Raw genomic sequence first — 144,179 nt, 5'->3', positions numbered from 1 at the left:
AGATGGCAGTGGCACCAAGTCTGCCTCTTCTTTACCTCTACCTGATGCAGGGAATTATGGCTATCTGTCCCTGCCTCCTATACATCACAGATTCTAGCTCTTCCCATTGTCACTAAGGTGGACAAGCAGGCAGCTGGGGATGAGATCCTGCAAGCATCCTCATCAAACACTAAAGAGGGACTGACACCTAATGTCCTAAGTTCCCCTTTAGCTCCCTCTGCAGACCCTGTTACTCTCTGTACCACTACTTCTAATTTGGGGATGCTAAGTAATGAGAAAGAAGACCACGGTCATATAGAGAGAGCTGCAATCCCTCCTAGATCTCTCTTCCTCAAATCACCTCCCCTGAACATTTGCCTTTCCTGCTGTAGAGACTCCTCCACCCCTATGTGTATAGATTCCCCGCCCGGCCCCTTCCCCCCCATCTTATTTTCAGGACCCTTACTGCAGTTCCACTGACCAGGAACAATGTAAGCACTGGCAGCACCACCTCTGCATTTGTTACAGTTGTTCCCAGGGTCACTTCTCATGTAACCAGAGGCTACATATGATGACATTGCTGACATGGATACTAAACTGCCTTCTGAGGCAGTGATGATCAGATCTCTTCCAGCTTCCAGCACTGACCCTATCTGTCTGCAATGGGACACATTTTAAATGTTTCAGTACTGCCAGTTCCCTATATCCTATCACTATCCGTTTCCCAGATCCTCTGTAGATTGCACCAAGGGTAGATTGTGATGGGTCCAGCCCCTACCAGCCCACCTCCATCCAGGGTACCCTCTACTTCTATAGTTTTTAAACACCCTGCTGCCCTTCTAAACTGTTCTTGGCCCCAAAATGTCATCCCTGATGTGTAGAAGCACAGTGCCTCTATCCCTATGTGTTCTGTTCCTTTGCATCTTCCCCAAATGGACTGAGTCATTGCTCCCATTCCTGGAGGCTATTCCTCTTCACCAACTAAACCATCGATGGACAATGAAAATGCAATGGATATAATACCACTGGTAAAGGCTTCAATTTTTCAATCTCCTCTTGTCCACTCTTCATTGAAATAGGCACCTCTTGCTTTTGACTGCCTGCCACATAGTGACACTATTTCCACCATGAAAGATCCCAACAACTGTTTTTACAGTCCCAACACATGCAGGGATGAATCCCCGAATTGGCTGTCTGCTACAAAGAGCCACACCTCATTTCACATCAGGGGTCTTCCATGACTGTATTATAACAATTGCTTTCTGAGACACCCAATAGCCCTAACACCGCCAGATCTTGATCAAATTCCTCCTTCAGTGTAAATAACTAGTGCTATCATTATGCAATCAAGATATATGGCCATAACATTGTACTTGTCTGCAGGGAACCTAGTGAAATAGGGAGGTGATGGTGGTGGTGATGTGTGTGCAAGTGCAGCCACTCAATAGCAGGGAAGAAGAACTTGGAGAAGCTACCCATTTAATGGAAAACTGACAATAATGTCATTTATTAGGTTGATGAGAGTAAATCCTTCAAATCTGATCATGTCTTTCACAGTAATGAAACTACTATAAATTTGTATGAAGAAATGAAATGAAATAGGGAGGTCAGGTTGGGCTGGCACCATATTGGCCACATGTTGAATGTAAGGTCTGGCATCTGGTCTTCTGGCTGGGGGAAGGAGATGGGTGCACAGATCCCTGGAGTCAGGGGCAGGCACTTAGCTGATAGGTTACTGAAACTATCAGTCCAGTGGCCTGGACTGGGAATTTCTGGTGGACCTGCCCCCTGCACTGACCCTATTTAGTCCCAGACCAGCACAGGCACTATACACCATGCCATGTGTGTTTCAGTCATCATGTCCTGTTTCCTGTCTCCTGGCTTATCTCCAGTCATCATGACATCCTTATTCAGCCTTCCATTGGAGCTGAATTGGTTTGTTGGTATTATTTTTTTTCTTTTTTTCCTCTCTGGCCTGTTTCCTGTTGGTGCTATGTGTATTTGAGGACTAAAGGCCTTCATTACACTGGGCAGCCTGCAGACTGCTAGTGGTGTAATAAAGACTCCAATATTTCATCCTTCAAAATGTGGCTTCCCTGATAAGTTACAACACTTGCAGTCACTATCAAGCAGGCTTCTTGTATGGACTCACTGTATGTTTGTACACTGCCACATCTACAATTTCTGGCATCAAAATCTTCAGGTTGATAGGCTCTTATGACATTAATTTATCAATAAAGTAATCCACTACTGCAACATATGTTATAATGGGAAATAGTATTCCACCAAATGTAGTAAACTTGGGGTTTGAAATGTCCATCAAATGCTCACATTTCAAATCTAGAGTATTCAATGTTTGCCAAAGATGCAAATTTTAAATCTAGAACAACTAACAGGACTCAGAAGCTCTATCAGCATAATTCCTTGACTTCCCTTTACTTAGACAATACAGGGTTCATCTACACACATCATGATTGCTATACCAGGTTCCAGGTGCAGTACAAGAAGACTGTGTGTGTATCACACGTGACCCTCTCTGGCTTGCAGACTGGCTTGACTGAACCAAATCCTTGGCCAGTTTTCTGAAGCCCTAGAAATGTGATGATACCCAACATTCTTGTTTAGAGTTGCTACCTGTTGTTTCTCTGTTTATTTCAACATGTCTTATTTCCCCCCATTAAGTACAAGGGGAAAGGTCTCATTAGAAAATAAAAGTCAGTACAAAATGAGTTCAGTAAAATTAAGCGATATGTTGATCTTTTCTTTGAGAGTCATACAAGTTTCTACGAGTATAACTATGGTTTGAGTGTGAATAAGAAATATTAATGAAGGGTCCATGTAAATAAGCAATTAAGAGAGAAGGGATGTAGGCATGGAACCAGAGCTGGAAAGTGAATATGAAAGATAACATTCAACAAATCTATAAGGGTCCCAGATTCTCCATAAACCCAATTTTTAGGGAGTTGCAAGGCAATTTGTTACCTAGACCTATGAACATCCATGTGTATCTTGGATTTTCCAGCAAATAATAGTTTGAACTCAAGGTTCAGGGTGCCTCATGCTTGCTATGCTGATTGCTTGGCTCTATCATTTGAGCAAGGCCTCCAGCTCATATTTTTGCTGACAGTTGGAGTTATCTGCCTAGGCTGGCCTTGAACTATTTTCCTCTGGATCTTGACTTCTGGAGTACATAGGATTACATGCATGAGCTTCCTGTAATTTCTCAGTTGTGCAGTCTTCAAGTTTTTATTTTACATTATTTTATTTTGTGTTAAAGATGATATACAGAGTTGTTACATTTACATAAGTAAAGTAATGAGTACAGTTATTGTTGAACATTCTTACTCCCTCCCTCGTTTTGTCTCCCACTTTCCCTCCCTCTGAATTCCCTCCCCCAAGTTGGAAAGTTCGGAAATTTTCAATGTAGTGTCTTATGAATGTAACTGTTGCATTGATTCACACTTTGGTCTTTGTCTCACCATTTTGTTATTCCCTTTCCCTTCCCCAAATCAGATAAAGATATATACAAGACCCAGGGTACAAGAATCAAAAACAGTGATGACAGATGATAAAGCAAAGGAAAAAAATGAAAGAAAAAACATTAACAACAACAACAACAAAACTTCTTGTTTCCATATCTTGGAATTCATTTTGATTAGCATCACTTTATATGGTCATATGTACATTACCATTTTGCTAGTATCAGAACTTAAAAACATTTGGATTTCCCAATAGCAGCAAATTTTGCATTTCTTGAACCAAACCCATGGATAGACAAAATTTAGGATAGAAACATTTCTAAATGGCATGAGAAAATCCAGCCTGTCAATTTCTGTTTATTAAGTATCTGTTCTTTAACAGGCATAGTGATAACAAAGAAAATAATACAAATTTTAAAGAAGAAAATAATGTCCACAAAATAATGTGGATTTTAAAGGGAAGTTGGGAAGGGCGCCAATGGCTTATACTTTTAATCAGAAGGCTGAGAAGATATGGGGATCACCTTTTGAGGCCAGTGTGGACAGAAAAGTCCCCATGAAAATTTATCTCCAATTAACCACTCAACAATCAGAAATAGAGCTATGGCTTAAAGTGGTAGAGGCCTATTCTTGAGCAAAAAAGCTCAGGGACAGTGCCCAGGCCCTGAGTTCAAGCCACACAGCTGATAAAAATAAATTAAAAACGTTAAAACTAAAGGGCATATTACAGGCAATGCAAGTCTGTAACCCCAGCAATCAGCTAGGAAGACCATGTATCAAAAAAACTAAAACCCTCCATGCTTAGATTCTAGTTCTTGTCTTTTCTGCCTTTGTAAAAGAGACATTGTATGCTTTGATTTCCAATCACTCTGACGTATATTCCCATGGTAGTTTTCTGGAGTTAGTTAAACTGGTTTAACTCTGGGCAGTGAAGAGTTATACCCTTTGACATCATATGAAAGGTCTGAATTAATTAAGATGACTTGTTTATGGTCTTTGGACAGTTAAAGATCCAAATAGGTAAAATAGGTGAACAATATCAAACACTGTGTGACAAACATGCAAAAATTCCTGGTCTTCATGACAGAAAAGTAGAGAATGTGTTACCAGGAAAAGAGCCATGCAGTCACAAGTGAGTGTGTATACAAGTTGGGAAAAATGGGATGAGAACAGGATGAGTAATCAGGAGCAAGATTAGTTGAATAGGAAGTATATAGCAGTTCCTTTTCCTGCTGGCGGCAGGGAGTTGGCACTGGTTTTCTAGACCTGCTTCTATTCCTATCTCTGAATTACTCTCTTATTGGGGTTCACTATTCTTCTAACATGCCAAGAACCTCAACATAAGACACAAATAGATCAAAGGCAATGTTCTTTGAATTCCCAAACAGCAAAGATGCTGTCAACACTGCTGGCAAAGTGAATAAGGAAAACATAACTTTATGAAGTACTGTCACCAGGAAAGTGGAGTAGTTGGGCTTTTTTGCCTTCTTGTCCTTGTTCCTGCTGAGACTGGAAAAAAGATGAATTCACTTAAGGGTGAATAGAAGACAGTACCTCAATGCTGAATTGTGGCTTATAAGGACAGTCAAGAGAGTGGCTAGCGCCCATGTGTGCCAGTTGCAAAGTTGCACTTAATTTCTAGGGCCAATAACTGGCTGCATTCTTAGAAGATGAATCCTTCAGAAGTTGATCATCATGTACTCATTGGAAACAACTAGTAAGGATTTTCCACATTTTTAATAAAATAAAGCATTGTTTCTATGTCCTTTATTGTCTCATATTTTATAATTGAATAAATGAGGTTAAAGTCACTTCTGATAACTGCAAAAGAATTGTTCTAAATATTTCGCAGGTGTTATTCTGATTTTAAAATAATATATTTTATCAAAACAGAAGTCTTATTATATAAAATCTGTTTCCTACTTGATTATGATGTCTTCAAAAACACACACTTTATTACCCACATATACTGATCTTACATCGTATTACAACTTAATTCATATTATAATGGAGCTTTTAAACACATACAATGTGTTGAAATCTCTAATACACATGCTGGATAGAGAGACAAGGGAGACATTCAGACTCTTAGCAGTGTTGATGTCCTGACTATTCTGAGCATTCAGTCATTCTTCAATCAGTGTGGTTATGATAGTCAAAGCTGGCAGTGCCTAAATTCTATGGTCAGATTAATCTCACCAAAGCAGGGAAATTTCAATTTAATTTTTGTCCATCTGAGGGATGTGAATCTTTGTCTCCTGATTCTTAGTTTACATATTCTCAGTTCTGATCAAGTTGGAACTTTGATAGGGTTTGTTGGATTTTGGACCACCTTTTCTATGACGTATTATAATAATTTTCCTATAGGGCATTTTCCTCTTACAAGGTTTATAGAAATTCTTTTCATGTTCTGGATGGGATTCTGTCAGTAGCTTATCACAATAGACTTTCCTATATTGGTGTTCATACAAGAATACAAGATTCTCGATTTTTTCTTCATAGTGATTTTTTTTGTAAAAAGCATTTTCAATGTTTTCATAACCAGACTTTTAGATATACCTTAATTTGAAAATATGCCAATAAAATACAAGCCACCTGAGAGAGAAGTTTTCTGTGAAGAAGCAGAAGCATCTTCAGTATCTGGGGTTTAGGTGGTTCTAAATATTGATGATTGGGTTAATAATTCTAAAATGGTGACTCATGAAGGAGGTAATCATTCAAATCTAATGTCATCTACAGATGACAGGCTCAGTAAGGGGTCTCAGCAGATGTAAGTACAAATCCATCAAGATCTCTTTTCCTAACACGGAATACTTGTAAGGAGGCAGAGACACTTGTTCTAAAAGTTCATCATTTCTATCTTTTCCAATCTCCTAATTTCTTGGTGCTAAGATGTCCTCTGAACTCAGTACCAGAAACAAAATTTCATAGCTACAGGTACCTCAGAAGTTATTGAGAGGAGGATAATAGGAAGCACTCTCTCAAATGAAATTGTAGGTCTTTCCAGAAGTCTCTTTTTGACATTTCTTCATGAAGTCTGTACCTCCAATTCTATCACTTTATTTTATTGCTGTGTGTGAACATTTTGCCAGAGATTAGATGTCTAAATTGTTTCAAATAACACATATAAAGAAAAATGTTTTTATATTCTTTCTTTAGGTGTCAACTATGTTATTAGATTTCAAGGAGATATAGGAAAACTAGATCAAACTGCTTTGTCCTTATGTTTGAGACAGAATCAGAAATATCCGATTGCCTTGAAAACCAAGCAATAGTAGTAAACTGTATCCATTTAATTTAAAATCTGTCACACTGCTTTTGAAAGATCTGTTTTTCCTCCTCATGTAAAAATATCCTTAAATAACTTACTATGGAGCATGTGAAAGACTGTACTGATGTACTCTTTCTTCACATGATGGTGGTGGAACCCTAGAGATGAATAGTCTAAATTTGCACTGAGACTGCAGATATCTGAAAATGTGCTGACTCAGCACTGTGACACAGGAATATATTGTGTTGTGTTTATACCTCACTGTAAAAGAGTGTTAGAATCAAGAACTATGAAAATTTTCACATGATAATTTAAAAGAGAACTTGTAAGTGTAATAATTATACTAGTATATGTGGTATACTTGTATTTGTGTGTGTGTGTGTGTGTCAGTCTTGGGGCTTGAACTCAGGGCCTGAACACTATCACTGAACTTTATTTTGTCAAGGTTAATGCTCTATCACTTGAGCCATAACTCCATTTCTGGTTGTATTCACACACACACACATGCGCATGTGCATGCGTGCGCTTGTGTGCACATACTCATACGCACTTAATTGGAGACTTTCCTGCCCAGGCTGGCTTTTAACTGAGATCCTCAGATCTCAGCCTCCTGATTAGCAAGGTTTACAGGCATGAGCCACTGGCACCCAGTTTTTGAACTCAAAAGATAGACTTTAAAGTATTTTATTCCTATCCAGTGTTTATAAAATGAATCCTTAATATAGATTATAAATCAGACACTATATTCTTACATAAACTGGGATACGTAAAAGATATCTCATTTGGCAAAAAAGAATTTATTTTTTTATTAGCATAGAGTACAAAGGAGTCTCATTGTGAGATGACCAAATGGGCATATAATATTTTGATAATGTTAACCTCTTCTATTACTCTAACACTTTCTTCCTCCCTTCATTTTAGCATTTTAGTTGATTTCATTATGCTATTCACACACACACACACACTCGCACACACAGAGCATGCTATACATATAATGCATTTTGAATATGTTCACACACTGCTTCTTTTGCAATCATGTAATATTTTATTTAGGCCCAGATTCCTATGAGCAAAACCATGAGATAATTTTCTTTGTGCTTGACTTTTTCTCACAAAATGTTGTATTTTGTGAGAAATTTCCTACATTTTTATTCCACATTAATTACTTCCTACAATAGCTTTGAAATTTCCTACAATTTTATTCCATATTAATTACTTCCCTTCAGAGTAATAGTTCAGCTTATACCTTGTTAAATAATACTCAATGTTTATATTTGTCTTTCTGATCTTGCTGACTCAAACTGTTGAGTATAATGCTATGGAGTCAGCAACATCTTGGACTTGTTCTGCTGGTTATGCTTTGTTGTTAACTTTTCATTCTATTGCTATTTGGATAGGGAATTTTTTACAGTGTGACACTTGGACTCACAATTCTTGCATTGTAGGAAACCTTAACCATATCCAATATGAAAACATCCACTGAAGTTTGGTGATATTACAGCCCTCAATATTAATGCTTTGGAACTTGCTAAGAAGTTCTCTGTTCTCTGTAGACACAGATTACACATATTATATATATAATATAATTACATATATTATATATAAATTTTAAGTTCTCATGTTCTAAAAACTTAAACATAATGCTTCAACTGCTCTGTTATTGATTGTTGCTTGTCCAATCTCTGCTTAATTTCCCAACTCAGTTTTGATTTGCTTTTTTTAGTCTCCAGTGTCATGTTTTCTTTCCATTATTATGTCTCTATCTCTATGCATATAGAGATAGATAGCTATCTCTCATGTGTGTGTGTGTGTGTGTGTGTGTGTGTGTGTGTGTACATAGAGAGAGCTAGGGAGACAAACTGAGAGGCAAATAAAGACAGAAATAGATATACATACCCTGGGCAAGCACATGGAGCAGGCCCAGGGGATGAAGTCCTTCTTTATAGGATGACTCCACATAGAAGTCTGTATCTATAAAATTAGGTGATTTCCCAGAAGTCCCAGAGCAAATGTCTCAAGGTTAGGCATGCATATTAAATATTTATTTAAAGTAAACACTAAACAAGATTGGGTAGTGTGTATGGTTTTATTATTGGAAAACTATTCTAGATGTGTTAGACACACATGTCTACTAGGTGGTGTGTCTATAGACATTGTATGTGAATTGCTCTACAGTTCCCCTGTAAGTCACACCTGTGTCCACAGCCCTGCTTCTCTCCCTGGGTCTCTTGCTCTGGCTGAGGTTTATGTAAGGCACCTGAAGGCTCTCCTCTCACTGTGGGCTCTATGAGTGCACAAAAATACATAGCTGAATCCTCCAGCAGTGTGCCTGTGATGGTGAGGTTGATATATCTGGATGATTTCTGGAAGTTCAGGAAATAACGATCCTCTGTTGCATTTTGCTTATCATAAGAGTTCTGACGAACAAGCAAAATCAATTTCCCTGCTAGTGGCTGTTTGTACCAGAAGATAGAGTAATAGGATTCCCCAATCTCATACAAACAGTCGAGAGTCACAGCTTCCTTTTCCACCACCAAAACTGAAGTTTGAGCTTGAGTTACCTTCTGGGCCATGCTGGTTCCTGAAATAAAGAGGACAGAGTCAGACTGACTTTTTTTATAACCAAGGGATGAAGGAATTTAGGGCTTGAAGCTGTGATTCCTTCCCTTCTGAGTTTCCTTAGAAAACAAAGCTCCTCTTACTATCAACTTCATGACTGAGAAGAGCCTGAGCCCTGTGTTTGTGGAAATCCTTACCAAGACAGATAGAAGCAATGGCTGCCCCCAGCAGGCTAGTGATCAGCATAGTAGTGCTCTTCCCCTGATTGAGACACTCTGTTATGCCTCAAATCCAGATATTAATCTAAACTTTTAGCTCAATAGAAACTACAAGGTTTGGGTGCTCTGTGATATGTCACCCAACAGGAAACACAGTCAGCAGATATAGGGCAGGTTTGCTTATGTCCTGTCACAGGCTTCCTGCACAGGGAGAGATGCTGTCCTGTCCTGAGCACATGGTATATATTATAATTTACTGGCCTGGAAATAATCATAATGTCATAATCTCACACATCTCTTTTGGGATGGGTGGTGATCTCAGGTGATCAAAACCCTGATCTCAGGTTTTTGCACTTACTTGGAATATACCCTACCACTTGAACTACAGCTACAGCTGTTTTTTGCTTTGGATTAGTTTTCAGATGAGGTTTCATGTTCTTGCCTAGGCCAGCCTTGGATTGTGCTCTTCCTTCTATTCTTCAAACCGTTATTCACCATACATATCCTTCTCCATCTAGCTGGAATTGCCAGAGTAAACCACTGGTACCAGACTCGGGTGCTATACTTGCCTCATTTTCTCTAGACACAACCAAATTGAAAGGTCACCACAGAATTGTGACTGTCTAAAATGAAGGCAAGAGCTTTATTTTCAATCTTTGCTCCTACCACACCAATCATGGGATCCAGCAAGTTATGTAAGAGTCCACTGCCTGCTAGCCTGGGAGCAGGTGCTGGTGGCAGCTTCCTGGCCCAGGGCTTTGTGTCTGAGACCTGGAGCTGCAGCTGCGGAGGTGGGACTGGGCTCCTTCTCCCCCTCCTTGTCTTCATCCTCTGGGTGGTGAGGGCACCACCTGGTCTGCGTGATTCCTCTGCCAGGATCCATGGCCCGGGTCCTGGGTCCCCTGTCCTGAGCTCACCTCAACTCCCACCAAGGGCCTCGTGCTGCTGCAGGGGCCTCGGCCTCCTCCTAAAGTTTGCAAAGTCGGCCCTATTGCTGCAGAGGTGGAGTAGGCACAGGAGACTTGGGGAGGGGAGTAGAGGTGGGGAGGTAGAGGTGGGCGGGCAGGCCCACAGTGGAGAGAAGTCGCCACCACTGCTGCAGCAGCATGGAGACCGGATTCACAAGGCCTGGGAGCAATGCCCCCCATGGACCCTGATGTCCACAGAACAAGATAAGGACCCCATGGTGCTGAAGAGAGTCCGGTGGTGATAGTGTACTGGTTTGGTTAGGAGGACCAAGTATACAACCAGGAAGTCCACATACCATAAAACACAAGGCAAATGCACAGGGACATTCTTTTCCTCCACTGACTGAGTATGCTCCACCACCAAATCCCCACTCTGGTAATCCATTGAATAACAACTATAATACTATTTCCTAAAAAACCACTACCTTCATCAAATCCATATCTTGGCCCCAATTATCCTGGTTTTGGAGGTTATGACACATTTAGAATGCCACCACAGGTCCCCCCAAAATGTAAGAATGTCTTCTCCCTATGTGGTCCTTTACTCAGGAGTCAGCCACATCCATTTCTTCAGAATCCTTTGGGCATGGGTTTTAACTGACCTCATGCTTTTAACTTTGGGCCACATGATAATTCCAGTTTGGGAAATACATTTTATAATAATGTGCTAAGTCAAAATGTTAACATACCCAATCAACATTCTAAACAAAATCCCACTGAAAGCTTCAGTTAGATTCCTCCACAGAATGTTGGGCAAGTATCCAACCCTGATTTAGCATTTAATTTTGTGCTTGCAAATAACTCAAATTCTACCCCTTCATTAGAATGAATCATTCTTTTATTCCACCTCCAAATACTTTTGGCCAAGCAAAAGCACCACCTCTGAAACAAGACTATCCCCAAGGAGCCACCAAAGCACAAATCAACATTCCTCCACTCTTCCACCTCAGTTAAATATGGATGACAGGGTAAGTAAGCCTAATATAGAAGTGAAAAATGTGACTTGAAACAATGTAATCAATCCAGAGAACAGCCGTTCAAATAGCACTGAAGCCACAAACAGCATCCATGCAAATGGGACACAGAATAATTCACAGCACCCCAGAGGTTCAGCTGAGGTGTGCAGTGCCAAGAAAAGCAATAAATCCTCCCTACACCCCAGCCTCCTTGGCCATTGGTCTTCTGGCATTGTGTATCCTTGTGAAATTTGCACAAATGAAGTGAATGATGATCAGGGTGCCATCATCTGTGAGGCCTTCTGTCTGAAGTGGGTCCACTGCATCTGCACTGGGATGAGTGAGGAAGCACATAGCCTCCTTACTGCAGAAGCATCAGTCAGTAATATGGGGCTTTAATAACTGCATGGCTGACAAGGATGTCCAGTTAACGTGAACCAGAGAAACTTTCGGTTGTCTTGAGGTGGGCAGTGATGCTTAATCACAGGCAGAACTGAAATGGGTTCCCCCTGTATATTCCAGAGGTTTGGTGACACAGGATTTAATATTTTACTTTTTTTTTTTTACATTTTTTTGGGTCCGGTCGTTGGGCCTGAACTCTGGGCCAGGGCGCTGTCCCTCAGTTCTTCATCTCAAGGCTAGTGCTCTATCACTTGAGCCACAGCACCACTTCTGGCTTTTTTCTTTTTGCTTATGTGGTGCTGAGGAATCGAACCCAGGGCCTCATGCATGCAAGGCAAGAGCTCTACCTCTGAGCCACCTTCCCAGTCCCTTTTACATTATTTTTAAATGCACACAAACACACTTGATTACCTTTAAGTTCTTCCTATTATTCTACTTCACAGCTAGTGCACACTTTGTATTATGTTGGCTATCTTAAATGAGAATACTGTATGTGAGGATTCTTTGCAAAAATTGATGCCTAAATGTTAGTTGTTATTTATCATAAACATAAAAGCCTTTGAAGCTTTAAAATAATATGAAAAATTGGAATCATTAAAAAACACATGGTTCAGTGCCAAACCTTGGCCATTTCATGCTAAATATTTAGCTCAAAAAGTTTTTTAAGGACCCTTAAAAAAAGTTTTTTAAGGACATGTGTTCCAAACAGCATATGTAGTTATAACATGGGGAAAACATCAACCATAATAGATTCACAAAAAACTCTAGTGTGTGGCATTAGATTCCTTCTCCACAATAGCCTTTGAAATGAATGAATTTCCTATTTTCTAGCCAGTCTTCCCAGGATATCTGTATATCTATAACATAAAGCTCAGTTGCTAATAAATATAAACAATGCTAATTAATACATAAACTCAAGCATACAAATGGATAGAGGAAGAGTGAATGAATTTAGTCATAATATCCAATGTTTACATGTGAAAATGGACACAGGTAACTTGAGGAGTGGTAGGTTTGAAGAGATGGGAGAGAATGATGGCCGGAGTGACAATGATTAAAACAATGTACTCACAAAGTGTTATGTTGAATTGAAACTTCTTGTACAAGTACCTAAAGATAACAAAAATAATTTAACTTTTAAAATAAAAACAAAAATAAAAACTCAGTCCGGGTGTGGTTGCCCATACCTATATTCCTAGATACATTGAGTGAAAGTAAATTGATCAGTTTAAATCTGGTCTGGATAAAAAGTACCAAAACTGTACATAATGCAAACTAAAGAATAAAGGGTATGGGATTATGAGTTAAGTAGTTGAAAGCTTGTCTATCAAGCTCAAGTCCCTTAGTTCAAAACTCCAGAAACCCCAAAATAAAACAAAATATTTTGTTTTTACTTCATGAGAGACTGATTAAGACAGCATGGAGTCGAATAGCCAGAACTTCCCTGGCTCTCTGGGTGCCTATGATATAGATAATACTGATGGGAAAAAGTGTCGCTGGCTATCAACAGGCTCTGCCCTATACCTCATTCCACAGTCTTCCTACTCGCTCCTCCTTAAGGATGCATATGAAAGCAAAGACCGCAATTTTCTTCACATATACTTTCTATACTGTCAAAACTATGACGCAGAAGGAGTTCCGGGAAGATGGCAGAGGAGAAGCTGGAATCTGAACAAGCTCTCCCATAGAAAGCAGTTTTAGAGTTCCAGTGAACAGTCCTAAACCAGAGAATCACACCAAGTGTGCCATCACAGGACAGAGAGTTAGTCAAGAGAGGGGAAGCCAAGGCAAGGAGACACATCTGAGCGCTTGCCAGCAACCACCGCGGCGGCGGCAGGGTCGCGGCGGCCACTGCCACCGTGGTCATACCTGAGACACAGAGAGTCCAGGACAAAGGAGCCAGACGCAGCGGATGAGCGGATTCTACTCAACACTAGCAAGAACTGACAAGGAGCAGACATCTTCATCCTGCAGTTTTCAGACCAGAGATGACCCAGGATCCAAGACTCGGCGTGAGTAGAAGCCTGACGTCCTCACTCCTTCTCAGGGAGCAGAGGAGGGAAGGCCACCCCTCCCCCCCCAGCACCGGTGATCTCCATCTTGGATACCGACAAAGCTCGGAGGAGCTGCCAGCTCCAGCTCAGGCCTTGGAATAAAACGAGTCATTTAGCAGGTCACAAGAACTTAACGGTGAAGTGACCTCACAGACTCAGTTCCATCCAGGGAAAAGTCACCCAGCTCAGGCGCCAGCCACTGGAGTGGCTCTCCTCACTGGGTAACCAGAGCCAGAGGCTGCCCCTCCCTCTAGCAGCCTCCACAATCAATTGAAAAACAGAAACCCTGAGAATGGCTCCAGGCTGGGCTCTGTGAGTTTTTTCACAAAATAGCCCCAGGGAAAAGCTACTGTTTGTTGAAAGGCCTCAACTCTACCCAGAACCTAGCCTCACCACTGCATCCCCCTCTTTTGTGATTCTCAAAACAGATCTGCCTCCCATTAAACTAACCTGGGAGGGGGATCTCAAAATCTTGGGTAAAGCAGAGCATTTTTCTGCCTGTTCCAACAAACTGACTTAAGAAACCAATCAAACCACAGGACCTCAAGCTGACCAGAGACTCCAACAAGAGGCTGGTTACAGACAAAAGGGAGATACAGGATTCTTCCCACCCCTCCCAAAAAAAAATCAAAGAACTTTTTTTTTTCTTCTTCTTCTTCTTCTTCTTTCTTTTTGGTACCTTATATATATAAAAAAAAATTTTTTTTCCTTTTCTAAAACTTTTATTAATCTTTAATTTTTCCCTCTTTTGAAAAAATAATTGTTTTACAGTAACTTTTTTTCCCTCTTATAATTTTTATTTTAGGAATATGTGAATGTGCGTTTTCCTTTCTTTTCTGGTCTTCTTTCTCTTTTTCTTTCTTTCTTAATTATTTTTTTGTTTTTTGTCTAGCTCTACTGAACTTCTGATCTCTTCTTCTCCCTTTCCTATCCGTTTCACCTTTTCCTCTCTTTTGTTCTTCTTTATGTGACTTAACTCTTGTCCTGCACATCCTCAGATAAACCCGTAGTTAACTAGTAGACCCTATCCCCCATTTTGTACACACTTAATCCACAAATTTATTACTCAGTTCAAAACCTCTGAGACTTAAATTCATTAATAGCAGTACTACCTCTCTATACCTATACAATATTTTAAGCATTTTTTTAAGTTTTCCACATCTCCTCTATGTCTCTCCCCTTCTCTCAATATATTCACATTCCTCTCTAAATAGATGGTCTTTTAATCTCTATAATGACATTAATTTTTACGTTTCTATTTTTTTTCTGGTCTCTTTTCATTACCCTTTCCCTTTCTTCTTTTCCTCTCTCTCTACTTGCATCCTACCCAACCTATTTCCTGCACTGTGATTAGGACATAGTTAACTCTCCCTGTGCCTCCCCACACCAATCTATCCTTATTTTTTACCCACATCTCTCCCTAACCCTAATAATTTCTGGTTTTGCAAATTCTTCTCTGCGGTTCGAAGTCCATTAACATATAGTTGTTTGATGTCGAATAGATGTATCTGTTGAACTAGATTGTATCTGTAGACTATTGACTGTACAAATGCAAACTTTGGTTGATGGTTGCCTTAAGATAGTGTTCTAGCACAAAACTGGTGCTATCTTCATCTCAAATGGGCAGAGTAAGCCGGAAAAACACAAGAAAAATGGCAAATTCGGGTATCTCAATTCCCAATCTTGATAATCAGGGGTCAGAACAGATAATGAATAATCCAGAGGAGAGTTCCCATATAGCTCTACAAACACTACTGGCAAACATGATAAATGAGAAGTTTGACAACTTACAAAGGACTCTGTATGAGTGTGATAGGGAGAGAGAGGAGGCATCACAAAAGTTTACACAGGAATATCATAAGCGTGAGGAAGCTACTCAAAAACTGATACAGAATTTGCATGACCAACTTGAGAATACTCAAAGAGAAAGGGAGGAATGGCGTGAGCAGGCTGAGAACACTCAAAGAGAACTGCAGGAATCCCACCAACGGGAGGAAAGAGAACTGCAAGAATCCCACGAACTGGAGGAAGCTAATCAAAGAGTAATACAGGAATTGAGAGACCAGGTAGAGAACACACAAAGATCACTAAAGGCATTCATGGAATCCATTAACAAAGAGCTGAAGGAAGTCAGGGAGACCACAAAGGGAATGCTGAATGGAACCCAACAGAAGGAATGGGAGTCCAAAGAAACCATAACCAATCAACTAAGTGATTTGACAACAAACAATGAACACCAAATTAAGGAAGTAAAGAAATTCATACAAGACCTAAAACAGAGCTTCAACAAAGAACTTGAAGGGATCAAAGCTGACCAATTAGAAGGAAAAGAGATAAAAAACAAAGTAGAGAGTCTTGACAGCAGGTTAGACCATGCAGAATATCGAATCTCAGGGATTGAAGACAGCCTAGATATTATAGAGAAAGAACATACAACTATCCAAGACAAGTCCAAGAAATATGATAGATCTATCCAACACCTGGAAGACACCATCAGAAGGCCTAATCTAAGGATAATGGGTAGAGGAGCACCTAGAAACAGAAGTTAATGGTCTAGGAAATTTGTTTAACAGGATCCTAGCAGAGAACTTCCCAAACATACAAAAAGATAGGCCTATTCAGATACAAGAAGCCTTTAGAACCCCAAATAGACCAGACCAGAATAGGACATCCCACCGTCACATTATAATCCACACAGGATCAACTCAGACCAAGGAAAAGATCCTGAAAGCTGTCAAGGAGAAAAGGTTAATCACCTATAAAGGGAAACCAATTAGAATCAGCTCAGATTTCTCAGCAGAGACAATCAAAGCAAGAAGAGCCTGGAATGATGTCTGCCATGCCCTAAAAAGAAACAACTATCAACCAAGAATACTGTACCCAGCTAAACTCTCCTTCATAACTGAAGGCCAAATAAAAACCTTCCATAGCAAAGAAAAATTGAAACAATACATCTCCACCAAACCAGCCCTACAAAAGATTCTTAAAGATGTCCTACACATAGAAAACCAACAAGACCGCAATAAAGGCCAAGAAACTGCACCCAAACTGAGAATCCAAGAACCATAGGAAGAACCCAGTTTTTGCAGCCCCCAAGAAGGTGGATAACATGGCAGGAACTCCCAAATACCTCTCAGTCATATCTCTTAACATTAACGGACTGAACTCTCCAATTAAGCGACATAGACTGTCTAGTTGGATTAAAAAACAAGACCCTTCTATCTGCTGCCTGCAGGAGTCACATCTTGCCCATAAAAACAAACACATTTTCAATGTTAAAGGCTGGAACAAAATCTACCAAGCAAATGGCCCCCATAAACAGGCGAGAGTTGCAATCCTAATATCAGATAAAATAGACTTCAAATTAAAATTCGTGAGAAGAGATAAAGAAGGTCGCTACATACTAATTAAAGGATCTCTCCTTCAGGAGGATATTACAATTCTAAATATCTATTCGCCAAACAATGGAGCACCCAAATTTATCAAAGAAACACTACTTTCCCTCAAATCCCATATAGATCCAAAGACATTAATTGTTGGGGATTTTAACACACCACTCTCCCCACTAGATAGATCAACTCGGCAAAAACTCAACAGAGAAACTGCAGATCTAAACAGCTGCATAGATCAACTAGACTTAACAGACATCTACCGAACATTTCACCCAGCAGCATCAGAATACACGTTTTTCTCAGCAGCACATGGAACATTTTCTAAAATAGACCACATTTTAGGCCACAAAGCAAACTTGTCCAAATTCAGAAACACTGAAGTTATACCTTGCATTCTCTCTGACCACAAGGGAATAAAATTAGAACTCAACACCAAAAGCCACCAAAGAAAGTCCGGTATCATATGGAGGCTGAACAACACACTGCTGAATCATGAGTGGGTCATGGAAGAGATTAGAAAGGAAATTCAAATGTTCATGCTATTCAACGAAAATAAACTCACAAATTACCAGCTCCTCTGGGACACAGCAAAGGCAGTACTCAGAGGCAAGTTTATAGCTCTGAGCTCCTACATCAACAAATTGGAGAGATCTGAAACCAACAATTTAATGACACATCTAAACCTCCTTGAAAAAGAGCAGCAAGATAAACCCCAATCCAGTAGACGGAAAAAAATAATCAAAATTAAATCAGAATTAAATGAATTAGTATCCAAAAAAACTATAGAAAGAATCAACAAAACAAAGAGTTGGTTCTTCGAAAAACTTAACAAAATTGACAGACCCTTAGCAAATCTTATCAGAAAAGGAAGAGAACACACCCAAATTAATAAACTCAGAGATGAGAATGGAAACATCACCACGGAAACAACCAAGATTCAGAACATTATAAGGGAATACTTCTCAAAACCTTATGCTAATAAGTTTGAGAACTTGACAGAAATGGACCTTTTCCTAGCAAATATTGACATGCCAAAACTAAACCAAGATGAGTTAAACTATCTTAACAGGCCCACATCAAGCATTGAAATAGAAACAGCAATAAGAGACCTCCCAGCTAAGAAAAATCCAGGACCAGATGGTTTTACAGCGGAATTTTACAAGGCCTTCAAAGCAGAGCTCACACCAATTCTCCTCCAACTCTTCAATGAAATTGAAAGAGAAAGCTCACTACCGAACACATTCTATGAAGCCATCATAACCCTCATCCCAAAACCAGGCAGGGACTCATCAAAGAAAGAGAACTATAGACCCATTTCTTTGATGAACATTGATGCAAAACTTCTCAACAAAATTTTGGCCAATCGACTTCAACAATTCATCCAAAAAATCATACACCACGATCAAACAGGATTCATTTCAGGGATGCAAAGCTGGTTCAATATATGCAAATCAATTAATATTATTCATCACATCAACAGGAGCAAGAATAAGAACCACATGGTTATCTCAATAGACGCAGAAAAAGCATTCGACAAGATCCAACACCCCTTTATGATGAAGGTTTTGGAAAAATTAGGAATCCATGGAACATTCCTCAATACAATAAAGGCTGTATATGACAAACCTACAGCCAGCATTATACTCAATGGTGAAAAACTAAAGCCATTTCCTCTTAACTCAGGAACAAATCAAGGATGCCCACTCTCTCTACTTCTCTTCAATCTAGTATTAGAATGCCTAGCTACAGCAATAAGACAAGATGCAGACATAAAGGGGATCCAAATAGGGAAAGAACAAATAAAACTCTCCCTCTTTGCAGATGACATGATCTTGTATTTAAAGAATCCCATAGACTCCACTCCCAAATTACTCAAGCTGATTCAAAACTTTGGCAAAGTAGCAGGTTATAAAATTAATCCCCCAAAATCAATGGCTTTTCTGTATGCCAACAATGAGAAAAGTGTGGCTGAAATTAGGAAAGCAACTCCATTTGTAATAGCCCCACAAAAAATAAAATACCTAGGAATTAACTAAAGATGTGAAGGACCTCTATGATGAAAACTTTAAAATCTTGATAAAGGAAATCAAAACAGAACTTAGAAAATGGCAAAACCTCCCATGCTCCTGGATTGGAAAGATTAACATCGTGAAAATGACAATACTTCCCAAGGCTATCTACAAATTCAATGCGATACCTATCAAAATTCCACCCTCATTCTTCAAGGAAATAGAAGAGGCAATCCAAAAATTCATATGGAACAATAAAAGTCCCCGAATAGCAAAAAAGCTCCTCAAAGGAAAGAACACTGCTGGAGGAATATCAATACCAAATTTCAAACTCTACTATAAAGCCATATTAATCAAAACAGCTTGGTATTGGCATAAGAACAGACCTCAGGACCAATGGAATAGAATTGAAAACCCAGAAATGAACCTACAGACCTATAGCCATCTAATTTTTGATAAGAGAGCTAAAACAATATAATGGAAGAAAGACAGCCTCTTCAGTAAATGGTGCTGGCAAAATTGGTTAACTACTTGTAGAAAACTTAAGCTAGATCCTTATATATCACCCTGCACCAGAATCAACTCCAAATGGATCAAAGACCTTGAACTCAAAGCAGACACTCTGAAAACATTACAGGATGGAATAGGAGAAACCCTAGGTCTCCTTGGCTCAGGCCGAAATTTTCTGAATAGAGACCTGGAAACACAACAAATCAAAGAAAGGTTGGACAAATGGGATTGCATAAAGTTGCAGAGCTTCTGCAGGGCAAATGACATAGCTAGCAAGATCAATAGAAAGCCCACGGATTGGGAGAAGATCTTTACTAGCCATACAATGGACAAGGGTCTCATATCTAAAATATACTTCCAACTCAAAAAAGTATACCCCCAACAACAAATCCTCAAAGAAACAACTGCCCAATAAATAAGTGGGCGAAAGACTTAAAGATAAACTTCTCTGAAGAAGAAAGAAGGATGGCCAATAAACACATGAAAAAATGTTCAACAACCCTAGCTATAAAAGAAATGCAAATCAAAACAACATTGAGATATCACCTCACTCCAGTTAGAACAGCAAAAATCAAGAACTCTAACAACAACAGATGCTGGAGGGGATGTGGATAGAAAGGAACCTTACTTCATTGTTGGTGGGAATGTAAACTTGTTCAACCACTTTGGAAAGCAGTATGGAGGTTCCTCAAAAGACTTCACATAGAGGTCCCCTATGACCCAGCAATCCCACTTTTGGGCATTTACCCAAATGTTTACAAACAAGACCACACTAAAGCTACCAGCACAACTATGTTTATTGCAGCATTATTTACCATAGCTAAGCTATGGAACCAACCCAGATGCCCCTCAGTAGATGAATGGATCAAGAAAATGTGGTATATATACACAATGGAATTCTATGCCTCCATCAGAAAGAATGACATTTCCCCATTTGTTAGGAAATGGAAAGGCTTGGAAAAAATTATATTAAGTGAAGTAAGCCAGGCCCAAAGAAACATAGGTCCCATGGTTTCCCTTATTTGCAATATCTAGTATATCTGTGAGTCAAGCGGAAAAGGTCAGATAATGTGATGTTAGGAAAACGAACCCTTAAATATATATTTTAATGTTTTTTTTCTTTCATGCATGTGTTTCTAACGCATTTATAAGATTATTTCTTTGTTGCTTTGTATGTCCCTCCCCCACAGTGTAACCCCCGCTTTCACTATATTTGATGTCAGTATAACTTGTGGAGGAGATGGGGACAATCAAGTCGTTTAAGGATTCAGGTGGACCTGTTGCAACAATGAGAAGTACAAAATGTCATGTCAAAAACGAGCTTTACAATGTCAGTGTGGGGGGGGGGTAGGGGGGGGAAGGATTGGGTGGGGGGGAGGGGGGAGGCTGGGAAGGGAGGTGAAGGGTAAACAAAGGAGGAGGCTGTAATGCTTGGTAAGAAATGTATGCATTATCCTGCCCATGTAATTGTAACCCTTCTGTACAGTATGTTCTCAAATAAAATTAAATTAAATTAAAAAAAATAAAATAAAATAAACCTCACAAATACACAATACCTTGCCATAGATAGGAATGACCAGGTAGGAAGAAGAAAGGCAATCTGTAAAGATTTAATCAGCTATCTAGCTTATATTGCAGACTAGAATCTTTAATAACTAGTTTTCAAGCTCTAGGAGAATAGAGAACATACTTGTATTTTATGTCTGTAAAGGAAACCATTTGTTTAAATGGACTTTCCTAAAATAAAAATTTTAGTTTTTACTGCACAATAAAAATTTTGCTAAACAACATTTAAAAGAGCAGCATCTACCTTTGCTAATTTAAATATTATTTCAACTGACCCATTCTTACCAAAATAAATTAACAAGCACAACTGAAAAAAAAAAAAAAACTATGACGCACACTATAATCAGCATGCATTTATTTTAATAAGATCAAGATAAAAGGATGAAAATTGGTACATTTGATCTTACAAGAATTAGCTTTTAAAACAGAACATTTTAAATTTTTCTGAAGGCTTATTTACTTATTTTTATTAACTTACTTTTAACCATGTTTTAAATTTTTTTCTGTAATTGTACAAAGAAATTCAATTCAATATGGAAATTTTAAGTAAGACCTTGTAATTAAGAAGATACATTTGTACACTGAGGGGAAAATTACAAAATTTTTATGTTTTCCTTATAAAGAAACTGATAGAATCTTACATAGCAGTATCTGATTCAGATCTTTATCTCCATTATTCGAAGATTCAGCTCTCTGCTTCTCTTCTGATCCACTGGCTCAATTCCTCTTCGTGAAGTGAGTTGGCTGGACATGTCCTCAGATACAACTCACTTGAATGCCTGATGCACCTCCTGTCCTCAAAATTACCAGAAAGTGAGAAGGACTTCAGCATCTCACAGACTTGCCTTGGCCTTGGACTGCACATAGGACAAGTCCTGAGCAGTTCTTCCTCATGCTCACCAAGTGCCCAGGGCTTCCCTTTCCTAATAAAATGATCATAAATCAGTGGATATTTTGGACTTAGTTGTTTCATGAAAACTGAGGACATACAGGGCCACTGCACTGAAGATGAGCTTGAGACCATCTTGGGAGTGGACAGTTCTAAGCCTGGTATTTTATTTCCCCACTGCAGGTTCTGGCCCTCAAACGTCAAGACTTCCCAAGAATCAAGAGTAAGAATCCTGTCTATACCACTGCAGGTTGAATATGGATGTTTTATAATTACAGCTAAAGGTAGCATTTTCACCCTCTTAGATGCTCAGGGTCTGAGCTTTCTCTTCTTGGCTGTTGACTCCTAGAAACCAGACACCATTAGTCACTGGTTTTTTTTTTCAAACTACATTCAAAAATCAACAAGATTCAACTCTTAAACAATGAGTCCTTTGAAATTTTGTGTCCCTGTTCTCATCACAGCCACAACTCACTGATCAGATGAAGCTACATAGTCACCAAGGACATACAGGAATTCCTCCATCCCTTTTTCTCTTAGAAATACAGGAGATGTACCTGTAGACCCTAAAATGGAGCCAGAATCCTCAGGCACAAAGTGAGTTATTGTTACTGAGAATGTATCTAGCTCTTCTGCCAGCCCCAGTTTTTTGCTTGCCAGTCAGTACAACTCACTTATTTTGAATACACATAATAGCACCTCTCTGCCACAAGCCACTGATGACTGAAACCATGGGCTCCTGGAGCGAGGGAGGCACTGCCCTCTGGTGGTAGCTACAGCACTGTACTAGTAGAAGCACTGGCAAAGGAGGATCTTAAAGTAATGCAAAAGCTTTACACTTCTTGCCTTCATGATCTCTGGTTCCAGCTTAGAGTAAGAAAGAGAACAAAAGTAAAAATTCAGTGAAGAAACAATGCAGGAGAAAAATTTACTGAACACCTTTGAGATACATTATTAGGATTCGTACAATCTTTAACAAAGTATCTGGTTTTATTTTATGAAAATTAATATATTGTTTTGCCTAATGATGAAATCATATATAAATGATTTTATGGATGCAAAAGAGACATGGACTCTCCTTGGATTTAGTAGAGAAGGACTGAATTTGATTCTTAGTCCAATTCCCCCACCCTGTTGGGGATTCCACCAATCCAAAGTCTTGAGTAGGACAGACAGCCACCCTGCAGAGGCTCTTCTCTGAGAGGCCCCTCTCTTGATCACTAATCCTGCTAGTGGGACTGGCAAAGCTGTCAGTCAAGACAATGTAGGCAGCTACAGGCTGCAGTTCTGTTGTCCTGCTGCCCTTCCATCTCTATCATCTTGTAATTACAGCTGCTCCTTAAAAGAAACTCTTAGCTTTTCCTTTATTGCAAACTAACTACTGACTCAGTACTTGGAAACAATGCATCCTCTTCTCCATCAGCTTGTAGATTCTATACACAGACTATTCTATAATCAATTTAGAAACATGCATGCAAACTTTCAGAAAATTTGTGACATGATCTTGACTGCTCAGCATTAGGATCTGTTTTCTGTAGCAGGAAGGACTTGGGTAAGCACTCTCAGGTGCTGTTCTAAATGCTACTTCCTTATCTCATCCCAAACCTTCCATAACTCTGAAAAGATAACAATGAATTACTATTATCTAGTATTCACTTTTTAGAAAGCTCATAAACAGATACTCAATGGATGGATCTTAACTTGAATTGTATGGCCTGACTGTGAAGCTGATTCTCTGCCTGTGTGTTTTGGCTTCCTGCCACATAAAGAGAATCTTCATGTTATGCATTAAAAGCTGTGCCTTCACAGTATTCATATGGCAAAGGCCAAGCATCCAGTATCTCAGAAGGTGGCTATGATTGGAGGTAGGATCTTTAACTGGGGTCGTTAGCCCTAATGCAAGGTGACTTGTGTTCTTTTTAGAAGAGGCCATGACTATTTGTATAGAGAAATGTACATGAAGCTGGATGACCAAGAGTTTCAGAGTGCCAGTTATCAGTTACTGATTCTCAGAGAGAACCCCACCCTTTACTCTCTGTCTATGAAATGGAATCTGAGCCCAGTAAACATTTCTCCTTGGCTGACTGGTATGTTATGTAGCTCCATCAATGGTGTATGTGAAACAACTCTTTGAGGAGGAAGAGTCTTCTCTTCTTAGTGCTGGCTGTTCCTGCACTTCTAGGTGAGCATGGCATACCTGGGCACACACCAGAGAGAGCAGGGACAGTTCCACAGGCAGTTTATTGAATATTTTCAAAAGTACCAAGGTATATACAGTAGCAGTCCTCTGTCAGTTTCCTATTAATTGTATCAGAACCCTGGTAATGTTTTCCCGCTTGACTAGCTTTTTTCCAGAGCCCTCAGAAAATGTCATGATTTGGTAGGCTACAACTGCATACTTACAAGGTCTGAATCAAAACCTTGGCAGATTCCAGGGGTGTGTTTCTTCTGAAGTGTTCCCTCTTTCCACTTCTTGTTCCTTAAGGAGAAAGGTGCGACTCCATGTGTTCTTATTTATTTATTTTTATTGTGAAATATGAGTACATTTCTTATCAAGCATTGTTGCCTCCTCCTTTGTTTCCCCTTCCCATTCCTTCCCATCCACCGCCCCTCGCCTCCACCCCCCCCCCCCGTGCCATACTTGTAAAGTTTGTTTTTTTGCATAACGTCTTTCACATCTCATTGTTGAAATGGATCCACCTTCTCCTCCTCAAATTATACCTACATCAAATACAGTGAAAACAGGGGTTATTCCATGGGGGAGGAAGATCTATTTCTTGTTAACTTTGTTATTGTGCTTTGAAAGACTGAAAACTTTGGTTGTATATGCTATGTTACATTGTGTCATAAATTATGTGACTTAAAGTGGAATGCTTGAGTTTTTCCCTATCTTACTGTATTTTGGTTGATATAATAAAGTTAATTGTTGAAAATTTTTCATGGAGGAATAACTTATTTTTTAAAATGTTACAACTCAGTGACTCATAGACAGCTTGTATATCATTAATATCTAAAACCAAATTGGAATTCATATATCCTTAAGAACTATACTCATGCCTACAGTCCTAGTTACTCAGGCTGAGATCTGATGATCAGGATTTGAAGCCAGATTAAGCAGCTGAATCTAAGAGACTCTTATCTCCAATAGCTAGCAATAAAGCTAAAATGGAAAGTCTGACTCATGTGGAAAAGCACCAGTTTTAAGGTAAAAGTATAAGAGTATGAAGCCTGATTTCAAGTGATAGTATAAGCAAAAATAATTTAATAATTCACTGGATTTTGCTATTTTGTATTTTGTATTTATATACTGCTCTGAAAAATTATGTTTGATATATATATAACAGTCAAGATTAGAAGCCTAGATATTTTGTATCGTTTACTTTAACATATGTCAGAATCACATAGTAAGATATTTTGAATGTGGTAGTTGTGATATGAAATTGAGTTATACAAAGTACATGCTCTAAATATGTTCACCTTTCTTTTTATTCTTTTGTTTTCTTTCCTTTTTTTGTCAGTTGTGGGCCTGAACTCTGGGCCGTGGCACTGTCCCTAAGCTCTTTAGCTTAAGACTAGCGCTCTACCACTTGAGCCACAGCATCACTTCTGGTTTTCTAAATGGTTTATTGGAGATAAGAGTCTTATGGACTTTCTTTCCCACGCTGGCTTTGAACCATAATACTCAGATCTCAGACTCCTGAATAGCTAGGATTACAATCATGAGCCACTGGTGCATAACATGTTCACCTTTTTTTAACATCTATGAAACTTGAATGTTAAGAAAAGAGGAAAGGCAGTATTGTAAGCAACTCTTATGCTTGTAGCATTATTTAAATGACAGTTTAAACCACCATGTGATATGTTTAAACCCTCAAGATTTGGACATAAATGTTATATCTTTTTCTGTATATATCTCAATAAAAAGTTCTAAATTATAATGTACAGGGAAAGCTTTATTTTCCCCTGATGAAAAGACTTAACATATAATATTTTTAAATCCCCTTAAAAAGCCAGGTGCTAGTGGCTCATGCCTGATATTGTAGCTATTCAGGAAGCTGAATCTCAGGATTGTGGTTTGAAGTTAGCACAGGCAAGACTGTCTGCAGGAGCCCAAATAAGAATCAAAAAGAATAAAGAAAAAGGAAAAGGAAAAGAAAAGGAAATTTGGCAGAACATTACAATCTAGGACACCGTAAAGACACTGTACCACCACGTTCGTTGCTGCACTATTTACAATAGCTAAGTTATAGAAACAGGCCAGCTTCCCTACAAAAGAAAGAATAATATTATTTTATTTGTAGGGAAATGGATGGTCTTAGAACAAATCATGTTAAGCAAGGTAAGCCTAACTCAGACAGACAAACTGTGAATATTTTCTCTCTTGTGAAAGTTAGATCTAAAATACACCAGGACATGATAAGTTAAACAGGACTCTAGTCATTCATACACAGACCAAAGTAGTTTACTCTTAGGTGAGGAACATAAATGTGCACTGTACTGCCTATGTGCTTCTGATCATACAAACTAATATTTATCAACAATGAACTACACAACAATGGAAACAAAAAAAATCTGGAAATGGATCTGTGGCTCAAGTGGTGGATTGCTACCTTTGAACAAAAAAGTTCAGGCACCGTACCTAGGCCCCAGGACTGGTATTAAAAACCCAAACCCAAAACCAAAACTAAAACCAGAAAACAACATAAACCCAAATTCCGTTCAATAAAATTTTCTATCAATCAACTCCTCCCTGTCATCTAGAAAAAGTAGAATTTCTTGGCCTGGGGATCTGTGCTCTATCTCAGTCTTTGCCAGGCCCCTGTAGGTTATGGTGCAGGTTCAAAGTATCTGAGGAGCACTGTGCACTAACTTTATGGATGTAGGCAGCTGCATCATTGGTTGAGAAACTCTGATATGCACAGAATGGATAGACTGTGTGTCTTTCTTCAGCTTTATCACCATTTTAGTGTGTGGACACCAGCAGCTCAGGGCCTTTCCTGGAATATGCCTGCACTGAATTACTGAGAACCACTGTTTATGTAAAAACAGTTGAAAGAGGTGGTGGCTTCCTCTGGAACACTGAGAGACTCAGGACTCTGCTCCACCTCCTTTTCTCAGCTAGTCACCCCTGTGTAGAAAAATAATGGTCAGACAAAGGACAGTGGTTGGATATTGGATGCTCCTTCAACAGAATGTAAATTACCTTTTCATGGGCCTCTCATCCTCCCTTAGTGAGCTGTGAGAACTTTCATGTTTCTCCTTGCAGGCCCGAGAAAGGCAATAATTCTCAACACTGAATTTCATGTTCTCATAGAAATACCAAACTCTTCTTTGGTGAGGTGGGGGGAGGGGGAAGGAGATTGGGGGGGGTGGGTAAAGGGAAGGGATGGGAAGGGGAAACAAAGGAGGAGGCTACTATGCTTGATAAGAAATGTACTCATATCTTGCCCATGTGATTGTAACCCCTCTGTACAGTATTTTCACAATTATAAAAAATGGATTAAAAAAAAAAAAAGAAATGCCAAACTCCTAGCTCATGCAATTCCATAGGATCACTAGTAAGACATTTAAGGATATCACCATTAGTTTCCCACTAGTTGACTGAGAACATGGATTGCATGTTGTGAAAGAAAATACCTCATTCAGAAAGAGATCAGGAACACCTGTCAATTAGAAAAATAGAGTCTTTCCCCTAGATCCTATTGCACCAGTAAACCCTCTTCTCTCTTGCACAAGAGAACTAGAGAAGTTGCAACTTGGGCACCAGATAGACATTATCTTCTTACAGAGTCTGCTGATAAACAAATATTCAAAATTCAAACTCTACTTTTATGATATGTTAAAAGAAAAAAGTCATACATCTACTTAGTTAAAGATTTTGGCAAATTTTGCTCTGAGTAAATATGGGAGTATTGTTTCCTATGTGTGCACACAACAGGTATCTGATTCCACAGTCCAAATATTGTGAATAAGGACACATTAAGTATGGGTGTTTTATTGTATGTTAGTTTCCTCATGTATATGCCTAGGAGTGATATAGCTGGATTTATATCTGAGTCGATCCATATGGAATATCAATATGTTTTTTAATTGAGTGATAAACCTAAGGCTAGAGCCACTTGGATATTTTCCTGAAATTTTTTACTAACAATAGAGCATTTGGAAATGAGACACATTTGTATTAGTTATGTAGTAATAATTCCTCCAGTGCTGAAGGACTAAGCTAACTCCATTCTATAAACAAGCCATCATCTCCTGAAAAACTGACCTCAGGTTAAACTTAAGGGACAAAACAGTTATTGGAAAAACCAGTTCTTGGAAGGTTCTCGGAAAGCCTGCAATCGAAACTGCAATTATTCCCTTAGCAACCCCAGTTAGATAAAGGTTGAGAAACACAACCCCAGTTACTGGAAAATGAATGGGATGGTCAGCTGGTAGAAGCAGCTGCAGGGTCAGGGCAACTCGAAACTTGTCCGCAAAATGCTGACCAATTATGTAGAAACCCTCGAACCTTAAACCCCCTCCTATTTGCTGGAACCCCTATAAGAATCCTACTGAACATGTGGTTGGGGCTCACAATTCTGACTCACTGGGTCGGTGACGATTGTGAGTCTAGGCTCGAGCTTGCAAATAAATGACTCTTCTTTTTGCATTGGTCGTGGTTTCTGGGGGTTGCTCGGAGGTCTCGAGTTCGAGTCTAACAAACCTTTACATATATGTTAATTTGACTAAATTTTGTTTCCCTTTATTTGAATAAAATCATAAAAATCTAGGAGTTGTTGATCTCAGAAAGTTATGAATCCTCTTTCTCTCTTTATTCTCTCTCTCTCTCTCTCTCTCTCTCTCTCTCTCTCTCTCTCTCTCTCTCTGTTCCCCCTAACAAAAATGTGCTGGTCAGAAACTCAGACTTCTTCACAGCAAATACTGAAAAGGAAATAGATTGAGGTGAAAGAAAATATTGAAATCCTTTCTCCAAGAGTTTATTGCTTGATTAAAATAAAAATAGTCATTTCAAGTAGCTGCGAAAACCAAAGGAGCAATGAAAGCTGAACAAGATGGCAGACATCTTAGTCTTGACAAGTGTTTTAAAAATAAAGTATGAAAAACTGGGTACTGGTGTTTCATGCCTGTAATCTCAGCTTCTTACAAAGCTTAGATTTTTAGGATGACCATTTGAAGCCAGCGAGCAAGAAAGTCTGTGAGATTCTTTTAACAGCAATGGGCCAAAAGTGGAGGTGTGGCTAAAGTAGTACAGTGCTAGTCTTGAAGAAAAAAGCTCTGGGACAGTGCCTAGGCCCTGAGTTCAAGACTCAGTACGAGGACAAAGAAAGAAATATAAAGTCTTAAATATAGAATGTGGGCCTTAAATACAGTGTTTGTATGAGACATGCAGAAATAATATGAATTAGTGTAAATATATATAATACTATGACAAACCCAAGAACTAAATCAGTGCTGTCAAATTGACAGTAAGTTGAAGTCATCTGACATCAAATTGTCCTGGAGAACTTTCTGATGTTGGCAAAGGAGAAATGATTCATTCCAGTCCTGCAGTACAGAGCTATGATTATATATTAAAAAGGAAAACCACAGTGTCTCCCAATTGTTAAGTAGTCTATATTTTTCATAGTCATGAGCTCATAGCTATGTCCTGTGAGCAATAGCATACAGAAGAGCCAGTTCTATTCAAAGGTAATTTTATCTTAAGGCAAATACTCCTGTCAATGGTATAGTTCAGTTTTGTCCACTGGATTATGTAAATTGTATTACTTAAAGAAACAAGAATGAAGGGGCTCATAAGTGGAAAACACGTCTGTCACTTTTATGTTCATTTCTGTATCTTATATGCTTGTTTTTTAGATTATATATGCATAAGAAGAAATAAAGATATAAATATAAAACACTAGATTTAGTTAACTGTGTGACAATGAGCTATTTCTCCTAATATTCATGGCTCCAATCTGGCACCCAATATCATATTATTTCATCCAGATCATCATAGGATTTCTTGGAAGGAAGATCTCCAATGATGAATATCCTAAGTCTTGCTTAAGTCTTTGTTGTAAGGTAACTTATCAGAGAAGCCACACTTTGGAAGATGGAGTAGTGGAGTCTTTATTATACAATTAGAAGGCCGCAGACAGCCACTTGTTACAAAGGCCTGTAGCCCCCAAATACACTTAGCACAGCTAGGAAACAGACCAGAAAGGAAAGAAAGAAGAAAAAGAATACAAACAAACCAATTCAGTTCTGATGGAGAGCTGAATTGGGACACCATGATTACTGCAGAAGAGCCAGGAGAAAAGACACAGGACAGAATCATGGAGACACATGTGGCAGGTGTCCTGGTGCCTATGTTGTTCCATGCCTAAATATGGTCAGGCCAGGGGGCCCAGTCACAGGACACTCCTAGTCCCAGGTCCTGGACTGACAGGTTTAGCAACCTTTCAGCCACATGCCTACCCCTGTCTCCAAGAATCCAGGTAAGGCTATCACATGCAGGGGGAGGGGGATGTAGGGGGCGAGGATCACTCTACCCCCACCATAAAGACAAGATGCCAGACCTTAAATGGACATACTTAGGTACCAGCAGAACTTTTCCACCTAGAAAAGATAGGCCTTAACTTTCCATATAGGGTATGCTTAGAGGCTACTCAGAGGCTGGTGATGTAAGGGATGAGGGAGCTAATCAATGCAGAATCAGAGCATTCAGCTTTCCTAAAGCTATGACATCTGCATTTCTCTAAAGGAGAGCCCTCCTAGCTCACCCCATTGAGCCAGGCACCTGCACTTCAAAGGATGGCTTGTCTTACTTCCAGGCCTTGGAGCTGGGTGAAGAGTCCCCCTTCTCCTGCCTAGGCACCAGGATGTCTGCGAGAAATTGTTTAGGGTCAGCCACCTCACTTCATCTTTAAATGTCTCAGTATCCCCTTTAGTTTTGGAGGAGTATTTGTAAGACATAAAATCACTGGCTGAGCAGGTGTCTTGCTGTTTTGTCTTATTTTATTTTTTGTGGTAGTTATTGTTAGTGATTAGCCCCACCTCTGGTCTTCAGCTCCACCCATACCTGAGCTCCTCCCTGCCTAGAGTTCCTGAGACACAGCTGGCCACTCCCTCTCTCCACCCAGACCTACCTAAGACTGCACCTACCTGACTTCCTGCCCCCAGATCCTCTTGCTACCTGGATAGGGATGGGTGCCATGTGCTCCCTCTAATATGGCCCCTCTAATAAACCTTATAACAATCTTTTTCTTGTGCCTGATTGTCTCTGCATGATCCTTTCAGTTATGGTTTGGGATTTTTATTTTGTTTTTGTTTTCTGCAGTTTAATTATCTCATCATCTTTGACTTTCATGTCTGATGACTGACTGAGGGTCAGTTGAATGTATTAAGAATTCCTTGCATGTGATTTCTCAGTTTTCCCTCACAGTTTCCAAGATTCTCACTTTGTTCCTGTGTTCAAAAGTCAGATTACAGTATAAATAAATCTGGACTTGTTTGTCCATGTTTTCTTAGAACATGTGAGATTTATGGTTATATATTCATGTGTTGTACCAAAATTAGCCACTGCTTCATCATTTCTGGTATTTTACCTCACTTAACTCCCTCCCCTTGTAGGCTTGCTACTGTACATTTGATCATGTGACAATGATTTCAGACTGTTCTTTTTCTCCATCTCTTTCTCCTCAAATAGGGTAATGTCAATTCTCTATGCCTATATTTGAAGACTCTCTATGTTTTAGAGAAGTTTTTGTGCCAACACTGGGGCTTGAACTCAGGGTTTAGTGCTGTCCCTTAGAAATTTCACTGAAGATAGGCCTCTACCATTTGATCCACACATCTACTGGCATTTTGATAGCTAATTTGAGATAAGAGTCTCATGCACTTTCCAGCTTTGGAAATCCTCATCTCTCAGCCTATTGAGTAGTTAGGATTACAAGCATGAAAATAAACACCAGCATATTTTTGAGTATTCTTATGTGTTAGTTGTAAGGTTTTGGGTGAGGAAAGAACACGCAGGAGGAGGTAAAGGTAAAGAAAGAAAAGTTTGTTGGGGTACACTCCAAGGCAAACTCCCTGGTCAGGATCTGAGAGGTGGCATAGAGTCTGGTTGTAGCAGGTTTTATATGGCTGGGGTCAGCAGGAACTTTTAGCATGTAACTTGTTTTGTGAGTTTGAACAATTTTGGGCTACTGCTTCTAAAGCACGATTGGGACAGGTGATGGTGTATAATTGGGACAGGTGGTGTATAAGGAATTGGTTTTCTTGACTGCTTCTGTCCTTCAGTGGGCTGTCATTAGTTTTGCCTTATACCCAGGATTTTGACATATTTCTTTTACTAAACTGAAGTGGACCCTGAGATGGGGCCCAAGCTAGTATGATTCCATTTTGAGCTTTGCCTTTGTTTTAGGGATTTTAGACTTGATGGACCTAGTTCCTGGAATGAAAAAAAAAATACATCTGGTCCCCCTCCCCTGAACAACCTAACCCACCTTTGATTGTTGAGTCTTTAGACTGACCCATAAAACAGATAGATTGTAATCTGGCTCCAACTGGCGACACCACTTGCTTATGGTAAACCCTGCCTTTTGCACATGCTTACAGTAAAGTTCCCCTTTTGCCCACCAAAAGGTAGACCTCACCTTACCCACTAAATTTGCATGTCATTTTAAACCAAAGTGATAGGCTGGTTTAAACAGCCATTACAAACCAACTGTAACCTCATTGGCCACTTGTGTGGTCTGGTATGACTGTACAATCTTTTGTGTGTGTTATGATACCATTGGTCACCTGCATGTGACCGGGCTCGACCTCATGGATTTTGCCTTTAAAAACCAAAGAATGGGGGCCGCTTGGGGTTGCAGTATCAGCTCCCAAACCTGTGCTGTGGCCCTGACCAGTCAGTGTAGGAACCTTCTCAATAAAGTTGCTTCTTTGTTAAAAACTTTGTTGCCAGTGGGCTCTGTCACTCCAGATGACTAGGTGGGATTGCCTGCCTGAGTAGGAGTCTTCCTACTACAAACAGCACTAGTAGAGAAAAGTAATCCATTCAGTTGACAAATATATACTGGACAACTCATTAATCTATACACTAAAATTAAATCCATGAGTAAAACAAACAATATTCAGGTCTCATAAACATTAAGTCTATCTTGCCCATGTAATTGTAACCTCTCTATACATTATTTTCACAATAAAAAATCAAATTAAATTTAAAAAAATTAAGCCCTAATTGAAGGAATGGGCAATGAATACTTAAGATACATATATGTATGCTATAAAGACTCTTACCATGGAGGAATATTCTGCATGCTGGGTAGAGTTAAAGGAAGGAAAATTGTGAGAGGACCATCACAGCTGCTTTAGGCAGAAGGATCACAACAATTGAAAGGATTTGTCCAAAGAAGAGATACTTCAGCTGAGACCTAAAGGGTAATTTCCCTTATTTGCAATAACTCGTATATGTCTGAGTCAAGCAGAAAAGGTCAGATAAGTTGATGTTAGGAGAATGAACCCCAAGATAAGTATTCAAGTGTTTTTTTTTCTTTCATGCAATTGTTTCTAACATATTTATAAGATGATTTCTATGTTTCTTTGTATATCCCTTCCCCATGATATAACCCTTGCTTTCACTGTATTTGATGTTGGTATAATTTGTGGAGGGGAAGGGCAAAAACAAATCGTTTAACTAGGGATACAGGTGGACCCATTGCAACAATGAGATGTAGAAGTCATTATGTTGAAAATGAACTTTACAACTTTGGCGTGGGAGGGGGGAAGGAGGATTGGGTGGGGGGAGGGAGGAAGGAGGACTGGGTGGCCAGGCGGGAGTAGGATGGGAAGGGGAAACAAAGGGGGAGGCAACAATGCTTGATAAGAAATGTACTCATTATCTTGCCCATGTAATTGTAACCCCTCTTTACAGTATTTTCACAAATAAAAAAACTTCTATAAGCAAAAAAAAAAGAAGAAGAAAAAGAAAAATGAACTTCACAACTTTGGCATGTAGGGGAGTATGGGAAGAGAGGGGAAAGGGAAACAAAGAGGAGGCAACAATGCTTGATAAAAGTGTACTCATTATCTTGCCCATGTAATTGTAACTCCTCTGTATAGTATTCTCACAATAAAAGTAAATTAATTAATTTTTTTAAAATCTCAAAAAAAAATGAGTCAGACTTGCCAAGACTGAGGAAGAACATTTCAGATAGATGAGAGAGTAAGACTAAATGTGGGATAGTCAGACCTAAAAGAAGTCCATGGATGTTGCTGCCCAGAGTGAAATTAGGATACTGGATCGAAGTAATATGCCTTGTCCTCATAGCCTTCCAGGAGCCTAGGTTGGTGATGAGGACTTTTTACCCAGTTTCAAGAGCCTAGAGATGAGACAAGCCATTCTTTGAATTGCAGATGCTTACCTCCAGGAAAGTTATTAGAACTCTGCTGGAGAGGATATGCAAATAGCATGCTGTACAGCCATAGGGGAAGTTTTGCATGTCCTTGAGACATGCTTTGCTTAACACTTTTGGTCTCCACTACAACATGTGGTTTTTGTCTTTAAAAGCTTTGTGTATGAGGCGGGAGAGGTGGCTCAGTGGTAGAGTGATTGCCTTGCATGCATGAGGCCCTGGGTTCCATTCCTCAGCACTATATCAGCAGAAAAAAGCCTGAAAGTGGCACTATGCCTCAAGTGGTAGTGCACAAGCCTTGAGCTGAAGAGCTGAGGGACAGTGCCCAGGCCCAGAGTGCAGGCCCCATGACCGACAAAACAAACAAACAAAGCTGTGTGCTACCTCAATTCTGGGCTGCAGGTCATTGAGATTGGAGTCTACTAGCAGTCACTGGCTTTTGAATAAAGACTCCCAATCTCAAATTGTGGCTTCTCTGTTTCTCACAAATGAATTCCCATAAAACAAGAGAACCCATGAAGGAGAGATAATGAACTAAGACTGAGGACCACACCATGTTTAAAATATAGAATCTTATATATCACTGTCTGAAATCTGCCTTTCAGTTTTGGAGCAATAGAAAGCCATTGAAACTCTTGAGGAAAGCACAGGGAGCTCTCGATTTACACTTTATAAAGCCATTTAGATAAATCATATTGGTGGTTTTCCAACTATAACTGATTTTCTTGGGGACTTGGTAACACACAACTCTAGCTCAGTGGTTCAGAGAGAACCTGAGATTTTTGTACAGGTTCCAATACTCACTATGAGGAGAAAAGGCATGCACAGTAGATGTCTGGATGGATAAGGGGCCAGTGAGAAGGTAATTTAGAACAAAACAGTGCTTTTCAATTTTTATAAAAGCTATCTCAGTTTATTTTTTAAGTATGACTTAAGTATGTTCATGAAATCTTAGTCTATAATAATTAGTGAAGGATTGACTCCCACCTTGTTTTCCCAGGTACATACAGATACCAGGCAACCCACCAAAGATAAGTGCATACTGCCTAACTCCAGCAGGACAAATTATCTTAGCCTGGCTGTAAACATTCCATTAGGGCCAAACCAAAAAGCCGGGCCCCCCCATCTCCCTTGACCTAGTGACTCTTTCATTAACCTCTACCTCCTTACCTTATAAAAAACCCAGCTTTTGTCCCAGCTCTTACACACTGTCTCCAAGCTCTTGGGAAGGCTGTGTCCCATATTGCTCTATCTCAATAAACAGTTCTCACCTGTGGAAGATTGAGTCCAGCCTGTTTCCTTCTTACCACCCCCATTTTCATAACAATTGGTAATTAGAAACATTATAAAATGTGATTATTTAAAAATACATATCAATACAAATAAAAATACAATCATTGAAAATTTTGCTCTTAACATGTTTTGGCTTGTATGAGTATATATTCTAAAATAATACATAATATATATGAATATGCATTCATATTATATATGATATTTATTATAGTCATGAATATATAATCATATATTATATATACATAAGAGAAACAAGCATGTTCATATATACCAGATACTTGTAAGCTTTTGCCAGGGTATACTGGTGAAACTTGTTTACTGGACTCAGAGGTCTCCCCATAGAGAGGAAGAGCAGTTGTTGTCAGCAACAAGTCCAGGAGTAGAGCTATATGCACTATGAAATTAATTAGTTGCAAAAGGAAATTTAATTCAACTTAAATTCAAGTTCTTCACCTACCAAGATGATGTGTTATCTTGTAGGATTTTAATGTGTGATTATAAAGGAAATTTTCTTCATAAATACAAAAGATTTGTCACTTTTACCCAAAAGGACAGGATAAGAATGGCAGAGATGAGACTTAGCCTTGGGTGTGTTTGAGGAACACTGAGACACAATGCACAGAAGAAGCAGAATGAATCTACATGTTAGGAGGCTGGGATGTCCAAGACTTTCCCATCTTATTTATTTATTTATGTATTTATTTATTTATTATTTATTTATTTTGTGTGTGTGTGCTTGTGTGTGTGTGTGTGCACGCATGCACGCGTGTGCACGTGCTGGTCTTGGGGCTTGAACTCAGGGCTTGGGCATTGTACCTGACCTTTTTTTGCTCAAGGTTAGTACTCTATCTCTGCAGACACAGCTCCACTTCCAGCTTTTTTGTGCTTTATTGAAAATAAAGACAGACTTTCCTGCTTGAGCTGTTTGAACGGAAATCCTCAGACCTCATCTTCCTTAGTAACAAGTATTATGCGCATAAGCCACCATCACCCAGATATATTTGCTTTTTGCCTTCTATTTGCTAGCCACAAACTAAAGCCAAAGGTAGAATTGTTTTCAAGGTGTTGCAGGAAATGATAGAAGTGTTTCTCTCTTGAGAAATGCTGTTGATAATGATAGGTGTTCTCTACTGGATCCTCATGAATGAAGGCTCTCCTGCAGACAGCTGGGTCACGTCGTTATAATGAAGACTATTACAGAGGAGATCCATTAGTATGCCTACTTTTATACATATGTAAATTTATATTTTTGAATGAATTAGTAAATATGCAAATCTGCTGAGGAAAGTAAAAATCAAAACCTGTAGATGCCAGCTTTCTAATAAAGAGTCTCAATACAATCTGTCAAGAGGTGGCTTCTCTGTTTTCTCACAACTGGATTTGCAACTGAGATTTACCTTACAACAATCTGTGCGTACAGTCAAAATGAATTAAATGATATCCTAGAATATGTAGCCACATTTAAGTTTATTTCTATTTCTATGACTTGCAGTTAGATGCAGTCCTTCAATTTTTTTAAGATAATGGTTTTGTTTTTAAGTGACCTTTCTTTGGACTGAAATAGAATCTGTGAAATAAATGATAAGCTTAAAAAATCACATTCCCACCACTTAGAGATGATCATTTTTAATGCATGTTTCATTTTTTTGTTAGGTGGTATCTACCTTTCACCTAAACACCTGATTTTTGAATCATATTTAAATGTTGTAATTGTTCCTAAAAAGAACCTTATAGCTAGTTTGTGCAAACCAGTATTACAATTGTGTGTTGGCTGCCTATCTCACAAGTGATTTTTTTAGACTGGTAGCTGAAGAGCTCAGGACAGCCTTGTGCTGCCTTTAGAAAGCTGCACCTACCAGTGTCACACTGCCAAGTTGTCTGAGCATAAAGATCTCCTCTGGAACAGTTACAGAATATGACAGAAGAGTGTTCAAGACCTTTACACTGACTAAATTGGTGGAACATGTCCCTCTTTCTACAGTGTGCTTGCTGAGAATCTCAATAGCCAGGAGATAAAGCCCGAGTAAATAGTCAGAGGAAATATTCATCAAGACATTGCATTCAGCTGCCTGAACTTTCCACTTTCTGTTTGTAGTTGGAATTCAGACTGAGTTTTTTCCCTCCGATCCTACCTAAATAACTGTCTATTTCAGCAGCAATAATGATGCATGACAATCTTACAGGAACAGTCAGAATCACTGGTTAACTTTACATGCTGACTGAGGATATTTTAGACTAGTTAGATTTACAGGTTCACCCTCAAACTCTATGAAAGAAGCTGCTATTACTTTCAGCCATAATAAAAACAATAAACAGCATAAAATGCAATGCCCCTGCTCCAGCTCTAAGCCTCCTTGACAGCCTCCAAGGGCAGGTTTGGGTACTGGCTGCAAGTGTCTGGGGAGCATGGTGTGCCCACCACACAGAGGTAAGAAGCAGTGTCGCTGAGCTGGGAGGCTGTGATGTGCAGGTAGCTGTGCTTGGACTCTGAATCCAAAGTTGCTGTGTACCTTCCATTTGACTTTTTACTCTCTGTATAATTCATTCTTATCAGGGAAACAGGGCCTTTCTCTGTGTCCTGTTTGTACCACCTTAAGTTGTTAAAAGGGCTCACAGTATAATTGCACTGAATAGTGCAGTTCTCTCCCTCCAGGACTTTCTGGAGCCATGGACTCTGCTCCACCTTGGTTCTGCCACTCACTCCTATTCAGAAAGCAACATGAGATTCAAGAGATAAGTTGTCTGATCATCTTAATATTTTCTAATTGACATACTTTCTTTACAGCCCACAGTGAATCCCTAGTAAATAATGTTGCTACTTCCTAGTAAGTAATGTTGCTTACTTCCACCACAGTGTACTATGCCTTTAATCTAGATCTTAAGAAATATTCTGTGGGCATGTTCATCCAACCTGGCAACCACTGCTCATTAACTTACCACAAAAACAAAGCCAGAAAACTACCAATGAGGTCTTCAGGTATTTCTCCATTCTGATTCTGCTTCTCTTTTCTGTAAGGTCAAACAGAAGGATTTGCAAAGTGGCCAGCCACAGTCTAGACCCAATAGGCATTAGCCCAGAAACCATAGAAACAGTGCCATCTAGGGGTTAGCACTATGGCTGCTTAAGCTTTCTGATTTTTTGGTTTAATGTAATATTTTAAAAAAATCTATAAATAGTTTTCCATAGTGTTTTCAATTCAACAGGTCAGTTTATGAGTACAAATTATCATTCTTTTGGGTGGGGGGGCGGGGGGAGGCTGGGAAGGGAGGTGAAGGGTAAACAAAGGAGGAGGCTGCAATGCTTGGTAAGAAATGTATGCATTATCCTGCCCATGTAATTGTAACCCCTCTGTACAGTATGTTCTCAAATAAAATAAAATTTAAAAAAAAATTATCATTCTTGGAAATTCTATATTAAAACTTGTTTGATACTAACCAGAGCTTTGCTTAGAAATTAGCAAAGTGATGCTAATTCATATAAAACTGAGAGAAATGAGTCTCAGTGCTCAGGGAGAAAGATCCATTAATGTTATAATATGAAATAACTGGTATTTTATATTTAGTAATGTCTCCTATTTTATAATTGGATAGTATTAAAATATAGAAGAACAAAACAAGACTTATTTAATTGAAGTACAAAATATTATGTATATTATACATAATATGTTATAATTAATATGATAATGTACTTTTTGTTGGAAAGTAGGAAAAATATGACATCAGAGCAAGGTATTTCTTTTTATGTATTTTTTGAGCATCCATAACTCTGAGACAAAACAGATAAAAGATAGGAAGGCATTATTTCAATATTTGACACACTTTTCCAATGTCCTATTTTTATGTGGCAATATTAAAACGTAAGGCACAAAGGCACCCTGGTGATTATCCTCATATATCTGTTTATCCTCATATATCAGTTGAGCACCCAAAATTCTCCAGGAGATTCAGATGGCATAATGAGAAGGGACCAGAGCAATGCAAGCATGGACAAAAATGCTTGTTGATATAGATTTAGAAGTCTGATGAGGTCTTTGGTGGCACCTAAATCACTAATTAGGTCTGATATGCTCCAGTGGTAGTAGTTTCCTGATTTGGATGCTGGTTATCATTGTACTCCCTTTATTTGTTTAAATTCTATGGTCTTATGAGCTATTATTCTGACTCAATGGTTTAACTACATTTGTTTTACTGTTTTATTTATTTATTTATTTTGGAGGGGGTCTGGTTGTGGGGCCTGAACTCTGGGCCTGGGCGCTGTCCCTCAGCTCTTCAGCTCAAGGCTAACTCTACCACTTGAGCCACAGTGCCACTTCCGGCTTTTTTTCTTTTTGCTTATGTGGTTCTGGGAAATCGAACCCAGGGCCTCATGCATGCAAGGCAAGCACTCTATCACTGAGCCACCTTTAAATAGAACAGTCCTTACTGTTCTATTTAAATAGCTTCTCACTTGTGAGACTTACCTTCAATGAAACACACACACACACACACACACACACACACACACACACACACACACAAGAAAAAAACCTAGAAGTGGAGCTGTGGCTCAAGTAACAGAGTCTTAGCTTGAACACAAAAGCTCAAGAGCAATGCCCAGGCCATGAGTTCAAGCCACAGATATGGGGTAGCAGCCACTAGTTAAAAGAGAAGGTTAAGGGGGCAGTGCTTGAATTGCTCAAGCCTACAATTCTAACTACCTAAGATCTAAGTATCCAGATTTGAAGCCAGCCCAGACAGACAAATCTGAGACATATCTCTAAATAACCATCCTGGGTTCAATTCCCTCAACTGACAAAAACAAAAACAAAACAAAAATTTCTGGGGAAGGTTTAGGAAGATGGCTTTTCTGAAACTACCAAAGAGGTGGAAAATATGGATTCTCTTCTATCCTCTCCTGTTACCCTTTTTTGTTATTCTTTTTTTTCTTTTTCTCCTCTGCTCTCTTTCTGTCCCAACAAATTCTACCCAGACACATATTTGGATTTTTAGGTAAGCCGATTCTCTTTACTTTTGAAAACTTCCATTTTCCTCATATTTAAAACCTTGTACCTTTCTAGCTCCACAAGTCCAGACTTCACACATTTACACTGCTCAAGAATAAATAATGACATACATCTTTCTGATGAGGGCAGGGAGCATCTTCAAAACCACAGATCAAAGCATATCACTCTTCTACTTAGAAACCTACCATCATTTCCCATTAAATTCCACATTAAGCTGGACACTGCCTATAATCCTAGCTACTCAGGAGGCTGAGATTTTGGGATCATGGTTTGAAAGGAGATTGGGCAGGAATATCAGTGAGATTTGCCTCAAATTACACACACATACACACACACACACACACACACACACACACACACACACACACACACACACAGTGGAAATGGAGCTATGGCTCCAGTGGAAGACAGCTAGCCTTCAGCACAAAAGCTCAGGGACAGAGCATGTGCCCTGAGTTCACCCCAGGGCTGACACACACTGATACACACACACAAACACACACAGAAAAAAATTCTTTATCCCATTTCATAAGCCTGACAAAGCACCGTGTCCAAGTCCCTGACCTCATCTAATTTATCTTTTTGTGCCCTTCTCTTTTTGTTATGTTTCTTTAAGGATGTTTTCTTCTGTTTCATGTGTGTGTGTGTGTGTGTGTGTGTGTGTGTGTGTGTGTGTGTGTGTGTGCACATGCCCGTATGTGTGTGTGTGTGTGTGTGTGTGTGTGTGTGTGCTGGCCCTGCAGTTTGAACTCAGGGCCTGGGTGCTGTCCCTGAAACTTTTTGGTCAAGTCTAACACTCTACCACTTGAGCCACAGCTCTGATTCTGTGGTGATGATTACTTCTACTTTTTTTGTTGGTTAATTGCAGTGATAAATCTGACTGGGCTAGACTGTCTTGCCTGGACTGTCTTCAAATTGTGATCTTCAGATCTCAGCCTACTAAGTAAATAGGGTTACTGGCATCCAGCTAGCTAGCCTTCTTGCTTGCACTCTCTCTCTGTCTCTCTCTGTCTCTCTCTGTCTCTCTGTCTCTGTCTCTGTCTCTCTCTTTTCTAATGTCTGTGTTCTGGCACTGGGGCTAGAACTCAGGGCTTAACAGTCTACCTTGCCCCCTCTCTCCCAAAGCTGGTAATTGACCCATGCCTCCTGTTTTTGATAGTTAAATAAATGGTGTAAGAGTCTCACAAACTTTTCTGGCCTATCTGACCTTCCATTGTGATCCTTAGATCTCGGCCCCCTGAGTAGCTAGGAAGAGGTATGATATATATATATATATATATATATATATATATATATATATATATATATATATATATAGAGAGAGAGAGAGAGAGAGAGAGAGAGAGAGAGAGAGAGAGAGAGAGCTCAGATTCATACTTAATTTTTTAACTGTTACTATAAAGATAGGGGTTACAGTTACATAAATCATGTATAGAGTACATTTCTTTCTTTTTTCTTTTTTATTATTTTATACATTTTTTATTGTGAAAATACCATACAGAGTAGTACATTTCTTTTGGGACAATATCACCCCTCCTTCTTCCTGTTAGGCTTATTTAGAGTGAGTCTAGTGTAGCCTTCACTCTTAAGGGCTAGTTTATCTTTACTGCTGAGTCTTGATTCTTCTGAATTCACTCTTAGTCCTTAGGTGTTCAATGAAGTCTATTCACTTTGGTTGTCTGGAAAACAGATGTTTCAGCCTAGCTTGAGCTCTGGCGGTTGTGTTGCTAACTACTCATGTAGTTCCTCTCCCAGCTGTGTTGCATTACCTAGTGTTTGAACAGGTTATTATTCAGATAAAGACACAAGGGCACATTTGTAGGTTCTTGGAATATTTTACTTATATAGCTTCATCCTCTCAAGTTTTCTGACTTTCAATTGGTAGCTACTTCAGCCTTCCCTGGCTCTAGATTTTATTCCTGACTTATATTGCCTGCTAGTGTTCTGTTCTCTTTAGGTTCTCTTCTGTATGTTGGGGTTTGGAACTTTTCTTTAGGCAGAAAGCCCAGTTTTATGGTAGACTTTGTTTCTCTTTTTCTCCTGGATAAAAATCTTGTTCTCTCTTTTGTCCAGCGTCTAAAAATAGTTCTTTCTTCTATTTTGTCTGGTTTTCTAGTTGCTATATAGGAATGCAAGTGTAATATCAGCTTATTTATAGTACAGAAAGCAAAAGTTTTCTCCATAAAAGTGTTTGATATAATATAGTTAAATTACTCAATGTACTTGTTGATCTAGTATATTATTTTTTATTGTGAAAATACCGTACAGAGGGGTTACAATTACATGAGCAAGGTAATGAGTACATTTCTTATCAAGCATTGTTGCCTCCTCCTTTGTTTCCCCTTACCATCCCTTCACATCTCCCCACCCACACCTTTCCCACATCCACCCGTGCAAAAGTTGTAAATTCATTTTTCAACATAACGTCTTGTATATCTCATTGTTGCAATAAGTCCACCTGTATCCCTATTTAAACAATTTGTTCATTTCCTTCTCCTCCACAAATTATAACAACATCAAATACAGTGAAAACAGGGATTATACCATGGGGCAGGCACATACAAAGCAACTAAGAAATCATCTTATGAATATGTTGGAATCAATAGCAAGAAAGAAAAACCACTTGAGACCTTATCTTGGGGTTCATTTCACCTAACATCAACTTATTTGACCATTTCTGTTTGTCTAAGACATATAGTAGTTATTGAAAATAAGGTAAACCATGGGACCTATGTTTCTTTGGGCCTGGATAACTTCACTTAATGTAATTTTTTCCAAGTCTTTCCATTTCCTAACAAATGGGGCAATGCCATTCTTTCTGATGGAGGCACAGAATTCCACTGTGCATATATACCACATTTTCTTGTTCCATTCATCTACTGAGGGGCATCTGGGTTGGTTCCATATCTTAGCTATGGTAAATAATGCTGCAATAAACATAGTAGTGCTGGCAGCTTTAGTATAGTCTTGTTTGTGATCATTCAGGCAAATGCCCAAAAGTGGGATTTCTGGGTCATAGGGGAGCTCTATGTGGAGTCTTTTGGGGACCCTCCATACTACTTTCCAAAGTGGTTGAAGAAGTTTACACTCCCACCAACAATGCTGTAGGGTTTCCTTATCTCCACATCCCCACCAGCATCTGTTGTTATTAGAGTTCTTGATTATAGCCATTTTATCTGCAGATTCAATGTGATACCTATCAATTTTCCAAGCTCATTCTTCAAGGATATAGAAGAGGCAATCCAAAAATTCATATGGAACAATAAAAGACCCCAAATAGCAAAAACGATACTTAACAGAAAGAACAGTGGTGGAGGAATATCAATACCAAATTTCAAACTCTACTATAAAGCCACAGTAACCAAAACAGCTTGATACTGGCACAAGAACAAATCTGAGGACCAATGGAATAGAACTGAAGTCCCAGAAATGAACCCACAGACCTATAGCCACCTAATCTTCAAGAAGGGACTAAAAATTAGAATGGAAGACAGCCTCTTCAGTAAATGGTGCTGGCAAAAATGGTTAATCACCTGTAGAAAACTAAAGCTAGATCCCTATATATTACCCTGCACTAGAATCAACTCCAAATATATCAAAGTCCTTGGAGTCAAAGCAGATACCCTGAAAACATTATAGGAAGGAATGGGAGAAATTCTATGGCTCCTTGGCACAGGCCAAAATTTTCTTAATAAAGATCCAGAAACACAACAAATCTAAGAAAGGTTGGACAAATAGGATGGCACGTAGCTTCAGAACTTCTGCATGGCAAAGGATATAGCTAGCAACATCAATAGAAAGCCTACTGATTGGAAGTGGCGCCGTGGCTCAAGCGGTAGAGCACTCCCCTTGAGCTGAAGCACACAGGGACAGCGCTCAAGCCCAGAGTTCAAGCCCCATGACTGACGAAAAATAAAAAAATTAAAAAAAAACATAAAAAATAAAAGAAAGCCCACGGATTGGGAGAAGATCTTCACTAGCCATACAACCGATAAGGGTCTCATATCTAAAATATACTTGGAACTCAAAAATTAAATCTCCTAATAACAAATCCTCAAAGAAACAACTGCCTGATAAATAAGTGGGCTAAAGATTTAAAGAGAAACTTCTCTGAAGAGGAAAGAAGGATGGCCAATAGACATGAAGAAATGCTCAACCTCCCTAGCCATATAAGAAATGCAAATCAAAACAACATTGAGATACCACCTCACCCCAGTTAGAATGTCTAAAATCAAGAACTCTAATAACAACAGATGCTGAAGGGGATGTGGCTAGAAAGGAACTCTACTGCATTGTTGGTGGGAGTGTAAACTTGTTCAACCTCTTTGGAAAGCAGTATGGAGGTTCCTCAAAAGACTTCACATAGAGCTCCCCTATGACCCAGCAATCCCACTTTTGGGCATTTACCCAATGATCACAAACAAGACAACACTAAAGCTACCAGCACAACTATGTTTATTGCAGCATTATTTACCATAGCTAAGATATGGAACCAACCCAGATGCCCCTCAGTAGAGGAGTGGATCAAGAAAATATGGTATATATACACAATGGAATTCTATGCCTCCATCAGAAAGAATCACATTGCTCCATTTGTTAGGAAATGGAAAGACTTGGGAAAAAATTATATTAAGTGAAGTAAGCCAAGCCCAAAGAAACATAGGTCCCATAGTTTCCCTTATTTGCAAAATCTAGTATATGTGTAGGACAAGTAGAATAGGTCACAAGCTATGTACATATAACCAGATAAGATGATGTTGAGTGAAATGAACCCCAAGATAGGGACAAAAATATTTTTTTTCTTTCTTGCTATTGTTTCTAATATATTTATAATGTGATTTTTTTTTGTTTCTTTGTATGTTCCTCCCCCACTGTATAACCTCTGTTTTCACTGCATTTGATATTGGTGCCCTGCATATTGTATATACAATTCTCTAATTCAGGGAGGGGAAGGGAAAAATCAAAATGCTGAAATAGGGATACAGGTGGACCCATTACAACAATCATATGTACAAGACACTATGTTGAAAATGAACTTTACAACTTTGGCAGTGGGGGGTGGTGTAGTTGTGGAGGTGGGAGGGAAGGGATGGTAGGGAAAAAACAAAGGAGGATGCAACAATGCTTGATAAGATATGTCCTCATTACCTTGCTTGTGTAATTAACCCCTCTGTACAATATTTTACAATAAAAATCTTACAAAAATAATTATGCTGGAAGAAAATCTGGGGTGTCTCCTGAGAACTGGAGGGCCACTGAGAATTGAGAGGCTCCCAATGGACTCCTGTGCTTCCTTCCCATGCGTGACCACCACCCCTTTTGTTGGTGTTTGTGTGTCTGTCTGTGTGCTTATGTGCCTGTGTATATGTGTGTCAGTGGCACTATTACGGCTTGAATTCAAGGCCCTGCCCATTGTCACTGGTTGCTCAAGACTGGTACTTTACTATTTTAGTCATAGCTCCCCTTCAACTTTTTCCAGTGGTTATTTGGAAGTAAGATCTCATGGGCTTTCCTGCTAGGAACCACCAGTCTCAGACCATAGCCTCCCAAGTCACTAGGATTACAGGTGTGAGCCACCAGTGTGCCTGGCCTGTTTGTTTTGTGTTGGTATTTGGGCTTGAATTTAAGAACCAGGGCTTTTAGTTTGTTGAACTTGTTTGCTCAAAACTAGCACTTTGCCCCTTGAGCCACATCTCCACTTCAAGATAAGTGTCTCACAGGTATTCTTGCCCAGGAGGGCTCTTTGCACCATGATGGTCAGACCTCAACCTCATGACTAGCTAGGAATACAGGTGGCACACACTTTGTATATTTCTTAAATCAAATCATGTCACTCTTACTCCCAACCTTTAAGAGCTTCTTTTTCAGAGTAAAAGCCAAAGTCTCCACCATAACCTAAGTGGCCTCATCTTGGCTAGTGGTTCTCAAACACATCTAGAGGGCTTGTTTGAAGCAGGAACCACTGGGCCCTAGCCCCTGACTCAACAGGCCTGGGCTGGACCTGCTAATGTGTATTTCTAAGTTCCCCAATGACATCACTGCTGCAGGATGGACACCACATTTGTAACTCATTATTCTGCACAAGCTGCCCACTGCCTCTCCTACAGCAAGCATCTCCTCTACTACCCACGCTGACTGTGATGCAGCCACACTGGTCTACTGCCTCTAAGACAGGCCAGACACCCTCACACTTTGAGTTCATGACCCTACCTGATTCTGTGACCTGGATGTCTTGCCTTGATCTCTCCTAAGTCACTTTACCATATGAGGCCTTTCTAAATTCATACTTCACTGCAAATTGCTAACACTCTTCCCTGGCACATCCCTCAATCTATTTTTTCCATCATATATTTAAACAGATATGTATGTGTATACATTCTCTACCCTCCCCCACTCCCACACACTAAGGCATAGATCTTCAAAACAAAGCCTTTCTTTTTCTCTTTGATATGTCCTCAGTGTCTAGAATCTAATAAACTTAATAGATATGGTGGCTCACACCTAGAATCCTACCTATTCAGGAAACTGAGATCTAGAATCACTGTTTTTCCTTTTATATCCCATTTTGATTGAAAAGTAACCATTAAAGGAACTTTTTAAGAGAACCAAGGGCTTCCTTTTTTCTGGAGGTTTCCTTCAGTCCCTTTTACCTAGTCCATCTCAAATGTGTCCCCCTGGTAGCTTTGGCACCCCAGAAAATCTGCAGGTTCCCCGACCCCGGTTAAATTCAGAAAGAATATAGCACTGCCTTTAGTCATATGGTGGGCAGAGCAGAAGGCACCCACCGTGTGGACCACCCAACACCTCTCATCTACACCAGTGCCACCTCCACACTCCCAGCCACATGAGGAGTATTGTGTGACCATCACTTGCACTGGCTTAGGCATGGGCTTCCATAATCATCAGGACAGATGTCCTGAGAGCTATTTCACCTGCACAAGGTGACATTTCCCAAGGCCAGATACATTGCTGATCTGGGAAATCACTGGTATTGGAGCAAGCAAGGGCTGCTGCAATTGCACTGCAGGATGCATCTCTCTGGAGAGGAAGCTGGAGCCTTTCCTTCCCAAACACAGTGGAGATCCTGGAAGATTCCCTACGTGTCTCTGGATAAGTCCTTAAACAATTCCTGAAGCCCTCACCTGTCAGAAATGAATAGAAAAAGGATACAGAATTGCTCAAGGCATTTTTCCTTCTTCACAGAAGGGTGCACTATCATCCTGTCCATCCTCCCTCCCCCAGAGTGAGGCAGCACACCATGTGGGGAGTTGGCTTGGTTTTCATCCCAACCCAGGAATGATATTGTCCCTTCTGTTGCTAAGGAGTCAGGATCACATCTTTAGAAACAATAAGTTACGAGGGTGATACAGTCATAGAAGGAAGACAGAAGGCATTCTAAATGTCAGTGGACTGCCCCTAGTCAGAAGGCAGTGTACTTTGGGAAGCCATTGCTCAAAAACATTCTCATCACCTGCTAATAAAACCGTAACTCCACTGCACCTCATCTTTTTTTATTACAATAACAAAAAAAGAAGAAGAAAAAGAAAAAGGTGTCTTGGACTTTCTTGCCAGGACTGGCTTCAAACCATAATCCTCAGATTTCAGCCTCCTGAGTAGTGCCAGGCTTTTCCATGAGACAATTTTCTCAAATTAACTAAGAAAGAAGCAAAAAGATACAGAAAAAAGTCCAGAACTTGAGCTGAGATTCAGCTGGAAGATCCTGGACAACATTCACACCCTGATTTCAAGCCTATGACCAGCAAATAATAACAACAACAACAATAGTAATAATAATAATAATGTGAATACAAATAGTTCAAGAGCCCATTAAATAGAGTAAAATTGAGCGAGCCAGGTATTTTTTGGTGCCTGATGTGTAATCCCAGTTAGGAGAATGAAATCTTAGGATGGTGTTTAAAAATCCCACCGGGGCATGAAATTCCATTAGGCTCTAATCTCCAACTAACCAGCAAAAAGCCAGAAGTAGAGCTGTGGCTCAACTGTAAAGCAACAGCCTTGAGCAAAAAAGCAAAATAACAGTGACCAGGCCCAGATACGTAATCTAGGACAACTAATAATTAACTATAAATATATAAATAAAAATCAGAGTGGAAGAAGGGCACAGAGAGCCAATTACAGTTGTTCAATTTTATTTCCCTGTCATTTTTCTTCCTCTTCCAGGGAAACACTGCCTCTAAGAACTTGATAGCAGCTAGATTTAGACAATTAAACCTAAATTGCAGTTGACTTCTGAAACTCCAGGTGAGTTTCTGCAGACCTGGGAAATTTTTCAGGGCCCTGTGCACCTAATGCATTTTAGCCTTTATTTTTCTTCTCGTATTAATTCTAGGTGCCTTTTATTTCCTTTATGAATCATGCATTATTTTGCCTGTTTTTAGATGGAATTAATAGAAGGATGAACTGATTTCAATGAAGATTTATTATTTCACATATTAAGAACCATGGCACATTCAGGTGTCACATCTTGCCCATAAAAACAAACACATTTTCAATGTGAAAGGCTGGAGCAAAATCTACCAAGCAAATAGCCCCCATAAACAGATTGGAGTTGCAATCCTAATATCAGATAAAATAGACTTCAAATTAATATTTGTGAGAAGAGATAAAGAAGGTCGCTACATACTAATTTGGGGATCTCTCCTTCAGGAGGATATTACAATTCTAAAAATCTATTCACCAAACGACGGAGCACCAAAATTTATCCAAGAAACACTACTTTCCTTCAAATCCCACATAGATCCAAAGACATTAATTGTTGGGGATTTTAACACACCACTTTCCCCACTAGATAGATCAACTCGGCAAAAACTCAACATGGAAACTGCAGATCTAAATAATTGCATAGATCAACTAGATTTAACAGACATCTACCAAATAGTTCACCCAGCAGCAGCAGAATACACGTTTTTCTCAGCAACACATGGAATGTTTTCTAAAATAGACCACATTTTATGCCACAAAGCAAACTTGTCCAAATTCAGAAACATTGAACTTATACCTTGCATTCTCTCTGACCACAAGGGAATCAGATTAGAACTCAACACCAAAAGCCACCAAAGAAAGTCCTGTAACACATGGAGGCTGAACAACACACTGCTGAATCATGAGTGGGTCATTGAAGAGATTAGAAAGGAAATTCAAATGTTCATGATATTCAACAAAAATGAATACACAAATTACCAGCTCCTCTGGGACATATCAAAGGCAGTACTCAGAGGCAAATTTATAGCTCTGACTTCCTACATCAACAAATTGGAGAGATCTGAAACCAACAATTTAATGAGACATCTGAACCTCCTTGAATAAGAGCAGCAAGACAAACCCCAATACAGTAGATGGGAAGAAATAATTAAAATTAAATCAGAATTAAATGAATTAGAATCCAAAAAAACTATAGAAAGAATCAACAAAACAAAGAGTGGGTTCTTTGAAAAAATTAACAAAATTGACAGACCCTTAGCAACTCTTATCAGAAAAAGAAGAGAACACACCCAAATAAATAAACTCAGAGATGAGAATGGAAACATCACCACAGAAACAACCAAGATTCAGAATAAGGGAATACTTCTCCTAATACAAAAGGCTAGAGGCTGAAATCAAAATGCTGGCAGGGCCATGTTACTTCTAAAGTCTTGTGAGAAGAAATCTTCTTTGTCTTTTTTTTTTGGCAGTTGCTATCCATCCCTAGGGACCTTTTGGCATACAGGTATTTGTGCCAGTTTTTGTACTCCATTTTGTCACTGGATAGACTCCCCTCTTCCTTCATAATTCAATATTACCACATCTTACCTTGAGTTACCTCAAGGTTATATTTGAGAGTAAACTGTCAATTTAATGGCAAAGTTATTTTAAGCAAAACAAAAACATCAAGTACATCTGCATAACCTATCCATTACAATTACTCTTGTGTCAAATGAATTGATATATTTCTATGTGCAAGTCTATATTTTTTTTAAATCTAGTCTGTTAAATTCTAATGATATTCAAAAAAAGTGATCAGGGATACCGTCTCTTCCAGATAGAATAATGGCTTAATCAAATATTTCTAATTCCTTTGATCTATTGATATGATTTAAAAAAAAAAGATGAATCAGTAGTTCTCCTCAGTCAGTATTGATCAAATATAATACACATTATATTGATGATACTGTTTGAATAGGTTCCCAAAAAGACACATTTCTTCCATTAACTCCCTGGTTCAAATATTGCAAGTATCCCTTTGAATGGTGCCATTACAGAAAGTATTAAGTTAATGTTCTTTTTTAATGAGAAAACAACTTTCCTATGTTAATCAAGTTATAAAATGTATTTTATCTGACTTCTCCTTGTCCTCTTTATATTTAGATATCTTGTACAAATGTTTTTCTTAATGGTTTCAGGCACAGGTAAATAGATGCTTCCAAAATGACATGAAAAATAAAGCCTTACTCTAATTTGATGTTTATTGGGATTAAAATGCAATGATTTGCTACATCTTCCATGGAGTGGTTTACTTGGTTTTGGGTGAATATTGACATTAGGAGGGTATTTTTGTTAAGCAACGGAGCCTCATAAAATGAAAATAAATATATTTGAGCAGACTCAGAACTTTATAAAATAACATAAATGTCATTATATAATACTGGCACCTACAAATATGAAGAAAAAGAGCAAAACAACTTTGAACAACTAAAGATATTGAGATTTTTTAAAGACTTCATTCTAATTTTGGCACATCATCACACTTCATTTACTCCCTGAAAGAAAACTGGAATGCAAGAAATGGTTCAAATAAAAATGTTATATCAAAAGCCATATTTGTTTTTCCCTTCCCCTCCATGTCGAAAAAACGAACTTTACAACTTTGGTTTGCTGAGGGGCGGAGATAGGAAGGGATGGGAAGGGGAAACAAAGGAGGAGACAACAATGCTTGAAAAGAAATGTACTCATTACCTTGCTTATGTAATTGTAACCCCTCTGTATGGTATTTTCACAATAAAAAAAATACCAAAAAATACCCTAGATGACCCAAGGCAAGATTTAGTGCACAACTTTCAAAGAAAGAAAGGAGATTTTAAAAAATAATTCATAACAAATCTTGGTTTATAGAAATGTCCTTGAATTTTAATTGAATTCCTGTGATGAACCTATGGAGAACATTTTATAGTTGTACAATAATTTAGAAGTGCTATGGCAAAGAGAAAATGGACTGGTGAATTTTCTGATGTAAAAGTATGAGTTCCTGTTTAAAAGACTGAGTTGGGAACTTTGAAATAGCTGATAATACAGTATATGAAACAAGGGAGAAAAGTTGTATCTCCATGAAGACAGCAGAATTGTTGATATCCTGTATCCTTGAAGTTGCCTTATAGTAAGCAAAAAAAATTATGACTCAATGTTGCTGACAACATAAATGCATCCTATGCTGCCTCACAAAATCTCTCTGTGTCTCTCTGTTTCTTTCTGTGTCTCTCTCTGTCTCTTTCCCTCTCTCTTATGAAGGTCTTCAATCTTTTTGTCAGTTGTGGGACTTGAACTCAGGAAGTAGATGCTATGGCTGAGCACTTTTTGTTAAAGGCTAGTGCTCTACTATTTTGAGCCATAATACCACTTTTGGTTTTCTAATTGTTAATTGGAGATAAACAGTCTCATGGACTTTCCTGCCTGGGCTGGATTTGAGCCTTGATCCTCAGATTTCAGCCTTCTGAGTAGGTAGGATTACAGGCAGGGAGCCACCAGTGCCAAACTAGGTCTTCAATTTTCTATGTACTATTTCCTATAGCCAAATCCATTAGCATAAAGGTACTCTAAGCAAGTGTAGTAACTACACACATTATGCAAATGATAGACTATAACAAGATAGGTACATATGAAAAATTAGAATTTTAGAAAGGGTAGGTACTTGAAAATAGAAACCGTTGAGAAATATGTAATAGGTCAATTTTTTTTACTAGGTAGACTAGCTAAATGGGTTAGATAAAAGAATAGTTTGAGCCAGGTACAGGTGTCTCGCTCCTATAATCCTAGCTATTCAGGAGGCTGCGATTTGAGGTTTGTGGTTCAAAGCCAGCCTGGGCAAGAAAGTTAATGAGACCTTTATTTCTAATTAACCAACAAAAAGAGAGTCCAAAGTAGAGCTGTGGCTCAAGAGGTAGAGCACTAGCCTTGAACACAAAAGCTTAGAGATAACACACAGGCCCTGAGTTCAGTCCATAGGACTAGCACAGGAATAAAATAAGGTAAAAGGTTTGGCAGAAAACAAAGGTAATTTGCCTAGGAAAAAATAATTGCCAATAACCTTTTATAGTTGTCAAACTTGTTAGAGAAAATTTTCCATTCATTCACTTTATGGTAAAGCAAATTCCCAAGTGAAAGTTCTAAATATAAAGAATGAGATCAAAGCATGATCCATATCACAAATGAGTGACTCATTGTGGAGACACTGGCTGTAATAGACCACGGTCTTATTAAACAGTCTCTATTATTGGCTTAAATAACAGAAATGTATTCTCTCATAATACAAAAGGCTAGAGGCTGAAATCAAAATGCTGGCAGGGCCATGTTACTTCTAAATTCTTGTGAGAAGAAATCTTGTCTTTTTTTTGGCAGTTGCTATCCATCCCTAGGGACCTTTTGGCATACAGATATTTGTGCCAGTTTTTGTACTCCATTCTGTCTCTGGATAGATTCCCCTCTTCCTTCATAATTCAATATGACCACATCTTACCTTGAGTTACCTCAAGGTTATATTTGAGAGTCCCAGGAATTATCACCCCAGCATATCTTTCTACAGGGTAGAATTTAATCCCATAAATTAGCCTAGTATAAAGTATACCAGAAACATGCATTTTTCTCACCTTTGTCATTTATGCTTTTTTATTGTGAAAATACTGTACAGAGGGGTTACAATTACATGGGCAAGGCAATGAGTACATTTCTTATCAAGCATTGTTGCCTCCTCCTTTGTTTCCCCTTACTATCCCTTCCCATCTCCAAGGAAAACATTTATTTATTTTTATTCATTCATGGTTGATTCTATTATTTGGGGCACCATGATAATATCAGTCAAGTCATCCTTACAGAATCTTATCATTTTAATTAAAATTATAACCTGAACCTGTATCTATTTTGTAATTTAAATTATATGTAGTTTATTACTTAACAAACCCTTTTATATTTCCATGATAAATGTTCAGCTTAGTCCTGTCATATATATATTAGTAGCTATGAGTTTTGTTTACATCAGGAAATTAGAACTGAAATCATAATACAAATTTTTGGTGACATGTTAACCATTATAAATTATGACAGGAAGCATCCTACAAAATAGGATACATTACAATGCCTCATGAGATATGCATAAAAAGTAAAGACACTGGCTCACAAAACAAACTATGTTCTTTGAGACATTTATGTCTGATTATTCATGATGTGCCAGCTAGTGTTCTGAGTTGTATTTTTGAAGAATCAAAAAAACTTTGGCAGGGGCTGGGAAGGTGGCTCAGTGGTAGAGCGCTTGCCTTGCATGCCTGAGGCCCTGGGTTCGATTCCTCAGCACCACATAAGCAAAAAGAAAAAAGCCAGAAGTGGCGCTGTGGCTCAAGTAGTAGAGCACTAGCCTTGAGCTGAAGAGCTGAGGGACAGCACCCAGACCCAGTGTTCAGGCCCCACGACCGGACCCAAAAAAAAAAAAAAAAACTTTGGCAGTCTTCAGAGGCCACTTACTCACTGAGGAATAAAATGAAGGCAGATACTAATATGAATGGTTAATTCACATCATTAATGTGAATAGTTGCATAGTTACACATCCATTTCAGTATTCAAAATATTGAGAGGAATCTTAAGGATCATTTCATTTTATACTATATCCTCATAATGGGTATTTGGGAATAAAATCAAGACAAATAATGAAATATATGTAAACTTAGTACAGCTAGCCGCCTAAGATTAATTTATGTAAAGGATGATATTTTATATCTTCTAAACTATGAATAGCAAAAATATGCCAAATCTTAATGAACCATAATCAAAATGAGATGATACAACAGTGGGGGTGGTGTGGGGAGACGGTGAGGCAGCGATTGAGCTCAGAGTCTGCCTTTGTTTATTTTTCAGTCTTGTATCTGTGAAATGTTTCATCAGACCCATGATTATTAGACCCCCTATAACAGCTGCTGCCAGAGCAGGAACCAATATTAAGAAAAAAAGGAGAAAACCTTGTGTCACTAAAATCAACATGGTAGTGGCATGAACTCAAAAATCAGCCAAATATAGCCAGGCAGTGATACCCCAAAGCTGTAATTCTAGCTACTCATAAGGTTGAGATGTGAAAAATCACACTTTGAAGCCAGCTCAAGCAGGAAAGTTCATGAGACTTATATCCAAAATTAACCAACAAAAAAAAAAAAAAACCAGAAGTGGAATTGTGGCTCAAGTGCTAGAGCACCAGCCTTGAAAAGAAAATGTTAAGCTGTTGCCAAAGTTCAGTACCTACTCACCCTGCCAAAAACAAAATTGGCCCAAAAAGGCAGTTGACAAATGGAAGCACATACTGCCTTAGCAATGCTACCTGAGAAAAAAAATAAAGACACATCAGAGAAGAGGGAAAGCAGTGGGAAGAACAACATGTAGGAAAGTGAGCTAGAAAGAGGCAAAATACTGGGAAGGTAAGCTGTTGCTTGTGGTCAGGTAGAGAGAACACTGTGATCATTTTAAACAAAGGAGGAAGCAACAATGCTTGATAAGAAATGTGCTCATTACCTTGCCCATGTAATTGTTACCCCTCTAAATGGTATTTTCACAATAAAAAAAAGAAAAAAAGTTATATTTTCTAAGGGAAGTGGATCATGGGTCATCTACATGTACTAGTGAGAACTTTCTTAATATTGAAGGACCTTCCTGTGGGGAAATGAGCCATTTAGGGAATAAGCATCATTATCTTACAATAGAGGTGTCTTTAGATTCTTCTAAACATGGGCAGAGCAGCGTTTTCTTAGAGAAAGCTCATTACCAATTGAATCACCCATTCTCCAAACTATAACAATACTTTTCTAAATAGAGTCTCATTGTTCATGCAAAGAACTTTTTCCTTTTTTAGTTTTTTCCTAAACTTTAAGTAGTTGTACCAAGGAGTTACCACTCAAGAAATCAGTTTATGAATACAGTGCATCCTGACCAATGTCATCCCTTTCATTATTATTCTCATCTTCAAACCTACTCCTCCCTTCAATTTTCTTAGTTTTGTAGAATATGGATTGAATTTCATGACTGTATCATCTCCTTCTTCCTCTTTTCTTCTCTACCCCTCTCGCCTTCCCCCTACTCCCTTTCAAGAATTTTCTTCTTAAAAATTATTTTTAAGTAGTTGTACAAAAGAGTTTCAATTCAACATGTCAGTTTGAGTACAATGCATCTTGATGAACATCACTCCTTTTCACAATTTCCCCCCCCCCATATCCCTCACCTCTACCTATCCCTTCAAGTTCCCTGAATAAATTTCAAAATAATTTAATATTTACATGCTTCACGTGCATGATTTCCTTAATAGAGTTTTACTTTTGTTTCCTATACTCCTGGGGTCCCATACAGAAAATAACTTCCAATGTCTACCAGTATTTTCCCTATGTTTTCTTCTAGCATTTTCAGTGTTTTAGGTATTACATTTGGGTTTTTGAATTGAGTTGTGCAATTGGTGAGAGAGTAGTTAAATTTCAGTCTTCTACAGGTTGATAATCCAGCTTCCCAGTGCAATTTGTTGAAGAGGTTGTCTTTTTTTTCAATTTATATTTGGGGTCCCATAATCAGTAATCAGTTGGCTAGATGTGTGGGTTTATTTCTGGAATTTCTAATGGTCTGTGTCTGTTCTTGTGCCAGTACTATGCCATCTTTGTTAATGTGGCTCTGTAGTATCTCTTGCAATCATGAATTGTGATCCCTTTCTTCTTGATTCAGATTGTTTGGGATCTTTGGGGTCTTTCTCCCATATTAATTTTAGGATTGTTTTGCTAGTTCTGTGAAAAATGCCATTAGTATTTTGATTGCATTAAAGCTACAAATCATTTTGTGTACAATGGACATTTCCATAATACTAATTCTAATTCATCGATGTGAGAGACTATTCAATCTTTTATTGGCTCCTTCAATTGCTCTTATCACTGTTTTGGAACTTTCATTGTACAGGTCTTTCAGTTACTTGGTTAAAGAAGAGTTCTGTAACTAATATGAATGAAATCAATTCTGATTTTACATTCCACTGCTTTGGTTAAGTTATCTCTTCCAAGAACCTATTGGTGGCACATTTTTATGTGCAAATTTGTATATGTAAACAAGAATATTTTTATTTCTCTCTTTATTCATGTTTTAATTTTATCTCTTACCTCATTTTCCTAAACTTTCTAGTGCTATTTTAACAGTAGATACTCCTGTCGTGTACCTGGTTATTAGAGACAAGACTTTCAATTGATCTCCATTCATTCATGTTGGTAGTGTTTATCAGACAATACCAGAAGTATAATGCCTTTCCAGGGCTATTTCCATAAAGGTGTTGAATTGTATTAAGTGTTTTTTTCTATATCTTTGTGTTCTTATGATCTTTCCTTATCCTTCATTTTATTGATGTGATATATATTCATTGATAGTTTTAACTATCCTTGCATCCTTACTAGCACGAAACCACCATGGTCATGGTATACGATCTTTGTGATGTGTTGAATTCAAGATGTTTTTGTTATATCACTGTGATGTTCTGTGCACAGGAGTGCTAGACTCAGAATGAGTTGGTGCCTCTCTTTTTTGTTCTATGGCATAGTTTGAGAAAAATTAGCATTAGACTGTAAAATAGTAAAATTTCAACAGCAAGCCACTTGGTCCTGGGCTTTCCTTCTTTGGGAAAATTTTAATTTACTGATTTTATTGCATTACTCATTACTTGAGTGTTTTAAAAAAATACCTTTTTGTGAAATGCAGATCAAAACAACATTGAGATTCTACCTCACCCCAGTTAGAAGGGCTATCGTCAAGAAATCTAATAACAGATGCTGGAGGGGATGTGGTTAAAAGGGAACCCTATGCTTCCATCAGAAAGAATGATACTGCCCCATTTATTAGGAAATGGAAAGACCTGGAAAAATTATATTAAGTGAAGTAACCCAGGCCCCAAGAAACATAGGTCCCATGGTTTCCCTTATTTGCAAGAACTAGTATAAGTCTAGGACAAGCAGAAAAGTTCAAAAGCTATGTATATATAACCATATAAGATGATGTTAAGTGAAATGAACCCAAACATAGGGACACAAGTAGTTTTTACTTTCTTGCCATTGTTTTTAATACATTTATAATGTACTATGTGATTTTTTTGTTTCTTTCTTATGTTCTTCCCCCAGGGTATAACCCCTGTTATCACCGTATTTGATACTCATGCCCTGAATCTTGTATATACATTTTTCTAATTTGGGGAAGGGAAGGGAAAAAACAAAATACTTAAACGGGGATACAGGTTGACCCATTGTGACAATGAGATGTACAAGACACTATGTTGAAAACAAACTTTCAACTTCAGGCAGGGGGAGGAGGACAGAGAGGGGGAGAGGGAGGGAGAGGGGGAAAGGGAAGTAGTAAATTGGAGAAGGAAGGGATGGTAGGGGAAAAACAAAGGAGGAGGCAACAATGCCTGTTAGGAAATGTACTCATCACCTTTCTCATGTAACTGTAATCCCTCTGTATAGTATCTTTACATTTAAAAAAAAACATATTTAAAAGTATCAAAAGTTAACCTATGTAGAAAAAGAAAGTGTTCAAACTAACAAAACTTGCTACTAATTTATAGGCATTATATGTCCTTTGACCCATTGCAACAATGAGATGTACAAGACGTTATATCGAAAAAACGAACTTACAACTTTGGCGCGGTGGGGTGGGAGGGGGGGTAAAGGGGGGGAACGTAGAGGAGGACAGGGATGGTAAGGGGAAACAAAGGAGGAGGCAACAATGCTTGATAAGAAATGTACTCATTAACTTGCTCATGTAATTGCGACCCCTCTGTATGGTATTTTCACAATAAAAACTTATTAATAAAAAATTAAAAAATAAAAATTACTAGAATTGAGGTGGGTTCTGGTGGCTCATGTCTGTAATCCCAGCTACTCAGGAGGCTAAGATCTTAGGAACAAGGTTAGAAAACAGCCAGGAAACTTAGAATACACCAATTAATCTCCAATTAAGCATCAAAAAGCCTGAACTGGAGTTGTTGCTCAAGTAGTGGAGCACTAGCCTTGAGCAAATATGCTTAGACAGAGCATACAGGTGCTGAGTTCAAGTTCCAGGACCAGCAGACACACATTTATCAAAATTGTTGTTTAAAATACATTTTTGAATTGATTTTTTATTTAAACATGGCTCAGTACTTTGGGATTTCTGAGAATAATAGGCAGTACCAAGTTAAGAAAACAATTCACATGTTGACTTGTAATTCATCTAAAAATATTACATATTTACTCAATGCAGTTTTATTGTTCTTAGTGATTATAATGTAAAGAGCAATTTTATTTATTTTACTAACAGAGTTCTTGTTAAATAAATCAAATTAGAGTTTTTAAAGAATATATAGAATTTAGGTTTTGCTTCATATTCAGTTTAGCAATAGAATCCTGACAATGTAAATGAATACTATGCTTTTATTGTTGTTGTTTTGTTGTTTACACTAATGCATGTCTTAAAGCTTGATCCTGGTCCTGGATACTGTCTCTGGGCTTTTTTTTCCCCTAAAGGTTTAGGTCTCTAACATTTATGACACAACTGTACTTGCAGCTTTCTGCTGTTTAGTTGGAAATTGGCATCTCACAGACTTTCCTGGCCATGCTTGCTTTGAAGAACCCTCTTCAGATTTCAGCATCCTGAATTGCTAGGATTACCAGCATCAGCCACTGGCAATGGCTGATATATTTATATTTATGTATGTGTGTGTATCCAATGTATATATACTTATATACTATCATTGATAAGTACCTTTTCTCAAATATTCATAAATATAGTTGTTGCATCAGAAAACAAAACAAACATTTTAATGGTTCTAAAGTTCTAATATCTAAATGTATGTGGCACATTTGATGATGTTCTAGAAAATTCTTAAAATACTTGAAGACTTTTTCTGAATATGACTCAAACTAATTTCCTTCTGTCTTCAACTGCTCATCGGGTAGGTATCAATCTGGTATGGCAGAAGCATAAGGGACAGTTACCCTTTTCAATTTGTCAGGAATATGAAAGTTAGTTGAATTTTCCTTAGCTTATTTCCATTCACAATCACATTAAATAGTAAAAGGAGTTAGATAAGAAAGAATATTAGGCTTTGAAGTTTTGTTTTCAGAGGAGACTTGTAAGAAGAAAAAAATGACACCAAATGATTTAGTCTCATGACAAGGTTGTATAGGGAACACGAAACAAAAATTCAATCTGTTGTTGTTACATTATTTACATTTGTACATGCTATCTTGTTTATTTTGAATGCTGCATTGAGAGATTCAAAATAGGAATATAAAATCTTCACAAAAATGTACAGAATAAACTTCAAAGAAATAACTTTTTAATTTAATGGTAATTATATGGCTTTTAAAATGTACATTTTTTTCTTTGATGCATATTTTCTCAATAGATAGCCCTGTGTGTACTGATATTAAATCATCTCACTGTCCTTCAAAATACATAGTAGCTTGCTTAAGGCTTGAAATGTAGAGATTTATTTAGTGGTATAGTTAGTGCCTTTTAAAATTGGAAAGCATCTCACAGGTTTTTCCAAATAATTTTCAAGTCAAATAATCTACCTTTAAAGTGTTACTTAGTAATTGAAATGAAATGTGAAATTAAAAATTTGCTTCTTTTTATTCATTTGTAGACTTTGCAAAATTAAATGCAATACTTTATTTATAAATATCAGTTAGCATCTTGGCCTTTCTTATATTGGAAATTAGTCAAAAGTCAAATGCTTTAGTCGAAAGCATTTAACTAGATTATCTAATAATCAAGCACTTGAAAGCAATGAAAGGAGATTAAGTTTGCTTCATTTCTGTTTCCTAATATGCATGTTTGAAGGTTTTCTTATAAAATATGCAATTTTAACTTTATTATCCTTCTGGTAAGATTACAAAGTCTAGTTTTGTAATAGGGTACCTAGCAGTATTTATGAGGAAACTGTTTTTCTTTCAAAGATTTATTAACAGTCAACTGTGGACCAAATTGGTCTAGGAGATCATTCAAGTAAACACCTAATATCAATAAACAGCAGTGAGTGTACAGTCACTCCATCAGACTTTAAAAAATCAGGTTATGAAGGGATGGGAAGGGGAAACAATGAGGAGGCAACAATGCTTGATAAGAAATGTACTCGTGGGGCTGGGAAGGTAGCTCGGTGGTAGAGCACTTGCCTTGCATGCCTGAGGCCCTGGGTTCGATTCCTCAGCACCACATAAGCAAAAAGATAAAAGCTGGAAGTGGCGCTGTGGCTCAAGTGGTAGAGCACTAGCCTTGAGCTGAAAGCTGAGGGACAGCGCCCAGGCCCAGAGTTCAGGCCCCACAACTGGACCAAAAAAAAAAAAAAAAAACAAGAAATGTACTCATGAGTTCCGGGAAGATGGCGGAGGAGAAGCTGGAGTCTAAAAAAGCTCTCACATAGAAAGCAGTTTTAGAGTTCCAGTGAACAGTCCTAAGCCAGAGAATCACACCAAGTGTGCCATCACAGGACAGAGAGTCAGGCTAGAGAGGGAAAATCCAGGCAAGGAGACACATCTGAGCTCTTGTGAGCAGCCGCCGCAGCGGCGGCAGTGACCGCAGGCACCATACCTGAGCCACAGAGAGTCCGGGACGAAGAAGCCAGACGCAGCGGGCGAGCAGATTCTACACAACACCAGCAAGAACCGACAAGGAGCAGACATCTTCATCCTGCAGTTCGCAGACCAGAGACGACCCAGGAACCAAGACTCGGTTTGAGTAGAAGCCTGACGTCCTCACTCCTTCTCAGGGAGCAGAGGAGGGAAGGCCAACCCCCCCCCCCCCCCCCCCCGTACTGGAGATCTCCATCTTGGATACCGACAAAACTCGGCGGAGCTGCTAGCTCCAACTCAAGCCTTGGAATAAAACAAGTCATTTGGCAGGTCACAAGAACTTAATGGCAGGTGACCTGCCAGACTCAGCTCCACCCAGGGAAAAGTCACCCAGCTCGGGCACCAGCCCTACGAGTGGCTTTCTTCACTGGGTAATCAGAGCCAGAGGCTGCCCCTCCCTCTAGCAGCCTCGACAATCAATTGAAATTCAGTAAACCCTGAGAATGGCTCCAGGCTGGGCTCTGTGAGTTTTTCACAAACTAGCCCCCGGGAAAAGCTACCGTTTGTTGAAAGGCCTCAACTCTACCCAGAACCTAGCCTCATCATTGCATCTCCCTCATTTGTGATACTCAAAGCAGATCTGCCTCCCAGTGAACTAGCCTGGGAGGAGGATCGCAAAATCCTGGGTAAAGCAGAGCATTTTTTTGCCTGTTTGAACAAACTGACTTAAAAAACCAACCAAGCCACAGGACTACAAGCAGACCAGAGACTCCAACAAGAGGCTGGTTATGGACACAAGGGAAATACAGGATTTTTCCCACCCCTCCAAAAAAATTCAAAGAAATTTCTTCTTCTTCTTCTTCTTCTTCTTCTTCTTCTTCTTCTTCTTCTTCTTCTTCTTCTTCTTCTTCTTCTTCTTCTTCTTCTTCTTCTTCTTCTTCTTCTTCTTCTTCTTCTTCTTCTTCTTCTTCTTCTTCTTCTTCTTCTGCTGCTGCTGCTGCTGCTGCTGCTGCTGCTGCTGCTGCTGCTGCTGCTGCTGCTGCTGTTGCTGCTTTTTGGTACCTTATATGAAAAAAAAAATTTTTCTTTTCTAAAACTTTTTTTAATCTTTAATTTTTGCCTTTTTTGAAAAAAAAATTGATCTCCAGTAACTTTTTTTTCCTCTTATAATTTTTATTTTAGGGATACGTGAGTGTGTGTTTTTCTTTCTTTTTTTGTTTTCTTCCTCTTTTTTTTCTTTTTTAATTATCTTTTTGTTTTACGTTTAGCTCCACTGAACTTCTGATTTTTTTTCTCCCTTTCTTATCCTTTTCACCTTTTCCTCTCTTTCGTTCTTCTTTATGTGACTTAATTCTTGTCCTGCAGATAAACCCGTAATGGACTATTAGACCCTATCCCCCAATGTGTACACACTTAATCCACAAATTTATTACTCAATTCAAAACCTCTGAGAGTTAAATTCCTTAATAGCAGTACTACCTCTTTATATCTATATAATATTTTAAGCATTTTTATTTTTAAGTTTTTCACATTTCCTTTATATCCCTCCCTTCTCTCAATATATTCACGTTCTTCTCTAAATAGATTTTGCATTTGCATAATATTATTAATTTTTACTTTTCTATTTTTTTATGGTCTCTTTTCTTTTCCCTTTCCCTTTCTTCTTTTTTTCTCTCTCTCTACTTTCATCCTACCCAACCAATTTCCTGCTTTGAGATTAGGACTAAGTTAACTCTCCCTGTGCCTTCCCACATCAATCTATTCCTATTTTTACCCACATCTCTCCCTAACCCTAATAATTTCTGGTTTTCTAAATTCTTCTTTGCGGTTCGTAGCCCATTAACATATAGTTGTTTGATGTTGAATAGATGTATCTGTTGAACTAGATTGTATCTGTAGACTATTGACTGTGCAAATTCAGACTTTGGTTGATACTTGCCTTAAGATAGTGTCCTAGCACAAAACTGGTGCTATTTTCACCTCAAATGGGCAGAGTAAGCCAGAAAAACACAAAAAAATGGCAAGTCCGGGTACCTCAATTCCCAATCTTGATAATCAGGGGACAAAACAGATAATGAATAATCCAGAGGAGAGTTCCCAAATCGCTCTACAAACACTGCTGGCAAACATGATAAATGAAAAGATGGAAAACATACAAAGGACTCTGTATGAGCATGATAGGGAGAGAGAGGAGGCAATCCAACAGTTATACAGGAATATCATAAGCGTGAGGAAGCTACTCAAAAACTGATACAGGACTTGCTTGAGCAGCATGAGAATACTCAAAGAGAAAGGCAGGAATGGCATGAGCAGGCTGAGAACACTCAAAGAGAACTACAGGAATCCCATGAACGGGAGGAAGCTAACCAAAGAGTAATACAGGAATTGAGAGAGCAGGAAGAGAATACACAAAGATCACTAAAGGCATTCATGGAATCCATTAACAAAGAGCTAAAGGAAGTCAGGGAGACCACAAAGGGAATGCTGAATGGAACCCAACAGAAGCAATGGGAGTCCAAGGAAACCATAACGAATCAACTAAGTGATTTGAGAATAAACACTGAACACCAAATTAAGGAAGTAAAGAAGTTCATACAAGATCTAAAACAAAGCTTCAACAAAGAATTTGAAGCCATAAAAGCTGACCAATTAGAAGGAAAAGAAATAAAAAACAAAGTAGACAGTCTTGACAGCAGGTTAGACCATGAAGAAGATCGAATCTCAGGGACTGAAGACAGCCTAGATATTGTAGAGGAAGAACATACAACCATCCAAGACAAGACCAAGAAATATGATAAATCTATCCAACACTTGGAAGACACCATCAGAAGGCCTAATCTAAGGATAATGATTGTAGAGGAGCACCTAGAAACTAAAGTTAATGGTCTAGGAAATTTGTTTAACAGGATCCTAGCAGAGAACTTCCCAAATATGCAAAAAGATAGGCCTATTCAGATACACAAAGCTTTTAGAACCCCAAATAGACCAGACCAGAATAGGACATCCCACCATCTCATTATAATCCACACAGGATCAACTCAGACCAAGGAAAAGATCCTTAAGGAGAAAAGATTAATCACCTATAAAGGGAAACCAATTAGAATCACCTCAGATTTCTCAGCAGAGACAATCAAAGCAAGAAGAGCCTGGAATGATGTATGCTATGCCCTAAAAACAAACAACTATCAACCAAGAATACTGTACCCAGCTAAACTCTCCTTCATAACTGAAGGCCGAATAAAAACCTTCCATAGCAAAGAAAAGTTGAAAAAATATATCTCCACCAAACCAGCCTTACAAAAGATTCTTAAAGATGTCCTATACATAGAAAACCAACAAGACCACAATAAAGGCCAAGAAACTGCACCCAAATTGAGAATCCAAGAACCATAGGAAGAACCCAGTTTTTGCAGCCCCCAAGAAGGTGGATAACATGGCAGGAATTCCCAAATACCTCTCAGTCCTATCTCTTAATGTTAACGGAGTTAACTCTCCAATTAAGCGACATAGACTGTCTAGTTGGATTAAAAAACAAGATCCTTCTATCTGCTGCCTTCAGAGTAACATCTTGCCCATAAAAACAATCACATTTTCATTGTGAAAGGCTGGACCACAATCTACCAAGCAAACGGCCCCCATAAACAGGTGGGATTTGCAATCCTATTATCAGATAAAATAGACTTCAAATTAAAATTCGTGAGAAGAGATAAAGAAGGTTGCTACATACTAATTAAGGGATCTCTCCTTCAGGAGGATATTACAATTCTAAATATCTATTCGCCAAACATTGGGGCACCCAAATTTATCCAAGAAACACTACTTTCCCTGAAATCCCACATAGATCCAAAGACATTAATTGTTGGGGATTTTAACACACCACTCTCCCCACTAGATAGATCAACTCGGCAAAAACTCAACAGAGAAACTGCAGATCTAAACAGCTGCATAGATCAACTAGATTTAACAGACATCTACCAACATTTCACCCAGCAGCATCAGAATACACGTTTTTCTCAGCAGCACATGGAACATTTTCTAAAATAGACCACATTTTAGGCCACAAAGCAAACTTGTCTAAATTCAGAAACACTGAAGTTATACCTTGCACTTTCTCTGACCACAAGGGAATAAAATTAGAACTCAACACCAAAAGCCACCAAAGAAAGTCCGGTAACACATGGAGGCTGAACAACTCACTGCTGAATCATGAGTGGGTCATGGAAGAGATTAGAAAGGAAATTCAAATGTTCATGCTATTCAACAAAAATGAGCACACAAATTACCAGCTCCTCTGGGACACAGCAAAGGCAGTACTCAGAGGCAAGTTTATAGCTCTGAGCTCCTACATCAACAAATTGGAGAGATCTGAAACCAACAATTTAATGACACATCGAAACCTCCTTGAAAAAGAGCAGCAAGATAAACCCCAATCCAGTAGATGGAAAGAAATAATTAAATTTAAATCAGAATTAAATGAATTAGAATCCAAAAAAAACTATACAAAGAATCAGCAAAACAAAGAGTTGGTACTTTGAAAAAATTAACAAAACTGACAGACCCTTAGCAAATCTTATCAGAAAAAGAAGAGAACACACCCAAATACATAAACTCAGAGATGAGAATGGAAACATCACCACGGAAACAACCAAGATTCAGAACATTATAAGGGAATATTTCTTGAAACTTTATGCTAACAAGTTTGAGAACTTGACAGAAATGGACCTTTTCCTAGCAAATATTGACATGCCAAAACTAAACCAAGATGAGTTAAACCATCTTAACAGGCCCATATAAAGCATTGAAATAGAAACAGCAATAAGAGGCCTTCCAGCTAAGAAAAGTCCAGGACCAAATGGTTTTACAGCGGAATTTTACAAGGCCTTCAAAACAGAGCTCACACCAATACTCCTCCAACTCTTCCATGAAATTGAAAGAGAAAGTTCACTACCGAACACATTCTATGAAGGGAGCATAACCCTCATCTCAAAACCAGGCAGGGACTCATCAAAGAAAGAGAACTATAGACCCATTTCTTTGATGAACACTAATGCAAACTTCTCAACAAAATTATGGCCAATCAACTTCAACAATTCATCCAAAAAATCATACACCACGATCAAACAGGATTCATTTCAGGGATGCAAAGCTGGTTCAATATACGCAAATCAATTAATATTATTCGTCACATCAACAGGAGCAAGAATAAGAATCACATGGTTATCTCAATAGATGCAGAAAAAGCATTCGACAAGATCCAACACCCATTTATGATGAAGGTTTTGGAAAAATTAGGAATCCATGGAACATTCCTCAATACAATAAAGGCTGTATATGACAAACCTACAGCCAGCATTATACTTAATGCTGAAAAACTAAAGCCATTTCCTCTTAACTCAGGAACAAGAAAAGGATGTCTACTCTCTCCACTTCTCTTCAATCTAGTATTAGAATGCCTAGCTACAGCAATAAGACAAGATGCAGACATAAAGGGGATCCAAATAGGGAAAGAAGAAATAAAACTCTCCCTCTTTGCAGATGACATGATCTTGTATTTAAAGAATCCCATAGACTCCACTCCCAAATTACTCAAGCTGATTCAAAACTTTGGCAAAGTAGCAGGGTATAAAATTAACCCCCCAAAATCAATGGCTTTTCTGTTTGCCAACAATGAGAAAAGTGTGGCTGAAATTAGGAAAGCAACTCCATTTGTAATAGCCCCACAAAAAATAAAATACCTAGGAATTAAATTAACCAAAGAAGTGAAGGACTTCTATGATGAAAACTTTAAAATCTTGAAAAAGGAAATCAAAACAGAACTTAGAAAATGGCAAACCTCCCATGCTCCTGGATTGGAAAGATTAACATCGTGAAAATGACAATACTTCCCAAGGCTATCTACAAATTCAACGCGATAACTATCAAAATTCCAACCTCGTTCTTCAAGGAAATAGAAGAGGTAATCCAAAAATTCATATGGAAGAATAAAAGACCTCGAATAGCAAAAACGCTCCTCAACGGAAAGAACACTGCTGGAGGAATATCAATACCAAATTTCAAACTCTACTATAAGGCCATAGTAATCAAAACAGCTTGGTATTGGCATAAGAACAGACCTCAGGACCAATGGAATAGAATTGAAAACCCAGAAATGAACCTACAGACCTATAGCCATCTAATCTTCGATAAGGGAGCTAAAACAATAGAATGGAAGAAAGACAACCTCTTCAGTAAATGGTGCTGGCAAAATTGGTTAACTACTTGTAGAAAACTAAAGCTAGATCCTTATATATCACCCTGCACCAGAATCAACTCCAAATGGATCAAAGACCTTGAACTCAAAGCAGACACTCTGAAAACATTACAGGATGGAATAGGAGAAATCCTAGGTCTCCTTGGCTCAGGCCGAAATTTTCTGAATAGAGACCCGGAAACACAACAAATCAAAGAAAGGTTGGACAAATGGGATTGCATCAAGTTGCAGAGCTTCTGCAGGGCAAATGACATAGCTAGCAAGATCAATAGAAAGCCCACGGATTGGGAGAAGATCTTTACTAGCCATACAACGGACAAGGGTCTCATATCTAAAATATACTTGGAACTCAAAAAATTAAACCCCCCAACAACAAATCCTCAAAGGAACAACTGCCCAACAAATAAGTGGGCGAAAGACTTAAAGAGAAACTTCTCTGAAGAAGAAAGAAGGATGGCCAACAGACACATGAAGAAATGTTCAACATCCCTAGCCATAAAAGAAATGCAAATCAAAACAACATTGAGATATCACCTCACTCCAGTTAGAACGGCAAAAATCAAGAACTCTAACAACAACAGATACTGGAGGGGATGTGGACAGAAAGGAACCTTACTTCATTGTTGGTGGGAATGTAAACTTGTTCAACCACTTTGGAAAGCAGTATGGAGGTTCCTCAAAAAACTTCACATAGAGCTCCCTTATGACCCAGCAATCCCACTTTTGGGCATTTACCCAAATGTTTACAAACAAGACCACACTAAATCTACCAGCACAGCTATGTTTATTGCAGCATTATTTACCATAGCTAAGATATGGAACCAACCCAGATGCCCCTCAGTAGATGAATGGATCAAGAAAATCTGGTATATATACACAATGGAATTCTATGCCTCCATCAGAAAGAATGACATTGCCCCATTTGTTAGGAAATGGAAAATCTTGGAAAAAATTATATTAAGTGAAGTAAGCCAGGCCCAAAGAAACGTAGGTCCCATGGTTTCCCTTATTTGCAATATCTAGTATATGTATGAGTCAAGCGGAAAAGGTCAGATAATGTGATGTCAGGAAAATGAACCCTTAGATGTGTATTTTAATGTTTTTTTTCTTTCATGCATGTGTTTCTATCACATTTATAAGATTATCTCTTTGTTGCTTTGTATGTCCCTCCCCCACAGTATAACCCCTGTTTTCACTATATTTGATGGCAGTATAACTTGTGGAGGAGATGGGGAAAAACCAGTTGTTTAAGGATACAGGTGGACCTGTTGCAACAATAAGAAGTACAAGTTGTCATGTCCAAAACGAGCTTTACAACGTTGGTGCGGGGGGGGGGGGAGGGGGGGAAGGAGGGAAGGAGAAGGATTGGGATTTGGGGGGGAGGGGGGAGGCTGGGAAGGGAGGTGAAGGGTAAACAAAGGAGGAGGCTGCAATGCTTGGTAAGAAATGTATGCATTATCCTGCCCATGTAACTGTAACTCCTCTGTACAGTATGTTCACAAATAAAATTAAATTAAAAAAAGAAGAAAAAACAATAGAATGGAACAAAGACAGCCTCTTCAGTAAATGGTGCTGGCAAAATTGGTTAACTACTTGTAGAAAACTAAAGCTAGATCCTTATATATCACCCTGCACCAGAATCAACTCCAAATGGATCAAAGACCTTGAACTCAAAGCAGACACTCTGAAAACATTACAGGATGGAATAGGAGAAATCCTAGGTCTCCTTGGCTCAGGCCGAAATTTTCTGAATAGAGACCCAGAAACACAACAAATCAAAGAAAGGTTGGACAAATGGGATTGCATCAAGTTGCAGAGCTTCTGCATGGCAAAGGACATAGCTAGAAAGATCAATAGAAACCCATGGATTTGGAGAAGATCTTCACTAGCCATACAACAGACAAGGGTCTCATATCTAAAATATACCTGGAACTCAAAAAATTAAATCCCCCAACAGCAAATCCTCAAAGAAACAACTGCCCAATAAATAAGTGGGCTAAAGACTTAAAGAGAAACTTCTCTGAAGAAGAAAGAAGGATGGCCAATAGACACATGAAGAAATGCTTAACCTCCCTAGCCATAAAAGAAATGCAAATCAAAACAACATTGAGATACCACCTCACCCCAGTTAGAATGGCAAAAATCAAGAACTCTAACAACAATAGAAGGGAACCTTACTTCATTGTTGGTGGGAACGCAAACTTGTTCAACCTCTTTGGAAAGCAGTATGGAGGTTCCTCAAAAGACTTCACATAGAGCTCCCTTATGACCCAGCAATCCCACTTTTGGGCATTTACCCAAATGTTTACAAACAAGACCACACTAAAGCTACCAGCACAACTATGTTTATTGCAGCATTATTTACCATAGCTAAGTTATGGAACCAACCCAGATGCCCCTCAGTAGATGAATGGATCAAGAAAATGTGGTATATATACACAATGGAATTCTATGCCTCCATCAGAAAGAATGACATTGCCCCATTTGTTAGGAAATGGAAAGACTTGGGAAAAAATTATATTAAGTGAAGTAAGCCAGGCCCAAAGAAACATAAGCCCCATGGTTTCCCTTATTTGCAATATCTAGTATATGTATCAGTCAAGCAGAAAAGGTCAGGTAATGTGATGTCAGGAAAATGAACCCTTAGATATGTATTTTAATGTTTTTTTTCTTTTATGCATTTGTTTCTAATGCATTTATAATATTATCTCTTTGTTGCTTTGTATGTCCCTCCTCCACAGTATAACCCCTGCTTTCACTATATTTGATGTCAGTAACTTGTGGAGGAGATGGGGAAAAACAAGTCGTTTAAGGATACAGGTGGACCTGTTGCAACAATGAGAAGTACAAGTTGTCATGTCGAAAACGAGCTTTACAACGTTGGAGGGGGGGGAAGGCGGCGGGGGGCAGGGGGAGGAGGATTTTGTGGAGGAGGGGAGGCTGGGAAGGGATGTGAAGGGTAAACAAAGGAGGAGGCTGCAATGCTTGATAAGAAATGTACGCATTATCCTGCCCATGTAATTGTAACCCCTCTGTACAGTATGTTCACAAAAAAACTAAATTAAATAAAAAAAATGTACATGTAAAGAGGTTATATAAATTTTTATTAGGATTGCAAAGATTTATTATTCCAGAGTCAAATGCCAATAGAGCTTTAATCCTACAGGTAATTTTTTCATAGACAGAATCTCATGCTCTAAAACTCATGAACTTTCTACTTCCATCTTCTTAGTGTGGGGATAACAAGTGTTGTCTAACATGCTTGGCTTCTTCTACTGGTAAAGTTTAATAGAGTTTCTATTGTCTTTGCCAGTGCTCTGGTTGCAAATGATCTATTTTGATCTTCTCACTTTGGTAATATCCACAAAAATTAGTGTGCCTATTTTAAAGGAGCCACAAGGGTTTACTTGATACATAGATTGGATCTTAACTGAGAAACCTGTACCAGGGCACTATGTGGAGGTTTCTGAACTTTTAAATTACATGTGTTATGTCAAATACGTACATGAATGTTTTCTCTTTTTTGTGATCCCTAGACATGGGACACACTTAAAAGATTTTTAGACTAGGAAGAATGTTTTGAAATCATTCGTGAACAATATTTCTCATAATGATTTTTACAAAATCCTGTGACTGGTAAAGCGGGAACACAAACTGGAAGAAAAGTCATTGCTTCTTTTTCAACCTTGGTTCTGTCCAAAGAAAAGGAGACTTATGGTGGATGTAAATGTGCTTGAGAATCTAGTGCAATGACATGGGAAGTAGATATTGGAGTATCATGAATTGAGGTAGCATAGGTAGAATTAGTGAGACCTCATCTCAAAAAACAAGCAGAGTGGAAGTGTTGTGGTTTACTCCTGTCATGTATTATGCTATAGTCACTGGTGAGATCATAGTGTGAGATTGTCCATAGCAAATATATCATATTCTATCTGAAAAATAACCTAAACTAAAAAAAGCTGGAAGTGTGGTTCAAGTGATAGTGTGCTTACCTAGCAATCTTTTGATCATGAGTTCAAACCTCTGTACCACCTCTCAAAAAGGGTGCATGAACATATGTGTCGTGGGGCTGGGAAGGTAGCTCAGTGGTAGAGCACTTGCCTTGCATGCCTGAGGTCCTGGGTTCAATTCCTCAGCACCACATAAGCAAAAAGAAAAAAGCCGGAAGTGGTGCTGTGACTCAAAGTTGTAGAGTGCTAGCCTTGAGCTGAAGAGCTGAGGGACAGCGCCCAGGCCCAGAGCTCAGGCCCCATGACCTGATCCAAAAAAAAAAAAAAAAGAATATATGCATCGTGTATTCATTAGAGTTGATAACAATTTGTATGTCCTGAATTATCCATGCAACAAGAATGATTTGAAGCTTAATGCATTAACTTGGACCATAGACCTACATTTTAAAGTACCATGAATATAGCTAGGCAATACCTGTAGTATTCGCTACTCAGGAGACCAAGTTCTGAAGATCACAATTTGAAGCCAAGCCAGGCATAATTTTGTGTCCACTTTCAATTTTTAATAGTTTCCTTCTTCTAACAATTGCCTGATAATTTGTCTTCACAAAACATAAATATTTCTCTTTTGCCTATGAATTATAACAGTCAACCCTGGAAGAGCATGAAATATAAAGTTCACTGATATGATGCCTCTACTGTTTATGTTTTTGGTCACAAGAGGGCACAGTTGACTCTAAAGGAAATGGCTATCCTGTAGATTAAAGTGAACCAACTTTCCTTCTCTGCAGCTAAAGGAAGAGTTGTGACTAAACATTTATTTATTTAAACTGAGGTGCCAGAAATATGTACATGTTCAATAGATTATTTCTTCCTAATAGCCCTTTCAATGTCCTAAGAAAGGGGAGAAGGTCCACATGTCTGTTGCATTCATCTAATCCCTATTCATGCTTTAGAGTCTTGAATGATCTGCTTACACTGGAGCAGGCTCCTTGCTCAATTGAAATGGATGTGTGTTCTCCTGTTGGGTGGAGATGTGTCCGAATTACTTGCTTTATAACATAGCTGATAATCTGCTCAGTTGTCATCTTTTACTGAAGGCAAAGTACTAAACTCTCAACTATTATTGTTGAAATCTATTTCTTTCTACAATTCTGTAAACTATAAGTATTATATATTTCTAATGTATGATTTTTATTATTAAAAGTAGTCCTTAACTTTGGACTGCTTTTTTGGTTAAAATGTATTTTATCAAATTATTTTATAGCAATTCCATCATTCTGGTTCTATGTGCACAATACATTTTCCATCCTTTACCTTATTTCTGTTTGCTTGATTTGAATCTGAAATGTTACAATAACTTGTAAATTTGAATTAAGTAAAAAAAAATTAAGTACTGCTTTACAGTCCCTAATTGCTATCTAAATGAATATATGTTGAAAGCATTTAAAAGTCAAACCTGCTGTTCATTTTCTTTTGATATATATGGATGGTCACTTGATTTCTTTAAATCATTTTTCTTTTTTCATTGAAATGTTTCTTACCTGAATTAAAAATTATTGAACATGTACATGTAAGACTATTTCTCTACTACTTACTGTTTCTATATTGATGCACTATCTACATTAGCCTATGTGTCTCATTTTCACCAACACCATCTGCTTCACTGTTCTTTCTAGACATCCTGGTAGAGTGAGTTCTCTATATTACTCCTTTTAAAATTTCTTTTCATTATATGAAGATCTTTTCGTGATGATTGAATCACTATATCTACTTATGCAAAAGTAGATCAGCTGTTCATGTGAACAGCATTACATAGAATTTGTGGAACTTAAAGCTAATGAGTCTCTAATATATAAACATTTTTTCCAGTTTGTTGAAGTTTCTTTAATTGTTTTAGCATGGCTTTCAACTTTTCTGGACAGTAATTTGTAAATCTTTAAGGAAATTAAAAGATAAACAATTAGCAATGATAAAGGGTATGAAGCATGTAAGTTGTGAAATGATTTTTGTAGAACACTTATAGAACTCTTACAACTCAATATAAGAGAAAAATTAAGGTGAGAAAAATTATTAAACATATTGCTCACTAAAAATAGTATAGGAATAACAAAATCACAGATGAAAAGATTCTCTACATCAGAACCTAAAAGGCAAAGCAATCTTGTCTATACACACTATCTTCCATCTCACTTGAGGAATGACTTCAGCAAAAGCAGTGTTATTTGCCTCATTCTTCAGACATCCTTGACACAAAACAAGACAATGTGAACAAAGAGGCAATGTGGGAAGTGGTGGGATTATGAGTCAACAAGGAGACCTAGGGCAATGTCTGAGAGCTTCCTAGTGCCTGGAACTGGAAATCTGAAGATTATATTTGACATAGTTACTGAATCACAATTACATTTCAAATCTTGTGCATGACTTCTACAAGCTAAACCACTCAGGAAAACACCGTCTAAGAAATACAGTCCTCCATGGTTATGTGGAGACACTATACAGCTACCATATCACCTGTTTGTCACATTGAGTTCTATCGGCACATACTTTAATTCCAAGTAAAGTTCAAATAAAGCCATTAGTACAACCATACTTCTTGCTAATATGATGCAGTACTCTTCACTCAAACATAAACTCTTTAACCCTCTCCCCCAAATAGGATGATAAGCTCATTTTCCAAATATGAGATATATTCCTGACTTTTCTAGGTGATTCACACTCTCCACTGAAATCCTGTAGTTTAGCTACTGAGTTAGGAAGTATATTACCTCATGTCCCAGTTTCCTGATATTAATTTTGTTTAACTGTTAATAGTTCAAAAAGTTTAAAGAATATTCACTGTACACACTGAAAAAAGAAGTGGGAAATATGAGATATGGCTGGAGAAAGGGCACATTCACAATGCCAAGTTATTATCCCAATCTGGACACTTACACTTACATGGACATGGGAAATTATAAGCCCCTTATACAATCTTGCTTTTAATTTATATTTAAATATTATTGTAAATGTGATGCACAGAGGGGTTACAGGTACATAAATAAGGTAATGAGTACATTTCTTTTTGAACAATGTCACCCGACCCTCATTTTCTCCCACTTTCCCCCTCCCCCAACCTCCTCTCCTGTACATTGTAAGTCTATTTCCAACATAATGTTTAGTGAGTACCACTTTTGAATTGCTTCACCCTTTGTCTCACTGTTTCTGTGATGTCCATTCCCTCCCTCAAATCAGATAAACATATATAAGACAAAGCATACAGAAATAAAAACAATGACAACAGGGAATAGGAAATAAAAGAAAGAAAAAAGAAATAACTGAAAACAGTAAATTAAAAAACCTCTTGTTGGGGCTGGGAAGGTGGCTCAGTGGTAGAGCGCTTGCCTTGCATGCCTGAGGCCCTGGGTTCGATTCCTCAGCACCACATAAGCAAAAAGAAAAAAGCCGGAAGTGGTGCTGTGGCTCAAGTGGTAGAGCGCTAGCCTTGAGCTGAAGAGCTGAGGGACAGCGCCCAGACCCAGAGTTCAGGTCCCACGACCGGACCCAAAAAAAAACAAAAAAACAAAAACCTCTTGTTTCCATTTCTTGGAGTTCATTTCGATAAGCATCATGTTATATGGCCATATGCACATAGCTATTGAGCCACTGTGGTTATTTCCTAAGAATATTCTCCTTTGTTCTCACTGCACCATATTTAAAGTGCTATGTATTTAATCATGACCAAGTGTAATCGTATTTTAATAACCATTGGATTAGCTTGTAGATTTATAGATGTATACTAGTTATTACAAATGGGGGAAACCATACAGCCTATGTTTCTTTGGGTCTGGCTTACTTCACTTAATATAATTTTTCCAAGTCTGTCCATTTCCTTACAAATGGGCTACATCATACTTTCTGACAGGAGCATAGAATTCCGTTGTGTATGTATACCACATTCTCTTAATCCATTCATCCACTGAGGGGCATCTGGGTTGATTCCATATCTTAACTATTATATACATATAATAGTTATAATATATATATGTATATATATATATATATATGAGCATGGTTGTGCTGGTGACATTAGTGCAGGCTGGTTTGTGATCATTTGGGATTGCTAGGTCCTAGGGAAGCTCTATGTTTAGCCTTGTAAGGAACATTCATACTGCTTTCCAGAGTAGCTGAACAAGTTTAAATTCTCATTTAATTAAGTTCTCATAAATTATGGCCACATCCATGTCAGCATCTGTTATTTTTTTTATAATGGCCATTCTAACTGAGATGACATGGAATCTCAATGTTGTTTTTGATTTGCTTTCCTTTTATGGTCAGAAGTGTTGAATATTTCATGTGTCTATTGGTCATTCTTATTTCTTATTGGGGGAAGTATCTCTTTAAGTCTTTAAGTCTTGATGGGCTTGTTGTTTCTTTGAAAATATTTTTGAGGGGTTAATTTTTTAGCTCTTTATGAGGCCTTTGTCTGATGTATAGCTAGTAAAGATTTTCTCCCAAACTGTGGGCTTTCTGTTTATCATCCAATCTATCTCCTTTGCCACGCAGAAACTCTTCAGTTTAGTGTAATCCCATTTATCCAGCCTTTCTTTGATTTGTTGTGTTTCTGGGTCTTTACTTAGGAAGTAAAGAAGTTTTGACCTGTTCCAAAGAACCTTAGTGTTTTCCCTATCCATTTTTGTAATATTTTCAGGGTATTTGGTCTTACATTGAGGACGTTGATCCATTTGGAATTGATTCTGGTTCAGGGTCATAAATTAGGATCTAACTTCAGTTTTCTACATGGGTATATCCAATTCTGCCAGCACCATTTGTTGAAGAGGCTGTCTTTCTTCCATCCTATGTGTTTGGTTCCCTTATCAAAGATTAGGAGTCTATAAGTCTGTCTATAGGTTCATTTCTGGGTCTTTGACACTATTCCACTAGTCCTTGGGCCTGTTAATGTGCCAATACCAAGCTGTTTTTATAACTATGGCTTTATAATAGAGTTTGAAGTTTGTTATCGATATTCCTCCAGCACTGTTCTTCATGCTAAGGATTGTTTTTGCTTTGAGGGTCTTTTATTATGCCATCTAAATTTTTGATTGCTTCTTCTATATTATTGAAGAATGTTGTTGGGATTTTGATGGGTATTACATTGAATTTGTAGGTAGCTTTTGGCAGTCCTGCCATTTTCACATTTATTTATCTTTCCAATTCAGAAGCATGGGAGGTTTTTCCACTTCCTTAAATCTGCTTTTATTTCCCTTTTCATATTTGTAAAGTTTTCATCATAGAGGTCCTTCACATCTTTGGTTAATTCCTAGGTATTTTATTTCTTTTGAGGCTATTACAATAGTAGTTACTTTCCTGCTTTCACCCTCACTCTTCTCATTGTTGGCATAGAGAAAAGTTATTGATTTTAGTGAATCAGCTCAAGTAACTTGGGAAAGGAATCTAGGGGGTTCTTTAAATATAGGATCATGTCATCTGCAAAAGAGGGAGTTTTACTTCTTTGTTCTCTATTTGGAACCCGTTTGTGTGTGTGTGTGTGTCTTGTCTTATTGCTCTAGCCAGGAATTCCAATACTATATTGAAGAGGAATGGAGAGAGGATGTCTTTGTCTCATTCCTGATTTTAGAGGAAATGCTTTTAACTTTTCATCATTAACTGTAATACTGGCTGTAGTTTTGTCATATACAGCCTTTACGACAAATCTCTGTATAATTATCGCTTACTTGGTGTGAGTCTTTAGGTACTGATAGCTTGGTGGGACCCTAAAACTCTGCTTCTTCAGAAAGAGCTCTGTTGGTCCCCTGTTAACTTTCCATCATCTTCTTTGTACTCTTCATACAATATTTTGAAGTTTAGAATTTTTTTTAAAAATGACTTTCACTAGTTGGCATATCTTATGGTGTTACATGTAGTCAAGTGGGAGTTAAACTATGGAGTTATAAACATAATAATAATTTTATCAGAAACCCAGAGAAAGGAAGATGGTGGTGCTCTCATAGGTAGCCCCACTATGTGTCTCTGACCCAAAGAAGATCTAAGGGCACAGCCACACTTTACATCAAGAGAACCACTCCAATCAAATGCTAAATACATAAAGACTTTCTCTACTACAAGAGGACTATCCTAGCAGGCAAATAAGGAAAGGGAAAAGAGAAACAGTGATTGGGATCCCTGTGGAGCAGCTGCACCACACAGCTCCCACCATGCTCCACTGGGACTCTCTGCAGACTTTAAGTAGAGGAGCACCAAAAAACTGAAGACCTGCAAAAACACTAGACCTGCAGAAAGTTAGGAAATCTGGTGAAGATCTCTGAGTCAGCAAACAGCCCCTACCCCAACCCACCCTTCCCCCAGGACACTATGGGGAAGGAGCAAATTCTGCAATACCCCCATTACAATTGCCAGAAATTGGCATCACCAGGTAAGCCCCCAAAGTCAGCCCATGCCTGCAGTGCTGGAAGGATCCCTGTGGGCTCTTGCCAACCCTGCACAAGGCCCCCAGAAAACCGCAGCAGTAGCCAATCCATCGCTCTATGGGCTAACCACTCTGCGGACTGGGCACTCTGATGGGACCTGCTCCCTCCCTGCTGCCACTCAATGCAGACCCCAGGTTCTCACAGCTGCTGCACCACCAAGCTGCTGCAGGCATCTCCACTGACACATCTAGCAGCTGCAGGCAGCCACCCCCAAGGCTTCCCGCCGCCTCCTACCGCCTCTGCTGCAGACCAGCATGGACCCCTGCAGTCCACACCAACCTGCCATATCAATCTCCACTTGGTCCTCCCAGCACCAGAACTCCCCACACCACCACAGAGGAGACCCTTCGGCATCAGCAGAGCCAACCCCCGACCTGGACCTGCCAACACCCAGACCCTCTGACTGACAACCTGCCAACTCCATCTTACTCACCACAGCACAGGCTCTGTGGTCCAATGCACTACCAGATATAAACTTTGTGAGTAACACAACTGGGTCCACTCCCTTGGGGTGGCAATTCCCTGTGGGATCCCAAAACCCCTGACCCAAACCCCCTTCCAAAAGGGAAGGATCACACCAGAACAGAACACGAATATAAGCTCTGTTCCTAAGGTTCCTGTGGCTACCTGGGAAAGCTTGGGAACACAGTTCCAAGCCTATGATAGCAGTCTACAAACCTGAAACTCCCCAAACTCCCTGCCATTAGGCCTGAAAGTGGGACTCTAGATAGCAGGCACCCTCCCCCATCAAAAGGCCATCTGCTCCCAAGCAAGCCACAAGGAAAGTGGACTATAACAAGGCATAGAAGGTTCTATCAGGAATCTGCTCTGAAAATTACTGGCAGACTAAAGCTCCCCCAAAGAACCCGAAAAAAACTTCAGGTTTTTTTTATTGTTGTTTTTGTTTAGTTTTGTTAATTTTTATGTCTGATCATTTGTTGTTTTGATTTCTATATGTTTCTTATGTATATTGTGATTTAGGATTTGCTATTCCACTTAAAGCTTCTATTTTTCATTATTATTTGGTTTTTTCTTCCATTTTCCACTTTCCTAATTTTTAAGGTTTTTTCTTTTTCTCTAACTCTCCTTTTCTCCTCTCTCTCCACATTATACTACTTCTCCATCAAAGCTGCCCTATCTACTTCTTTTTTTTTATGTTTTTTGTTTTTTGTTGTTTTTTTTTCTTCTTTTTTTGCCGGTCATGGGGCCTGAACTCTGGGTCTGGGCGCTGTCCCTCAGCTCTTCAGCTCAAGGCTAGCCCTCTACCACTGGAGCCACAGCACCACTTCCAGCTTTTTCTGTTTATGTGGTGCTGAGGAATTGAACCCAGGGCTTCATGCTTGCAAGGCATGCACTCTACCACTGAGCTACCTTCCCAGCTCCTTTTTTTTTTATTATTAATACTCTTTATTTGATTCAAGATTTGCCTTTCTTGTGCACATTGGAATGTTATATTCCCTACATATTTTACAGGGTTACAAAATGTCTCTCATTTTTAAATATTACCCCAAAAGTAATTTAAAAAAAAAAGGTTTTCAGCAGGAACGGGGTGGTGTTATGACCAGATTTTGTTCTCTTCACCTAGTCACTAGGTGGACCCCATGGAGGATATGTGCACAGAAAAAATGATAATAAATGAGTAAAGTCACATTTTCATTATTTGGAAAAGCCCTCTTAGGTCACTTTCTACTTATATCTGAGAAAGAAGTAAAGAATATATGAACCATATGCACACCTGTCACACTGTTTCTAAACACACTAGGATTTGGATTTACGCCTTACAACTTGCTAAGCTGTCACTCTACCACTTGAACCATGCCTCCAGCCTTTCTTTTTTGCTTCTTATTCTGAAGATGCAGTTTATCAGATTTTTCTGCCTTAGCTGGGTTTGACCTGATCATCCAGAACTCAGTCTCTTGAATGGCTAGGATTACAAATGTGAGCCACCAGTAGCTGGCTCTGCCACACTCCTAAGCTTTCTGAAAACCCTTCTCTAGGAAATGGAGTTAAGGTGGGGGATCTGCTATGACAAGCAGACCACTGCTTCTCAGATTATAGAGGAGCCAGAGCAATGAGGGAGGACATAAAGGAGTCTTGAACCACCTTCCTTTCAGGCCTTAAATATGCTTAGTGGTGTCCTTAATGTTTAAGACTCCATAAAATATGGTGTTAAGTGAAATGAACCCCAAGATAGGTTTTTTCTTGCTTGCTATTGTTTTTAACATATTTTAATGTACTATGTAATTTTTTTTTTGTTTCTTTTGTATGTTCTTCCCCCTCAGTATAACCCATTTTCACTGTATTTGATTCTGGTGCCCTGCATCTTGTATATACATTTTTCTAACTTGGGGAGGGGAAGGGAAATAATAAAATGCTTTAAAAAGGTGTTAGGTTTTTAAAAAGAGATAACCAAGTAAGAACTGCACCACGCATGTGGTATTCAGGTAAGGGGTAGGTTTATTCATCGTTCAGGCTGGCACCAGGCCATCTTGGTTCTCCATGCTGTGGGGAAAGGCCTGGGAAAGAGAGCTGGGAGATCTGGGAAAGAGAAAGAGCTGGGAAAGAGAGAGAAAAGAGCTAAAAAAGAGAAAAGAGCTAGAAAAGAGAAGAGCAAGAAGAGAGCAGAGAGAGGGCAGAGAGAGGGCAGAGAGAGAGCGTCTGGGCCTGGGGTAGGCCTTATCTAGGATATGGGCGAGGAAAGGTGTGGCCACATCAAATTCAGATGTGACCTCAGCAGATGCAGATGTGACCTCTTCCAGGTGTCCCAGTTGCCTAGATAATGCAGGTACTGGGTGGAGACTTTGCTGTGAGGAGGGTGGAGTCTGCTTGCCATCCAGGAGCAGACCTTACATTCCAGCCTTTTAATAATCATGAAATAGGGCTCAGATTCTCTCTGGCTACTTCCTGCTGACAAGGGGCATTGACAATAGCAGTAAAAGGCTGGAATTTGGTCCCCTCCCAGAGAAGGCAGTGAGCAGCAGCTGTCCCTTGGTGGCATGAGTCCTTAGATGAAGTCTGGAGAAGTCTCATGAGCATTGAGGGGCTGGAAAAAAAAATACTAGAGAGCAAATAAATGGCAAGAGGAAGGACTTGGGGCTGAAAATGTTGGTAGAAATGTCCCGTCATGACACCATTTATGTTAGGTTTTTAAAAAGAGATAGCCAAGTAAGAACTGCACCATGCACATGGTATTCAGGTAAGGGGTAGGTTTATTCATCGTTCCGGCTGGCACCAGGCCATATTGGTCCTCCACGCAGTGGGGAAAGGCCTGGGAATGAGAGCTGTGAGATCTGGGAAAGAGAGAGAGCTGGGAAAGAGAGAGAGAAGAGCTAGAAAAGAACAGAGAGAGAGCAGAGAGCAGAAAGAGCTAGAAAAGAGCAGAGAGAGACCATCTGGGCCTGGGCTAGGCCTTATCTAGGGTATGGGTAGAGAAAGGTGTGGCCACATCAAATTCAGATATGACCTCAGTGGATGCAGATGTGACCTCTTCCAAGTGTCCCAGTTGCCTAGGTAATGCAGGTACTGGGTGGAGACTTTGCTGGGAAGAGGATGGAGTCTGCTAGCCATCCAGGAGCAGACCTTACAAAGGGATACAGGTTGATCCATTGTAACAATGAGATGTACAAGACACTATGTTGAAAACGAACTTTACAACTTCAGGTTAGGGAGAGGGAGGGAGGAATTGGGGAGGTGGGGCAGGAAGGGATGGTAGGGAAAAACAAAGGAGGAGGTAAAATGCTCAATAGGAAATGTACTCATTATCTTACTCATATAACTGTAACCCTTCTGTATAGTATTTTTACAATAAAAAGCGTATTAAAATTTTAAAAAAGTTTTTGTGAAATTAAACTTGACTATTTAAAAATCATATGGACAAACAACTCTCAAACAAAACTGGATTAAGATTTCTTGTCTACTTAACTATAAGACAAACTTCTCCCAGTCCCCTTCCTCAGAAAACTTCATGTGGAAACCAAGCTAACCATTCTTCCCTGATACGGTAGGGGAAAAGGGAAGGCCAGCAATTTCTTTGGCAAGCAATTCTAGCCATGAGCGCTTGTCAGTGCTCTGCTTCACACAGTCTCCTCCATGAGGAGGGCTGGGTGTTCAGAGTAGTGGGGCTAAGGGCACTGAGTACCTGCCAGTCCTGCCTCTTCCCACTGCCAGGATCCCAGCCTCCAGCAACTTGTCACTCCCTAGTGAGTGCAGCGTTTGCCCTGTCTACTTCTATACACAAAGTAAAGCCTCCTTCTATGTCTGTAAATGATAATTACAGGAGTTAACTTAGATTAAGCAACTTTCCAATAATATATAAATGATTTTTTGTAATCTCAGCAAGTCTCCCAAATACACTCACATATAACTTTTTTCTTATCTTCATCTAGACCCTAAGCTACTCCTTACATAACCTTTCTTCGAATTCTTTTCCACATCTTATACATGGTAACAAGGTCTTTATTCTCCTCCTCCTACATATACCCCTCCTCTAAGCTGTTCTTACCCCTCTACTATTATTATACCCAAGTTCTCTTCTGAATTTAAATTCGTGTCTCCTCAATCCTAACCTTTCACTTCTCCATCTGACCCAGCCCATTGATCTCTAACACTTTTACATCTGACCCAACTTACAGTTGATTCTATATTTGACTACAAAATTGGTTCCATTGACTATTTTGAGTACAAGGGGCCTATCTTGTTAACTCTAAGGAGCAGACTACCTATCAGCCAAACCCAGATTGTCTCAAAAATTACAACTATACATAATCTTGACCCCGAAGCCACAATATCCCTCTCCAAGCAAAGAAAAAGAGCTAAATAGGAAAACACTTACCTATAACTTTGAAACCCTAAGATCTATACATCTATATGACACCCAGTTGGCTCCAGTCCAAAGAAAAAAAGACTTCCTACTGTGATTCTTGTCTCCAACTGGGTAGAACTAACTGCAGAAACACAAAAATCATGGCCAATCAACAAACCCCAACGCCATCTCCATATAAACAGGTTACAGAGCAGTTCCAGAATGACCTAGAGGATAATGATCAAGATAGATTAAAAGCATGGCTGGTAAACCTGCTGAATGAAAAATTGGACACCCTGCATAGGGTTATAAGAGAATGCGATGATGCCAACCAGAAGCTAATAGACGACTTCATGGCCTCCACAAATAAAAAGAGGAACTCCAGTAGAGGGAGAAAGAATCTAATGAAAAGATGGAACCCAGATTAAGGAGTGGAAAGAGAAGTTTGATAACCGACTCCAAGAGGTAAGGCAATCTATTCAAGACTTAAAAGAAAAGTTTAATAAGGAGCTGGCCACCATTAAGAAAGACCAGCAAGAAGGAAAGGTGATAAACACTAAAGTAAAAAGTCTTCAAAGTAGAATGGAGGAGGCCAAAGAAAGAATATCAGAAGCTGAAGACAGATCACTACAGAAAATACAGGATACATTCAGAAAGCCTAATTTGAGAATAATAGGTATACAAGAAGGCCTGGAGAGGAAAGCCAATGGATTAGGAAATATATTCAACAGAATCCTAGCAGAGAACTTCCCAAATATACAAAAGGACAGGCCCATCCAGATACAAGAACTTTTAGAACCCCAAATAGATGAAACCAGCACAGGTCATCCTACCACCACAATATAATCTGTACCAGCTCAAAAGAAAGAATTTTTAAAGTTGCCAGGGAGAAGAGAACAATTACAAATAAAGGTAGTCCAATCAGAATTACCTCAGACTTCTCAGCAGACACTATAAAAGCAAGGATGGCCTGGAAAGAGGTATGCCATGCCCTAAAGTCAAATAACTACCAACCAAGAATAATCTACCCAGCTAAGCTCTCATTCACAGCAGAAGGACAAATAAAAACCTTCCACAGCAAGGAAAATCTGAAGCAATATATCACTACCAAACCAGCTCTTAAAAAATCCCCAAAGATTCCGGACCAAGATGGCGACGGGGCAGTAGGGAAACGCCACAGCTCTCTCCAACCAAAAAGAGAGTTCGAGTTCCAACGCTTAATCTCCCCAAGAGACCGACAACAACAAAAAGACGAACACTCAGAGAAAAACCAGAGGTGGAAAATAACAAAAAAAGAAAGAGAGGAAAAGAAGAAATTCAGAACAGAGAAGAGCGAAGACCCCTCCCCCAACCTTTACTGGCCGCGCGGCAGTGCGCCAAGCCGCCGGCCAGCCGGCCCCGCGGGGGCTGCCGGAGCCACAGAGACACAGGGGGCTGCTTGCAGATCACCAGGTACCGGATTGCAGAACAGCGGATCACCAGGAACAGAGAAACCTACCAGCCGGGAGTCTCCACGAGGATCCCACCCCCACCCCTCACTCTCCACCGGAGCGGAGAGGCTCCATACCGCCAAAGCCGCCCGGCACCAGCAGCGCGACAAAGGGACCTGTCCACAGACCACCCGCCCAATCGCGATCACAACGACCCGGCGGGGGCCACCCAACCCAGCCCGCAACCACCCCAACTGAACTCGGATTGCAACAACAACTGACGACCTACAGGGTGAGTACCCCACAGGGGACAGTGAATCCATCAAGGGAGACCAGAGCTGGAGGGAATCCCCAGACCCTGACCTAGACTCCCTACCCCAACACCCGGACCACAGGACGCACTAAAACTGGGAACTGTTCGAGAGCTCCACCAGCCGGTGGAGCACACTCTGCTGGCCAGGCCAGAGCAAGAGTGCCCCTGGAAGGGAGCTTAAATGCCCAAGCCAGGAACAGTGCCCCTGGGTCAAGACTACCAACAGTAGAAGAAATTTGAACTGTGTCCTCCAGGCTGCGTAACCTAGGTGGTATACACATTAGCACAGGCCTAACGAGCGGGCTCCAGGCTGGGGCCGGAACCAGGCCCGGGGACCGGCGCCTGAACAAAGCAAAAAGGGTCAGAAGTGGGGCTGTGGCTCAAATGGTAGGGTGCCAGCCTTGAGCTGAAGAGCTGAGGGACAGCACCCAAACCTAGAGTTCAAGCCCACAACCAGCCCAAAACAAACAAACAAAAACACATCAGGAGCCCATAGCAGACTCCAGTATTTGGGAGAGTGCATCCAGAGCATCTGATCTTCCCAAGAGCACCCGCAGGAGCAAACACAAGCAGTCTAGGCTGCTCAACCCTTCCAAAGGCGGGAATTGCCAGCAATCTACAGCAGAGAGCTGAGAATCCTAAGTAAGTCAGAAGAGCAGCTGGAAATAGGCTCCCAACAAAATCCAGATCAGGCACAGACTCTCTCTACCAATACAGAATCAGCAACCAAGCAAAGACAGACACACCAAAACAAGATTGAAGAGCAGTCTCCTGAACCCCCATGCGAAAATCACAGAGAAAAATCACAAGGTTTACCACTACCCAGGACAGCAAGCTCACCTCAAAAGCCAGCAGCCACGCAGGGAGAGCCCCAGTGGGAGCAAAGCAGGAATGGAAGACAAAAGCTACATCCAAGGGTTGCTAGAGGCAATGACTCAAGAAATAAAGCGAGAAATGGATCAGAAATTGAAAGAACACAAGGATGAACTATCAAAAGATATACAGGATATCAAACAAAAGTTGGATGCAAAAATAGAAGCTGCACAAACCTCAGTAAGAAGTGAGATAAACGCCAAATTAGAGTTAATGCATACTGATCTCACCTCATTGAGAGGTAAGATCAGTACTCTGAGAACCAACATTGAATCCATAAAGGGATCCATTTCCACCATGCAAACCACAATAGAAGCCACGGTCAACAGAGTGAATGAAATGGAAGGTAGAGTGTCAGATACAGAAGACAGAATACACCAACTGGACCAAAAAGTGACAGATATGGAAAAATCACTCAAATTAAACCAAAGGGAAATTCAAGAGCAAGCAGATAATGCTAAAAAATTTAACCTTCGCATAATCGGAGTGGACGAAGGTGAGGAATTCCAGAGCAAGGGAATGCAACACCTATTTAACAAGATAGTCAATGAAAATTTTCCCCACCTCAAAAACACGATCTTAACTACATCACAAAAGCTTATCGAACACCCAACAAGCAAGATCCCAGGAGAAACACTTCTAGACACATTATAGTAAAAATGATGGATCTGAATAATAAGGAAACAATCCTGCATGCAGCAAAAATGAAGAAGGAGCTATACTACAACGGGAAAAAAATTAGAATCACTGCAGATCTCTCCACACAAACAATGAATGCAAGAAAAGCCTGGGAAAGCACCATACGAGCCCTAAGAGCCAATAACTGCCAACCCAGACTGATATACCCGGCAAAGCTAACATTCACATTCGATGGAGAACTGAAAACTTTTAATAGCAAAGAAAAACTAAATGAATACATAAACATTAAGCCAGCATTACAAAGAATTCTAAGAGGGGGGACACAACCTGAAGAAAGCAACCAGGAACTGGGACCTGCCCCAAACAGGCATTACTCAAAGTCTAACTGAGCAAGCACAGGAGGAAAGGAAAGAAGAAAAACTTAGGAAAACGGAATGGCAGGTACAACAATGCATCTCTCTATACTTTCTCTTAATATAAATGGGCTGAATTCGCCAATTAAAAGAAAACGAACTGAGGACTAGATCAGAAAACAAGACCCATCCATCTGTTGCCTTCAGGAGACCCACCTCTCAGCCAAACATACAAACAAACTCAGAGTGAAGGGGTGGAAAAGGATCTACCAATCAAATTCCCCCAATAAGAAAGCAGGTGTAGCTATCCTGATATCTGACAAAATAAACTTTTCATTAAAATCAGTACAGAAAGACAAGGACGGACACTACATATTAATAAAGGGAACAATCCAAGAGGAGGATATAACCATCATCAACTTATATGCCCCAAATATCCGTGCACCCAGATATATTAAACAAATGCTCTCAAACTTACAGAATAAAATAGATCCCAATACGATAATACTAGGAGACTTTAACATGCCACTCTCACCAAAGGACAGGTCTACCAACCAGAGGATTGGCAAAGAAGCTACCGAATTAAGTGAGGCCATACTTCAAGCGGAATTAACTGACATCTACCGAGTATTTCACCCTAAAACAACACAGTACACATTCTTCTCAGCAGCTCATGGAACTTTCTCCAAAATAGACCATATCATAGTTCATGCAAGGAACTTAAGCAAATACAAAGGGATCAACATAATCCCCTGTATCCTATCTGACCACAGTGGAATCAAGCTAGCTTCCAATAACAAAGCATACCGCAGAAATTTCTCTAATACATGGAAATTGAACAGCACACTCCTTAACAAGGCCTGGGTAACAGAAGAGATCAAAGAAGAAATAAAGCATTTCCTACAACTCAATGAAAATGAAAACACCTCACAAAGAAACTTGTGGGACACAGCAAAAGCAGTCCTGAGGGGAAAATTTATTGCCCTCAGTGCCCACATCAAGAGAATGGAGACAGACCAAGTAAATAATCTCATGTTGCAACTAAAACAGCTAGAAAAACAAGAAAAACTGGGACCTAAAGCTACTAGACGAAGCCAGATAACCAAATTGAGAGCAGAGATTAACCAATTAGAAAATCAGAAAACCATAACCAAAATAAACCAAACAAAAAGCTGGTTCTTTGAAAAAATAAACAAAATTGATGGCCCGTTGGCAAGATTAATTAAAAAAAGAAGAGAGGAAACCCACATTAATAGGATTAGGGACGCCACGGGAAACATCACAACACGTACCCAAGATATCCAAACAATTCTAACAGACTACTTTCAAAAGCTATACTCTCTAAAGGAAGAAAATCTGGCGGAAATGGATGCATTATTAGAGAAATACAAGTTACCCACACTGAGCAAAGAAGAAGTTAACCAATTAAATAAGCCAATATCCTATAATGAGATACAGGAAGCTATCAAAAGTCTTCCAACAAAAAAAAGCCCAGGACCAGATGGATTCACAGCAGAATTCTATAAGACCTTTAAAGAAGAACTAATACCCATACTCCTCAAGCTCTTCAGAGAAACAGAGAAGGAGGGAGCTATCCCAAACTCATTCTACGAAGCCAATATCACACTCATCCCCAAACCAGGCAAAGACCCAACCAAAAAGGAGAATTACAGGCCAATCTCCTTGATGAACACAGATGCAAAGATCCTTAACAAGATTCTAGCTAACAGAATCCAGAAACACATAAAAAAAATAATACACTATGATCAGGTAGGCTTCATCCCAGAGACACAGGGATGGTTTAACATACGTAAGTCAATAAATGTAATCCAGCATATCAACAGAGCCAAGGTCAAGAATCACATGATTATCGCCACAGATGCAGAAAAGGCCTTTGATAAAATTCAACATTCATTCATGCTAAAAGCTCTGGAGGAAATAGGAATAGAAGGAACATTTCTAAAAACAATAAAAGCCATTTATGACAGACCAATAGCCAATATTATACTTAATGGGGAAAAGCTACAACCAATCCTCCTAAAAACAGGAACAAGGCAAGGATGCCCACTGTCTCCACTCCTCTTCAACATAGTCCTAGAACCCTTAGCCAGGGCAATAAGGCAAGAAAAAGACATTAAAGGGATCCGCATAGGGAAAGAAGAAGTTAAACTATCCCTTTTTGCAGATGACATGATACTATACCTCCACGATCCCAAAAACTCCATCCCCAAACTTTTAGAAATCATAAGTCACTTCGGCAAAATAGCAGGATACAAAATAAACCCACAAAAATCAGTTGCCTTCCTATACACTGATAACGTACAGGAAGAGAGGGAAATAAAGGGAGCAACCCCATTCACAATAACCTCCCAAAAAATAAAATATTTAGGAATTAACCTAACCAAAGATGTAAAAGAACTATTTAATGAGAACTATAAAAAGTTAAAGAAAGAAATTGCAGAAGACACTAGGAAATGGAAAGACCTCCCATGCTCCTGGATAGGCCGACTTAATATAGTAAAGATGGTGATACTTCCAAAACTAATATACAAATTCAATGCAATTCCTATCAAAATCCCAATGACGTACATCACTGAAATACAGAAAACAGTCCAAAAATTTATATGGAACAACAAAAGACCTAGAATAGCCAAAACAATTCTAGGGGATAAAGACAATATGGGAGGGCTATCCATGCCGAACTTCAAACTCTACTACAGAGCTATAATAACAAAGACAGCATGGTACTGGCACAAAAACAGACCCGAAGACCAATGGAACAGAATAGAAGATCCAGATATAAATCCACAGGCCTACAGCCAGCTGATATTCGACAAAGGAGCCAAAGACATACAATGGAAGAAACACAGCCTCTTCAACCGCTGGTGCTGGGAAAACTGGGCAGCCACATGCAGAAAACTAAAAGTGGACCCCAGCCTATCACCATGCACCAACATCAACTCAAAATGGATTAAAGACCTTAACATTAAACCTGAATCTCTGAAACTACTGCAGGACAGAGTAGGAGAGACACTTGAACTAATAGGCACAGGAAGGAACTTCCTGAACAGAGTCCCAGGGTCACAACAAGTTGGAGAGAGACTGGACAAATGGGACTACCTTAAAATAAAAAGCTTCTGCACAGCTAAATCTATCGCAACTAAGCTAGAAAGACAATCAACTAATTGGGAAAAAATATTTACCAGCAACATATCAGACAAGGGGTTAACATCCTGTATATACAGGGAACTCAAGAAACTAATCCCTCCCAAACCTAACAAACCAATTACTAAATGGGCAAGGGAACTAAAGAGGGACTTCTCAAATGAAGAAATAAAAATGGCAAAGAAACACATGAGGAAATGTTCATCATCCCTGGTGGTGAAGGAAATGCAAATAAAGACAACCCTGAGATACCACCTTACCCCAGTCAGAATGTCCCACATCCACAAATCAGCCAACGACAAATGCTGGAGGGGATGTGGAGAAAGAGGAACCCTATTACACTGCTGGTGGGAATGTACACTTATACAACCACTTTGGAAAGCAGTCTGGAGGGTCCTTAGAAAGCTAAAGATTGACCTCCCTTAAGACCCAGTCATACCACTTCTAGTCATCTACCCTGAACAACAGGAACCAATATACAAGGACACGTGCACCTCCATGTTTATTGCAGCACTGTTCACAATAGCTAGGATATGGAAACAACCTAGATGCCCCACCACAGATGAATGGATCCAAAAATTGTGGTATCTATACACAATGGAATATTATGCAGCCATTAGAAATGACAAAATAATGGCATTTGCAGGGAAATGGATGGAGCTAGAAGGAATCATGTTGAGCGAGGTAAGCCAAGAACGAAGAGACAAACGGTACATGGTCTCCCTGATAAGTGGATGCTAAATCCAAAAGGTTAGGTGATACGACAAAACTAACAGGACTTAAGAAACAAAGAACTCCCACTCATCTGGTTGAACCACTACTAAATATCCCCATGCTGCTGATCACAAACATGGTATATAACACAGTCTGTTATATATTATAGACTGTGGTAGACAATTTTCTCCAGGGAAGTTAGAATGAACTTGTGACTTTGAAATTATGTAATCATTTAATCACAATCAAAAAAAAAAGAACCTCGGGGAAGGGAGGGAGGAAGGGGATGGTAGGGGGAAAACAATGGAGGGGGTAACAATGTTCAAGAGGAAGCGTACTCAGTACCTCACTCATGTAACTGTAACCCTCTGTATAGTAGCTTTACAATAAATAAATAAATAAATAAATAAAAAAAAGAAACTTAAGTTTGACTAAAAAAAAAAAAAAAAAAAAAAAATCCCCAAAGACATTCTACCTATAGAAAATGAACAAGAACAGAATATAGGCAATGAAGCAGTCCAGAAACAAAGAAATATGTAATCACAACAATAATAGCCAAGGCACAGCTTCCTTCCCTCCCCCCAAAAAAATGGACAAAAAGGTAGGGACAGACAAAAACCTCTCAGTCCTAACCCTCAATATTAATGGTCTTAACTCTCCAATTAAGTGACATAGTTTGTCCAGTTGGATCAAAAAGCAAGATCCTTCTATTTGCTGTCTTCACACCTTGACCACAAAAATAAACATATTCTGACAGTGAAAGGATGGAATAAAATATATCAAGCAAATGGCCCCCATAAACAGGCGAGACTTGCAATCCTAATATCAGATAAACAGACTTCAAATTAAAATCAATGAGAACTGACAAAGAAGGTCATTACATACTAATTAAGGGATTTATCCTTCAGGAGGATATTACAATTCTAAATATCTACTCACCAAATAACAGAGCAGCCAAATTTATCCAAGAAACACTACTCTCCCTCAAATCCAAAGACATTAATTTTGGGGGACACCATTCTCCCTACTAGATAGATCAACCCACAAAAACTCAACAGAGAAACCTCGGATCTCAAAATCTGCATAGATCAACTAGACTTAACAGAAATTAACCGAATATTTCACCCAGTGACATCAGATTACACCTTCTTCTCAGCAGAACATGGAACACTCTCCAAAACAGACCACATTCTAGGCCACAAAGCCAACTTGTCCAAATTCAGAAACATTGAAAGTATGCCCTGCAAGCTCTCAGACCATGAATTCCGCACCAAAAGCCACCAAAGGAAATCCTGTAACACATGGAGGCTGAAAATACACTGTTGAACCACCAGTGGGTCATGGAAGAGATCAGAAAGGAAATTCAAATGTTTATGCTATTTAACAAAAATGAACGCACAAATTACCAGCTCCTCTGGGACACAACAAAGGCAGTACTCAGAGGCAAGCTTATACATTAACAAATTGGAAAGATCTGAAACTAACAATTCAATGAGGCACCTAAAGCTCCTTGAAAAAGAACAAACTAAACCTCAATCTAGTAGACGGAACCAAATAATTAAAATTAATCTGAATTAAATGAATTAGAGTCCAAAAAAAAACTATAGAAAGAATTAACAAAACAAAGAGTTGGTTCTTCAAAAAATTAATAAAATTGACAGACCCTTATCAAATCTTATAAGAAAAAAGGAGAACATACTCAAATAAACAAACTCAGAGAAGAGACTGGAAACATAACTACAGAAACAGCCAAAATTCAGAATATAATAAGGGGATACTTCTCAAACTTTTATGCTAATAAGCTTGAAAATCTGAAAGCTATGGACAAATTTCTAACAAATATTGATGCCTAAACTAAACCAAGGTGATTTAAACCAACTTAACAGACCCATATCAAGCATCAAAAAAAGACCTCCCACCCAAGAAAAACCCAGGACCAGATGGATTCATAGCTGAATTCTACAAGGCCTTCAAAGCAGAACTCACACTCCTCCAACTCTTCAATGAAATTGATAGAGAATGTTCACTACCAAACTCTTTTCATGATGCCAGCATAACCCTCATCCCAAAACCAGGCAGGCACTCATCAAAGAAAGAGAACTATAGACCCATTTGTTTGATGAATACCGATGCAAAACTTCTCAACAAAATCTTGGCCAATCGACTTCAACAGCTCATCAAAAAATCATACACCACAATCAAACAGTATGCATTTCAGGGATGCAAAGCTGGTTCAATATATGCAAAACAATTAATATAATCCATCACATCAACAAGTGCAAAGATAAGAACCACATGGTTATCTCAATAGATGCAGAGAAGCATTTGGCAAGATCCAACACCCCTTTATGATGAAACCTCTGGAAAAACTAGGAATCCAGGGAACATTCCTCAATATAATAAAGGCTGTATATGACAAACCTACAGCCAGCATTATACTTACTGGTGAAAAGTTAAAGCCATTTCCTCTAAATTCAGGAATGAGACAAGGGTGTCCACTCTCCCCACTCCTCTTCAACCTAGTACTAGAATGCCTAGCTACAGCAATAAGACAAGATGCAGACATAAAGGGGATCCAAATAGGGAAGGATGAAGTAAAATTCTCCCTCTTTGCAGATGACAGGATGTTGTATTTAAAGAACCCCATGGACTCCACCCCCAAGTTACTTGAGCTGATTAGAAACTTTGACAAAGTTTCAGGGTACAAAATTAACCCTCAGAAATCAATGACTTTCCTGTATGCCAATAATGAGAAGAGTGCAGCTGAAATTAGGTAAGTAACCCCTATTATAATAGCCCCACAAAAAAAATAAAATACTTAGGAGCTAACTTAACAAAAGAGGTGAAGTACCTTTATGACAAAAACTTTAAAAACCTTAAAAAGGAAATTAAAGCAGAACTAAGCAAGTGGAAAAACCTCCCATGCTCCTGGATTGGGAGGATTAACATCATGAAAATGGCAATACTGCCAAAGGCTATATACAAATTCAATGTGATACCTATCAATATCCCAACTTTATTCTTCAATGAAATAGAAGAAGCAATCCAAAAATTCATATGAGACAATAAAAAACCCCGAATAGCAAGTACAATCCTTAGGAGAAAGAACAGCGCTGGAGGAATATCAATTCCAAATTTCAAACTCTACTACAAAGCCACAGTAATCAAAACAACTTGGTACCGGCACAAGAACAGATCTGAGGACCAATGGAATAGGACTGAAGACCCAGAAATGAACCCACAGACCTATAGACACCTAATCTTTGACAAGGGAGCTAAAGAAATAGAATGGAAAAATGGAATGGAAGAAAAACAGCTTTTTCAGTAAATGGTGCTGGTAAAATTGGTTAAACACTTGTAGAAAACTAAAGCTAGATCCATATATATCATCACCCTGCACTAGAATCAACTCCAAATGGATCAAAGACCTCAAAATAAAAGCAGACTCCATGAAAACATTACAGGAAGGAATAGGAGAAACTCTAGGGCTCCTTGGCACAGGGGGAAATTTATTTAATAGAAACCCAGAAACACAAAAAATCAAAGAAAGGTTGGATAAATAGGATTGCATGAAACTGCAGAACTTCTGCAAGGCAAAGGGGATAGCTAGCAAGATCAACAGAAAGCCCATGGACTGGGAGAAGATCATTAGTCATGCAATGGACAAGGGTCTCATATCTAAAATATACTTAGAACTGGAAAAACTAAATAACCCAACAACAAATCCTCAAGGAAAAAAATGCTTGATTAATAAATGGTCTAAATACTTAAGGAGAGACTTCTCTGCCGGGGTCTGGGGGCTCACGCCTGTAATCCTACCTCCTCAGGAAGCTGAGATCTGAGGATCGCGATTCAAAACCAGCCTGGGCAGGAAAGACCGTGAGACTCCTATCTCCAATAAACCACTATAAAACCGATGTGCCGCTGTAGCTCAAGTGGTCGAGTGCTTGCCTTCAGCTGAAGAGCTGAGGTACAGCTACCAGGCCCAGATTTCAAGCCCCATGACCAAAAAAAAAAAAAAGCGAGAGACTTCTCTGAGGAGGAAATAAAAATGGCCAATAGCCACATGAAAAAATGCTCAACCTCTCTAGCCATAAAAGAAATGCAAATCAAAACAACGTTGATATTCTACCTCACCCCAGTTAGAATGGGTATAATCAAGAAACCTAGTAACAACAGATGCTGGAGGGGATGTGGCCAAAAGGGAACCTTACTGCATTATTGATGGGAGTGTAAACTTGTTCAACCACTTCGGAGAGCAGTATGGAGGTTTCTCAAAACTGTCCACATAGAGCTCCCCTGTGACACAGCCATCCCACTTTTGGGCATCTACCCAAATGATCACAAGCAAGGTCATACCAAAGCTACCAGCACAACCATGTTTATAGTAGCATTATTTACCATAGTTAAGATATGGAACCAACTCCGATGCCCCTCAGTAGATGAATGGATCAAGAAAATGTGATACACACACACACACACAATAGAATTCTATGCCTCCATCAGAAAGAATGACCTTGCCTCATTTGTTAGGAAATGGAAAGACTTGGAAAAAGTTATATTAAGTGAAGTAAGCAAGGACCAAAGAAACATAGGTCCCATGATTTCCCTTGTTTGCAATGATTAGTACATATTTAGGACAAGCAGAGAAGGTCAAAGGCTATGTACATATGACCACATGAGATAATGTTAAGCAAAATGTACCCCCAAGACAGGGATACAAGTGGGTTTTTTTTTTCTTGCTAGTGTTTTTAATGTACTTAAAATGCACTATGTGATTCTTGTGTTTCTTTTGTATGTTCTTCCCCCACAGTATAACCAGATTTGATGCCGGTGTTCTGCACCTTGTATATAAATTTTTGTAATTTGGGGAGGGGAAGGAATATTGGAGAACACTTAAATGGGGATGCAGACTGACCCATTTTGATGACGATGAGATGTACAGGACACTATGTTGAAAATGAACTCTACAATGTCGGGGGGAGGGAGAGGAGGAATTGGGGAGGTGAGGAGGGAAGTGGTGGTAGGAGGAAAACAAATGAGGAGGTAACAATGCTCACTACAAAATATACTCATTACCCTACTCATGTAACTGTAACCCCTCTAATGCAACATTTTTACAATAAATATATATAAAAATAAAAAAGTTATCAGTGAAAAAAAATTATATCTTTTCCCAAAATTGTCTTTGTGGCTCTTTTTGTTTTGTTGTTGTTTTGTGTGGGATGTGTGTGTGTGTGTGTGTGTGTGTGTGTGTGTGTGTGTGTATCCCAATACTGGGTCTTTAACTGATAGCTTGAACATTGTACCTGTAAATTTTCACTCAAGGCTGATACTCTACCATTTGAGCCACTGCTCTACTTCTGGCATTTTACTAATTAATTGGAAATAAAAATATTAATGACTTTCTTGACTAGACTGACTTTGAATCATGGTCCTCATATCTCAGTTTTTGAGTTGTTAGGATTACAGGTATAAGCCACTGACACTTCATTTTTCACATGGCTTTTATCTTTATCTTTTCTGTTGCTTATTTCATAATCTTTTAGCTGTAACTCCACCTGTCTGTATTCTGGACTTTATACAGGACAAGACCTTTAGTAAGGAGAAATACTTTTGGATTTCCATCAAATTAAATAAATACTTCTGTAATTCTACCACTATGACTTTTGCAGTAACATTACAGGCAGGAAAATGAAGGGAAATCTAAATTTGGAGAACTTATTTAAATGAGAAAGAGCATCAGCAAAAATTTACCAACTGTTATTAAAATTTCATGTGCTTTTTTTATCAACATTAAGATTAATTCCTAACTAGTCATTAGAAACAAGTCAACAAATAGACTGAGAAAAAATTGAAGCTAGATCCCTCTGAATATTATATATATGAATATATATATGTATATATATACATATAATTGTCTGTATTAAAAGTCACTCAAGCAAAGCAGGCTGCAGGACATATGCCTGTAGTCCTAGCTACTTGGAAGGTAGAGAAAAAAGATTTTCAGTTTGACATCTGGTAGATAACTTAGCTATACCCCTTCTTGAAGAAATATCTCTATGTAGAAGGTGGAAAAATCACTAAGGGGTTTTTCAACTATATAAAATATACATTTTTGCCATTTAAGACATGGAGTCTTGCTCTATCTTCCAGGCTGGCCTTGAATTAATTCTTCTCAAGTGATTCTCAAACTCCAGGAGCTGCATTTGCAGGTCCCAGCATCAGGTTGTGTAAAATGCATATTTCTGAAAGTGGAGTCAAATGCAGAATATATAAAGAAGTTTATGAAATAAATTTTAAAAATTCATTAATTAAAAGGACAGGAACATCCTTCATTGTGATTTTCACTTTTGTTTTTGGTTGTGTTGTGAATTGAACTAAGGGCTTTTCTCTTGTAAGACAGGAACTCAACCACTTGGTATTTCTGTTGAGCTTTTATTAGAATTCAAGGTGGGCAACATCTAATTTAGGAGAAGAAATGTGGCCAAGTTTTTGTCAACAATTTCTTGGGTTGGAGTTCTAGTTCTACCACTTATTCACTGAGAGATATTGGAATGATTACCTTCTACTGTAATTTGTATACATAGTTTCCTTATCACTACATGGTAGTATTGGTAATATATACAAAAATGCTTATTATGAGAAATTAATGAGATGTTGAAGGCCAATGCATATCCCACTGCCAACACAAATAGTTGCTTAAAGACAAGGAAATTAAGCATGTGAGACACTAGTGTAACACATTCATCCATTTCCCACTCTAGACTTCATATTCTAAAAAAAGAAATATGATTGAAGTAAGTGATCAAGACAGGTGCAGGAAAAATGCAAACATCATGATGAAGAAATTGAAATTTTTACAGGTGGACCCGTTGCAACAATGAGAAGTACAAGTTGTCATGTCGAAAACGAACTTACAACTTTGGGGGGGGGAGGATTTGGGGGGGCAGAGAGAGGCTGGGAAGAGATGTGAAGGGTAAACAAAGGAGGAGGCTGCAATGCTTGATAAGAAATGTACTCATTATCTTGCCCATGTAATTGTAACCCCTCTGTACAGTATGTTCACAATAAAAAAAATTAAAAAAAGAAATTGAAATTTTATGAATAATGTAAGTCAGTAAAACTGAAATATTACATAATTTAAGTATCTCTAATAAATACAAATCTATGTATATACCACAAAACACATTTGCATAAATTACATTCTATATTAGGAAAAGGGGTTCTATAACATTCACAGAATGAGGCCACACTGGTCAGATTCAGATGACCTAAAATTATTGAAGGAAAAGATAGCTAGAGATTGATGACTTCGTCCAACTTTTCCTCTTGCACAAGTGTGAGTAAAGGAGAGCAGCTAGAACAGCATTCATCCTTCCTGTGTGTCCAGGAGGGAGACAGCTCTGTTATCAACTGCACCCATCAGATAGTGCTTCCTTCTACTTCTACTTCTAATAGTAGAAGCAAGAGCCAGGAGCAGCTCTCTGGTTAATTTTTTTAATTACCTTTGAATTATTTTCAATTTTTCTTTTAAAATAACTCAGAAATAAATACCTTTAATCAAGTCAATATTTGAACTAAAATGTAAGTCATATCACAGTTTAATTTTTTTACCAACAAGAATCAATTTACATTTCTAAGCATAACTAGAGTATTAATGACATTCAAATATATTTGTGCTTTAGTGTCTATGGACTTATTATATGGAATTATTTTAAAGTATATGAATATGCAATTATACCTCAGCAACTTTTAATTTATCTCATATATTTACTGTGTTTTCAATTTTTAAGAAATAGCTACTTAATTGGTTAAGTGCAGCCAATCTAAAGATACAATCTTCTCTCTAGGTTTCTTATAGGTATTATCCTACATATGGAGAAGAAACCAAAATAGAGGCTCCCTCTTGTATTGAATAATAAGCACAAACACCTCTCCCTGCTCACCTCAGCTGCTCATCACTTGGACTCAGGCACACACTTCTGAGTAGCAGGAGCAGAGCACTCCCCAAGCACTTGCACCTGTTACCAAACCTCTGGGTACAGACACACTAGATTCACTTCTATAGCTTTGACATGAGGACACCTGTATTGTATTTACTGTGTGAGCCTTCTAAAGCATCCTGAAAGGATGTCAGTTTAGAGTTGACTCCAGTAGTTAGAACATTTTGAATAAACTCTGAGAGTTAATTCTTTCTTACTTAGATGCCAGAACTCTAAAGTAAACTAGTGAGTGTTACTATGATTTGGCCAGAGAATAATGTTCTTCATAAAAAGTCTACTATGCTTCATTTACTTTATTTTTCTCACTATAAACTGTAAAATATCAGGAAGAATATTTAAATAGCTTACAAAGCTTTCATACAGATAAGTCATGGCTGATATTTGGTTCTTTATTAATACATTATTCAATTAGGTCCACACATTCTGCTACTTTGATTTAATCCTCTTAATGTATTTTAGCACAGCATTTCACAATTGTCCAATTTTATAAACTTAAATTTTAATGATTGTAAGATGATTTTACAAGTCACAATTTAATCTCTTATATTCCTCATCTTGTGTTTGCATTGAAGACCATTTTTTCCTGAAGTTAGATGTTGCCCTTTACCTGCATGATAGTTTCTTAAATATAGGCTGTTTTGCATTTCTTCTGGTATGGGACATGCGCTTCATTGTGCTCGTGCCGTTTCTCCAGCTGTCTCATCACTCTTGAGATGTTGAGTCTTTTTATTCTTATACTTTTTGTAGTTTTGTAAAATTTATAAAGGTGTATTTTTGGAAGTATTGAGTTTTGAACTCAGGGACTTTCACCTGCTAAGTAAGCCCTCTAACTGCTTGAGCCACACTCTCAACCCTAATGAAAGTAGATTTTATATTGACAACATCATAATCTGAGATTGCTCTTATCACTGACGGCCATGGATTTATTAAACATTCTTTCAAGGCAGTCAGAGAGGTCAGAGTTCCCTTGCAGAGATCAACACATCAGATGCTGGTAGGGATGGTCCCTTACCCATGTTGATATCACAGCTATGGTGGTGACTCACACTGGATGATCTCCCAGAGCAGTCTTCTCCATGCCGAAATATCCAGTTACCTCTGCTTCCTGTGTGAGAGCTTCAGCATAATAAGGAGAGCACTCAGTGATTGAACAAGGCTGGTTTGTCTCCTTACTCATGGTAGTGATGCTGCTTGATCTCATTTTAATAGCATATAAGCAAATTGTATTGTTTCCAGGGCAAAAAAAATTGTAGGAAAGCAGATATTTCTTTTCTAAACTTTTATAGAGAGTATTTTATAGAAAAAATCAAAAGCCATCTTTAAAGAAATTACATGTTTCCTCATATCCTTGTGAACAGATGTTATTTCTCTTTTCTTTCTATCTGTATCTTCTGCATTTCCCAAATAAACTGTTTGCATTCAGTCACTTTTTCAGTGTTGGCATCTAGAAAAATTTGGTTTAAGAGATTTAATGTAATAGTGGTCCTAGGAAACACATACATAGAATGTGATTCTAGAACTTAGTGGTTTATAACAGCAGGATCTCAATAGTAGAAGGAAGTAGAAGGTGCTGAAAGGGTGCAGCATCACAAACACTAATCACCATGGTGATTGCTAGGGATTCAGGGGCAAGTTGCTGAAGTAGCTTACGTGAAACCTTTAGTATTTGAAAAGCATTTGGAGTTCCAAGTTTATGCATTAGGAGACTGTTACTATTACAAGTGAGAGACCTTGAATTCGAAAGTTAAACTAGAAAGCATAGATTTCTGAATTTTAAATATATATAATCTGAGAATAGGTGAGTCACAGATTTATACTACGAGACTTTTAGTCTTCATCTCAATGACAAAGCAAATTTCCTGTGTCATCTATTGCACATTCAATGACACTTATCAAACAACTTAGGAACATAGATGGCACACCTAGTAAGGTCTCACTGCCCTAAGACTCATATAAGAAAGAGAGACAAATGTTAAAAATTAGTCTAAATTTTACATGTTGTGTATATTTCTTTCTATTTTCAAGCTATTCTGGAAAAAACATGACAAAATATCTAATGAGCAGTGTATAAGACATTACAGTATACTCTCGGTTCAGCCACTCTCTGCTCTAATTATTACTAATGCCTTCTGACTGCAAAACATAATTCTGCTACCTTCCTTGAGTTTCAATTGTATTTCACATAGCAACAATAACTTAATTCACTGGTTTGTCTGAAGACTCTTGACTGTTGAATCCAAGGCCCTGAAGCAAGCTGAGTTCTTTAAGTTAGAACACATAAGTGAATCTATTATTAGCTGGAAATTAGCTTGTGTGATTTTTCTCATTGACTTCTAAGTTCTTCCACATTCCACTCAAAGACCTGCCACAACTCCCCACCAACACTCATGTCCCAGTTCTGGGTGCTCTATTCTGTTCCATTGGTCAACGTGTCTTTGTGCCAATACCATGATTATTTTGCTATTATGGTTCTTTTGAATAAAGTCAGATATTATGATATTTTCAACAAGGAATTTGACTTTTAAAGCTATGCTATTTCTTCAACCAGACTATTCACTCTGTAAAATTAAAATAAAAATATTTCAGGCTGGGAAGGTGGCTCAGTGGTAGAGTGCTTGCCTTGCATGCATGAGGCCCTGGGTTCCATTCCTAAGCACCACATAAGCAGAAAAAGCCAGAAGTGGCACTGTGGCTCAAGTGGTAGAGTGCTAGCCTTGAGCTAAAGAGCTGAGGAACAGCACTCAGGCCCAGAGTTCAGGCCCCACAACTGACAAAAGTAAATTAATTAATTAATTAGTTAATTAATTTCTTATTTACTGTATTTATCTACTTTTGCTTTTTTTCCCCCCATTGGTTGTGGGGCTTGAACTCAGGGCGTGAGTTCTGCCCTTGAGTTATTTCACACAAGACGATCACTCTACCATTTTGAGCCACAGCACCACCTCTGATTTCTGGTGGCTAATTGGAGATAAGAGTCTCACAGAATTTCCTTCCTGAGCTGACTTCAAACCATGATGCTTACATGTTAGCCTTCTGAGTAGCTAGGATTCTAAACATGAGTCACCAGTACCCAACTTTATCTACTTATTTTTATTAGTATATGCTAGTTGTACAAAGGTAATGATGTTGGTTATAGATTTCTCATATATAGATTTCAGTGAATACTTTTCTAAGTTTTTTTCAAAGCTTTTATCATAAATAAATCGAATTTTGTTAAGGGCTTTTTATGTGTCAGTTGAAATGATCATGTGATTTTTGTTTGTGATAGTATTTATGTGATGTGTTACATTTATTGATTTATGTATGCTGAGCTTTCCTTATATTGCCTTATGTTCTTTATATTCCTTATATTTCCTTATATTCCAAATTGTTCATGGTGTATGATCTTTTTAATGTATGGTTGAATTGTTTGTATTTTAGTATTTTTCCAGAAATGTTCATCAGGAGATTGATCTATAATTCTCTCTTTTTTGGTTGGGTCTCTGTCTAGATTGGGAAAAGTGCTTCATAAAATGAGGTTGGTAGTGTTCTTTTCTTTCCTATTTTATTTAAGAGTTTGTTGACTATTGGGATTAGTTCTTCTTAAAAGGTCTGATAGAGTTTGGCTTTTAATTCGTACAATCCTGGCTTTTCTTTGTTTCAATATTCTTTATTATATTTTTATTTCATTCTTTATGTCAGATCTGTTTAAGTGACATATCCTTTTGATTGAATTTTGATGGATAAATTATATTTAGAAATTTGTTAATTCTTTCTGGAGTTTCCAGTTTATCTAAACATAGATTTTCAAAGCTTTCCAACATGATCTTTTTTATTTCTTTCATGTTCATTGTGACATTTATTTATTTTATTATTGTTATTATTTTATTGCTTGTCATGGGGCTTGACCTCAAAGCCTGGGCATTCTCTCTGAGCTCTTTTGCTCAAAGCTAGTGGTTTACCAGATTAAGCCACAGCACCACTTCTGGTTTTCTGGTGCTTAATTGAAGATAAAAGAGTTTCACAGACTTTCCTGCCAGGAATGGCTTTGAACCAAGGTCCTCAGATTTCAGCTTCCTGAGTAGTTAGGATTACAGGTGTGAGCCACCAACACCTGGCTTGTGCATATTTTTAATCATAATTTTATTAATTTCTTCCCTAATCTTTATTATTTATTCCTGTCCAATAATTCAGGATTTTGTTTGCTTTTGTTTTGCTAGAAGTTTGGTGTATATGGTAGTCTATGTATTTGGAAATTTTATGTGGCTTTTTGCGGGGGGGCGTTGGGGGTTTGGGCACTTTTAACTACAACTGACATTATGCCGTTTGCTGTTTCCCAGAGATTGTGGTAGTTTGTGTATTTTATTTTCATTAGATTCCAGAATCTTTTGGAATTTTTCTTTTATTTCTTTATTTATCCATTTGTCATCCACAATGTGTTACTCAATCTTCAAGTGTTTAAATATTTGTAATATCTTTTACTAAGCTGAGCTATTTAATTGTCATCCAATAGAATGCAGGAGATTTTTAAATATTTCTGCATTTGCTAAGATTTCTTTATGACATAAAATGTTATATATTATAGAGAATGCTCAATGAACTGCAGAAAAGCGTGTGCATATTTCAGCTACTGTATGACATACTTTATTGATGCTCCTTAGTTCCATTTTATCTGTGTTATTGTTGAGTTCTGAGTTTTCTTTGTTGATTTTTTGCTTGACTAACCTATCTATTGGTGAAAGCAGAGTATTGAAACTTCTCCTTAATATATTTTTTTGGGACAGAGTCTCTGTCCCAACCCAGGCTGGCTTAAAAGGTGCTATATACCCCATGCTAGCCTAGAGCTTGTGTACATCAAGCCTTAGCCTCCCAAGTGCTAGGATTAAACTATCCATTTATTAATTTAATTTACATCGAAAAGTATTTTTTAATTACCTGACAGGTTTCTGATACTGTTCCAAGTGTGGGAATAGCATAATTTTAAGTCTCTGCTATCCAAACTGAGCTAATAGTTCTGAGTGTGGCTCAGCTAATGACTAGACCTGTTGATATTTTTTACAATTTTATCCTAAAACTTGTTTTTCTAATTTTTCAGTGACTCACTGGGTGACCAAAAAAATAAAGTCAAGTAGTAAAGTTAAATTCTTCTTAGAAGTGCTTGGAGTAGTGTTTCCAAATAATACAATTAATGGCTCAAAATATGAAAATAGAAAACAGAATTAAAGAGAATCACCAGAAAGCTACAAGTATCTGGGGGGGGGGCGAGCATGGGGGGAGGGGAGAGGAATGGAGGTACAGCACTGGCCTTTGAGAGGTTAACAGTCCTCTGAGTTTTTGGATATTGTCCACAAGAGGGCGCATCTTCCTAATACACACCCACTTCCTGTTGTCATCCTCAGCTCACATTCATCTTTCCCTATGCCTTCACCTTTCCTTAGAACAAGAAGTCAAGATTCACAGACTGCAGAGGCTGTGAAAATGAGCTGCTCCCCAGGACCAGTGATTCCACAGCTTTTATTGTTTGGTGGGTGATATGGCACAAAACAAAAATGATTCTTCTGTTCATGATGCTGATGGAATCTTTAACCATGGTTTCTTTAAGAAACAAGAGAGTCATGACCTAGCAGATCAAGGTAATTCTCGATGAATTCTCATATTTTGTTTTCAGGAGGAAGCAATGGAGACTCGGTGACACAGATATAAGGCCAAGTGGCCGTGTTGGAAGGGGCTTCCCTGACTGTGAACTGCTCCTATGAAACCAAACAGTACCCCATCCTATTCTAGTATATCCAATATGCTGGAGAAAGTCCTTAACTCCTTATTAAAGTCTCCAAGGCCAATGAGATGGGAAGCCACAAAGGATTTGGAGCCATCTGTGACAAAGAAAGCACCTCCTTCCACTTGAAGAAAGCCATAGTCCTAGTGTCAGACTTGGCTCTGTACTCCTGTGCTCTGAGAGACACAGTGGCAGAAACCACAGGAGGAGCTGAGCACAAACAGTTATAGCAGGGGCCTGGCTGCTGAGCTTTTGCTCTATGATAGCTCTGTTTCAGGGAGAGGAACCAGACTACAATTGTTGCCATCACCACTTCCAGCACTAGAATCACAATAGGAGAACTTGGAATACCCATGCCTCACAGAAAAGTTTTCATGGTAAGAAGGAAGAACAGTTTATACCATAGTTCCCAGACTGAGTGTGAAATTTGTGATTTTAGAATTACAAAACTTTGAGATGAATTAAATGTTCTATACATTCATGCTTTTTTACTCCTTAAGCTCTGTGGTAAGAGGGGTTGAATTCAGGGCCTTATACTTGCTAAGCAAGTCCTCTAACATTTGAATCTCAAGCTCCAGTCTTCTTGCTTTTAGATTGTTTTTTAGATAAAGTCTTGAACTTTTTCCAAGTCCATGATCCTACTCCCTACACCTTCCAACTTGCTGAGATTATGGCATGCACCCCTACATCTGGTTTGTGTATGGTCATCCTCTGATATCACTCTATCCTCCTGAACTTGATAAAGTCACAAGCTTTTATGTTCAGAGATACAGCTGAAAGTGTAAATATTAATGTCTCCTTCATAAGTTAGTGATTAAAGGTGGTTATTCCATAGGGACAAACAATAATGCTGAGCTTATCCCAATAAATAACAAGCTCTTAAGAAAAGAAATTAAATTTCTATCTTGGTAGCTTGGAGGTTGTGGTCCTAGTGAGTCACAGCTTCCCCAGTATCTGCCAACCCAGAATGGGGAGGAGGTGACCATGGCTACAAGACAGAATGTATGGCAAAGGAAAGAATATACACATGTCTTGGATTGTCTATTTTAGGTATGACCTATATATCAGTTTTTTTAGCCATGTGGTACATTTTTCCTTGTGAGAAATATTCTTGGCACAAAAAGTGAGAGAGAAGGGAGTTATAAAATCATTCACTGTCTCCCAGTCTATAGGGAAATATCTTAGTGACATATATCTATGTTTCTCTATTATCTATTATCTATTTATCAATCTATCTATCTATCTATCCATCTATCTATCTATATTCCTAGGCTATTAGGAAGTCAGGCCATTGCCATTGTTTGGTTATTGTGGCAAATGCCACAATGGACATAGGTATGCAGGTGTCTTACATTCTGACTTGCATTCTATTGTATAAATGCCTGAGTAGTGTGGCTGGGACCTAAAATAGTACTGTTTGCTTATAGTTTTTGTTAAAATTCCATACTTATTTTGATAGTAGTTTCAGTTGTTTATGGATCCTTTTTCTTCATATTCTCAGCATTTTTGCCTGAATACATAATACTGATCAGCGCGCGCGTGCGCACACACGTGCACACATGCACTGGTACTGGCCCTTGAACTTAAGGGTGGCAACTACCACTTGAGCCACAGCTCTGCTTCAGGCTGTTTATTTTTTGGTGATTAATTGAAGAAAAGAGTCTCAGGAATTTTGCGCTTGGTTGACTTTGAACTGTAAAATTCGCATCTCAGATTTCTGAGTAGCTAGAATTACAAGTGTTAGCTGCTGGTACCCAGCCTCTCAATATTGTTTTGGTTTGCATTTATTTTATGGTTAGGAATGTTGAGCCATTCTTCATGTATTTGTTGGCAATTTTACCTTTTCTGTTCATCTCCTTTGCCTGTTAATTAATTGGTCTGTTGGTTTTTTGACAGCTTAATTTTTTAAAGCTCTCTGTGTATATTTTAGTCAGATATATAGCTCTCCTCACATATTCTGCTTCACCATTCCACCAAGGATGAGGAATCAGATGCTGCAATTCCCAGACTTTCAAATTTTTGGAGAAGATAGTTCTTGGAGGGGTATTTGGCATTGCTAAAAAGGCTTTACAAAGTTTAATCCTCACATCCTCAACCACATCTGATGACAGTCATTCCTATACACCAAACATGATCAAAAGTAAAGGCTTACTCTCCAGACTGGTCTCTGATTTGGGGGACAGCCTATAAATCTGAGGGTGCCATGAGATTTAAGTTGAAAATAGATTCTTACAAGAATTTTACAGTCATCTTTTACTTGGATATCACTAAGTGAATGCATATTAAGACCAATATCAGATATTCTTTTCTTCAAAAAATGGTGACAAAGCAGCCCTTCCTTAGTCTAGCAAACTCATAAACTTCAAGTAGCAGCCAGGCACCAGTGGTTCATGCCTGTAATCCTAGCTACTGACGAGGCTGAAATCTGAGGATCACAGTTCCAAGCCAGCCCAAGCAAAAAAGTCCATGAGACTGTTATCTCTAATTAACCACCAAAACCAGAAGTGGAGCAGTGGCTCTAAATGGTGGTGTGCTAGCCTTAAACAGAAAAGCCCACACCCTGAGTTCAAGACCTACAAACAACCAAAACACAGCAACAAATATAAAAGCATGTTTGGAAAAATTAAATTAAATAAATAAATAAAAACAAATAAATAAACAAAACAAATAAAATAAATCCACATATGTTGCAATATAGTTCAGAAACCTTTTGATGTTGGTGGTTTAAATGCTTAAAACATAAATATAATAATTACTCCTGGTATATATACATATATGATACATATACTAACTTTTTTGAGATATAAAATTTTTACTACACAGCCCCATGTGACCTCAAAGTCATGACCCTCCTGATCTTTTCCTGCCAAGTGCTGTGATTATAAGCATCAGTTGCAACTCTGAGCTCAACTCATAGTCGATTTTAAAAAACATAGTTTTTCTTAAAAACTATCTGGGGTTTTGTTGTTGTTGTTGTTTTTGGGTTTTTTTGGCCGGTAATGGGGCCTGAACTCTGGGCCTGGGCCTGTCCCTCAACTCTTCAGCTCAAGGCTAGTGCTCTACCACTCGAGCCATAGTACCACATCTGGCTTTTTCTGCTTATGTGGTGCTGAGGAATCGAACCCAGGGCCTCATGCATGCAAGGCAAACACTCTACCACTGAGCCACCTTCCCAGCCCTTATTTTTTATTTAAAATATATGTTGAGTGAAATCTGACACAAAGTTACATTGTAAATTTAATAAAATAACTATGAATAAATGTGAAATTGAGTCATTAGCTATTGATCATTCTCTAAATTCTAACTTAAACAATCACAAACAAGGCCACACTAAAGCTAACAGCACATCCATTTTTATGGCAGCATTTTTTGCCACAGCTAAGATATGGAAACAACCCAGATGCCCTTTAGTAGATGGGTAGACCAAGACAATGTAGTGTATATGTGTGTGTGTGTGTGTATGGATACAGTATATATAAAGTATATATGTATACAATGGAATTCTATGCTTCCATCAGAAAGAATGATATTTCCCCATTCATAAAGAAATGGAAAGATTTAGAAAAAAATCACATTAAGTGAAGTAAGCCAGACCCAAAGAAACATAGGTCCCATGGTTTCCCTCATTTATAATAATTAATATATGTCTAGGTTAGTCCTAGCAGAGGCTCACACAATAGCTCAATAGCTATGCATGTATGACCATATAAGATGATGCTAACTGAAATGAACTCCAAGATATGGAAACAGGAGGGTTTTGTTGTTATTGTTTTTAATGTACTGTGTGAAGTTATTTCTTTTTTCTTTTACATTTTTTCCTTTAGTTTATCCCCTTTCATCACTGGTTTTTACTTTGGTGGCCAGAGTCTTGTATATATGTTTATTTGATTTGGGGAAGTGAAGGGGAATAACAAAATGGTGAGACAAAGTACAAAGGGTGAACCAATGCAACAGCTATACTCATAAGATACTATGGTGGAAATGAATCTTACAATTTGGGGCAGGGAGCTGGAGTAGAGAGAAAGTAGAAAAAAGAGGAAGGAGGTAACAATGTTTAACAAGAAATATACTCATAGCCAGGCGCCGGTGGCTCACGCCTGTAATCCTAGCTACTCAGGAGGCTGAGATCTGAGGGTCGCGGTTCAAAGCCAGCCAGGGCAGGAAAGTTCATGAGACTCTTATCTCCAATAAATCACTAGAAAACTGGAAGTGGTGCTGTGGCTCAAGCGGTAGAGCGCTCGCCTTGAGCTGAAGAGCACAAGGACAGCGCCCAAGCCCAGAGTTCAAGCCCCATGACAAGAAAAATACTTAAAATGAGCTAATGCTTTTAGCCACTTGTATATCTACTAAGGTCAAATTCTAATAGAGTATTTTCAGCTATTTTCTTTTGTGTGGGCACTAAAATGAGTATTTTAATCCCTAAATTTAACAACTTTTTCTAAATTAACCTTTACACCTCACAACGTCCATCAGGGAGTTGTCCTTATGATTCTTCTAAAAGTTTTACCAAATTTAAATTCTGTACAGTCACAGATCTTCTGATTTCATTCCATGATTGAACAGAGCACATATACATTTACACGTAAATTTGTCTCATTAAAAGTAGACACCAACAAAAAACAATTCTCACAGGTTGCATATTACTACACACACAAAAAAAAGGAAAATAGGGACAAATTGTTTTCCAGAAAGAAATTAACCCGTCTTTCTGCCCTATGTAAAAATCAAATCTAAATGGACAGTAAATTAAATATGTACCAGCAGTATTATAAAAAGCTATCAAATAAATATAAAAGCCTTCATAATATTGAGTTTGGTAAATTCTTAGATATGATACTGAACTACCAGGCAACAAAATGAAAACAGACAAATTTGACTTCATCACAAGTATAGACGTTTCGGCTTCATGCTACTTCAAGAGTAAAAAGACACCCTCAAAATGGGAGAAATACTTATAAATCATATATCTGATAAAGCACTTCAAATGAATGTATAAAAATAGTTTTTACAACTTAGTGAAAAAGATAAAACATCCTTTGATACAAACCATATACACTAAGAAATTGAATGACATGAGATTAAGACAAGCTTGGTTGAGAGGTAGATACCAGCAGGAGGGGTGAAGCATGGAGTAGCCTGGAAAGGCTAAGAATGACTGTTATTAAAGTAGCTCAAATTCATGCATGAAAACAGAACAATGGAACCTGTTTAAACTAATTTAAGACACAAAAACAAAGAGAGTGAGGGATGAGGTAAGTTTGATTAGGGTATTTGTATATATGGAAATGTAACAATGAAATGCTGTGTACAATTAATATATGGTACTGAAAGTATTAAAAAACATGAAAATGAGTGTAATATGAAAAAGACAATGTATCATTTTAGAAATGAGAAGGAAGTTAAATGGACATTACTCCAAGGATGGTGTACAAGTGACTAATGACTGCAAAGATAGTCAGTATCACTAGTGTTTATGGAAATGCGAATAAAAACTATTTTAGGATGCTGCTTTGCCCCATTAAGATAGGTAACATAAGACACAAGGAATGTAACATGTTGGCAGAGCTGTGAAGAAACTGGGGTCCTCCTACATTGGTGATCGGAAACGCGATACAGCTGCTTTGGAAAACAGCAGTTCTAATCTTATTTATATCCATGAGTGATGAAAATATATGTCAATAAAGATAAGCTGCTCATAAATGCTCAAGCTTGAAAAGGGGCAAAAACTTACAAACAACCCAATATTTATCAATTGATGAATGTAGTAATAAAATACAATGTTACAAACAAGGGAATATTATGTACCAAAAGGAATGCCATATGTACATATACATACATATGGCATATGTGTACATATGTACGTATATGGATGAAATTTAAAACTATGCAAAATTAAGAGGAAGCTAACCACAAAAGTCTACACAATATGTGACTATTTATATACAGGTCTTTTGTTTTTCCTTTGTTGTATTAATTATTTGTGGTTTGGGGGGATTTTGTTGTTTCTTTTTTTATTTTTTTGTCAGACATGGGGCTAGAACTCTGGGCCTGGACACTGTCCCTGTGCTCTTCAGCTCAAGGCGAGCACTCTACCCTTTGAGCACAGTGCCACTTACAGTTTTCTGGTGGTTTATTGGAGATAAGAGTCTCATGGACTTTTCTGCCCGGGCTGGCTTTGAACCATGATCCTCAGGTCTCAGCCTCTTGAATAGCTAGGATTACAGGCATGAGTCACCAATGCCTGGCTTAATCCTGGTTATTTTATCAATGAAATGAATAATCCCAAATCTTCATATAACTCTGATCTTACCACAGATCCCATCATGTAGAAGCAGATATTCTAACAGAAAATCAGAACAGCTGTGGGCTGAGTTCCAGTATGTGCTAATGGGAGAGAGTATTTTCAGAAATCTGATAAAGTAGCTGCCTCAGCAGCCATTCTTAATCTTAACCTAAATGGATTGAAACTATTATACCATGTCATCTTTGACAGTGGTAAAAGTTCATTTCCAATATAGTCTGATCATTTCTCATCTCTTTGACATAAAAGCCACCATCTCAAACTGCCAACCAGAACAAAGTCTAATAGTCAACCCTAGAATCTTGTACACTAGTTCCCTTCTGTGAGTGTGTTTTTTCTTCCTTTTTTGCATGTGTTATCTTTTAAATAGCTAATCTAAAGCCTAGTATATGAGGGAGAGCCTGAGGGACAATGACCATAAACTTCTGTTGCCTATTGTCACCCTCTCTGTACATTACCCTCTCTGTAATTAATAAATGTTATTTGTTTTGAAACAAATTTCATATGTTCCATGCACTTTGTTTTCAATTATCATTGTGTCTCACCTTGAAAATCCACCAGAGGATCCTTGATTTATGATTATTCTAGGGAGAGAAACCTCAAAGCCAAGTCAGAAAGAATCCATGTCAATAAAAAAAAAAAAATCACAGCAAAAACTATGAAAGGATAAGGCTTTGTTTAGTTAGATTCAGCATGAACCTTGAGTCAGAGACTATCCTGTGAAATGTCTTCCATATTATCAAAAATATATTTAGGGAAGGGGGGACCAAGATGGTGACGGGGCAGTAGGGAAACGCCACAGCTCTCCCCAACCAAAAAGAGAGTTCGAGTTCCAACGCTTAATCTCCCCAAGAGACCGACAACAACAAAAAGACGAACACTCAGAGAAAAACAGGAGGTGGAAAATAACAAAAAAGAAAGAGAGGAAAAGAAGAATTTCAGAACAGAGAAGAGTAAAGACCCCTCCCCCAACCTTTACTGGCCACGTGGCAGCATGCCAAGCCGTGGCCAGCCGGCCCAGCAGGGGCTGCCAGAGCCCCAGAGACACAGGGGGACGCCTGCAGATCACCCACGCAGAAACTGCCTGAGGTACCGGTTTGCAGACCAGCTGATCACCACAAACAGAGAAACCTACCAGCTGGGAGTCTCCACGAAGATCCCACCCCCACCCCTCACCACCTGAGCAGAGAGGCTCCATCCCACCAAAGCCGCCCGGCACCAGCAGCATGACAAAGGGAGCTGTCTGCACACAACCCGCGCAGAAGCCACCTGAGGCACCAGTGTCAGACCCACCGATCTCTATGACCCAGCATCCCAGAGACACAGGGGGCTGCCTGCAGATCACCCATGCAGAAGCTGCCTGAGCGTGGACACTGTGGACCTGACAGCTTCCATAGAGGCAGAGACAGAAAAGAATCACACAGAGCCACCACCGCCCAGCCCAGCCCGCAACCACCCCAACTGAACTTGGATTGCAACAGCAACTGACAACCTACACCACACAGAATAAACTAGCTCCAGGGTGAGTACCCCACAGGGGACAGTGTATCCCTCAAGGGAGACCAGAGCTGGAGGGAATCCCCAGACCCTGACCCAGACTCCCTACCCCAACACCCGGACCACAGGACCCACTAAAACTGGGAACTGTTCGAGAGCTCCACCAGCCCATGGAGCACACTCCGCTGGCCAGGCTAGAGCAAGAGCACCCCTGGAAGGGAGCTTAAATGCCCAAGCCAGGAACAGCGCCCCTGGGTCAAGACTACCAACAGTAGAAGAAATTTGAACTGTGTACCCCAGGTTGCATAACCTAGGTGGTATACACAGCAGCACAGGCCCAATGAGCGTGCTCCAGGTGGGGGCGGAACCAGGCCTGAGGATCCGGCACCTGAACAACACAACCAACTCCTCCCAACTGAAGTCAAAAGCTGAGCATATGCCTCAGCAGAGGGGAGAAAAACAGGGAACTGCACCCCCTGGGAAGCACGCCTGTGACAACAAAAGACCTGGAGGCTCAGGACAAGAGAAGCCCAAACCCCACCAAAACTCCACCCATATACTCTAGGCTGGAAATTGGGCAACACAGGCCACCAGCACCTGATAGTAAGCAGGAGCTCAGGCTGATAAGGCGGCTCAGCAGTAGAGTGATAGTCTTGGATGTATGAGGCCCTGGATCTGATTCCTCAGCATCACAAAAGCAAAAAGGGTCAGAAGTGGTGCTGTGGTTCAAATGGTTGGGTGCCAGCCTTGAGCTGAAGAGCTGAGGGACAGCACCCAAACCTAGAGTTCAAGCTCACAACCAGCCCAAAACAAACAAACAAACAAAAACACATCAGGAGCCCATAGCAGACTCCAGCATCTGGGAGAGTGCATCCAGAGCATCTGATCTTGCCAAGAGCACCTGTAAGAGCAAACACAAGCAGTCTAGGCTGCTCAACCCTTCCAAAGGCGGGAATTGCCAGCGATCTACAGCAGAGAGCCGAAAATCCTAAGTAGGTCAGACCAGCAGCTGGAAATAGGCTCCCAACAGAAACAAGAACAGGCACAGACTCTCTCTACCAATACAGAATCAGCAACCAAGCAAAGACAGACCCACCAAAACAAAATTGCAGACTAGTCTCCTGAACCCCCATGTGAAAATCACAAAGAAAAATTACAAGGTTTACCACCACCCAGGACAGCAAGCTATCCTCAATAGCCAGCAGCCATGCAGGGGAGAGCCCCAGTGGTAGCAAAGCAGAAATGGAAGACAAAAGCTACATCCAAGGGTTGCTGGAGGCAATGACTCAAGAAATAAAGCGAGAAATTGATCAGAAATTGAAAGAGCACAAGGATGAACTATCAAAAGAGATACAGAATATCAAACAAGAGATGCATGCAAAAATAGAAGCTGTACAAACCTCAGTAAGAAGTGAGATAAATGCCAAATTAGAGGTAATGCATACTGAGATCAGTACTCTGAGAACCAACATCGAATCCATAAAGGGATCCATTTCCTCCATGCAAACCACAATAGAAGCCACGGTCAACAGAGTGAATGAAATGGAAGGTAGAGTGTCAGATACAGAAGACAGAATACACCAACTGGACCAAAAAGTGACAGATATGGAAAAATCACTCAAATTAAACCAAAGGGAAATTCAAGAGCAAGCAGATAATGCCAAGAAATTTAACCTTCATATAATTGGAGTGGACAAAGGTGAGGAATTTCAGAGCAAGGGAATGCAACACCTATTCAAAAGATAATCGATGAAAATTTTCCCCACCTCAAAAAGGAGCATCTTACCTACATAACAGAAGCATATAGAACACCCAACAAGCAAGATCCCAGGAGAAACACTTCTAAACACATTATAGTAAAAATGATAGATCTGAATAATAAGGAAACAATCTTGCATGCAGGAAAAATGAAGAAGGAGCTATATTACAATGGGAAAAAAATTAGAATCACTGCAGATCTCTCCACACAAACAATGAATGCAAGAAAGGCCTGGGAAAGCACCATACGAGCCCTGAGAGCCAATAACTGCCAACCCAGACTGATATACTCGGCAAAGCTAGCATTCACATTCGATGGAGAACTGAAAATTTTTAATAGCAAAGAAAAACTAAATGAATACATAAACATTAAGCCAGCATTACAAAGAATTCTAAGAGAGGGGACACAACCTGAAGAAAGCAACCAGGAACTGGGACCTGCCCCAGACAGGCATTACTCAAAGTCTAACTGAGCAAGCACAGGAGGAAAGGAAAGAAGAAAAACTTAGGAAAATGGAATGACAGGGACAACAATGCATCTCTCTATACTTTCTCTTAATATTAATGGGCTTAATTCACCAATTAAAAGAAAACAACTGAAGACTGGATCAGAAAACAAGACTCATCCATCTGTTGCCTTCAGGAGACCCACCTCTCAGCCAAACATACAAACAAACACAGAGTAAAGGGTTGGAAAAGGATCTACAATCAAATGCCCCCAGTAAGAAAGCAGGTGTAGCTATCCTGATATCTGACAAAATAAACTTTTCATTAAAATCAGTACAGAAAGACAAGGACAGACACTACATATTAATACAGGGAACAATCCAAGAGGAGGATATTACCATCATCAACTTATATGTCCCAAATATTGGTGCACCCAGATATGTTAAACAAACGCTCTCAAACTTACAGAATAAAATAATCCCAATAAGATAATACTAGGAGACTTTAACACACCACTCTCACCAAAGGACAGGTCTACCAACCAGAGGATTGGCAAAGAAGCTACCAAATTAAGTGAGGCCATACTTCAAGCGGAATTAACTGACATCTACCTAGTATTTCACCCTAAAACAACACAGTACACATTCTTCTCAGCAGCTCATGGAACTTTCTCCAAAATAGACCATATCATAGTTCATGCAAGGAACTTAAGCAAATACAAAGGGATCAACATAATCCCCTGTATCCTATCTGACCACAGTGGAATCAAGCTAGTTCTCAATAACAAAGCATACCGCAGAAATTTCTCTAATACATGGAAATTGAACAGCACACTCCTTAGCAATGCCTGGGTAACGGAAGAGATCAGAGAAGAAATAAAACATTTCCTACAACTCAATGAAAATGAAAACACCTCACAAAGAAACTTGTGGGACACAGCAAAAGCAGTCCTGAGAGGAAAATTCATTGCCCTCAGTGCCCACATCAAGAGAATGGAGACAGACCAAGTAAATAATCTTATGTTGCAATTAAAACAGCTAGAAAAACAAGAAAAAATGGAACCTAAAGTTACTAGACCAAGCCAGATAACCAAATTAAGAGCAGAGATTAACCAATTATAAAATCAGAAAATTATAACCAAAATAAACCAAACAAAAAGCTCGTTCTTTGAAAAAATAAACAAAATTGATGGCCCATTGCAAGATAAATTAAAAAAAGAAGAGAGGAAACCCATATTAACAGGATTAGGGATGCCACGGGAAAAATCACGACACGTACCCAAGATATCCAAACAATTCTAATGGACTACTTTCAACAGTTATACTCTCTAAAGGAAGAAAATCTGGCAGAAATGGATGCATTTTTAGAGAAATACAAGTTGCCCAAACTGAGCAAAGAAGAAGTAAACCAATTAAATAAGCCAATATCCTATAACGAGATACAGGAAGCTATCAAAAGTCTTCCAACAAAAAAAAGCCCAGGACCAGATGGATTCACAGCAGAATTCTACAAGACCTTTAAACAAGAACTAATACCCATACTCCTCAAGCTCTTCAGAGAAACAGAGAAGGAGGGAGCTATCCCAAACTCATTCTACGAAGCCAATATCACACTCATCCCCAAACCAGGCAAAGACCCAACCAAAAAGGAGAATTACAGGCCAATTTCCTTGATGAACACAGATGCAAAGATCCTTAACAAGATTCTAGCTAACAGAATCCAGAAACACATAAAAAAAATTATACACTATGACCAGGTAGGCTTCATCCCAGAGACGCAGGGATGGTTTAACATACATAAGTCAATAAATGTAATCCAACAGATCAACAGAGCCAAAGTCAAGAATCACATGATTATCGCCACAGATGCAGAAAAGGCCTTTGATAAAATTCAACATTCATTCATGCTAATAGCTCTGGAGAAAATAGGAATAGAAGGAACATTTCTAAAAACAATAAAAAGCCATTTATGACAGATCAATAGCCAATATTATACTTAATGGGGAAAAGCTACAACCAATTCTCCTAAAATCAGGAACAAGGCAAGGATGCCCACTGTCTCCACTCCTCTTCAATATAGTCCTAGATCCTTAGCCAGGGCAATAAGGCAAGAAAAAGACATTAAAGGGATCCGCATAGGGAAAGAAGAAGTTAAACTATCCCTTTTTGCAGACGACATGATACTATACCTTCACGATCCCAAAAACTCCATCCCCAAACTCTTAGAAATCATAACTCACTTCGGCAAAATAGCAGGATACAAAATAAACCCACAAAAATCAGTTGCCTTCCTGTACACTGGCAGTGCACAAGAAGAGAGGGAAATAAAGGGAGCAACCCCATCCACAATAACCTCCCAAAAAATAAAATGTTTAGGAATTAACCTAACCAAAGATGTAAAAGAACTATTTAATGAAAACTATAAAAAGTTAAAGAAAGAAATTGCAGAAGACACTAGGAAATGGAAAGACTTCTCATGCTCTTGGATAGGCCAACTTAATATAGTAAAGATGGTGATACTTCCAAAACTAATATACAAATTCAATGCAATTCCTATTAAAATCCCAATGACGTACATCACTGAAATACAGAAAACAGTCCAAAAATTCATATGGAACAACAAAAGACCTAGAATAGCCAAAACAATTCTAGGGGATAAAGACAATATGGGAGGGCTATCCATGCCGAACTTCAAACTCTACTACAGAGCTATAATAACAAAGATAGCATGGTACTGGCACAAAAACAGACCCAAAGACCAATGGAACAGAATAGAAGATCCAGAAATAAATCCACAGGCCTACAGCCAGCTGATATTCGACAAAGGAGCCAAAGACATACAATGGAAGAAACACATCCTCTTCAACCACTGGCGCTGGGAAAACTGGGCAGCCACATGCAGAAAACTAAAAGTGGACCCCAGCCTATCACCATGTACCAACATCAACTCAAAATGGATTAAAGACCTTAACATTAAACCTGAATCTCTGAAACTACTGCAGGGCAGAGTAGGAGAGACACTTGAACTAATAGGCACAGGAAGGAACTTCCTGAACAGAGTCCCAGGGTCACAACAAGTTGGAGAGAGACTCGACAAATGGGACTACCTTAAAATAAAAAGCTTCTGCACAGCTAAATCTATCACAACCAAGCTAGAAAGACAACCAACTAATTGGGAAAAAATATTTACCAGCAATATATCAGACAAGGGGTTAACATCCTGTATATACAGGGAACTCAAGAAACTAATCCCTCCCAAACCTAACAAACCAACTACTAAATGGGCAAGGGAACTAAAGAGGGACTTCTCAAATGAAGAGATAAAAATGGCAAAGAAACACATGAGGAAATGTTTATCATCCCTGGTGGTGAAGGAAATGCAAATAAAGACAACCCTGAGATACCACCTTACCCCAGTCAGAATGTCCCACATCCACAAATCAGCCAACGACAAATGCTGGAGGGGATGTGGAGAAAGAGAAACCCTATTACACTGCTGGTGGGAATGTACACTTATACAACCACTTTGGAAAGCAGTCTGGAGGGTCCTTAGAAAGCTAAAGATTGACCTCCCTTAAGACCCAGTCAGATTCTACTCAACACCAGCAAGAACCGACAAGGAGCGGACAACTTCATCCTGCACTTTGCAGACCAGAGACGACCCGGGATCCAAGACTCCCCGTGAGTAGAAGCCCCGCTTCCTCACTCCTTCTCTGGGAGCAGAGGAGGGAAGGCCACCCCTCCCCCCCCCAGCACCGGTGATCTCCATCTTGGATACCGACAAAGCTCGGAGGAGCGGCTAGCTCCAGCTCAGGCCTTGGAATAGAGCTAGTCATTTGGCAGTTCACGGGAACTTGGCGGCGAGGTGACCTCACAGACTCAGTTCCATCCAGGGAGGGGTCGCCCAGCTCAGGCACCAGCCATTGGAGTGGCTCTCCTCGCTGGGTGGCCAGAGCCAGAGGCTGCCCCTCCCTCTAGCAGCCACCACAATCAATTGAAAAACAGAAACCCTGAGAATGGCTCCAGGCTGGGTGCTGTGAGTTTTTTTTTTCACAAAATAGCCCCAGGGAAAAGCTACTGTTCCTTGAAAGACCTCAACTCTACCCAGAACCTAGCCTCATCACTGCATCCCCCTCTTTTGTGATTCTCAAAGCAGATCACCCTCCCAGTAAACTAACCTGGGAGGGGGATCTCAAAATCTTGGGTAAAGCAGAGCATTTTTCTGCCTGTTCCAACAAACTGACTTAAGAAACCAATCAAGCCACAGGACCTCAAGCTGACCAGAGACTCCAACCAGACTCTGGTTACAGACAAAAGGGAGATACAGGACTCTTCCCACCCCTCCCAAAAAAAAAAAAAAAAAAATCAAAGAACTTTTTTTTTCTTCTTCTTCTTCTTTTCTTTTTTTCTTTTTCTTGTTTTGTTTTTTTTTCGTTTTTTGTTACTTATATATATATAAAAAAAATTTTTTTTTGCTTTTCTAAAACTTTTATTAATCTTTAATTTTTGCCTCTTCTGAAAAAATAATTGTTTTCCATTAATTTTTTTTTCTCCTCTTATAATTTTTATTTTAGGAATACGTGAATGTGTGTTTTCTTTTCTTTTCTTGTCTTCTTTCTCTTTTTCATTCATTCTTAATTATCTTTTTGTTTTTGTTTTTTTTCTAGCTCTACTGAACTTCTGATCTTTTCTTCTCACTTTCCTATCCTTTCCAACTTTTCCTCTTTGTTCACCTTTATGTGACTTAACTCTTGTCCTGCACATCCTCAGATAAACCCGTAGTTAACCAGTAGACCCTATCCCCCATTGTGTACACACTTAATCCACAAACTTATTACTCAATTCAAAACCTCTGAGACTTAAATTCATTAATAACAGTACTACCTCTTTATACCTATATAATATTTTAAGCATTTTTTAAAAGTTTTTCTCATCTCCTCTATGTCCCTCCCTTTCTCTCAACATATTCATATCCCTCTATAAATAGATGGTCTTTTAATCTCTAAAATAACATTAATTTTTACGTCTCTATTTTTTTTCTGGTCTCTTTTCATTCCCCTTTCCCTTTCTTCCCTTTTCTCTCTCTCTCTACTTACATCCTACCCAACCTATTTCCTGCATTGTGATTAGGACATAGTTAACTCTCCCTGTGCCTTCCCACACCAATCTATTCCTATTTTTTACCCACATCTCTCCCTAACCCTAATAATTTCTGGTTTTCCAAATTCTTCTCTGTGGTTCAAAGTCCTTTAACATATAGTTGTTTGATGTCGAATAGATGTATCTGTTGAACTAGATTGTATCTGTAGACTATTGACTGTACAAATGCAAACTTTGGTTGATGGTTGCCTTAAGATAGTGTTCTAGCACAAAACTGGTGCTATCTTCATCTCAAATGGGCAGAGTAAGCCGGAAAAACACAAGAAAAATGGCAAATTCGGGTATCTCAATTCCCAATCCTGATAATCAGGGGTTAGAACAGATAATGAATAATCCAGAGGAGAGTTCCCAAACAGCTCTACAAACACTGCTGGCAAACATGATAAATGAAAAGTTTGACAACGTACAAAGGACTCTGTATGAGCGTGATAGGGAGAGAGGGGAGGCATCCCAGAAGTTTATACAGGAATATCATAAGCGTGAGGAAGCTACTCAAAAACTGATACAGGATTTGCGTGAACAACTTGAGAATACTCAAAGAGAAAGGGAGGAATGGCGTGAGCAGGCTGAGAACACTCAAAGAGATCTGCAGGAATCCCGCGAATGGGAGGAAGCTAATCAAAGAGTAATACAGGAATTGAGAGACCAGGTAGAGAACACACAAAGATCACTAAAGGCATTCATGGAATCCATTAACAAAGAGATGAAGGAAGTCAGGGAGACCACAAAGGGAATGCTGAATGGAACCCAACAGAAGGAATGGGAGCCCAAAGAAACCATAACCAATCAACTAAGTGATTTGAGGACAAACACTGAACACCAAATTAAGGAAGTAAAGAAATTCATACAAGACCTAAAACAGAGCTTCAACAAAGAACTTGAAGCCATCAAAGCTGACCAACTAGAAGGAAAAGAGATAAAAAACAAAGTAGAGAGTCTTGACAGCAGGTTAGAACATGCAGAAGATCGAATCTCAGGGATTGAAGACAGCCTAGATATTATAGAGAAAGAACATACAACCATCCAACACAAGTCCAAGAAATGTGATAGATCTATCCAACACCTGGAAGACACCATCAGAAGGCCTAATCTAAGGATAATGGGTGTAGAGGAGCACCTAGAAACAGAAGTTAATGGTCTAGGAAATCTGTTTAACAGGATCCTAGCAGAGAACTTCCCAAACATGCAAAAAGATAGGCCTGTCCAGATACAAGAAGCCTTTAGAACCCCAAATAGACCAGACCAGAATAGGACATCCCACCGTCACATTATAATCCACACAGGATCAACTCAGAACAAGGAAAAGATCCTTAAAGCTGTCAGAGAGAAAAGGGTAATCACTTATAAAGGGAAACCAATTAGAATCACCTCAGATTTCTCAGCAGAGACAATCAAAGCAAGAAGAGCCTGGAATGATGTATGCCATGCCCTAAAAACAAACAACTATCAACCAAGAATACTGTACCCAGCTAAACTCTCCTTCATAACTGAAGGCCAAATAAAAACCTTCCATAGCAAAGAAAAATTGAAACAATACATCTCCACCAAACCAGCCCTACAAAAGATTCTTAAAGATGTCCTACACATAGAAAACCAACAAGACCGCAATAAAGGCCAAGAAACTGCACCCAAACTGAGAATCCAAGAACCATAGGAAGAACCCAGTTTTCGGAGCCCCCAAGAAGGTAGATAACATGGCAGGAACTCCCAAATACCTCTCAGTCCTATCTCTTAATGTTAACGGACTGAACTCTCCAATTAAGCGACATAGACTGTCTAGTTGGATTAAAAAACAAGACCCTTCTATCTGCTGCCTGCAGGAGTCACATCTTGCCCGTAAAAACAAACACATTTTCAATGTTAAAGGCTGGAACAAAATCTACCAAGCAAACGGACCGCATAAACAGGCGGGAGTTGCAATCCTAATATCAGATAAAATAGACTTCAAATTAAAATTCGTGAAAAGAGATAAAGAAGGTCGCTACATACTAATTAAAGGATCTCTCCTTCAGGAGGATATTACAATTCTAAATATCTATTCGCCAAACAATGGAGCACCCAAATTTATCAAAGAAACACTACTTTCCCTCAAATCCCATATAGATCCAAAGACATTAATCGTTGGTGATTTTAACACACCACTCTCCCCACTAGATAGATCAACTCGGCAAAAACTCAACAGAGAAACCGCAGATCTAAACAGCTGCATAGATCAACTAGACTTAACAGACATTTACCGAACATTTCACCCAGCAGCATCAGAATACACGTTTTTCTCAGCAGCACATGGAACGTTTTCTAAAATAGACCACATTTTAGGCCCCAAAGCAAACTTGTCTAAATTCAGAAACATTGAAGTTATACCTTGCATTCTCTCTGACCACAAGGGAATAAAGTTAGAACTCAACACCAAAAGCCACCAAAGAAAGTCCGGTATCACATGGAGGCTGAACAACACACTGCTGAATCATGAGTGGGTCATGGAAGAGATTAGAAAGGAAATTCAAATATTCATGCTATTCAACAAAAATGAACACACAAAATACCAGCTCCTCTGGGACACAGCAAAGGCAGTACTCAGAGGCAAGTTTATAGCTCTGAGCTCCTACATCAACAAATTGGAAAGATCTGAAACTAACAATTTAATGACACATCTAAACCTCCTTGAAAAAGAGCAGCAAGATAAACCCCAATCCAGTAGACGGAAAGAAATAATCAAAATTAAATCAGAATTAAATGAATTAGAATCCAAAAAAACTATAGAAAGAATCAACAAAACAAAGAGTTGGTTCTTCGAAAAACTCAACAAAATTGACAGACCCTTAGCAAATCTTATCAGAAAAAGAAGAGAACACACCCAAATTAATAAACTCAGAGATGAGAATGGAAACATCACCACGGAAACAAGCAAGATTCAGAACATTATAAGGGAATACTTCTCAAAACTTTATGCTAATAAGTTTGAGAACTTGACAGAAATGGACCTCTTCCTAGCAAATATTGACATGCCAAAACTAAACCAAGATGAGGTAAACTATCTTAACAGGCTCATATCAAGCATTGAAATAGAAACAGCAATAAGAGACCTCCCAGCTAAGAAAAGTCCAGGACCAGATGGTTTTACAGCGGAATTTTACAAGGCCTTCAAAGCAGAGCTCACACCAATTCTCCTCCAACTCTTCAATGAAATTGAAAGAGAAAGCTCACTACCGAACACATTCTATGAAGCCATCATAACCCTCATCCCAAAACCTGGCAGGGACTCATCAAAGAAAGAGAACTATAGACCCATTTCTTTGATGAACATTGATGCAAAACTTCTCAACAAAATTTTGGCCAACCGACTTCAACAATTCATCCAAAAAATCATACACCACGATCAAACAGGATTCATTTCAGGGATGCAAAGCTGGTTCAATATACGCAAATCAATTAATATTATTCATCACATCAACAGGAGCAAGAATAAGAACCACATGGTTATCTCAATAGACGCAGAAAAAGCATTCGACAAGATCCAACACCCCTTTATGATGAAGGTTTTGAAAAAATTAGGAATCCATGGAACATTCCTCAATACAATAAAGGCTGTATATGACAAACCTACAGCCAGCATTATACTCAATGGTGAAAAACTAAAGCCATTTCCTCTTAACTCAGGAACAAGACAAGGATGCCCACTCTCTCCACTTCTCTTCAATCTAGTATTAGAATGCCTAGCTACAGCAATAAGACAAGATGCAGACATAAAGGGGATCCAAATAGGGAAAGAAGAAATAAAACTCTCCCTCTTTGCAGATGACATGATCTTGTATTTAAAGAATCCCATAGACTCCACTCCCAAATTACTCAAGCTGATTCAAAACTTTGGCAAAGTAGCAGGTTATAAAATTAACCCCCAAAAATCAATGGCTTTTCTGTATGCCAACAATGAGAAAAGTGTGGCTGAAATTAGGAAAGCAACTCCATTTGTAATAGCCCCACAAAAAATAAAATACCTAGGAATTAACTTAACTAAAGAAGTGAAGGACCTCTATGATGAAAACTTTAAAATCTTGAAAAAGGAAATCAACACAGAACTTAAAAAATGGCAAAACCTCCCATGCTCCTGGATTGGAAAGATTAACATCGTGAAAATGGCAGTACTCCCCAAGGCTATCTACAAATTCAACGCAATACCTATCAAAATTCCACCCTCATTCTTCAAGGAAATAGAAGAGGCAATCCAAAAATTCATATGGAACAATAAAAGACCCCGAATAGCAAAAACGCTCCTCAACGGAAAGAACACTGCTGGAGGAATATCAGTACCAAATTTCAAACTCTACTATAAAGCCATAGTAATCAAAACAGCTTGGTATTGGCATAAGAACAGACCTCAGGACCAATGGAATAGAATTGAAAACCCAGAAATGAACCTACAGACCTATAGCCATCTAATCTTCGATAAGGGAGCTAAAACAATAGAATGGAAGACAGACAGCCTCTTCAGTAAATGGTGCTGGCAAAACTGGTTAACTACATGTAGAAAACTAAAGCTAGATCCTTATATATCACCCTGCACCAGAATCAACTCCAAATGGATCAAAGACCTTGAACTCAAAGCAGACACTCTGAAAACATTACAGGATGGAATAGGAGAAACCCTGGGTCTCCTTGGCACAGGCCGAAATTTTCTGAATAAAGACCCGGAAACACAACAAATCAAAGAAAGGCTGGACAAATGGGATTGTATAAGGTTGCAGAGCTTCTGCAGGGCAAATGACATAGCTAGCAAGATCAATAGAAAGCCCACGGACTGGGAGAAGATCTTTACTAGCCATACAACGGACAAGGGTCTCATATCTAAAATATACTTGGAACTCAAAAAATTAAACCACCCAACAACAAATCCTCAAAGAAACAACTGCCCAATAAGTAAGTGGGCGAAAGACTTAAAGAGAAGCTTCTCTGAAGAAGAAAGAAGGATGGCCAATAGACACATGAAGAAATGTTCAACATCCCTAGCCATAAAAGAAATGCAAATCAAAACAACATTGAGATATCACCTCACTCCAGTTAGAACAGCAAAAATCAAGAACTCTAACAACAACAGATGCTGGAGGGGATGTGGACAGAAAGGAACCTTACTTCATTGTTGGTGGGAATGTAAACTTGTTCAACCACTTTGGAAAGCAGTATGGAGGTTCCTCAAAAGACTCCACATAGAGCTCCCCAATGACCCAGCAATCCCACTTTTGGGCATTTACCCAAATGATCACAAACAAGGCCACACTAAAGCTACCAGCACAACTATGTTTATTGCAGCATTATTTACCATAGCTAAGACATGGAACCAACCCAGATGCCCCTCAGTAGATGAATGGATCAAGAAGATGTGGTATATATACACAATGGAATTCTATGCCTCCATCAGAAAGAATGACATTTCCCCATTTGTTAGGAAATGGAAAGGCTTGGAAAAAATTATATTAAGTGAAGTAAGCCAGGCCCAAAGAAACATAGGTCCCATGGTTTCCCTTATTTGCAATATCTAGTATAGGTATGAGTCAAGCGGAAAAAGTCAAATAATGTGATGTTAGGAAAACGAAACCTCAAATATGTATTTTAATGTTTTTGTTTCTTTCATGCATGTGTTTCTAACGCATTTATAATATTATCTCTTTGTTGCTTTGTATGTCCCTCCCCCACAGTGTAACCCCCGCTTTCACTATATTTGATGTCAGTATAACATGTGGAGGAGATGGGGACAAACAAGTCGTTTAAGGATTCAGGTGGACCTGTTGCAACAATGAGAAGTACAAAATGTCATGTCAAAACCAGCTTTACAATGTCAGGGGGGGGGGAGGGGTGGTATGATTGGGTGGGAGGGAGGGGGGAGGCTGGGAAGGGAGGTGAAGGGTAAACAAAGGAGGAGGCTGCAATGCTTGGTAAGAAATGTATGCATTATCCTGCCCATGTAATTGTAACCCCTCTGTACAGTATGTTCTCAAATAAAATAAAATTAAATTAAAAAAAAAAAAAAAAAAAAAAAGACCCAGTCATACCACTTCTAGGCATCTACCCTGAACAACAGGAACCAATATACAAGGACACGTGCACCTCCATGTTTATTGCAGCACTGTTCACAATAGCTAGGATATGGAAACAACCCAGATGCCCCACCACAGATGAATGGATCCAAAAATTGTGGTATCTATACACAATGGAATATTATGCAGCCATTAGAAATGACAAAATAATGGCATTTGCAGGGAAATGGATGGAGCTAGAAGGAATCATGTTGAGCGAGGTAAGCCAAGAGCAAAGAGACAAACGGTACATGGTCTCCCTGATAAGTGGATGCTAAATCCAAAATGTTAGGTGGTATGACAAAACTAACAGGACTTAAGAAACAAAGAACTCCCACTCATCTGGTTGAACCACTACTAAATATCCCCATGCTGCTGATCACCTGTTTGGTGTATAACATGTGAACACTGTTATATGTTATAGACTATGATAGACAATTTGCTCCAGGAAAGTTAGAATGAACTTGTGACTTTAAATGAGCATCATTACTCCACAATACTGTGAAATTTGGGAAATTATGTAATCACTTAATCACAATCAAAAAAAAAAAAAAAAGAACCTCGGGGAATGTAGGGAGGGAAAGGATGGTAGGGGAAAACAATGGAGGGGGTAACAATGTTCAATAGGAAGTGTACTCATTACCTCACTCATGTAACTGTAACCTTCTGTATAGTATCTTTACAATAAAAAATAAATAAATAAATAATTAAAAATGTAAAAAAATATATTTAGTAGATACATATTGAACTACTTCAGAGTTACTAGCAAACACATCTTTATATTTATCAATAGGAGAAAGTGCTGTACAAGTTCAAGATGCCCATAATAAGGAAGCAGCAGACTCTAGTGGGCCTACTCTGATAGAGCCATAAGATTACTACTGAATTTATGAAGCATGTTAACTAAAACATATACACAAGAAGTTACATTTTCTATCTAACAACAACTACAAATGTATATGTGTGTGCACATTTATCATTTTAGTATAAAATTATAAACTCATAGTAACACTCTGAACACTCTGCAAGTATCACCTCCAAACAAGAAGATGCAGCAAGAAAGTCAAGGTAATATGTGAGGAGAGAGCTAGGATGGTCGGAGAGTTAATGAGGATTTTAGCTATATCATTCTTTTTCTTTTTGTGCTGGTATTGGGGCTTGAACTTAGAGCCTGGGCACTGCCCCTTAGCTTTTCCACTCAAACCTAGGACTCTTGTGCTGGGTTTTTGGTGGTTAATTGGCAGTAACAGTCTCATAGTCCTTTCTCCTTTGGCTGGCTTCAAATTGTGATCCTCAGATTTCAGTCTTCATGAGTAACTAGTGTTATGGATGTGAGCCATAACACTTCATATGCTCTTACAATTTCCTAATATTAAAACTAAAGTAGTCATAAAAGCCGTCCTAAAGATTTACCCATTTTATCTCTACCCCTGGTCTCTGAAAGTCTTGAACATTCAGTCTACTTTCCTCTCAGAGTCCTTCTCTTTACTATTATGTGCATATATGTGTATTGTGTCCTTTCCATTGGAGTTAAGGGAGATTCCATAAACAAGTTTCTTCTTTTTTTATGTATTTCTCTTATCCAAATTCAATAAACATTTTTAGGTTAACTATCAGAATCTAATAAACAGCAAAAGTTAAGAATTATCAATTTGTTTTAAAATTTACTTTCTGTGGAATGCCTTATTAAAACTAGGGGGGGGGGGCGGCGTTGTCTGTCATGGGGGCTGAACTCTGGACCTGGGTGCTGTCTTTCAGCCCTTCAGCTCAAGGATAGTACCCTACCACTTGAGCCACAAGCACCACTTCTGGCTTTTTTCTGCTTATGTGGCACTGAGGAATTGAACCCAGGGCTTCATGCATGTGTGGCAAGCACTCTACCACTGAGCCAACTTCCCAGCCTCAAAACTACTTCATTTTAACCTCAATTATATCTGTACAGTGATTTTGATTTCTCTCTTTATTTCTTCATTAAAAATTGAGAATGACACTTATCAATTGTGGTTTGAAGCCAGAGAATGAAAGTCTGTGAGAATTTTATCTCCAGTTAACCAGAAAAAAGCCAAAACTGGAATTGTGATGCAATAAAGTACTAGCCTTAACCATAAATATTCAGGCACAGTGGCCAGGCCCTGAGAGCAAGCCCCAATACCACACGAACAAACAAAAACAAAATAGGGAATGAATAGGGGAAGTTGTGTTATGGGGCTGTTGTGAGAAATTATGGTTTCTGTCCATTAGGAAACCAAAGATCTGGAAAGCAAAAATTCATCAAGGCCTGCTGTGGATAAACTTGAGAAAAAGGGAGACAACTGACCAATCCATACATGGCAGAATCTTGAGGACAACCTTCTGCAGCAAAGGCCTGATGATCATTGCAATGACTGAATTGTATATAAAAACTGTAACAAACCAGGCACTTGTGGCTCATGCTTATAATCCTAGCTACTCAGTGGGCTGAGATGTGAGGATTGCAGTTCAAAGCCAGCTCACACAGAAAAAACTGAGACTCTAATCTGCAATTAACTACCCCCCCCCCAAAAAAAACCCACCTGAAGTGAAGCTATAGCTTAATTGGTATAGTGCTTCTCTTGAGGGGAAAAAAAGCTCAGGACAGTGCCTAAGCCCTGAGTTCAAGCCCCAGGACTGGCACTAAAAAAAAAATCTAACATGTGAGGATGGAAGTCAGGACTTCATATATCCTATTCCTGACCAGTAGAGACAATCCAATACCAGCATAACAAACACTGGTACTCATTTTGTAAGTTAAAAGATGAAACTCGATGTTTTGACCCCTCAAGATTCACCCAAGGAAATATGTCTGACCTGAGGGCCAAAGACTTCTTTTAGTGGAATTTTCCCAGACTCACCTGTCCGAAGTTATTTGGAGAATGGCTATCAAAACTAGGTGAGAGGCTTAATGTTAGCTGTAACAGAAAGGTGCTTATTCTGTGCACACTGCTTCCCCATAGTTCATTCACTCTTTATCTTAATAGAGCTATCTGTAGAAGGTAAGATGGCTGCACTTGTCGTCCTTGCTTTGTAAAGCTATCAGACCTTGGATCAACGCAATTTAAAAGATGCTGCTGCTCTGAAGTTCTCATGTGGGGGGGGGGGAGGGAGGGAGAGAAAGAAAGAGAGAGGGGAGAGCATCAAAGGGGGAAAATGAAAAGAAAAATTTGCCATTATCAGATCTACATCAACCCTACCATTATCAGAACTAGCTCAACCTGATATTGCCAGAATCAGCTTACAAATAACTTTTGAGGGGTGAACCAAAATTCAAAACACAAGTGCTCTATCTGGAACTAAAACTGAGATTCCAAGTATAAAAAAATTGTACTGCCTACTGGCAGTAAGGGCGCAGATTTTAGGAACTCCTTTGGACCTGCCGGGGAAATAAACGAGAATTTTCCAACTCTCTGAATGCCTCTTCCCAGAGTATTTCCGCAATAAGGTGGCAGACAGTACAATATCACTAGATGTCAGGTGGCTGACAGCGTCGTCAGGATTGTAAAAGTCCCCTATCCTCATGTGACAAGATTCTTGTGACACGACAGGGCCCTTCTTTGCATATGAGTTGAACATCAGTTCTGCCTAAGGTCTGTGGGATCCACAGAGCTGAGCCCGGGCCTTAAGGGAGCCATGGAGTGCACTCGAACAATCCTGCCAGCAGAGGGCGAGAACGGCCTGAACATTCTTTTTTCTCTCCCTCTCTCCCTCTCTCTCCTCTCTCTCCCTCTCTCCTTTCCCTCCCTCTCTCCTCCCACCCCCCTCCCCCCAGCTGTTCATCTTCTTTCTTACCTGGCATCTTGGAGAGTGGGAGCTGCCGTGTGGGTGAGCTGGAGAGGGCAGGAAGCATCTTCCTCGGGGAAACCTTCTGGGGCTGTGGCCACAGCCAGCAGGGCGCTGCCCAGGCCAGTGCATTTGCTCTGCTGTTGGCTGAGCTCTCCCTACTAGTAGCTACTGAGTCACAAAACAGAAGTTTTAATTATCAATCCACTGGCTTTGCATTGTCTGCTCTACCTTCCTCTTCTTCGGGTTTGTTCTTTTCAGGGTAAGGTGATCTAGGGACACATGTATTACTGAGCACCTACTGTGTACCCACAGAGACTTAGGCACAGCTGATTTAGTGTGATGGAGAAGGAAAGGTGGTCAGGACCTCTGCGGCGCTGAGTGGGTGCACCCAGCACTACTGCAGGCAGTACCGTTCAGAATCCACTCTTCAATAGGAACTGGAGAGAACATGCCTGTATAACCTGGCCATTCTGTCCTCCTTCATGGGGACAGTCCAGAGGCCGCCATTGCTGCCAGTTTCTTGGGATCCTATCATAGGGACTGTAGCTATGAGCATGTGTCCACCCACACAGTCCTTCATTCTGGTATATGTATCTATGTACTACAATCCCCTTAGCAAGTAGAAGCAAATATTTCACAGGGAGAAAGGGAAGGGAAATCGATGAGTAGGACCTGGAGGGCAGGGAAGAAGGGAAAGACAAATTTGAAGGGTACAAAGGTGAAGGAGCATGGAAGGATATTAGTACTTAAGTGTTTGTTCATGAATCTAAATAATATTAATTAAAGGTCACTGGCAGCCCTTTTTACTTGAGTTATTGTGAGGTTGGTGTTGCATTCTTCCCCTGTGGAGCCTCAGAACACAATCTTTTAAAAAAAAAATTTATTGTAAAGGTGATTACAGAGAGGTTACCATTACATAGGTAAGGTCATGAGTACATTTCTTTTTGAACCCTTATCTCCTCCCTCATTTTTACCCGTTTCCCAGCCTCCAAGAGACATTTTTCTTTTTGTCAATTGTGGGGCCTGAACGCTGAGGCTGGGTGCTGTCCCTCAGCTCTTCAACTTGAGGCGAGTGCTCTACCCCTTTTCCTGCACTCTACCCCTTTTTCTGCTTATGTGTTTCTGAAGAATCAAACCCAGGCCTCGTGCACTCAAGGCAAGCACTCTACCACTGAGCCACCTTCCCAACCCCAGAACACAATCTTCTTAAGGCCTCCTACATGGCTAAAAAGACAGTCCTCAACCACCCAACCTGACTTGTTTGTTGGGTGGAGGTCTACTTAATATTTTCTTCTGATGGACTTGATCAATCTCCCAAATAGCTGGGATTACAAGCATGACCCCCATGCTTGCTCTCTTCTCTATTTTGTAAATCTTAGCTGGTCTTTGAAGATGTCAGACACATTTCTGCCTTTTAGTCATCTTGGCCCATACCGCCCACCTGAATGTGCACGGTTGATTTTCTCAATCCTGAAAGTGTGTTCAGAAGTAAATTTGTCAATGAGACCTGTCTCAATCTTCTCTGACTAAAATACTACTCATATGAAAATGAATAAATTATACTGCATTATAGTAGTTCCTTACCTACATTATAGTAATTCCTCACTTGCTCTTCAGCACCTCTCCAAATATGTGATCTCTCAGATGTTCTGAGATGCGTTTTAGTTAAACTGTCCTAAGCAACAAGGTATTGTTATGGTCTAACAAGCAGCTTATCAGAACTCATATAATGAAAACAAAATTCAGTTTCTCTCTGGGTCCCTTCTTCTTTCTCCTCTCCTACATCTCGTCTTAGGTTAAATGTTGCTCACATATCAGTAATTTGATGGTTGCTACTCCAAACCTTACATTGCCTCAGTGATATCTAGAGCAGGAAGAGGCCTCATTTCCACCCCCAATATCCGTAGTCAATGTTTCTGGCTCTGCTGACGGTCCTTCTCAGAACCCACGACTGGGAGCTGAGAGAAGAGAGTCCTTGCTGCCATTCAGTCAAATGTGGTCCTAGAAACATAGGGGTCCTCCAAATGTTTGTGTGTGAGAGAGACAGAAAGAGAGAGAGAGAGAGAGAATCCTGGGGCTTGAACTCAGGGCCTGGGCACTGTCCCTGAGTTATTTTTACTCCAGGCTAGCACGATACCACTTGAGCCATAGTTCTACTTCTGGCTTTTTGGTGCTTAATTGGAGAGAAGAGTCTCAGACTTTCCTGCCCCAGTTGGCTTTGAACCATAATCCTAGATATCAGCTTCCCAAGTAGCTAGGCATACAGGTGAAAGCCACTGGTGCCCAGCACCCTTAAATCTTTTCTGGTAACTGTGAAATGCTTATCACATCAATGTGGATTTTTATGTATTTCAGCAAATTAGCCTTGTGTGACTGAATGTACAGCAAGTGTAGGAAGTCATGTCCATACAGAGTCAGTCATTAAAGAATAAATTAAACCAGTGCTGTTTTTCTTATTAATATTTTTGTGTTGGAAAACAGGGTAAAGCTGGATGCCAGTGACCCTACCTATAATCCCAGCTTCTTAGGAGGCTGATATCACAGGGTCATGGTTCAATGACAGCCCATATAGGAAAGGCTTATCTCCAATTAATCACCAAAATCACAAAAATGAAAGCATGGCTCGAGTGGTAAAGTACCAGCCTTGAGCAAAAAAGCTAAAGGACCAGGCCCAAGTCCTAAATTCAAATCCCAGTACCAGCATACAGAGAGAGAGGGGGGGGGGGGGTGGGAAGGAAGAGAAAAAACAGTATGACTGTTCAAAACAAACTTAAACTACCCAGGAACCTGGCAAATCCATGAACAGACAAACCTATTTTAAGTAGGCATTAAAAATGGCTATCTACCTGGCTGCTGGTGGCTCATGTCTGTAATCCTAGCTACTTAGAAGGCTCATATATGAGGAACACCATTCAAAAACAGCCAGAGCAGTAAAGTCTGTGAGTCTTATCTCCAATTAACCACCAGAAAACCAAAAGTGGCACTGTGGCTCAAAGTGGTAGAGAACTAGCCTTGAGCAAAAGAGTTCAGGGACAGCGCCAGGCCCTGAGTTCAAGTCCCATGAACAATCTCACCCCCCCGCAAAAAAAAATAATAGCCGTCTAGAGCCAGGTGCCAGTAGCTTATACCTGTAATCCTAGCCACTCAGGAGGCTGAGATTTGAGGCTCATAGTTCAAAGCCAGCCAGGCAGAAAAGTCCATGAGACTCTTATCGCCAATTAACCACAAAAATCTAGAAGTAGATCTGTGACTCAAATGGTAGAACACTAGCCTTGGGAAAAAAAAAAAAAAAAAAAAAGCTTAGGGACAGCACCTAGGCCCTGAACTCAAGCCCCCAGGACTGACACAAAAAAAGGCTGTCTATGCAACTGTGGGCAGGGACAGGAGAAAGAAAATGAGGGAAAGTGAAGGAAGGGCTGACATTGTTCAAAAGAGAAATAAATGTATACATTACCTGAATTGTGAAATGGTAACTCCTCTGTACAACACCTTAATAATAACAATAAGATTGTATTTTTTAAATGTTTGTAGCCTTGCTTAAGCAGCCAAAATTAGCAAAACTGAGCTGGAAGCCAGGCACCAGTACCTCATGCTACCAGTAGCCTATGATCCTAGTAACTCAGGCTGAGATCTGAGGACTGCAGCTCAAAGCCTGCCCAGGCAGGAAAGTCTTTGAGATTCTTTTTTTTTTTTTTTTTCCTTTTTTTCTTTTTTTGGGTCCAGTCGTGGGGCTTGAACTCTGGGCCTGGACGATGTCCCTCAGCTCTTCAGCTCAAGGCTAGCGCTCTACCACTTGAGCCACAGCTCCACTTCCGGCTTTTTTCTTTTTGCTTATGTAGTGCTGAGGAATCGAACCCAGGGCCTCATGCATGCAAGGCAAGCGCTCTACCACTGAGCCACCTTCCCAGCCCTTTGAGACTCTTTTTTTAAAATTTTTTATTGTAAAAAATACTGTACAGAGGGGTTATAGTTACATGAGTAAGGTGATGAGTACATTTCCTATCGAGCATTGTTACCTCCTCCTTTGTTTATCTTTGAGACCCATATTTCCAATTAACCACCAAAAGCTGGAAGTGGAACTGTGGCCTGTGTTAGAACACAAGTCATGAGCAGAAAAGCTGGGGACAATGCCACACACATACACTATTAATTCAGAATTTCAAATTGCAGGCAGTAGTGAAAGAAAATATTTATGACACATATTCTTGATTAATGCAACATTCACACTTGATTATATTAATGACCTAAACAGGGAGTAAGCTCATATGTAGGACAGGGCAGTAAGGATCAACTTGTAAGGGATCATCAACATCTCTGTGTTACTGATGTACATTAGCACAGTCTTCTGCAAGATTTTCTCCCTCCATTTTTCTGAAGGAGGCTAAAGTCACCTCAGATTGAGTCACAGTCTGCAAAAGACTCAATTCAGCAACCCCCCTATAAAGATGCAGGGATATGGTACTGATGCTTGATATCCTTTAACCACATGGTTGCCCAGGCTTTTCTGCTAATACTCCTCTAAGAACTGAAGGTTAAAGAGCCTCTACCTGGATCCCCATAAACTCTACCACACTTTTTTTTTGTATCAGTATGGGGACTTGAACTCAGGGTCTTTTGCACTGTTTTTTCACACCATGCTGATATTCTACTACTTGAAACACAGTTCTACTTCCAACTTTTTGGTGGTTAACTGGAGATAAGTCTCACAGATTTTTCTGCCTGAACTGGCTTCAACATTGATCCTCAAATCTCAGGCTCCTGAGATAAGCTATACAAGAATTTCATCATGAGATGCAGAGAAGCCACATTATAAGAGATTGAATCCGGAATCTTTATTAAAGCCAGAGACTGCGAGTGGATTTATGTCCCCAAAAATCTTTCAGCCTCAAGTACACTTAATACTGTTAGGAAACTGAACCACAAGGGTAGTAAAGAAAGAACAGAAAAACAATCTCAAAAAAACAGATCAATTCTAATGGAGAGGTGAAGAGGGTCACCATGGTGTTATATGGGAATTCAATTGTGAGAAACAGAGAAGCCATATTTTGAGAGGTCAAATCAGGAGTCTTTATTGGAAAGCCAACAACTGCAGGTGGACACATGTCCCCAGAAAACTTGCAGCCTGAAATACACTTAACACTGTTAGAAAACTGAGCCGCGAGAGTAGGAGAAAAAAAAAAGAAAAGAAAAACAATCCCAACAAACCAGATTAATTCCAATGGAGAGCCAAGGGGGACATCATGATGACCTGAGGAGAGTTAGCAGGTATAAGGCATGGTTCAAAATGGTTTCTGAGTTGGTTGGGGCCCAAATAGGGTCACAGAGAACTTGAGAGTCACCTGAGTTCATGGCACAGGGTTGGCAGGTCTAGTAACGTATTGTCTATCTCTCAGTCTCTGCCTCTAGGAACTCCATCACGTAGGGATGAGACTTCACCTTCCTCCACCATGAAGAAAAAATTCCCTATCATCCACCACGTGGCCAACATGGCGCCAGTTGGACCCAGTATCTTTGGTCATCTGAGGAAAATCAGGAGACATGAGGCATGATGCAATGGTGGTAGAGGTGGTGGGATCCAAATAGGGTCATGGTCAGGGGACAGGGTTACAGGGAGCTTGAGAGTTCAGAGTCTTGGGGTGTGGGGAGAGTCTTGTGAGTTCATGGTATAGGTCTGGCAGGTCCAGGAACCTATTGTCCAAGTCCCTGCCCCTGCTTCCAGGAATTCAGGCACACCTATCATCTGAGGATTGGGGTGGGATTTCACCTCTAAGAGGTTTCAGGAAGTCCCCATCATCCACTAAGATGTCAAGATGGCACCACTTACACCCAGTATCCATATTTCAATAGGATTATAGGTGTGAGCCACTGGTGCCCAGCTCTACCGCACTTTCTCTCAAAGGTAGCCAGCATGTTAATGTTACTCAATTCTCACATATAAACATAATTTCCAGTTTTTAAAAACTCTCTCAAAATAAGCATTTTACATTTTCTTTGATAAACATAGTTTGACAAGGTGGAATCAAATAATTCTATGAGAAATATTTTCCTGTTTGTGAGGAATAAAAAAAAAATACTTTAAAAATGTATAAATGAATAACCCACAGAACAATGCATGTGCAATCTCCTGTCTTAACTGATAGTTTCCATGGATCCAGCACTAGAGTCTGGGCCTGCCAGACTTCTTTGAGCTCAGCTGTGGTTCCATCCCTGGCTCTCTGTCATTAGCCTATAGGAAACCTGCAATGGGCATGCCTTAAAGCAGCAAGTGCCCATGGGCTATATTCCCTTCACAAAGGTTTGCAACATCTCTACACTAGAGGGCACCACTTACACAGGAAAGCTCTAGAGCATCTTTGAAACCTGCAAGAAAAGTACAATAACATTTTTTTTTAAAAAAACAGGAAAGAAAGAAATCTGGAATGGAATATCCATTTTGTTTTATTGTTATTTTGAGAAAAAGTTAAAACAAAAATTTTAGTTGGTGAAGTCAATCAACTTGTCGCATCCTGTCTTTGACTTTGCCATCTGTTCCAGTGTCCATGGCCATTTAGCCTTAGCTGTCTTCCAGTAGACATGACATATGTGTTTGAACATTCTATGGAATATAAATATGTCTTTAACACACTAAGCTAAAGCAAAGAGCAAGAACATGAAGGAGTATAAGTTCCCGCCCAGATAATCACACACTTTCAAAACAGCTCTGGCAGTCTGCCACATTCCCTAGAGTAAAATTTCAAAACTCTCAGGTTGTTGTGCTCAATACAGAAAACAACTAAAATCAACTCAGCAACAAGAAAAAGGTAAAAAATTTTTTAAATGAAAGAAGCTGGGTGCTGGTTGCTCACACCTGTATTCCTAGCTACTCAGGAAGCTGAGATCTGAGGATCACAGTTTAAAGCCAGCCCAGGCAGGAAAGTCTGTGAGACTCTTACCACCAATTAATAATCAGTCACCAGAAAACTAGAAGTGGAGCTGTGGCTCAAAGTGGTACAGTGCCAGCCTTGAACAAAAGAGCTCAAGGACAGTGCCCAGGCCCTAGATTCAATCTCCATGACTGATGAAAGAAAGAAAGAAAGAGAGAAAGAAAGAAAGAAAGAAAGAAAGAAAGAAAGAAAGAGAGAGAGAGAGAGAGAAAGAAAGAAAGAGAGAGAGAGAGAGAAAGAATCTGTCTAGGATAGAAAAATCGTGTTGCCATTGTAAGTTTTAGTCTTGGAGAATGTGTGTGGAACTGGCAAACTCAGCTTTATATTGCAAAGTATACCACACACACACACACACACACACACACACACACACACACACACACACACACACACACACACACACCATTCTGGCATCTGGTGGTTCATGCTGTAAGCCTAGCTACTCAGGAGAATGAGATCTAAGGATCATGGTTTGGAGCCAGCCTGGGCAAACAAATCTTCATCCATAATTAACCAGCAAAAAAACTGGAAGTGGGGGAGTGGCTCTAGTGGTAGAGCACCAGTCATAAGCAGGAAAATCTGAGCAAGAATCCAAGGTTCAGAGTTCAAGTGCCAACATACACACACACACACACACACACACACACACACACACACACACACACACACACACGGCAAATGATCAAATAATGCCTCTAATGGTGAATCTTGTTGTCAACTTTATTTAATTGAGAAATATCTAGGAAATTAGTAAAAACACATCTCTGAATGTGTTTTCAGGGAGTTTCCAGAGATGATTATATTGTAAGGATTCAAAGTTTGAATAGACTATTGGGAACTGGTAGAACTGTGGATAGAGAAAGTAGGTCACTCAGGTGTGCCTTTAGGCACTATGTCTTGCCCTGGCTCCTTCCTATTACAGTTCCACTCTGCTTCCTGACTGCCATGATGTAAGCAACTCTGCTATAACTCTTCTGCCCAATAAACTGAAACCTTTGAAATTTGAGCAAAATAAGTCTTCCCTCTCTTAATGTATTATGTCAGGCATTCTGTGACACCAATGGGAATACTAACTCAGTAGAATATATTGTAGTAATATTAGAAAAGTCCTAGTAAGATATTTGTAAATATTAAGTGTTTATCTTTGATTGGTGAATATAACTAACTAGTATTTTCTGGCTGTTACTTATTTTTAGATTTATAATTTTTCCAAAAATTCCTAACATTTTTATATTAAATGTTATTACTCTAGTCAGAGATAAAATTAATAATGCTATTTAAAATACTGACTCTTTTTTTTGGGTGGGGGGGTCCGGTCATGGGGCCTGAACTCTGGGCCTGGGCGCTGTCCCTCAGCTCTTCAGCTCAAGGCTAGCGCTCTACCACTTGAGCCACAGCGCCACTTCCGGGTTTTTTCTTTTTGCTTATGTGGTGCTGAGGATTCGAACCCAGTTAGGCATTGAAGGCAAGCGCTCTACCACTGAGCCACCTTCCCAGCCCAATACTGACTCTTAAATAAAACACTCTGAGGACCTATCTAGCACTCACCACCAACCCCCCACCCCCTCCCCTCCCCCCCCCTCGCCCTGTTTTCTGGCTACAATGTACAGTTTGAATTTTTCTTTCAGGCATATTAGGACTCCCAAGGTTTGCTCAGAGAACAGTAGCCTAATTTCTATGGGGAAGACACACTGCTTTCTCACCAAGAACCTGTCAAAAAAATGTTTCAATTTGTGGGTAACTAAATCTTTCTTTCACTGTATTAATATCCAGGAGCCTCTATTTTTTATGTGACATTTTTTTCTTTCAGAATCTTCATCACCAACTTCTCCCTTGGGCTCCTTTGTTTTCTTAAGAAAACAAAGCTTGCGTTAGGAATAAAACATGAGTTTTGCCTAGATCTGAGGAATCACACCTGTAATCCTAGCTACTGGAGAGTCAGAAAAAGCTCAGGGACACCACCAAAGCCCAAGTTCAAGGCCCAGGACCAACATGAAAAAAAAATGGGCATACCTATCATCCCAGCTAGTCATGAGGAGTAAGTACAAAAGCTTTACTCTATACTAGCTTGAATATAAATGTGAGACCTTATCTGAAAAATGACCAAAAAAAAAGAGGGCTGGGGTTGTGGTTCAAGAGGTAGTTCAAGGCTTTTAGCTCAAACCCCCCAAAAGAAAACATAGCTTTCTTTATGAAAATATATAACTATCATGAAAAAGCTCTGGTAACATTTAAGCTTCAGTATCTCAAGCAAAATGCTTCTTCCCTCTCGACCATTAGGGGCCAAACACAAAAAGACCTTGTATACTAAATCCTCTCCTACAAGAAAAGCAACTGGATGTGCCCAGTCCAGAGTGTTTTGTACAAGTTCCATGATGATGTGAGAAATAAAGCCACGTAGGCAAAGTAACATTGTGTAATACTTGAGTATGATCATCAGTCTCCGAGACTAGAAATCTGGAAGTGGGGATGTTTACAATGATAGTACTGAGAGCCACCCCTTTGCTCATTGCTAAAAGTTAGAAGTTACCGCAAGTCAGAAATTTATTAGTTGGGAAGCAAAATAGTTTTATGAACATATGGAATGTTTCATTAGAATAATTTTCAAATGCCAGGCACTGATGGTTCTCAGGAGACTGGGATCTGAGGATCACACTTCAAAGCTAGAAGAGCAAAAAAGACCACAAAACTCTTATCTCTAATTAGCCACAAAAGTCCAGACATGGAGCTATGGCTCAGGTGGTAGAGCACTAACTTTGGCCCAGAGTTCAAGCCCCAGGATGAGGAAGAGGAGAAAGAGAAGGAGGAGGAGGAGGAGGAGGAGGAGGAGGAGGAGGAGGAGGAGGAGGAGGAGGAGGAGGAGGAGGAGGAGGAGGAGGAGGAGGAGGAGGAGGAGGAGGAGGAGGAGGAGGAGGAGGAGGAGGAGGAGGAGGAGGAGGAGGAGGAGGAGGAGGAGGAGGAGGAGGAGGAGGAGGAAGAAGAAGAAGAAGAAGAAGAAGAAAAAGAAGAAGAAGAAGAAGAAGAAGAAGAAGAAGAAGAAGAAGAAGAAGAAGAAGAAGAGAGGAGGAGGAAGAGGAGAAGGGGGAAGAGGAGGAGGAGGAGGAGGGGGAGGAAGAACCCAAGCATTCCCGATTACTCTAAGTAGAGGTCAGTAAACCCATACAAGCTCTTTTGGGTCAACATTATCAGTTTATCTCTGATAATTTGGAAACCTGTCAGGGAAATATGTAAAAATATGTGAAGGCCCACCAGTATTATCCAAGCCAGACTAACTCAAGAGTGGTGTCTCCAGAATGACCAGGTCAGCAAACATTGTGGAAGACAGACATAAGCTTCTACAGCAATGAAATGTAAACTATATAATGAAGTAGGCCAGGGCACATGGAATCTTGAGAGAAAGAAAAAAGAGAAGACAGTAGGAATAAAACAAAACAAAAAATAAAAAGGGAAGACCAAGTCATGGGACTTGGTCTCATGAAAACAAGAAGCTCCAAAAATGTTGAAGCCTCACTTCCTCCCCTAGTTCTGGGATGAGTCAAAATGTGGACAAAGATGAAAAGTCATGTCCAGCAAGCCCACTGGACTGGGGATCCTGGAACTGGAGTATTTCCTTGCTCCCTAATGCCTAGCACATGTCAGAGACCAGGTCTGGGCTAGTTTACTGATGAATAGAGGACAGAAGCACTACATCATGTTTGAAAAGTTTGAAAATCCTCTGATCATATAAAATAATATTTATTAAAATGAACTCCAGGAAATAGAGCCTTTTTTGTTGTTGTTTTTCTTTTCTTTTTGTCTTGTTTGTTTGTTTATCTGTCTTTGAGAGGATAAGGGGGGCCCAGAAATGGAGGGACAAAGGGTAAACAAATACAGCTGTGGTACTCACTAGACACTATGTTGAAAATGAACTATACAACTTGTGAGTGAGGATGGGAAAAACTGGTAGAAAGTGAGGGAAGGGGTGACATTGCCCAAAAAGAAATGCACTCTTTTTTTAAATATGTTTTTTATTGTAAAAAATACTGTACAGAGGGGTTGCAGGTACATGAGTAAGATAATGAGTACATTTCCTATGGAGCATTGTTACCTCCTCCTTTGTTTTTCCCCTACCATCCCTTTCCTCCCCACCTCCCCAACATCTCCTTCCCCCTACCCAAAGTTATAAAGTTCCTTTTCAACATAGTGTCTTGTACATCTCATTGTTACAATGGGTATAAAACTGTATCTTTTCTTTCTTTTTTTTTTGTCAGCCCTGGGGCTTGAACTCTGGGCATGGGCACTGTCCCTCAGCTCTTCAGCTTAAAGCAAGCACTCTACCACTTGAGCCACAGTGCCACTTCTAGTTTTCTGATGGCTTATTGGAGATAAGAGTTTCACAGACTTTCCTGCTAGGGCTGGCTTTGAACCGTGATCCTCAGATCTCAGCCTCCTGAGTAGCTAGGATTGCAGACATGAGCCACCAGTGCCTGGCTCAACCTGTATCCTTATTTCAGCATTTTGTTATTTCCCTTCCCCTCCCCAGATTAGAAAAATGTATATACAAGATGTAGAGCACTGAGGCTGGGAAAGTGGCTCAGTGGTAGAATGCTTGCCTTGCATGCATGAGGCCTTGGGTTCCATTACTAAGCACCACATAAGCAAAAAGAAAAAAGCCAGAAGTGGCACTGTGGCTCAAGTGGTAGAGTGCTAGCCTTGAGCTGAAGAGCTGAGGGACAGCACCCAGGCCCAGCATTCAGGCCCCACGACTGGACACACACACACACACACACACACACACACACACACACACAAAGATGAAGAGCGCTGGCATCAAATACAGTGAAAACAGGGGTTATACCTTGGGGGAAGAACATACAAGAGAAACAAAAAAAATCACAGAGCACAAGAAATATACTCTTTACCTGAGTTATGTAATTGTAACCCTACCTTTATAGGGGCTGGAAAGGTGGCTCAGTGGTAGAGTGCTTGCCTTGCATGCATGAGGCCCTAGGTTTTGATTCCCCAGCACCACATAAGCAAAAAGAAAAAAAGCCAGAACTGGCGCTGTGGCTCAAGTGGTAGAGCGCTAGCCTTGAACTGAAGAGCTGAGGGACAGCGCCCAGGTCCAGAGTTCAGGTACCACAACTGGACTCCAAAAACTAAAAAAAACAAACAAACAATATTTTTAATCATTAAACATGAGTTGATACATTACACTCACTGCCTTCATTGCTTTAAAAAATGCTTTTGTACTTGTTTATGCTTGAACTCAGGACCTTGCTTTTGTTTTGTTTTGTTGTTTTGTTCTGTTTTGTCAGTGCTGGGCTTGAACTCTGGGCCTGGGTGCTGGCCCTCAGCTTTTCAGCTCAAGTCTAGCATTCTTATCACTTGAGCCACAGCACTACTTCCAGCTTTTTCTGCTTATGTGGTGCTAAGGAATCGAACCCAGGGCTCATGCATGCAAGGCAAGCATTCTACCACTAAGCCACCTTCCCAGCCCAAGGACCTTGCATTCTTGCTTGACTTTTTTACTCAAGGCTGGTGTTCTACCACTTGAACCATACCTCTACTTCCTGTCTTCTATAGTTTAGATCAGTGATCATCTGATACAATTTCTTGCTTTGAACTCCACTTGTGTTTTGGGACTGCCTCATAACCAGCATACTAGAAGTGCCAGTCTCTTACCAAGCTCCCCTGTACAGGCTGGTCCTGTTGTTCACACCCTATAGCTGCTGATAGGGCCCCTCTCTCCATGCACTGCTCACTGAAATGTTACATTTCTCCTCTCTCAAGATTTAACACATAATCTTGTGGTAGCTTCTCTCCCCTGGGTTTGAGGCAGGATAGAGGAGGGAAAATAAAGCATGTTAAATGTCAGCTAGAAAGTGTATTTGGAAACAGTGTAGAAAAAGTGTATTTAGAAACAGTGTATTTAAAAACATAAAAGCACTCTATGTTCTTTGTTTTAACCACTGCACTCCCTCCTCTGCTACAGTATTAACACAAGAATAAAAAAGAGCAAGAGCAGCTTTCTCCATTTGACTGCTTGCTGGCCACTCTAAAAACAGAGAAACAACATCTAAAAGAAAAAATATCTTACTGAGCTCTCTGCTTTGGTCTAGACCATTCAATACTAAACTAGTCATTAAAGGTCTGTTTATAGTTGAAAAAAGAAAAAAATGGCATGCATCCTGAAAAAGCAAAACCCTGGGAAAATGTCTCCTGGCACAAAGTGCTTATCTCAAAGACAAATGTTTGTGGCAGGATGCATTCTTTATCTCAAGAATAAATCCCAGTTAAAATATATGTCAGAATGAATTCTTTTCTAAAAGAGATGCCCAAACACAATGGTCATATATTTACAGTTCAGTCTTAGAGATCCAGAGCCCAGATGGTAAAAGTGTAATGCCAAGAGTGATCAAGGGCAATGATAAACATTTATCTTTACGTAACTTTAAGTCAAACCCTAACTTTATCATATAAATACCCCTGAGGTCAAAGAACCCAGTGTCTCTCCCTAACACTCTTTAGAGTGTGCCCATATCTTTCTTCATGTTTGTCTGTTTTTTGTTTGCTTGCCTGCTTGCTTACTTATTCAATAAAGCTCTTCCAGGTTTTCTTACCATTATGACTTGTCTAGAAATTCTTATTCTGCAATCAAAGTCAAGAACCCTAAGAATCCCAATTTTAAGAGAGAAACTTCACAAACCTTCGCCTGAATCTGCTGACAGGTTGTTTTTAGAATTCTGACACCAGCTTGAGCCAATTGGGCTTTGATCTTGGACTCCTGGCTGCCACCCCCTCCCCCTTGAAAGTGAGCTTTTAGCCAATCCAGAGAGCTCTGCCAACAACTAGATTTTTCTGTTCAGGGGTTGGTCTTAGGGGTTTCCATGTTACCAAAAGTCAAGTGGGGCTGTGACAAGAGTGCTCCAAAATGCATTTGTGAGTATCTTAGGTATCCTCATAAATCTGAAAACTAATGGCTGGGTGGGGTATTGGATTAAAATCTACATTAATGCACAACTACTTATGGTTAAGAGGAGTTTGCCAAGGATGATCTCAAGGTTCACTGGGACCATCCCAGGAAGTTCAAATGGAACCATTATCTCTCTTTCTGTTTACATTTCTTGTACCATGCATTTCAAAGTTCTTCAATTTCCCTATGTCTTAGAAAACCAATTCTGCAAGACCCAAGTTTCAAAAGGGACAGAAGATCAAATAAGTTACTGATTCACATTAGTCAGTAGTCACCATCTTTAAGGATTTAAAAGAATAATCACAGCAGTTATCCAGACTGTTTAGAGAAGGTAAATTGCCATTTCTCTCTCAATATTCATTTCCATTTTTGTTTTGCTGGTAGTACCTAATAAATATCTCTAATCCCTGTCATTTTATAGGTTGGTTATTATATAAATACCATTCTGTCATAAAGTTTTTTTGAGGAGAGAGAACAACTCCTAATGGGTCAAATAGTAGGATATCTGGCTGGTCATGGGGTGGTTCATGTCTGTAATCTGCTTACCATACTTCCTTCTAAGATATTTGCAGTGCAATTTAAAAAATGATTTACTCAGCAGTAAATTCCATTTAATTATACTCCATTCTTTATCCTTTATGCCTTCAGACTGATTTTTCCATAAGTCCTGATAAACGTGGGAATGTTCTTGGAACATGGCATAATTGGAATTGTTTACCTTTCATATTTGCTCTTCTGTGCCAATGTAATCTTGGTATCACACACGGTCATGAACCTCAACATCAA

General features: G+C 39.2%; 1 pseudogene; it reads left to right on the top strand.

Moving 5' to 3' along the window:
* The first annotated feature begins 10,662 nt into the window (after positions 1-10,662).
* Positions 10,663-11,911, top strand: LOC122126582 (annotated as a pseudogene).
* The last annotated feature ends 132,268 nt before the right edge of the window (positions 11,912-144,179 follow it).

This window comes from Dipodomys spectabilis, unplaced genomic scaffold (assembly GCF_019054845.1).
Source record: "Dipodomys spectabilis isolate Male_0828 unplaced genomic scaffold, ASM1905484v1 ptg000286l, whole genome shotgun sequence".
In the NCBI taxonomy this organism is placed as follows: domain Eukaryota; kingdom Metazoa; phylum Chordata; class Mammalia; order Rodentia; family Heteromyidae; genus Dipodomys; species Dipodomys spectabilis.
This window is presented reverse-complemented; position numbering and strand designations above follow the sequence as displayed.